Source organism: Macrosteles quadrilineatus, unplaced genomic scaffold, assembly GCF_028750875.1.
Source record: "Macrosteles quadrilineatus isolate MER2022 unplaced genomic scaffold, UCM_ALF_1.0 Scaffold_5__1_contigs__length_97177068, whole genome shotgun sequence".
Lineage (NCBI taxonomy): Eukaryota > Metazoa > Arthropoda > Insecta > Hemiptera > Cicadellidae > Macrosteles > Macrosteles quadrilineatus.
In genome coordinates this window covers 56,804,512-56,921,713 of record NW_026542598.1, presented here as the reverse complement: position 1 = coordinate 56,921,713, position 117,202 = coordinate 56,804,512, and the positions used below count along the sequence as shown (strand labels likewise).

Genomic DNA, 117,202 nt, shown 5'->3' with positions numbered 1-117,202 from the left:
CAACCTCTTATAGTATTAGCGAATTTCCCATATAGGGAATAAGCTATTACCGTAGTACTCATGGTAAGACCTGGACGCGGGACCGATTTACTTTTTCATTTTGAGGTCCCTAGAGGCCAAAAACACCATCCGTTCAAATTCATATATATATATATATATTGAAGTTCGTTCGCTACGCTCACTCACCTTTGGGTTGGAGCTCGTTCGCTACACTCACTCACCTTTGGGTTGGAGCTCGTTCGCTGCGCTCACTTGCCTTCAGGTTAGCTCGTTCGCTACGCTCACTCGCCTCCAGGTTGAAGTTCGTTCGCTACGCTCACTCACCTTTTGGTTGCAAATTAGCTGTTGTCATAAATGTAAAAGAAATAATAGTGCTGCACCCTGTTGGTAATCCTCGTAACTTTAATGCTATTGAACATCATGGAACAGAACCAACTTGTTTAATTGAAACAGCTGTTAAGATTCATTAATTCCATTTCTCATAAGGTTAACATGGGAAACTCCAGAGCCACTGGGGCGGAGCCCTTTTAAGAATTTCGAAACGGGAAATAGTTTACGTCCGATTCGCATACCTACAGAATTTACACACCAAATTTCATAACGATCGGTGAAGTCGTTCCGGAGGAGTTTGCAGACAAACACTGTGACACGAGAATTTTATATATTAGATTTATATATATATTTATATATAAATATATATATATTTATATATATATTTATATATATATTTATATATATATTTATATATTAGAACAGAACCAACTTGTTTAATTGAAACAGCTGTTAAGATTCAATAATTCCATTTCTCATAAGGTTAACATGGGAAACTCCAGAGCCACTGGGGCGGAGCCCGAAAGGATTTTTGAAATAAGAATATGCCTATATGTTAATCGGGAATGTGAGCTATCATCATGCCAAATTTCAGCCCAATCCGACCAGTATTTTTCGAGTTTACTTTTCCCATACACACATACAGCAACCAAGCCCAATCCGACCAGTATTTTTCGAGTTTACTTTTCCCATACACACATACACAATACAGCAACCACCTCTTTTTCATAATAGTATAGATAGATATGTGTCCGTTAGCGCGATAACTCGAGAAAAAATGATACGATTTTGATGAAATTTGGTACAAACGTGTAAACCTACGTTTATTCAAACGAGTTCGCGATCCAGCATAATCGGACCATGGGAACAGGGGTTTATGGGGGGTTTTATGGGGTAAAAATGTGTTTTTCCCATTTTTTACCCTAAAAACAAAAAATTTTGCAATTTATTTCTAAACAGTTTTGTAGAGCTTAAAAAAAGAAATAATTTAGTATATTGAAGCGCTGTTGTATGCCTAACGGTCACGGAGAAAATTCAAAAATAGTTTAATTTAAAATTCCCATGTTATTCTTATGCAGAAAATAAAAATTGTTGTAGTTTACTTGTTTATGGATATATATTGATAAAATTTGGCAAATTTATTTATTTCATCTCATCCCATACTATTCACGTATGGTCAAAAAACACTTTTTACCTTCCCCGTAGCAGCAAACCTAAGCACTTGTTAAATTTAATGTTATTTAAATAGGGAATAAATAATATGTCTTATTTATGGAAATATTTGAGTAAAAATGTAATCAGACAAGTTGAAATTCGCTTAGTCTGCAGGTTTGCTGCGGCGGGGGTATTGATTTCATTAAAAATTTTATTATTACCTGTATTTTTTCTGTAACCTTAACCTTTGTAACCAGACCTGTATTTTTTCTGTAACCTTAACTTTTGTTACCAGCTAAGTAAAAAGGTTTCGCGTTTAGGTTTTGAGATTCGAGATTCGATTTTTTCAAGTTTCGGTTTCGGTTTTGAGATTCAAAATTTCTGGTTTTGACCATCACTATTGGGAATTAAATTAATTTCCCCGTGACATTTATATAAATATGGTACACAGTACTGTACTAGGCCTATGTTTTAAGCAGGGATTCATAGTAGTGTAATATTTTTTCTATTACTTTTTTTGGATATTAGTGGAATGTTAGAATGGAAACACAGTTTAAACACATAGGAGGCATACATATGTTTTAGTAGTTCTATTTAAATCCTATACTGTGTGTATCATATTCTGTTACGTACATTTCCAAGTTCTTACATCCTCGTGCAGCCTTTACAGATATAACCATTTCTTCAACATTTTGAACAATTTTTAAGAGGAATTCACTTAACTAACACAACATGGAAATCAAAGGAGGTTATTGTCCTGTAGGGTAAAATGTGTATGAAACTGAAATCAATTTATGGTTTATTTTGCTGAAAGTGTGTATTAGATATGTGTTAAAAAGCTAATTAAACAGAATAATTATTATAAATACCCTACAATGAAACTGTAATCTTGTACTTTCACATTTTTTTGCAAGATGGCTTTATAAACTTAAGTGAAATGATGTAATTATATTGATTGATAAACCTTGGGTTAAGTTGTTTTACACTGTATTTTAAAACGTTCGCTACCGCAATAGTACTAAATTTTTCATTCATAAGGACCAGTAACGCACATATGCGACGGCCAGACTACCCACGGACTGTCTTCGCATATTTGTGTAGGTGTTCAAATGTTATTAAAAAGCTTATATCATTGTGACAGTCTATTTGAAGGCCCTGAATTCTCTGCAGTGGTCTACAGGGATGTCTGTCGCACATGAGCGTCACTTGGTCTGTGGATATAATAATTAGTAACATCAAATGATAGTTGGCAAAACTTTTTTACTTTGCTGCATCACTGGCCTGTGGTGCGTGTAGTGTTAACCAAGTGACACCCGGTCTCATGTGTAATATTAAAATGTATACCTCTGTATGTGGCAATGACTGCAGAGTTGTATATATGTGGTGATTGGTAGCGAACGTGTTAACATGTAGCTGTAGAACTATTTTTTTTCCAAACAAGATAGTTGAATAATATTTTACTTGATTCAAAACAACAACCTACTAGTGTACCTGTTGCTCGAATTCGAGCAATTGCAAAGCATTAAAGACGTTATTTTAAAACGAATAACAGTCATAATTTCCGATGACTTTATAAGAGTGGACTCAAAGAATATGGAAATACTCACGATGTGTACGGTTAGACATAATCAAATTTGTTTGCAAATATCTTATCTTTTTTCAAAAGTTGATATTGTTTTTTAGTGTTTTCTACAAATGTTTCCCACTCATAGCAATAGGTTGTCTGTAATAACGATTATAAATGAAAAAAAAAACATTATTTTTATTTCTTCTACTTGGTTGTGTTCTATGACTTTTCTATGTTTCCATTGTTTGCAAATCAGCTCTTTCAATGATTGCTCAAGAAATGTAGTACAGTGTTAATTCAGTTTTATTTTTAGTATATCAAATTGTCCAGAATTTCTCGTTTTTTCCATTGTAATAATTACAACAACCCAAGTATCGTCTACAGATACGATACGCCAAAGAATATCGTATACGTACAACACGCCTAAGTACAATCTCCAACATCTTAACATCTCCCGTGGGCCGCAATCACGGGGATGCATCACCAACACTTGCGGCCGTGGGGAAATCATAAACATCTGCCGCGGACCGCAATCACGGGGACATCATCATCGACACTTGTGACCGCGGCGAAATCGTGAACATCTCCCGCACACAGGCCGCAATCACGGGGACATTATCATTGACAACTCGATACAGCATCTACTTGTGAACGTCTCCTGTGGGCTGCGATCATAAGGACACATCCCCGTCACCCGCGGCCGCGGCTAAATCATGAACGTCTCCCGCGGGCTGCAATCACGGGACATCATCACAGGCACCCGAGGCCGCGGCAAAATCGTGAACATCTCCCTCGGTTCACGGAGACATCATTATGGTCACCTGTGATCGTGGCAAACTGGTGGTTTAAAATAAATTATTTTTTTAAAATGTTATATAAAAAAATGTTTTTCCCAATCCTCTGCGGCCCCCTTTTGCTTGCGGCCCTAGGCCCCGGCCTAATCGGCCTAATTTTTAGTATATCAAATTGTCCAGAATTTCTCGTTTTTTCCATTGTAATAATTACAACAACCCAAGTATCGTCTACAGATACGATACGCCAAAGAATATCGTATACGTACAACACGCCTAAGTACAATCTCCAAGAAGTGGTAAAAAATGCAGAAACCAACCCATACAATAGATATAAGTTAACTTCATAAGAAATAATCTTAAGAGTTACTGTGATATTTTCCACTGATTTGGTAATAGAACATTACACAGTATTGCAAAACATGACACGATGCAAAAGAAAATTGACTTTAAAATCTGAAAAAAAATCATTGCAAATAATTTTACAAATCACAATTTCAATATTAACAGCTGTTTCATTGAAGAGTAGTGAAAATTGATGCATATGGTCGTAATGTAAACAAATCTGGAGAGGCAACTTCAAAGGCCTCTCGGGCAGAGCCCCAAGGGGATTTACCTCTTTTCTCTTTTGATGGCTCATCTACAGACCAAGACCTTTCTTTAGAGACCCCTACCAAGTTTCTACGCCCAGCCGTTCTCTGAAAATAGCTGTGACAAAACCCCGTTTTTCCTCCATAAGAATAACATGGGATGGGAATTTAAAGACCACTGGGGCAGAGCCCCAAGGAAATTTACCACGTTACTCTTTTGATGGCTCATCTTCAGACCAAGACCTTTCTTTAGAGACCCCTACCGAGTTTCTACGCCCAGCCGTTCTCTCAAATTAGCTGTCACAAAGAAAAACAGTTTCAAATTAATATATAGATTTTTATTTGCATCACTCATCATTATAAGTTAGTTTTTCTAGGATGCCGTATGCACAATCGTTGTACTCTTTCCATATCAACCAGTTCATTTGTCAGACAACTATATCGTCAATCAAACGTTTCATACAGCAACACACACTAGGTGCATTTTTAAAGCTGAATATAAATAATGAAGTACCGGTACCCAGTAGAATGATTATATATAAAATAGAATGAAGTATTGTATCGAACCACTGAATTTGGAGCCTGTAATACCTCTCATGATCTTGTAAAATCTGAGACTTATTTTAGAGTCTAGTGTTTTAGTTACACCACATTAGTGTTTAGATGTTTACGCAACTCACATTTGTGTCTATAAATGGTGTATTCTTCTTGAACAAACTTTCTGCTCTCTGATTTGGATTTGTTAAAAAAAACCAGAGAAGCAGTAGTTTACAAAAAGATAGTTGTATTTGGTTAAAATAATTTTAACGCTTGTAAAATGAAATAATAAGACACAAAGTGTCACGTAAGCGAACCAGACAAAAACATACATTATAACATTTTAGCTGAACCATAATAATGATGTCTATGAGAGGGAGTATGTATACACCTTCAAACATATGTTCTTTTCAACACTTTTTACTCTGCTTTTATCAACACTGCCTTTACCCAATGGTCAATAAGTTTTTTTTTTCTTAAAATAATTAATTAGAATAATGTTGATAAACAAATTCATATTAAAAATAATTTAAAACAATATAAACAGCACTCTTTCACTACGATCTGACAATTTAGGTGGGATAAATAACACTTTGTTACACAAATCAATATATTTTATCGCTATATACAAAAGTATGATAATCTGATAAGAGTAGAAAATAAGGCACAATCCTATACAAAATTAAAAACACACAATATCACAGTAGTAAAAATAAACCTCACTTACATAGGAAAGTAAATAGTTTGTTAAATCAATATCATCAGCTGTCGTCGGTTTTATCATCTTCTTCACTTTCATCTTCTCCTTCTTCCAATAATTCTTCTTTAGATTCTTCTTCTGTGATTGTCTTCTGTAATAAATTGATAACATTTTACATTACTTCCATTGAAATAATGGCATAATCTAAATTTGTCACAACAAAACAAACCCTATTTTAAATACACCAGTTTTAAGTGGGTGTGTCATAGTGTAGTGGTTAGCGTCTCAGAGTTCGGTGCAGGAGGGACGGGTTCAATTCCTGGTACATACACAAAACTTTAATATGGGTTTGGACCGCTTTCCCTTAAAAGTGTTTGAACTCATGTTGTCATAGGAGGGACTTTCTGCAAATGGCTTGGGCAGAAGTTCACATCACTAGGCATTGCAAACATAACCTGTTTTGCTTCTTGTTTTTCTTCAGTAAAGAAGAGGATAGTTTCCTTTTAGCGAATTTCCCATATAGGGAATAAGCTATTACCGTAGTACTCATGGTAAGACCTGGACCCGGGACAAATTTTTTTTTCGTCTTGAGGTCCCTAGAGGCCAAAAACACCATCCGTTCAAATTCATATATATATATATATATATGTGTCCGTCAGCACGATAACTCGAGCAAAAATGATCCGATTTTGATGAAATTTGGTACAAACGTGTAAACGTACGTTTATTCGAACGAGTTCGCGATCCAGCATGATCGGACCATGGGAACAGGGGTTTACGGGGGGTTTTATGGGGTAAAAATAGGTTTTTCCCATTTTTGACCCAAAAAACATAAAATTTAGCAATTTCTTTCCAAACCATTTTGTAGAGCTTAAAAAACAAATAATTTAGTATATTGAAGCGTTATTATGCGCCTAATGGTTAGGGTGAAAATTCCAAAAAATTGTAAATTTAAAGTCTTATGGAGAATAAGTAAACTGTTGTAGTTTGCTTGTTTGTGAACATATTTTGATCAAATTTGGAAAATGTTTTTATTTCTTACTAACTATTCACATTTTACAAAAAAAAAACAAACAGTTTTACCCTCCCTGATGCAGCAAACCTAAGTACTTGTTAAACTAATTCTATTTAAATCAAGAATAAATGTTATATTTTTAAGTAGACATTTCGGTGTAAATCCAATCAGTCAAATGGAAATTCGCTTAGTCTGCAGGTTTGCTGCGGCGGGGGTATTTTTGTTATAAAATATGTACATATTGTAATCAAAGACTATATGTGTGGGAGATACCATAAAAAATATCCCCACATCATAGCATTAAACGAGTCAACTCACGCTTTCTTCTAAATCATTTTGTATAAGTATTGTTACCTTGGGTGTCGCTTTCTGGGAGTGTTGGTAGAAGACAAAGGACACACCAGCATCCCAGCACTGTCGCAGCACCGGGTCTACGAGCCACCGCTTCTCTCGGCAATGATGCCAACACGACAAGTCGTCCGTACAGTCAGAGTCAGCTGGTGGAGGCTTGGTTTGTATACCATTCACACATCGACCACACTTGATCCTACAAATGAAAGATAAATAAGAAACCAAAATCCCTAACAATCTGTAAAAATAAATAGAGGGCTGGCAAACACAATGGATGTTTGATTACCAGTTCTCTTTGTGTTTTTCTTGTGTGATTTCCAGCATTATTTTGGGTTTTTGTAGTATTATTGGTACTTTACTTATTAAGTACTTTCTCACCGCAGGTCCGGGATTTAATTTCAGATCCTGAAATGTATGCACTAATCTCTAAGACAACATAAACTATCATCACCAAAAAGAGTGCATTTCATATAAAGTGGAGAGTAAATCAAATTCTAAATTTTATGAGTGTTCAAGCAAGCACTCTTTCACTAAGCATACGGTACACTGTTCTACCCACTTGTCGTGTGTATCGCTCGGCGTGTTCTCTTCCAGTTGAAACAAACTGCGTAACTCGGAGAGAGAGAAATGTCGTGCAACATCTTCTTCACAATCTACCACAGATGAGCTCAAAGCCTTCTTGTGCGCTTGTCGTTGCATCATCTTCTCCTCTATGCTGCCGGTCTGCATCCAACACAGAAAAATTATAACTAGGCAATACAATGTAAAAATCCTCTTTCAAACTGTCTATTTATAGAAGTAGCACAGTAATATCACTAGTATTAAAATCCTCATTGATTCCCTATGTACATGGCTCACACATAGGTGTTCATTGTGTACTCACAAAATTTCAACAGACATTGTTTATATTAAAACATAAACAACAAATTTAAATTCTCTTATTTTTCTTGGTGGTCAGACTTCAATGAATAATTACATCAATACAAACCAGTATTTAGCTTGAACACCCCTGACTAGTTAAAAAGTTAAATGTTAAAAAACTCTCCCAAATCCAACTATTTATTTCATTTTGCTCTGGGAGCCATTTCCGGCGAAGCCCACAGCCTTGGGGCCCTTAAAACCATCAACGTGGACGATTTCAAGTTTCCACACAAGTCACAATATTATCATACTTACACAGAGGAACCTGTAGACGAAGCATGGTTTCTTCTGTCCGTCTCGCCAGACCCGAGCCATTGCTTGGTCGTCATTGGCCGGGTTCCAGTCAGGGTCAAACATGACGAGACGGTTGGCTCCGATGAGGTTGAGGCCACAACCGCCTGCCTTGGAGCTCAACATGAAGATGAAGTCACCTCCCATTGGGTTGTTGAAGTTCTCTACAACCTACAGTTGAAAAAGAATATCTTTACTAAATGAGATATACATTGGTAAATGTCAAATAGCGATGGGATTTGGGAAGCCTTAAATGTCAAAAGAAAACTTGGGTTTTAGGGGAAATCAGACTAGATTCAAACGACGTCGACACACCAAGGTGTGTATTTGAAGGCAGAGAGGAGTTAAGTATGAGTGTTAAAAAGGGATGTTGGCTTTGTTGCGGACTTTTAAAAAGACTAACTGTTGCTTTAGCCAGGACCATTTATTAAAAGCCCAATGATGAAGGATAGCTGGGTCTAGTTTCAAACCCTTAAAGAGTGACTGACTTTTCTCAGGATCAAACCAGCATTCTTCTGATAACCAGGCAAGCACTACAACCACTCAGCTAACCAGCTGGTGTTGTGGAAAGATTTAAGTGCACAAGGAAACAACATTGATAGAGAATTAAACATCTATAATTTAATCAAACAAATTCAATGAAATTATAAAACAGTTAATACCTAGTGTGTTTCAGTATTTTTCAAACAAGCAATTTGTTCAGTATATACTCTAAACAAATATCCCAGAAAAATTCTTTTATTCGTTATTAGTTCAAGACATCTTCTTGAAACTACATTTCATCACCAGTCCAAACCCAGTCAAAGAGCAAACTCAAAGACATTCAAATTTGCCACCATACTCTCACAACTACTACAAAGAAGCAAAGACGTATTGTACAGTATTGACATATACAATACTCAACACATCCAGCTAGATTAAAAAAGAAAAAACCAAAAACTCTCTCTACCTTGGCCCTTTTCTTGATCGTCATACTGCCATCTAGTCTCACATACTGGTAGTTTCGCAGACGACACAGTCTCTCAAACAGGTCCAGGGTCTGAGTGTAGTTGGACACCAACACTACTTTGTCGGTTGTCGTTGTCTTGACAATAGCCAACATGCAATCCAACACCATCAGTTTGGCAGACAGCTCTACCATCAGCGTCTTTCTGTGGGGGTGAAAAAGTTACACAGTAACTATGATGTTTTACCAGCTTAGACCAGGGAAGCCACCTTTGGTTAAGGAAAAATCAGACGGGGGGGGGGGGGGGGGGGGGTGGTGGAGGGGGGCACCACCTCACGGATTAACATAGTCCGCCAAATGGCAACCCTGGAGTAGACATCTCATACAACAGTTGTCACCAAATTCTTATTCAAATGCAACCACATGTGCCAAACCAATACATATGTTAAAATAGCTTCCATTAAAGAATAATTATCTAGAAAAATTTCTCAATATATATCTATTGACAAGTTTAAAGAAATGTACATTAGACTCCCTCTTATCCGGACATCGGTTTGACCGGATTACACTCGGTACAAGTGACATCTCTTTATCCGGATAATTTTCATCAGCACATCGGTTTAACCGGACTAGATTGGTAGGAAGTGGGCGGTACTGAAACGACTGTTCTCGTAGGAAAGATTTGAGACCAGTGATTCCGTGTCTAAATACAATTCTCTCCTAATTTTAAGTCAAATACTGTATAGAGTATGCATTTTTTGGGGGACGACCGTTTAACCGGAAAAACCGTTATCCGGACTGGCCTCGGTCCCGAGGAGTCCGGATAAGAGGGAGTCTACTGTACGTATAGATGAGTTTATTACAGCAATTATTAATCATTTATAGTAATTATTAATTGCAACGGCCACTTCCTCGAACATTGTTATAAACACCAGATACGTACTGTGTTTTCACAACACTGGTCTACGGGGGACTAACCAAATTTGTTTTTGTTATCCGACAAAACGTTTTGTCAAAAGTGTTTTGTTTGACCAGTGTGCGGCCGGCCTAAGAGTGTCAATTATGCATTAATTTTCTAAAACTGGCTGCAACTATAACACTTGGGATTGAAAGGTCAAGTCACATACATAGTCAAGGGTAAAAACCACAAAGGGTTTCAGATGTAAAAGAGTAATGATTATATGATAAGACCTGGACCCGCGACTAATTTACTATTGCGTTTTGAGGTCCCCAGAGGCCAAAAACACCATCCATTCAAATTCATATATTTAGATATATGTGTCCGTTAGCGTAATAACTCGAGGATGACATTTTTTACAACCGTTTAAATCAACCACTGCACCTGGTAATTCACTTAGTCTTCAGGTTTGCTGAGGCAGGGGTATTACAATTCCCAATTCCCAATGACAACAACTTTGGTGCTAGCCCTCTGGACAGTTTCACTTCTCACCTGGCGTAGGTTTGTTGGTACCCCTGGGGCAGGAGAGCGGCTGCGTCCTCAAACCCGTCACTTCCAGCTAGTATCTTGTCCATGACCAGGTCCGGGTGATTGCACAGTTTTTTGAGCGACGTAATCGACGACAACGCAGACAACGACACTTTACCCTCTCCTCCTGCGCCTGAAATGTTTTGTATGAATACAGTCCATCTTTAGCGATGGATATAACTAGATATTCTGTTCCTATGATAAAGTTGTTGCTAGTTTTAGAATAAGAATGAGCATAGTTGAATATTGAGCCATTGACAGAAAGTGCTGTTGTCAATTTCTTTTTTCTGATGCATATGCCATCTTTTTAACCAACCATAACTGAAAGATTAACTTGCTGTAAATTATATCATTTTTTTATATCATACAAACTTGCATAGTACCCAAACCTAAGAGATAAATTAGAGACTTGACAGAAGCTCCCTCTGTGGCTCATTCAACTATGTTATTTAATTTGAATAAAAAATACTACAGCTGATCCACATGGATGGGATGATTAATTAATTCTAACTAATTTATATTGTGACAAAATACCTTTGATATTGCGTTTGAAGGAGTCGGAGTTGATGAGTTTCTTGTAGAGTTCTGCTTGTAGGGAGGAGAGTTTTATGCAGACCACCTGTTCAGTCTTGAGGGGTAAATACTGCGATAAGAGAGCTGATGTTCGCCTGTACACAATACACAAAAGTTAGCCCTTTCAACCTCATAGATAACTCAGTAAAATAGTTATGCCTATTCTTATCTTGTTTTCCTTCATCTTTCAAACACCAATATTCAAATTATTTTTTATTAAGTTTTCAGTGGACACCCACACAGTAAAGATGGCCAAAAGTATTAAATTGCCTGATTTAAGGTGCAACTACATAACAATCTACCTTTCTCGTCAATATCCTTCCCAGATTATTCTACGTGAAACTTCAAGCTCTGTCACAGTCAGATGATCACATGAGTTGCACAGTAGACCTGACTGAGAAAAGTTTTAAACTCTCAATTTTAAGTGCTGTCACCTGAAGACAGTGCCTTAAATCACTCAGCCAGACATAACAGTCTACTGCAAAAACCTACTTGTCAACCAAAAGCCGAAGGGTAGTAGTTCTAAACTTGACCACCAGGTTGCAGAACATTAAGAACAGCCAGAAGATCAGTTGGTTTTTGAGTTTTACTTGCATAGGTTGTAAGTAGAAGTCGGTCATGTTACTCTTGCTTTTGACACATCAGCCTTTGGAACTCAAAGTTCAAAATTACTTTACTGTCTAGGTACAGTACAAAAGAAACAAGTTAAGATGGAATTTCAAAGACAAGAGATCTTTTTCACTTTTGAAATAGATAGTATTATGGTATTTAGTAATTGCTATACCATACCTAATCAGACACCGGTTAACAAGTCCAATCAGCTGTTGAAGCCGTTCATTTGCTTTGGCTCTCTCTGCATCCGAAGCCATAGAGTCTTGGCCTCGTAGGATCGGAGTCTCATAATGTTTTCTAAACTCCTAAAACAGTCGGACTGGTAAACATCTCATGACTTACTCACCAGATTTAACCAACACCCCTTAATTCATGGTGCTGTCACCTGGCTAAGGTGATAAAGAACAGCCAGACACAACAGTCTACCTCAAACACTAACACTGGCCAACAAAAAATCTAAGTGCACTAGTTACAAGCTTGACTCCTAGGTTGCAGAGCTTGCAAGGCATTGTTTCAATCGTTGGGCCAACGTTTTAGTCATGGAGCTCAAAGATATTGGGAGAGAGAGAGGACCCAAGCCTATAAACAGTCTATCTATTATGGCTCTCCACTAGTGATGTGTCAAAACTGAATCTCAAATCTAAAGACCACAAAAAATATGAAAAAGTTTAGGTTACGACTGAACGAGATTTTTGATCGGAGGGTTTTGAGATTCAAAACTATGTATTGATTCAATGTATTGATCTCATATTCATGTTCCTATGTCTGTCTACGAGTTTAAATTTATTTCAGTGTTAGTTATTTATAAAAATTATATCTTTTATGTTTAAAGTGTCATTCATGTTGTTATGTCAGGGTTAGGAGTGGAATTTCTTTCAGTTTTGATGGCATAATAAACATTTTACCATCACCTGGATTAGTTTACAATCTTAACCAGACTTGTAAGGAAAAAGACCTTAACAAACATGACTTTATTTTTCTTGTATTTTTATTCTTAGTTTATTACTACCTGAGCAGTTCCTAGGATGCCCTGATTGACAAAGTGCACCAGGCTGAAGTACTCGAGGAGGTCATTCTGAATCGGAGTTCCAGAGAGTAAAACTCTGCGTTTGCAATTAAGTCCCATCAGTGCCACGTATGTCTGACTCTCACAGTTTTTCAGTCGGTGACCCTATAAATCGTAAAAGACATAGAGAAATCATTTAATAAGGAAAAAGGTGTTTTCATTATCTCTAAATATTTTCACCCACTGCTTTACAAGGCTGAAAAATACCATCCTGTTCCACTAAACTGCCCCGGTTTGGATTAACTACCACATTTGATGGTTAAATTAAAGGTAGCCTACTAACAAAAACATTAAAGAGTTCTCACACAAAATGCTGTCAAGTATAGAGAATTTCTACACGGAGAAGAAAAAAATGATTGACCAGGAGGAGGAGGGAGGTAAATAGTGGTTGGTTGTCATGTAGTACAAAGAACGTAATTGTGGGAGACCGTGATTGTTGCTGCCATCATGTTTCATTCACAGTTTTGTCTTTGTTGCAGGAGCAATATATAAAGAACACAACATCTTAAAGATAAATGAATACAGACAAGTACAGTCTTTTTCTTAATTTTCAGAGACAAGATCCTCATTCATGTGGTTGTCGATCCTATACTTTCAAACATTTTGAGGCCTCATCAACGGTCTTTTACTGTCATAAAGATTCATGGTTTTATTTTTTTAAATACAATAATACTCTATTTCCAGCTAATATGAACAATTTGATAATCCTAACAGGGTCTAGTACAATTAGTTTGGATTAGAAGGACTTTGTATACGGTATTCAGTTAAAAGTATCAACCATAGATAGTAAGAAACTACTAATGTTTGTTTATCTCATACAATATTAAACTAACTTCAACCTGCTTTTATGTATACAACTTACCTCATCACACAACACCAGTCCCACCTCCCCCTTGTGTAGCACAGCTGCGTGGCTTCGGAACGTCTCATAGGAGATAACCAGGATCGGCTGTGTCGTCCGACCTCGGTATGTCTGCATGAACCCACTCAGTTGGCGGTCTATGTGGTCCTTGGATCCACCATCGATCGCAAGAGCGCTAACTCGACCCCCGAGCCACTTGGTTATCTCGTTACACCAATTCTACAATGTGTTTTATAAGTACAATATAAAATTATATGATAAATCAAAATCATAGAACCAAATCTTCTCTAAAGCACTGAAAATGGGTTCTGGTTCCAAATAAACAGGCATAAAAAAATAATTTTAGTCTTAGTCCTAGGTCTTGGTAAGTAACAAAACAACAAAGTTCATCCTACTTCATACCTAATACACCTTGCATATACTCAGCTTAAAACATTCACAGAGTTCGCCACTAGGTGAAGTAATATAAGTGACTGACTAGTTTGCAAAGTTTAAAAATAAGCATATACCTTGACAAGAGAGCTAGGTGCCACTATCACTGCCTTTTCTACAGTAGGCTTGGCTTCTGGACCCTGCCTCAACAAAGTCCACATCAGGGTGATGCACTGAAGTGTTTTTCCCAGACCCATCTCGTCCGCCATGATGCAGCCGTACGCTCCCTCGATGCGCTGTCCCGTCACACAATCGTACATAAACTTTACTCCCTGGGACAAATTTAGAAAACAATAAAAAACAAGAAAAATACGGTACTCTAGTTGTGCGTAACTAATCTTAAATTTTAGGCCTAACTTAGTGCATAAAACTAGTTGAAGGGGATATGGCTACATAAAGATAACTTTCACTTTTTGGTCTTTTGTAACATCCCTCAACTTGGTCCATCAGCCTTAGCCTCTAGCAAAGTTCTAGCATTAGCCTATCTTACAAACAGGTACAAAAATAAAGTTTTATTTGGAACAAATATAATCTTAAAACTAAAACAGTTACTTACCTCACGTTGATGAGGCCTCAAAATGTTTGAAAGTATAGGATCGACAACCACATGAACGAGGATCTTGTCTCTGAAAATTAAGAGAAAGACTGTACTTGTCTGTATTCATTGAGCGGAGCGAGCGAAGCTCTTTGGGATCAACTTCAATGCAACAAATAGAGAAACATCACTCAATAACGGCTGAACGCATTTTAGTAAAACTTAACAAAATTACTTAGACTAATAGTGAGATGGTTTTTAAACAAACAAATTTCAATTAGATATTGCTAATGCAATTTAAAACGAACTTAAAATTTCCAATTTTTAACATTAGGCTTATGGGACTAAAGTAGCCATGACAGGTTTTTGTTTACAAGAAAAATGTAAACAAGATACCCATAAGGTATTTCTGAACCTTCTAGACTTTTCTTTTAAACGTTTTTAAACCATTCCTATGATCTTAATAAACCAGAAAATACCGTTATAACATTTTTTTAAGGCGCGGAATTCACTGCAAATCGAGAAAATATACGGAACTACTTTCTCAATACGGGGAGCATAAACAAGGAGCGGAGGGATACGGACCGGTGACTACTTTCTTGGGAACCTATATGTGTTGCCAGGTGATTAGAAACAGCCAATGTTAGAAATCAGAATTTAATAAGCGATATATCGAACCGCATCGAAATCAATATTTAATCTCAAATCACGTTTGTTCCGCTCAACTGGCTTTCACCTCTCTGAAAGCAACCCTAGTTTATCTTTAAACCTTAATCATGGGGGATCAAGCTGGTCTAGTTCTTCGGTTCCAGAGGTCCCGGGTTCAAATCCTGCCAAATCACCCATGGATTTTATCCATCTGATAATGCCGCAACCCCTAGGTCGAGTCTGAAGTAATGTGAAAAACAATTACGGGCTTGTGCCTAGCGTCCTAGGACAAAAAAAACCGTAATCTTGGAGATCAAGTAGTTATGGTGCTCTGTTAGATTATATAAGATTTTACAAAGAAGGATGGTTGGCAAATATTTCCAGCACTTTTCTAAAAGCAAGAGGCTAGTACATAGCGATTACATAACATGCATAAACTCAACTCATAACTTGAATAGATCTAGATTATCCAATGATTCTTAATCCATCCAACTATTGGGGTAGCTGACTGGTTATTGTGCACACCTTCAAATCTGAAGAGTAATGGTTTAATCCCGAGCAGACATGATTCTGAACTCAGAAGCCATTTATTTTTGGGCTATAGATTAATCAAAAAAGCCAAAGGCCAATGTCAGATACAAACAATTAGTGAAAATACAAAATATCGATGTTAGTAACAGCAACAAGATCATGTATTGGACCGCTTCCTTACAAACAAAACGAAAAAAAAAAATCTGAGTGAAAATCCACAAGTGTTGATTCAGGTTGGAACAAAAGTCCCAGGTGGGTTAAATATTTCAAAACATAATAAAGATAGAGCTTTATAAATTAAAACACAGTTACTGGGCATTAACATCATTTTAACGCATGATTCAGTGATACACTACCTCTTCGGGGGGATGGCCCACTAGGAGTCAGAAGAAAGTTGTGGCATTATATTATACTAATAAAGACCTTTAATTTGATGTGCATATTGACCTATACATGCATTTACAATTTTCTTCCAACTTCTAGCGGTCGCCCCCTGAGGAGTAGCGTGTAATAGCAATGCAAATTTAATTCATCTTTGAATAGGTAGCTTTCATTTTTGACTCGGTTCTCCGTTTGAGTTCGGGTTTGCTGCACTGTATTTTAATAGCAAAGACCTCCCTTTAAAGGTCAAATTTTTTCTCCATTTTTCAGCGAGTATAGTTTACCATTCCAGTAGTCGGGAAAATTGGGTTTATCGACTTATACTCGCCAGACCGCAAAGATCAACTTTTTTTATTTAATTTTTTTTTTTGTGAGTATAGGTAGCCATTTTATCAGTCGGGAAAACGGCGGGCGGCGACCTATACTCGCCATTCGACCTCAAATGGTTAATTTGATGTGGATATCAACCCATGCTTACTGTACATTTAAGATTTTCTTCTGACTCCTAGCAGAAGTCAGCTGAATCCCCCTGAAGAGGTAGCGCATCTTTGAATAATGTGTTAAGATCATCTTAATTATCAATAACTGTGGACCAAGTTTTAAAGCTCTATCTATAATACTTTTTGAAATATTAAACAGTTCTGGGACTTTTTTTCCACCCCGTACAAGTAACACCTATTTACAGTAGTTAGTTGTACCACACCCCTGTTAACAGATTGTTACGAACTTGTCCATTTTAAGCTGGTCGTGCGCGCTGAGCTGGGGTGGAGTGAACAACACCAGAGCTCCTGGTGCTTCAGGGTCGTGTAATGACCGGCGCACACCATCTCGGCGTACTCCCAAGGCACGGTTACCGAGGGGACCTTGGTAGTTGGCTATGGGAACTTTGAAAGGCTTTGATAGCAACTTCTTTATTAGGGTTTCCTGCAACAGTACAAATGATTAAGCAATCCTTGAGATTTGAGAAGGCAAACAATAAGGACTGTGTCTTAAAAGTTACAAACATCAAAAGAACAATATAAGTTTGCTGAACCTAATTGATTTTAAGATCGATCATACCTGACCTAATTTGTTTGAATACGCTTATATGGATGATCATCAGTGGTGACGATCAGGAGGCCATCCCCCCACTGACACAGTACCGAAGAGTGTTAATACAAAATGGTTTTGGTCACATTCCTTTAAAAGTGTTTGTGTTAAAATGACACTGGTGTAGACTGTGGAGGTGGGATATAGGTAATATAAACGGCGTGACTGACGGGACAAGGCTGGTAGTTGCGGCGTTTTGAGCAAGGGCGGGTCCAGGGCTAATTTTCGGAGGGGGCCATTCTATCGAGTGTGTAGGGTTATTTTAATTCTAGGCCAGCATGGCCACAACTTCCGGGGGGTTTGGGGGGTATGGACTACCCCCCATTGTGGGAGGGGGTCCGGGAAAATTTATACTTACAAAGTCGACATTTTAAGCACTCTGACGAAGAAAAAGTTTAATCTCTTGTAATCTGAAAGGGAGAGTTTGCAAAACTTCCTTAAACCATTGATAAACCTTTTTCTGTTCTTACCGGCCCTGTAATTTCACCTATCTATTTTTTAATGTTTTGTTTCATAATGTTGACGCGCATTGTATTCCTTTAACAATGATTGTTTCAGAAAATAAAAAGTTCCTCGCTTACTAAATTTTTGACGTTTTTAGTGCTATTAAAAATTTACCATCAATCTTAATTTGCCTAAATAAACTATAAAATAATATGTTAAGGTTCAAACTAACTACACAGTAATAAGCACTGTCTAAAATATATATAAATTTGAAATCTTTATGTTAAAAAATAAGTGGGCCCGTTTTTCTACCACACAGCGCGCCAGTATCCAGGGGAGTATTAGATTAACCCATTGGCGCCGACTTACGAGCGTTACTCGTACGGCCGCTGCAGGCCGACTTACGAGAGCCGCTCGTGTCACCGCTAGGCAGCGCCATTTTTTATTTAGTTATTATTATTTTTCGCCCTTTTTGTTTCTTCTAACTATTATAATGTTTATAAATATCTTGCTTCTTGATTTGCGTATTTACTAATTTATTTTAGCGAATAACAAACAATTTTGTGTTGCCATGGAAACCACCTATATCACCAAAAATCAGCTGCGGTAAGGTAAACAAACAATTTTTTTTAAATGTTATTACTTATAAAAGTACACAACTTTTGATTTTTCTACGTAGGGAATCGATCGACCTTTATAATAGTAGTGTTATTTGGTGTCTGGATTAATCTTGGAATTTGTATATCAAGTTTACTTTCAAAATATTGTTTTTAAAATTTTTATTTTTATAATCTTTATATATATATATTTTTTTAGTTCAGAACTTTTACTATCCAGTTAACACTTTTCTGTAGACAATTTTACTGTGAACAAAATGGTGAATTAATTATTAATTTATTACCTAAGGTTTTCTTTCTATAGCAGTTAGAGTAAAAGTCTACAAATTCGGTAAAATTAATTGCCGCCAGAGGGTGCTGCAGGTAGCGGATTAATTCCTTCCCCAATGGGTTTAAGCATACTCCGTATTAAGTTATAATTTAGATGGTATCTGTACTACATTTCCCAGCCAGGCGGGTGAGCATGCGACACTGCAACGTTGAGGATGTATACACTCGAACGCACATGTCTACGTGAGTGGATGGTGGGAAACGGGGATGTGCGCGACAATTTTTAAGTCATTTTTGAATTATAAAGCTTGAAAAAATTTTAAAAAACCTGATTCCGGGGGGGGGGGCCATGGCCCCTATGGCCCCCTCTCTGGAACCGCCACTGGTTTTGAGTTAAATGTTGTGGAAACTATGTAATTGTTAATAGTGACTGTGGTTATGGCATAAAACTATTGCTGTGATTATGGCTATGTTTGTTGGTACAAATTGACCATAATGATTGTAGGAAATGTTTGCTGGGGACCAGAGAACAGGAATCTTTAACCAGACCAGGAATTTAAGCCCAAGCCAGCTTTGATAAAAGTTATTTAATTTCTAATATTGACACCTTCCAAACTAATGAATCTGATCCAGACATAAACACCTGATTGGAGCAAACATTGATTAAATAAATCTGGTAGTTGAACTGAGAATGAACGTTTTGCTGACAAGTTAATTTCTTGGAACAATATGACTTTAAAACATGAATGAGATTGTTTGATGCCCTTAGGCGGAATCAAACATACTATTTAATAACATTTTCCAGCGTAGGAGCGAAAGCCAGTAGGCTTCCCCCCCTTGAATTTGCTCCTAGCCTAACATATTTGAATGGCGTTGCTTATAATCTATACTTAGCTTCCATAATCAACATAGTTTTCTGAGGAAGGTTCCAACTGTTCGACTTCACGGTAGGCCTAGTTAGGTTGCTGGAAGACAAGACCGAGAGTCGGGACAAGAGTGTTGGGCTTTGAAAAACGATGGATCCAAAAAAACAACCGTTGAACGGCAGGCTCGCGCATCACGCTTGCGTCACAAGACACGGCAAAAAATTGAATAAACATATTCAAAGCATAATCTAACAACTTTAATAATTTACTTAATTACATAAATTAGCCTTTTGTAGGCCTACTGTATATAAGTTAGGGTAATCTGTTTCATCTTTTTCACAATTTAGTTTTTTATCTAAAATAAATAAAAACATTAAAAAATTGAAGTAGCTTGGTCTGTAAGGCCTAATTTCAAATTACCCATGTCAAAACCTGCCAATAGTGTCAATAACTAAATTCCTGTAACTTATTCCTGGCTATACAGAACACACTGGTAACAAAAAACAAACAAAATTTCACACAATAAATGGCAAGTCCTTGCAATGAAATTGCCTATGAATTAAGTTGACTTGAAACAGTAGTATGAAAATTAATAATTAAGTTATTAACAAATTCATTATCATTATTATAAGAGGCTTAGTTTTGTGTGTAAGTTGACAATCAAAACAATTAAGGAGCTTACAAAATAGAATAGAACTTACGTGTGCAGATACTTGTTCAGGTGTATTTAAGACCACTAGAACAGGCCGATGTTCAGGAGTGCTTAGCTTCTTGTTCTTTAAGCTTCTTTTAGGGGAAGGCTCACTATCATTTTCAATGGTTCGTTTTATCTGACTTGGAGCCAGACTACGACGCTGAAAAGAATTAAAACAAAACATTTACGTTTATGGTCTATTACAATACAGTTCCAATAAAATATAGTCCACTCCTTAATTAGGCTAATAGGAAAAAAGTTTGAAGTAAAATGCTCAATATCATACAAAAAATTAAGTTAAGAGAACAAAACTTAAGTTAGGCGTAATACCTTGTTTTAGCTGGAGCTGGCTTATGAAGTGGACAGTAAATAAATATTCAACATACCTACTAGGTAAAATAGGTTTAAACTTAGGCTTGTTAAAAAAACTTAGCACTGATTATTTAGTTGCTCATTGTTAGGTAGGGTCTAGTTATTTACTTAACTTACTTGCTTAGTAATTAAGTTTACTTAATGTAAGCTAAGTTAGACTTAGGTTAGGCCTACATAATCTTTAACTAATTAACCTTTGTAATTTTTAAAATAGACTACAAATAGTTTGGATTACCTGGATTGACAGTAAAATATGTAACCTAAGTAAAATATATGAAATATGATCAACGTAAACAAACTTACCATTGCGTTGTATTAGTGAGAAAGAATATTGTATTGATCAATGTACAACAGATTTATTGTTACAGGCCTACTACATTATCTTCAAAGATTAAACATTATTTTTTTTAAACTCACTGTCCAATGAATTAATGACTTATATTTTAAATTTAATATAGTCTTTATAAACAAAAATACTGTAACTTACATAATAGTTCAAATAAGTTTTACTTTCTATAGGAAAAATAATTTACAAGTTAGTAACTAAGTTAACCTCAAGTAAACAAAAAGAAAAAACAAAACTATGGGAGTGGAATGGTAATGGTGGTAGCGGTAGCAGAAAGCTTTTCAACTTTTCCCGCCAACAATTGCCATCGGGACGCACAATTTGTTTTTCAGGACTAATTTTGCCAACAGCGTAATTTAGAGGCTTCTGATTGACTATAACAAAGGCTTAGCAATTGAAAAATTATTTTTGTTCATGGAATAAAATTATAAATGCCTCAAATTCAATTTAATATTTTTTTATTATGAAATTAAACCGTCATAACCAAACCAAACCAACCAAACGTGCTGACAATGAAAAAATCTAATGAAGGTTTGTTAATCGAAAAAATAGTTCTGTTCATAAAATAAAATTATAATTGCCTCAAATCCTATTTTATAATATTTTATTATACAATTAAACTATCATAACCTAACCAAACTAACCATACTTGCTGATAATAAAAAATCAAATGAAGGTTTAACTGAAAAAAATATTTCTGTTCATAAAATAAAACTATAAATGGGTCAAATTCAATTTTATAATGTTTTAATTATAAAATTAAATCGTCATAACCTAACCAAACCAACCAAACTTGTTGATAATGAAAAAAATCCAATACAAAAAAATAGTGCTACGGGTGGGATTCGAACCCAGGTCCTTCGGATCATCATCAGCCCAGCACTCTATCCACTATACCACTGAAGCCGTTGGCATTAACCGTATCGTTGCGGTAATATTGCTCCCTCAGCCAATCAGAAGCCTCAAAATAATACTGTAGGCAACACTAATCCTGAAATAAAAATTCAGCCATCGGCACTCGGGAGCGATGCTAAATAAAACCAAATAACTTAGTACCATAGATTAAAAATACACTCCCTTGATGAATGATAAGACATTAGCCATTTATTAATCCTTAGGCAATTACATGCAATCGATCTTGTCGCGGAAGCTTGAAATGCACAGGTCAGTCATAAGTACAACATTAAAACATGCAACACTAAAGCAAAATAATAAGTGTTCATTCTACAAAACTAAATAAGAGTACGGTAGTTATTTTTGAAAAACATGCAAAATTAATAGAGTATTAGATTATAGTACTATTTATGTAAAAATATGATGATTTCTTTAAACTATTTGCAAAACCCTTTTATTACGAACCATTAATTTATGGCAACAAAGAGTAAAAATTTTACTGTCTCCGCCAGTCTTTTCTTTCTTAAAATGTAAGCCACCATACAATGTAAACATTTTGTAATGTTCATTAATTTGTCCAAGGTTGGATGTACAGTACCGTATCCAAAATATATTATTAACACTATTAATTATTCTATGTTCTTAAATAATTTAGTGTTTTTAAATCCTACTTCATCACGTTCTGCATATAATTGCTTTATTTTTATCATCTGCATTTTCTGGATTTGTATGATGGTAACCCAGTTAGCATTAGGAAATTTGATACCTGCTAAGTCAAGTCAAGTATTAATTTGGGTTTGATTTCAAATCTATATAAATAAAATTAGAGTTTTGTCTGTACATTGCTCAGAATTATATATTTTTAGGTTATTATACGTTTTATAGATTAAAGAAGCAGAAGCGAGTCTTATCTCTATTTCTGTCTGTCTGTCTGTCTTTCTGTCTGTCTGTAACACTCAAGGTGGCATTTTACGCTATCTTCTCCAGGAAAACGAGAGTACCCATAAAGATCCAAGTCATTTTAATGTATTCACTGGATTGGCGAGAGTGTCTTTAGCCATTAAAATATGGTCTCACTACTTTGTAAATAAAATCACGGACGTTCAAAAATGCAGTTTTGTGCAATTTTTGTCAAGTCTTGTCCAATTTTTATCACATAATCCTCTATGGATAAATAACGAACAGATGTTCGGATCAAGATTATTTTTTCTAGCTGTCACTGATATGTTTACAAATGTTGTTTACAAATACCACAACTATTTTCGATCACGTTTTGAACTCATTCAAGTGAGTTTAAAAACGTTTTTCTTACATAACGGATTTAATTAATTGCAAGTGCAATAATATAGTGTAACCGTAAATGAAATTAAATAACTAGGCATCATCCAGGCCAGGAACCAGAGATTCTTAGTGTATAAAATTGTTCTTGAGTTTTGATAACCAGAAAGAAGACCTTGCATCACGGCTCGGAAACTTAAATTTATTAATGATCGTCACCAATAGCTTAGAAACAAGGTTTCCACTCATTGACGGCGCTTCAATGGCGGTTGTGTAAAGTGTAAAGTAAAAAATCACAACTGCAGTGGGTGATTGTAACAGAGGTTTACGGATGATGCTAAACTCGCTTTTCCAATGTGTCACATTCTGTTCCTAACTACTGTTCTTAATATAAGAAGGTTTCAACTGACTACGATAAGATCCCCGTGCGTAGAACGGGCACGTGAGTGAAAATTTAAAAACGTACGTTTTCAGGAAAAGCACTTTGCAAAATTTTTTCCCCTTTTTTCAAAACTTTTATTAGTTTTTTTATTTCATTAACATTTGAAGTTTCATAAAATGTCCATGGTAATGCAATATCTTTGGCAGTTTTTTTTAACAAGAGCATCTTTAGTGGAAAACACAAAATCCTGTCACGACCATAACGGACGTTTAAATGAATATTAAAAATAGTTAATATTATTTTTATAACTATGTTTTGCTATAAACTAATTTACTCTTATGACCATTATACAATAAAAAGGTCACTGAGCTTTTGGTATATTTGGTCTTTCTAGAAAAAAATAAAAAACTCAAAAAATTGAAAAAAAGTCAATAAAATCTTTTTAAGTTTGTATAACTCCGAAAAACTTACCTGAGACCCGAAAAATCGTTATGTTTGTATATAGGTGTGCTTCTTTTGTGTATAAAACATTGAAATATGACGATATTTTAATTTTTGAAATTTGTATGATAGAAATCATAAACGTGATGGTCAGGGACAAGCGGTACGGTCGTGAATTGTCTGAAATAATCTAAATCTTTCTAAACAATCCTTCAATTATACTGTTAGTTATAACAAAAATATGTGTTTCAATTGAACTAAACTGTTCAATTTACAATTATATTAAAGTTATTGTCACGACCAAACACACTATAATCCATAAGGCTGGATTGGTCGTGAAAAAACCCGCTATGGTCGTGAAACTTTGGTCGTGAAATTACGTGTTATTTGGCTCTGTTCTGGCGGTAGCCCTGCACCTCATGTTCGAGGATACAAAGTGGACTTCTAGGTTAATCTAGCAATTGAAATATCTTTTAAACAAAAATTAACACCATGTCTACTTCATCGAATGACTATGTACGGTCATGGACACACCAAAATTACAAAAAACACAATCTTTCCTTTATTAATCTTGTAATTACTCCTTTCAACTCGATACGACCGGCACTACAAACCTGACGTACACCCCGAACTAGTCTCTAAAACCAACTGACTCCATCGACTCCAGGCTTGCCACTGTCGTGCTCCAAAGTTGAAAATTTTTCCCAAATGGTCGTGACGCCAAATCGAGGGACAGACTTATTTTGTCATGGTAGTCAGTTTGCAATGACAATAAAATTATAATATGCTCCTTTTTTGTAAGTTTAATAACCATTGATGACATAAAAATATGGCTTTATATATTTCGGCATTAATAATTAGTCTAAAAACAGTGTGAAAGTTGGAAAATGTACCCTAGGGACACGTCATGGTCGTGAATTTCGAGACTTTAAAAATACGAAAAAAATACCTAGAACCTATTTAAAACTAAATAAATGTGTGTAACATGTTGCCCCCATCCCAAAAAATATAAAAACACATAATAATAAACTACAAATCCAGTATCTATGAAGTAAAAGGCCAGGGACATGAAAACGTACGTTTTTAAATTTTCACTCACACAGCTAGTACATTCTATTTCTATACCTCCATATGGCAATCTAATAAGAGCGGATTTCCTAGTATAGAAGAACCCCAGCCACCAAAACATTAAGAATTTTGATCCTAAAAAAAGCATAGCTCAACAAAGTTTTATGCTTCAAATTTGTGTTTATCTGTGAGTGAACCTTAAAATGTTTGTAGGTTAATGTTTTTATTGAGAAAATAACAGACAAAGTCAGAGATGAGCACTTTCCACATATTTAATGGTACAAATGTTTATGAGAAAATATATTAGCAAATGAAAAAACATTTTTTTAGTAGGCCTATATGCTAGCTTTCTCCAAGCCAGACAAATTTGTTTTAGGTCAGAGACCCCTGAATAAAGATAATTGGCAGTTTGTTGTCTTTGCAAACAGTTACTATCCTAATTAACACTTGATTGTTGAGAACAATCATCACAATTATTATGAGGATTGTTTAAGGGAGTTTTTTTTTTTCAAATGGAAGGTGTACCCTGTGAACATGTGAAAATTATGATGCTTATATAGCTTTGGATGTGCAAGTTGTTTTTAATCTGGTATAGTGTTACTTATGATGGTTTCAAATGACTTGTTTTTGACACTTATCATTTTGTTGGCTGTGGTAAAATGTATTTAATATTTTATTTGTGCCAGTTAATCATTTCAAATTAAGCTTCTGTTTGCTCAAATAGAGTAAATAAAAATTTTTAGTGGTGATGCAGTTCCTTTGTGCGCTTTTTGATCTCTTGTAAATTTTTTTCTTTGATTATCAATCATTTCCTACCCATTATTTAGCTAAATGAAAAGTAGTTATTGGAATCAGAATAAAAGCTGTAATACATGGTGTATATTAAATCTGAAAACGGATTGATTAAAAATATGATTCAAAAGTTACTTTGAAATATTATCTAACCCATAATATTAAAATACTAAAAAAATTTAAACTATATTTTTTAAGCCAAATAAATTGTCCTGAGAGTATTTCTTATTTAGATATATAGGATTTAAGGGGGGCAGGGGGGTCACAGGGGGTATGTGCCAAAGTGCCCCAAGAGCTTTCTTATATGTCTATAAAAATTGATAAATCTATTAAACTACCTAGTTGAAAACCAAACAAAATAATGCCGTTGTTTTAATATCTATTTCATTATTTGGACATTTAATAGTATAAACTTTAGTTCAACATAAAAGTACACAAAATCCTTATGATAGCTTGATCACAATTGACAAAACTACAATCAATAATTGTAAAAAATATATGTTGATTTTTGCCGGCCAAGGCCAGGCCAGTGTGGGATTCTTGTTTGTCTGAGGTAGTAGTGGTAGTTTTATGTACTGTACCTTTGAGGCTATGGTTTTTAATCTTGCCAAAATATGATAAAACTAGCTGTACCCGCGGGCTTCGCCCTGTTTAACTTCATAAGTATTCGCATGGCTCATTCACGTCCTGGTTGAAGTTCGTTCGCTACGCTCACTCACCTTTAGGTTAGAGCTCGTTCGCTGCGCTCACTTGCCTTCAGGTTAGCTCGTTCGCTACCTAACCTCCAGGTTGAAGTTCGTTCGCTACCGGTACGCTCACTCACCTTTTGGTTGCAAATTAGCTGTTGTCATAAATTAAAAAAAAAATAATAGTGCTGCACCCTGTTGGTAATCCTTGTAACTTTTATGCTATTGAACATCATAGAACAGAACCAATTTGTTTAATTGAAACAGCTGTTAAGATTCATTAATTACTTTTAAATATGAAAAATCATAAGATTAACATGGGGAACTAAAGAGCCACTGGGGCGGAGCCCGAAAGGGTTTTTGAGATAAGAATATGCTTTAATGTTAATCGGGAATGTGAGCTATCATCATGCCAAATTTCAGCCCAATCCGTCCAGTAGTTTATGCGTGATTGAGCAACACACACACACACACACAAACATACACACAAACTCACAAACTTTCATATTTATAATATTACTAGCTGTAACCCGCGGGCTTTGCCCCGTTTAACTTCTTAATTTTCAAGATTATATCGTTCGCATGGCTCAATCACGTCTGGTTGAAGTTTGTTCGCTACGCTCACTCACCTTTAGGTTGGAGCTCGTTCGCTACGCCACTCACCTTTAGGTTGGAGCTCGTTCGCTGCGCTCACTTGCCTTCAGGTTAGCTCGTTCGCTACGCTCACTCACCTTTTGGTTGCAAATTAGCTGTTGTCATAAATGTAAAAGAAATAATAGTGCTGCACCCTGTTGGTAATCCTTGTAACTTTAATGCTATTGAACATCATAGAACAGAACCAACTTGTTTAATTGAAACAGCTGTTAAGATTCAATAATTCCATTTCTCATAAGGTTAACATGGGAAACTCCAGAGCCACTGGGGCGGAGCCCGAAAGGATTTTTGAAATAATAATATGCCTATATGTTAATCGGGAATGTGAGCTATCATCATGCCAAATTTCAGCCCAATCCGACCAGTATTTTTCGCGTTCACTTGTCACAAACATACGATACATCCATACATCCATACATCCAAACTTTCTCATTTATAATATTAGTAGGATAGTAAGATAAGATAGAGAAGAAATTGAGCTTCCATATGATTTATATTTTTAAAATGGCAGAAAAATGGGGTTTTGAACACCCGAGAATCAAATTTTCTCCAGCGAATCAAGATATATGGAGCATTGGCTAGGCAGTGCCCCTCCCCAAACTAAATTCCTGGATCCGCCCCCTCATAAACGGATTTCCTTAAAAAGTTTTTAAAATAATCATTTAAAAAAAAATTGATAAATTATATATTTTTAACAAAATGTAAGATGATGCTCTCAACTCTGAATATTGTTATTAGCAAAGAAAACAGCCTCTTCTCAAAAAAATATTTATATTATCCTTTAGGCCCCAGGTACGATAAGCGGCGCCGTTCTGACATAGGGTCTTATTTAATTGCGTGTAAATTTATTGAGGGGGCCATGATAAGTCTGAGATGGTAAGTGATGCCACTCAGCACCGCTCATGGGTCCGGGTCAAAACAGATTTTCGCGTAAACGCCGCTCAGGCGAGTCATGCTTCAGTTCAGCCTAAAATGACAGAGGAACAGCAGAAAACGTGCGATACGTGAATTGCAGTCCAGGGAATGTTTGTGGAATGACCAGCACTGAGGTTTTAAAAAAACTTCAGCCACCAGAAAAGTATGGGATGAAGTAAGGGCTAAGTATTTTTCTAAAAACCTAAGTTTTTCTTTAAAGGCGAACAATTGTCAGAGCAACAATAGTTGCAATACGTTTTGCGAGTAAGCACAGTTTGCCATTTTGACTCCTACAACCAAGGAAATTTGATGAGCGTTATAGATGTGCCGCTTGTATTGTAGCCACCACCCCCTCCCCTTACTGCCGCTCACTGCTCCTATCGTACCTACCCGAGGCCTTATGATGAGATCAAGGCCTATCTCGACAAAATGATAATTACTATACATACATGTTTTGAAACATATTTTCATTTAATAACTTCTATATACTCAAATAAATCAATAATCTTCCTTTTTTGTGAAAGCTATCTTTACTACACATTAACTATAAAAAAATCAATTATTCAAATTTGTTTGATAAGATTTTAGTTTCAGACCCCTTCAGAAACACATAGAGGTACAACTTCAGTATGTTACAATGTGAGTATGAACAATTCATAGTTTTGAGAAAGTTTACAGAGTGATATCATCAATAGAAAAACGGGATATTATAAGAAAGAGTGCATTTCAAACTCATAATTTTAACTACGGAACTAAAGCTACTCTTCAGGTTATGTTCTGTGGTTTCACCAATCACCACTGGCAATATAGGTACATTAAGTAGAAGATAAATATAGTCAAAAGTTTCAGCAGTTTGACTTTGGATACTGCAAGTAAACTTTTTATCTTATTTGTAAAATCAGAAGACCGAATGAAGTTTTGAAGTCCACTTATGTGCATTTCAACCCATCTTATTCCAAGGTCTGAGACAATTCTTGGCATATCCAACAATAATTTTGGAGGGTTTCTAACTGCTGTCACGTATAATTTAGAATTGCCACTGGAATTCTTAATTTTACTGGCTTATTGAAAAGGCATTGTTTGATTGTTTGTTATAGATACTTCCTCTGCTGACCACCAGTAATGGTGCGCCAGTAGATGACAAGATATCTTCCCTATCTGTGGGTCCTGTGGGACCTCTGGTTCTCCAGGACTTTGTCCTCCTGGATGAACTTGCACATTTCACCAGGGAGAGGATCCCGGAGAGAGTCACTCATGCCAAGGGAGCAGGTGATACATAGTTTGGAAGGCGTTTCTGAAGAAACATTAACAAAATCTTATGATTTAAAAAATGCTCTAGCAATAATTATGTTATTTCTAAAACTTTTCTTGCTACCTATATTGTTTACTGGAAAATACATTTTAATGATTCAGATGTACAGACTTGTAGTATTGTATATGATCATTACATTGGGACTTGAGACAGGAACAAATTGTGGGTATTTCAATTCTTGATAATATGATAGAAAGATGAGAGTTAAGTTGAGTTTTGATGTTTTAAACTGACTAATGCCAGTTGTTTTTGTTAGCTGTGACTGTATATAATAAATGAAGGGTGATCGAGTCAGTTTTAAACCATCAAAAAGCTACTCTTATAAAGGTGCAAGATTATGATTACCAGGCGAGCACTGTGACCTCTCTGAATCCAGCTGTACAATATTATAACAATGTATTTTGATTAACATTGTAGACCAAACTCAGTGTAAGAGGAAATTAAGTGTCGTAAATTTAACCAGCTGTGTTGTTGATTTGTTACAGGAGCTTACGGTCACTTCATTGTTACCAATGCCTCTTTCTCTAATTTCTCTGTGGCTTCTTTGTTCCAAGGAGTGGGTAAAAAGACTCATGTGTTTGTCAGATTTTCTACTTTCGTACAGGAATCTGGCTCTTGCGATACAGTCAGGTAAATTATTATAGTAAAAATAATTCAAACCGTTGTAATATATTTTTAAATATGTTCAAATAGAATAAACAAATAAAAAAAAAAAAAAACAAGCTGTTGGTCTGTTCTATATAGACCGTCTAAGGATCATTATGGCTATTTATACTCTCTAATTTTCTTTCAGAATTTGTTTCTCGTTTTGGATCCACTATGCAGTTCTTTGTGCAAGAAGTTTTTCGTTTGTGATTTTCCAGCTTTGGCTTGGTTTGTGTAATCTCGTACTTTCTCACCTGAGGATAGGGTCGGATTCCAAATCCCGAAACCATAATTAATTATACCAGCTGTTACCCACGGGCTTCACTCCATTTGATTTCATAAGTATTAATAAAACTATTCATTCGTTAAGTTTAGCTGAAATAAACAAAACAGAATACAGTAATACAAACAAATAATCACACCTGATTTTAATAAGGTAATAAATTGAAAGAATAACAACAGTTATTTTTGTAAATAGTGAGCAAAGTAGTGCAGCAAACGCCTTTTGCACTCGTGTTACACGTCACTATAATAAAGTAAAGCATATAAATAATTAGTCTTTCAAACACTATACAACACGTTTTTAGGTTCAGCTGGCAACAAATAGGTGTCCTAGAGAAAGTAGTCCCCGGTCCGTATCACTCCGCTATTTTTTCCTCGGCAAGCAATGTGCTCCGCGACTTGAGAAAATAGTTCCGTATATTTTTGTAATTTGCAGTGGTTTCCGCGCCTAAAAAAATGCTTTAAAGGTATTTTCTTGTTTATTAAGATCGTAGGAATATTTTAAAAATGTTTAAAAGAAAAGTTCAGAAATACCGAAAAGAGAACATAAACTATAAACACGAAATGACAGGTTAAATCGTAGTCAGATCAGCTGCTCATAGTATTATTATATTTAAGTGTTGCCAACCTATTTCCAAGCGTACACGGATTACGTGCATAATAGAACCACGCTGTTTTGTGTTGTTTCGTTGGAATCCAGTACGACAAAGTATAAATATGCAGCAATTAGCAGCTTTCTGTACTATAAACAGTACAAGGAAGCCAACTTTGTCGGGTGACTGTAGGAAAACAAATAAGTATACAGCTGAGGTATGATTAGCATTAGGTATATGGAAAGTTCCCTTTAGAAAGGAATTACGACCTTAAAGGGCAATTTATGAAATAATGGATAGTTTTGTGCAAGGTTTCTCGTCAAGACGAACATTTTAAGTATGGTTTATGGGGGTGTGACTTATAGTTTTCTCAGTTCATGGGTACTTTGGGATTTATATATGGATATATATGACAAAATTTCAAAACTAAAGATTATTTTTAACACAAATATTAATTAAATACCCGCGCCGCAGTAAACCCGCAGACTAAGAGAATTTCCATTTACCTGGCTGGATTTCGACTAAAATATTCCCTTTAGATTTATTTCCTATTTAAATAACTAATTTTAATGAGTACTTAGGTTTGCTGCTACAGGGAATGTATTGAGGTGTGTTTTTTTTATTGAAATGTTGATAGCTTAGTATAAAATAAATATAATGGCAAAATTTTAATAAAATATATCCATAAAAAATGGGAAAAACCAATTTTTACCCCTTAAAACCCCCCATAAATCCCTGTTCCCATGGTCTGATCATGCTGGTAACGGATCATATGTGGCTAACTGATATATATTTATATTTATATATATATAAATGAATTTGAACGGAGGGTCTTTTTGGCCTCAAATCGAAAAGGTAAATTGGTCCCGGGTCTAGATCTTACCATTCGGACGAGTTTGTGAACCAGCATGATCGGACTATGGGAACAGGTAGGCCCTAGTTATGAGGTAAAAATTGGGTTTTCCCATTTTTGACGCTAAAAAAAATAAAATTTCACAAATTCTTTCCAAATCATTTTTAGAGCTTAAAAAATCAATAATTTTGTATGTTGAAGCGTTGTTGTATGCCTAACGGTTACGGAGATAATTAAAAAAATTGTAAATTTAAAATTCCTATGTCATTATTATGGAGAATAAATACACTTTTGTAGTTTGCATGTTTATGGATATATTTTAATCATATTTTAACATTTTTTAATTTCATACTAAGCTATCAACATTTCAATAAAAAAACACACCTCAATACCTTCCCTGAATCAGCAAACCTAAGTACTCATTAAAAATCGGTGTTATTTAAACAGGAAAAAATACTGAACATTTTAAGGGAATATTTTAGTAGAAATCCAGCCAGGTAAATATAAATTTGCTTAGTCTGCAGGTTTGCTGCAGCGGGGGTATTTTATAATTGCGAAAGAAAATGTCTGCGATAATCCATTGAACAACAACAATGCAGTGTTATTTCTCAAAAGAATACTTTTTCACTTAATTTTATCTAGAGACCTCAGAGGTGTTGCTATCAAGTTTTACACGGATGACGGCAACTGGGATCTCGTAGGCAGCAACTCGCCTGTCTTCTTCATTCGAGATCCAATTCTTTTTCCTAGTTTTGTACACTCACAAAAGCGGCACCCAGCAACCCATCTGCATGTAAGTACTTATTACAGTAGCACACACTGAATTTCTTTCCAATTCTTTCTTGAGGAATCTATCTGCATTTTCAAATGACAATTGTTCATCCTCACATGTTTATAAATTTTCTAACATTAAAAAATAACTATAATTTTCGCAATATTGAAAAAGTAGTACAGTATTTGAGTTAAAATGTATTCAACGGTTACAAAAAATGTATATTTTTTAGCGAATGCAATGTTTGATTCAGGATTTCAACATGTTCTGGGATTTTGTCGCCAACCGTCCGGAGACGCTGCATCAGATGATGTATCTGTTCTCTGACCGAGGCACTCCGGACGGCTACCGTCATATGAACCTGCACGGCTCTCACACGTTTAAAGTGGTCAAGAGGGACGGCCAACCATTCTACACGAAATTCCACTTTAGGGTTTGTCATGAGCTGGTTTCAGAATTATTTTGTCTCAATAGTAGATTAGATTAGATTTGTACAACGCCGCCGACATGTCTGGAGATACAAATAATGATCTTTACGCCCTAGTTACATCAGCATACGAAGAATAAAGTTATGGAGGTTGAACTAATAAAACAACAATAATTGTAACGTGGTGATATTTTATCTTATATTGCCAGTTTTTTTTTATTGAAAATTTACTGTATTTGGCAAATAATACAAATTAAAATAGGTGTCTTTGCTAGCCCTAGCCCTAGTTAAGGGTTTGTACTTACTGATTTTTTTTACAATTTTTAGGACAGTGATTTTTCGAAAACAATAACAAACTTTTTTCTGGCGTATTTGGTAGGTAGTAACAAATGTTATTGGCACCAGTTGAGCAGCAATACAACTTCTACTTGTTATCTGAACATTTAACAGTGTTTAACTGTTACCTGAACTTACAGACCGACGGAGGAGTGAGGAATTTGGATGCTGAAGTTGCGCTGGCGTTGTGTGCAAGAGATCCAGACTATTCAATAAGAGATCTTTACTACGCCATTGCCAACAAACACTTTCCCTCCTGGACTATGTATTACCAGCTTATGACGTTCGAACAAGCCATTGAATTTGAATGGAACCCATTTGACGTGACTAAGGTGGGTTAAGTCCTATGAATGTTCCGGGTGCGGCAAAAAAACGATCTATATTTTCTGCAGCGCACTGCTCAGTGACAGGTCCTCTGAGAGTGGTGGTGTTAGGCTCGTTGGAGAGCCTACACGATGCAATTATCTGTGGTCACCTGAGCATCGTGCGTTTGTTATCGAGTCAAATTAAAAAAGTAATGATTCAGTCTTTGCAACTCATTGGAAGTTCCGTGCAGTCTTTTGATTAGGATGACGTGGATTCCGTCAAGTACCACAATCATGTGGTGCGTTATTAATTTAGAATGACAAAATCAAACTAGGCCTAATTGTGTTTTAGTAGCAGCAAGCAAGCAGTTAACAAAACAAAACCTTACAGATATGGCCTGAGACGGATTACCCATTCTATGAGATTGGAAAGCTTCTGCTTGATATCAACCCTACAAACTACTTTGCTGAGGTAGAACAATCTGCGTTCAGCCCTTCACACTTGGTTCCTGGCATTGAGCCGAGCCCGGACAAAATGCTCCAGGTAAAGTAGAAAATAGAAATGTATACAAATAGGCAAATTTACTCATTATTATTTTATCTCATTTGAAATTATGAAAAGTAAATTTTGAAAATTTACTTAATGAAAAAAAACTGTACGAGAAAAAATAATTTAACAGTTCATTAGATAGGAACTAAGGGAGTTGTGAAAATGTATCACATACAATTACACATGTAGCTAACTGAGTTTATATTGATAAATCAATCAATTCTTTATTCATAACGTACCCCCGTGTTGTGCAGACAAGTTCCTCCATTTGTATTAATCATATGTTTTGTTTTAACGTGTGGGTTTTTGTTTTGTGATTTTACAGTTTTGACTGAGTTTGTATATTAAAATGTTTTAGGTACTTTCTTACCTGAGGGGATCAGATTCCAGTTCCTAAAAATTCGTGAATACGTTCCCAATAATGTCAGGGAAAACGTCCAAAATAATCCCTGAGATAACATTTTTAGGGTCGTTTATTTGCCTACCCTGACGCACAAAGATATCGCCTCGGTGTCAACTATCAGCAACTTCGGGTCAATGCCCCGTACCTAGTCAAGGTCGCCAACACGCAAAGAGATGGCAGGATGTGCCACCACCACCCAGGAGCTGCCCCAAACTACTACCCTAATAGTTTCCAAAACCACCTTAAAGTTTGTCCTCAAGCTAAGAACACCAGGTGGACCATCTACGGGGATGTTGCTAGGTTGGTACTCCCCTGATTTTATTGCTTTTTGTTTTATAAAATCAGCCTGTTATTAGACACCAGTTCATGTTTCTAAAAAATATTGATGTATCTGAAAATACTTGGTTTATGTAGTAACTATATTACTACATACACAGTCCTGCCAATCCAAGCTAACTGAGACCAAACACTGTTCGGATTGCCAAATGGTTGTGGTTAACCAAAAATGCTGTAAAATTGCATAAAAAAGATAAAACAATGCATTTTTACTACTGTGAAAAGTAAAATATTGCTCTCTCATTCTCTGATTTCCCGAAATCAAGATAACTGTCTTCCGCAATGGCGGAATCATTCATTGTTTTCTACTGCGATCGTAGCAAAAACCCTTAATCATCTCCTGCGACCACCTTCATTGTACTACATGATGACTCAAAAAGAAATCCAATGGATTGCCGTTTATGAAAGGACCCTCGGCAATATGCTATTGACCACTCCATATTTCCATACATTCTGTATTTCCCCCTGTTGCACAAGAAATGCATGTACAATTCCTGATTTCACAGTCACCTTTGATTTCAGAACGCGTAGCTTTGTATTTAATTTTACAGTAATCCTTTTTCCATAAGTTACTTCTGATTAGCTGGATGGTTGGATAAGCGGGACTTCAGTGTAGTCATCGACAATAAATTTAAGAAGGCCTAGGCCCAATCATCAACTTGTACAACTTTTTGAAACTACTGTATATTATTTGACACATTTTTTAACCAATAAAATTGTCTTAGCCGAATGAAGATGCAATAAAGAAATATATTATACAATTTATATGAAAAATCAATCTATGGTTTTGAGTTATGGAGGGATCATGAATAAATGCAACATCTATTTGTAAAATAATTACAACACAACCTTATTGCATTTCTTATTTAGCATAGTAAAAACCAGTTTAAAATTCAATTTCTTATTATTTTTCCAAGATACAATGCTGATGACCATGACAACTATGGACAAGTGACATTGTTTTGGAATAACTTTCTCAATGAGGAACAGCGAGTACGTTTGGTAGAGAATATGTCAATTCATCTAAGAAATGCCAATAAAGTTATCCAGGTAATTGTTTTACCATTGACTTTTGGATACTGAAGTAGAAATCTCTTGCTATGGACCAGCTGCAGCAATAAAAAATACCCCCGCCGCAGCAAACCTGCAGACTAAGCAAATTTCAACTTGTCTGATTACATTTTTACTAAAATATTTCCATAAATAAGACATATTATTCCCTATTTAAATAACATTAGATTTAACAAGTGCTTAGGTTTGCTGCTACGGGGAAGGTAAAAAGTGTTTTTTGACCATACATCAATAGTATAGGATGAAATAAATAAATTTGCCAAATTTTATCAATATATACCCATAAACAAGTAAACTACAACAATTTTCATTTTCTCCTTAAGAATAACATGGGAATTTTTAATTACACTATTTTTGAATTTTCTCCGTGACCGTTAGGCATACAACAGCGCTTCAATATACTAAATTATTTCTTTTTTTTTAAGCTCTACAAAACGTTTTAGAAAGAAATCACAAAATTTTTTGTTTTTTGGTTCAAAAATGGGAAAAACCCATTTTTACCCCATAAAACCCCCCATAATCTCCCGTTCCCATGGTCTGAATATGCTGGATCGCGAACTCGTTCGAATAAACGTAGGTTTACACGTTTTTACCAAATTTCATCAAAATCGGATCATTTTTGCTCGAGTTATCGCGCTAACGGACACATATATATATATATAAATATATATATATATATATATGAATTTGAACGGATGGTGTTTTTGGCCTCTAGGGACCTCAAAATGAAAAATTAGATCGGTCTCGGGTCCAGGTCTTACCATGAGTACTACGGTAATAGCTTATTCCCTATATGGGAAATTTGCTAAATATTCCCTATATGGGAAATTTGCTAAATATTCCCTATATGGGAAATTTGCTAAATATTCCCTATATGGGAAATTCGCTAAATATTCCCTATATGGGAAATTCGCTAAATATTCCCTATATGGGAAATTTGCTAAATATTCCCTATATGGGAAATTCGCTAAAAAACATAGTTGAATGAACCACCCGGCTAAAGAGTAAAATTCATTTTTCTCTCTTATTTTTACTGTGATGACTACAATAATTAAAAATATTCCCGCCGCAGCAAACCTGCAGACTAAGCAGATTTCCATTTACCTGGCAGGATTTTTACTAAAATATTCCCTAAAAATTGTCAGATTTATTTCTTATTAAAAAAAAAATTAATTTTAATAAATACTTGGTTGCTGGTTGATGGTATTGAAGTGTTTTTTTTCATTGAAATGTTGAAAGCTTAATATAAAATAAAAAAACTGCCAAATTTGATTAAAATATATCCATAAACAAGCAAACTACAGTACAACAGTATATTTATCCTCTAAAAGAAAAACATTAGGATTTTAAATTTACAATTTTTTAAAATTACTATCTTCGTAACCCTTAGTTAGGCAAACTACAACCCTTCAATTTACAAAATTATTTCTTTTTTTAAGCTCTACAAAATGGTTTGAAAATAAATTGTGAAATGTTATGTTTTTAGGGTTAAAAATAGGACAAACTAATTTTTACCCTATAAAACCTTACATAAACCCCCAATCCTATGCTAGTTCGTGATTTTGTTCGAATGAACGTAGGTTTACATGTTTGCATCAAATTTCATCAAAAGTGGATCATTTTTGCTCGAGTTGTCACACTAACAGACACATATGAATTTGAATTTAGGGTGTTTTTGGCCTCTGGGGACCTTAAAACAAAAAAGTAAATCGGTCCCGGGTCTAGGTCCCATCATGAGACCTACGATAATAACTTATTCCCTATATGGGAAGTTCGCTGGAATACAAAATTATTATATTGGCTAACTTGTAAATCCTGTTAAATACATTAGTAAGCTGTGCGACTACATTAATGAAATGAACTTGAGGTAATGGAACTGAAACCTACCATGAATTATCATGTACAGTTGCTCTAGTTCCATTTCCTAACAATTTTGTGATTGACTGAAAAAGCAATAAAACATTAAGTACCATTAGTATACAAATTTTTATTTTTTTATTTTTCTTAAAAATAATTTTGAGATTTCGGGAATTTATCTAGAGATAGATCTCTTGAGCTTTTTTTGAGTCTGCTGGTTCTATGACCCCAAGTAAAAACTGTAAGTGATTTCATTAGTACATAAGCTGTATATTAAATTTTGAGAAGTATAACAAAAACTATCATTATAGGACAGAGTGCTTGCACATTTGAAGATTGTGGGTGATGATTTAGCACAACGAATCTCAACTGCCATCCATCTACATTCTCATACATCTAGTTGATGAGAAACATTAAATAAATTTAGATTAATCGTAAATCTGTGAGTTTTTGTTCTTATACATACACTCAAGTTTCATGTCTATGAGGCAAAGCTGACAAGAACATAGAACACTAAATTTCATGTGCGAGGCAAAGCATGCATGAGAGAGTAAATTTCGCACAGGTGAAGCTGAGGATGGAGGAAATTGGAGAAAGTACAGAAAATAACTTTCAATTAAAGTTATGAATGACACTTTTCACTTTTCACCACAACATGAAAATTCAGACTAAAAAATAAGGGAACTCAATCAGTTATTTTCAAAGTATTATTTTTTCCTATCAAAGTTTTTTTTAAACATTACTGTATAAGTAAACGCAAATAGGTTATATAAACTTAAATACAAGATGTTTAAGGTCATGTTTACTGTGAAATAAACACACACTGTGCTAAAAACCCATACAAATTAGCTCATGCCTATTTCTGTTTATATTTACCTTCATAACATTGTCAAACAGTAAAAATAGATTATCTAAATGATAAAGATAAGTGGTAAATAAACACTAGTGATTGATTGATTGACTATTTTATATATTTATATATATATATATATATATATATATATTTATATTTATTTATTTTAGTGGGCGAATGGAGAACAGATTCAGCAAGAGGAGTAATTTTAGAGCAAGGCAAAATCAATTGATCGGTTTCCCTTGATAAGCAGGTTGTAAAAGCAGATAAGATAACTTCATAAAATTGGTCCCAAACTATTAAATAATAACTAATATTTAAATTCAATTCTCTTAAAATATTGAATCATGTCTAAGATGTAGATATCCAAATAATCCAGCTAAGAGACCATTTAATGAGATGTTTTAAATATTAGGTGCTGTTATATAATATGAAAATTTATCATCTATATATTAGTAGGCAAGCATGCTTCTTTAAAACCTTTTTTCTCAGCTCATTATCAATTATTATTATCAATTATTTAAGATGGGGACACCACTATGTGCGTATTATACATCACAGGGAAAATCTACGTATACTGTTAGGAATATATTTGCCTGTAGATGTGCAGAATCCTCTTATACATTAAAAAAGGTTAAAAAAAGCACAAAAAATAAATTTAAATTAAAAATAACATTGATATGGGCCTTATGGGTTGCCATGCTGGTGAGAAATAACAATGGAATATAAACAGAAAATCAAAATAATTGGAAGAAATTCCAATCACATGTTTTATTTACAGTGTGGGGTGGAAATAGAAAAGTTTGCACAGTAAGGCGACCACTAATTTTTACTAAAACATGAATATAATAAAACTAGCAGAGTTCCCGTCCTTCGTACGGGGTCGGATTATAAGTATAAAATGCTTATTGCAGTTATGCTCAAGCTTCGCGTTTGCAATAAGGGAGGACACAGTTTGATAAAATTTGCTTCTTTAAATTTACGTTATACTAGTATTACACATCTAATGTTCTACCACTTCACTTAAACTATAGAGAAAAAAATTATTAAAAATTCGCAAAATATCACAAATATTATTCATAAAACTAAAATAATAAAGATAACTGTAAACAACCATACTTTGACAGTTCTCATTGCGTATCACAGTTTTTTGTTGCTGCTTAGTTTAAATTAGCTGTTTTCATAAATGCAAAAAAATTATAGTCCTGCACCCTGATGGTAAATCATACAACTTTTTAATGCTTTTTCATATCATAGAAAACAACTTTTTTAGTTGAAACAGCTGACTAAATTCTTTATTTCCCTTTAATTATGAATACTCATAAGATTAACATGGGGAACTACTGAGCCACTGGGGCGGAGCCTGAAAGGATTTTTGAGATAAGAATATGCCTATATGTTAATTGGGAATGTGAGCTATCATCATGCCAAATTTTAGCCCAATCCGTCCAGTAGTTAATGCGTGATGGAACTTCAAACAAACAAACAAACCTTCACATTTATAATATTAGTAAGATAATGCATGATAAAAATTGTTACCACTTAGTGGTTAGTTTTATTAAATTGAGTAATAAAAATTGTATTTCACATCACCATAATTCAACACAATCAGAAACTTAGTTTATAACTACTTATGGATTTATATTGACATTTAGGTAGCCTAGAGATTTTTCAAATTGTTTACAAAAATCTATACAAAAGGCAAAGCCCTCACTGACTCACTCACTCATCACTAATTCTCCCACTTCCCGTTACCTAGTACTGTATATTATAACTATTGAATGGGAATTGAATGCTTGTACTCCAACAGCTGAAAAGTGTTTTTTTTTTCTGATATCCATATATTTATCTTGAAACTTGCCACTCATATATTTATTGATTGTAAAAATGGTGTTTACTGTATGAATGAATAAATAAATATTGGGTTAAGTAAAAGATGTTCATTAATATTCTGCATATCTGTCAAAAATATAAGTCAGACAAAACCAATATTAAACTGTTTCCAACAGTGGTTTTTGGACAAACTATGCGAAAAATTTGTTTTCTGTTGGCATGAACTACATCAAAATTCATTTGCAATACTTTCATAGAATAGTCAATACCTGTAATCAGTAATAATCAGTAAGTAACTACAATAGTATTTTTAACAAGAGTAGTTACATGTTTGATTCTGATTAGTGACAGTTTGGAGTGCTTGAATTTGTTGGGAAGGGTATGAATGACTCTGACTCGACACTTCTCATTTGTAGATAATCATATCTGCCTGTCATAAAACAGAGTTATCAAACTTTGTCAAACAAGACTCAGGAAGTCAAAATAAAACATGGTCTCATGCAGTGCTCAACGTTGTGGTGTTTATGTGTTTACATTGTTGGTTCTGTGTGGTATAATTGCTTACGCTGTTTATAACTCGCTGAACACAAATGTGCCGGACAACACACCGTCATCAGGAGCCAGAGCTGTGCCTTCCCTTAGGTTTGTAGTAGTCATTACCCGCCATGGGAATCGCAGACCACTTTTCTCCTTTCCTAAGGAACCGTATCCGGATATAGACTGGGGCTGTGAATTAGGAGAGATTACAAAAGAAGGTAAACTCGAAATGTACAATTTGGGGCAGAAAGTCCGATCACTCTACAAAGGATTTATTAACAACACTTATTCTAGCAATGATTTTTATGCGACAAGTACAGCGCTTGAACGAACTTTAGTGAGTGGAGAAGCTTTTCTTGCAGGACTGTATCCTCCATTAGGAAATCAAATTTGGAACAAAGACATTGCTTGGCAGCCAATCCCGATTTATACCGACTCCCCTGATGGGTCTCAGATAGGTCATTATCCTTGTCCACGTTACGTAAGTGAGATTACAAAAACATCTTCGAAAGTTTACGAGACAAATATGGACATTGTCAAAAACGTTTCAGATTACCTAAATGAGTACAGTGGAGGCAACGCATCTGCGCCTCACTACCTTTACAATGTTTGGGACTCGCTCTCAACAGATAAAATAGAAGGTTTTGTTTTACCTGAGTGGACAAAACCAGTGTATCCAGAACCATTGAGCTACATAATTGGACAATTGTTCATTGCGATGTCAGCCGGCACTGATACCATCACAAGAATCGTCTCAGGCGAATTGATAATCCAAATGATCGGCTTGATGGAGGAAAAGATAAACAGCACATTGACTCCGGACTACAAGATGTACTACTACTCAGCTCATGATATGACTATTGTGGCTCTACAAGCTATACTGGGGATTCCTTGGGATGACATCAATGGACTGATCAACCCAGGATCTGCGATGATTTGGGAGTTGCATCAAGACTCGTCAGCCAACTACTACGTCCAAGTGTTGTACATAGACGGACTGTCACCTGATCTCCAGCCTGTAGCAGTGAACACCACAGGGTGTCCAAACACGTCCTGCTCGTTCCCAATGTTGTTGAATGTCACTGCAAAGTTCCGTAACTTCACCTCCGTACACGATGAGTGTTATAGCACAGACTAATGTTTGATTGAATGTTAGGCCGAAAATACTTTTGGCCTCAAGTATTAATTCAATCTATAGTACCAGCTTTTGCAGTTATAACACTGTAATTTTTGATCACTTGAATCTGTTAATATTCCAAGAATATAAACATTTTATTTTCATCCTGGACTTTTTGTTTTCCTGCATCATTAAAAACCAGCAATACTGGTAAGTCATGAATTTTTAGAAATAGTTTTTGTGTTGTGATACTAAAAGTTGTTGTGATACTTTTTGCTACACAATAAAAGGAATGTTAATGCATTAACGGAAAAGTTTCTTGATTGCAGCATACATACTTTGCGCAAATTTCCCATTATATTTTTCTTATGGGTTTGATTACCATAATACACAATAGCATACCAATAGGTATATTAATATGTTTTAGCTTATTTTCCATATAGAATAAGAGTAAGAATATTTTTTTTCCTCCAAAAAATATAACAATATTTATAATAGTCATTGACAGTGTTTTACATCAACAACAATATATATAGTTCCATTTAAAAAAAAAGTCCATCACTTTACAATGCCATACTGAATATGTATAAAACATAACTAAAAATTATAAAAAATACACTAGGCCTACTTGGCTTTAGCGAATTTCCCTATAGGGAATAAGCTATTACCGTAGGTCTCATGGTAAGACTTAGTCCCGGGACCGATTTACTTTTTCATTTTGATGTTCCTAGAAGCCAAAAACACCATCCGTTCAAATTCATATATATAAATATATGTGTCCGTCAGCACGATAACTCGAGCAAAAATGATCCGATTTCGATGAAATTTGGTACAAACGTGTAAACCTAAGTTTATTCGAACGAGTTCGCGAGCCAGCATGGTCGGACCATGGGAACGGGGTTTTATGGGGGGATTTATGGGGTAAAAATTGGTTTTTCTCATTTTTGACCCTCAAAACATAAAATTTCCCAAATTTCTTCTTGACCATTTTGAAGAGCTTAAAAAAAAATAATTCAGTATATTGAAGTGTTTTTGTATGGTTATTGGTTACGGAGAAAATTATAAATTAAAAATTCCCATAAGTAAATAAGTAAACTTTTGTAGTTTGCTTGTTTATGCATATATTTTGATCAAACTTGGCCAATCGATTTATTTTATACTAAGCTGTTAATATTTTACTGAAAAACACACTTTATTACCCTGTAGGCAGCAAACCTAGGTACTCATTAAACCTAATGTTATTTGAATAGATTAATTGAAAATCAAATCAGGCAAATGGAAATTCGCTTAGTCTGCAGGTTTGCTGCGGCGGGGGTATTGGTGTTACACTATTGTAATTTAAACAAATAGCCTAAGATCAATATAACTTTACTGGAGAAAATCTAGGGCCTCCAAGGCAAAACCTGTTTGGAGGTTCCTTCAAATGCGGATAACAGAAATAAAGCGAACTGATAACAATTTATAATCTTAAACAAAAACGGTCTCTTGGTCAAGTTTGTGCCTTCTTAAAAATAATAACAACCTTCATTAGTACTAAATATGGTTTGCGACTTTCAAACCGCGCACCGCACTCTACTACCAGGCGGCTCACGGTACCACAGGTGCCATCACAGCTCATAGCATGCAATATAGGGAATTAAGCAATTACCGTAGGTCTCATGGTAAGACCTAAACCCAGAACCGATTTACGTTTTAGTTTTGATGTCCCCATAGGCCAAAAACACCATACATTCAAATTCATTGAACACATTATTAATTAATAAATCTGTTTCTACAACAACTGACGTTTTAACACAGTAACCTTATTGAATGCATTTTTATTTAACGACAACTAGTTTTGACAATTATGCTATAGTCATGTCGCTCACTTCAAATAAAATAACAAAAATACAATACACGTTTAGTAATAAGTAAATACATTAAGTAAATAAGTATCAAAAACATCCAACTTGATCAAGTTGGACTTGATTGTGGTTCTATTTCCTGATCTTAGGGCTTGTAAATCTCCTTCGAATCTTTTCTTATAACTTTCTGCTTAATTGTTTGTCCAATGTAAATCTTATCACATTCAGAACATTAAGTTTGTCATACTTGCATATGTGTTAATATTTTTCTATGTAACTTAAACATTATTGGCTATTTCCCTCTACTCATCTGATGATCACTTTATCTGGTCGTTTAAACTATTCGCTCCTGATCCTGAAAGTGAGGGTTAATAAAAGTTCTACTGTATAATATTGTATAACTTTACAATCTTAAACCAAAGAGCATGGGGAGTAAAGAATTCTCATGTTAGAGAATTTAAGTATTTTTTTAAAACACAACATAAATAATTGAAATGAACTATATGGGCTAGCTTGACAGGTTTTCAAACAAGTTACCGCTTTCATTCCCGATAAACTTTGTATGAGATCCTTTGGCTACCACAGAACCATCTGATTTTTTCTTAATGTAAACTTCCAGATAAGCGAGTGTCCGTCCTGCACGTATTGTGTTGGCTTCAATGACCACATCTTCACCGATTTCTGCAGCTTTTAAATATCTGAAATACATCCATATTAAAGAATGTAATCAAAGATTAATTTAAGAAAAAGAACTCTATATGCCTACCATAAACCATAACACAGCAAATGGATTCTGGATAATATGTTTAGGCTGATTAAATTTCCATTAAAATGTATGACTTCATGAATTTAAGAACTATACAATGGATTTAAACAACTCCTTGTATTCCTTGATTTTATTTTCATTAAATGATAAAATGTCAATGATTTACTGTCAAAACAATTTTTGCACAGTCAAATGATTTAATTTTAACCCTCCGAGTGTCATGCGTCGCTGCAGCGACGCGTAACGCACTTTGTATAGTGTCGTGCGTCGCTACAGCGACTCGCGAACACTGTTTACGGCGAAGGCTCTATGACTAACTGAATCGGACTGTACTGGATTGAGTTAGGTATCGTTCTTTCCGTAATATTCTAAGCATTCTCCTAGGTCTGTCTCTAAGCACTATTCATTTTAGTTCCGAAAATATTGTAGCAGACAGCTGACTGAGCTGACGTGCGTGTATTTGTAAACAGCTAGGTTACCCTCGGACCGATGACTGATGTGTTTTATTACATTTATCATTGTTTTAGTGTTAAAAATCAAAAGTAGTGATATACGTGGTGCATTATAAGAAGATTTAAGTGGTTTTGAAGTGCTGGTTGATGATCCTGAAGAAATAGGTAGTGATATTGATGTAAATTATCAGCCAGATTCCTAGCTATGGTTGGGCTATGCATTCTTAGCTAAACGCTATGTACTGAAATCTGTTTTTTGCCCATAACTTATTTATTTGCAAATCTACTTCCTTATATTATTATATATTTGTAATCCTCATAAAATTTAGAACAAAGTGGCTATTTTCAAATATTTATAGGCCTATAATTTATACAATTTCATTGAGCGCAAACTTATTTTTTTTTAAATTTTCGAAATTATACATTTTTTTTTACCTAAAAAATTTTTTTAAAAAAAATCTTCCTTATGTTTTATATATAATATTGAAGCCCAAGATTTTCCAAACAAAATGGTATATAGAACAGTATAATTAACATTGTTTTTAAGCTTCTCAGATCAGTTTTAATAAAATCTTGCAAATGAGCAAAAAATAGGCTGACATTAAGGCCAAAACACGTGACACTCGGAGGGTTAATAAAAAGTAATTAATTACTTACGAAACATGGAGATCAGTCGACACCCCAAATGCCTGTCTCTTATGTGTGACGAGGGCAAGAGTTGAAACGATGTCGACTATTGTTGCAGACAGACCTCCGTGTAATGTTCCATGGGAGTTGGAATGTTCTTCAGCAACTGTCAGTTCGGCTGTACACCGCCCGTCATTAGCTGATACAATCCTAACCTAAATTAAACAAATAGCATTCAGTTTGACAATTTACCTTATTTATTTATTTTTTAAAGAGGTTGGCGGCCTCTTTTAACCTTGCATTTGCCTGTCCACATAGACTACAGATCTGTGTGTGGAGTATCCAGCAAAGTAAGGGGTGAGCCGGTACAGTAGGAAGGTAAATTGTACTGATGAAATGTTTGCGGCAGTAACCAGGATCCGAACCCACGACATTGCTGCCTTGGGCCCGAAGTCCGTGACGCTACCAACTGAGGCCCCGACTCACCACCATTTTTAGCTGAAAATTGCATTGTCGAGATAAATCTTGTTATGAACAAGAATGTGAAATTTGGTAGTGAGCATTAGAAAGTAAGCAAGTTTAATTGATTCATCATAAATTTCTTTGGTCAGATTTGTAGATCTTCCTTGACTCTGACTGTGCAAAAGAAAATCCAAATACATACCAGGTGATAACCCTATAACTTATGGGTAGTTAATATTTGAATTTTCTTTTGCACAGTCACTTTCAAATCCTACCAAAGGAATTAATGATGAATCAACAAAATTATTATACAAGTTAAGTTATACATATGGCAATGAAATTAACTTTTAACATCAAGCGATATCATTTCACTAGCTGTCTGACATAGGCTCAATTATAATGACTTGACTACAAATGTGATAACAAATCCTGGTAATTATCAGCTTGAGAGAACTCAGTACCGGCACCTATAATAGTTGGGTTTTTGGCCAAGAGTGAATGCCATTGAGAATGGAAGTCAATTTTTTCATAGGGGTTTTCAGATAAGATTGGCTTTTAGCTTAGCTTATTGTATTTGATTATGTATCTTTGGAGTTTCCCTTTGGGTTTTATGTTTACTTAACTTATAAGAAGTGAGGACACAGCAGAGTTAAAGAATAAACGTAAAAAGTATTTATTAGCAGTATCTTGTGACTATTTTTTCAGTTTTTTACGTTCTTATAAATTAATTGGCTATAGGTAACTTACTTTGTCCAACACTCTTCCAAATGATTTTGTATCTGTCATGAACCTAGCCCACAAAGCTTTGGCTGTTTGGCTAACTGCCATTTTAGGTTAGGTAGAAGCAGGGTTTAAGATAATAATAAAATACTACTCAGGGGTCACACGATTTGCACGCCAAATTGACCATGTGATTTAGGGGGAGTGTTGTTTTACAGTGTTCAAATCGTGTTATCAATAATTTAACCGTCATCTATGTTGTCACAACAATACCAGACGACACTGTCCTCACTGCTGTGCTGGTCACTGTCAGTCAGTGTCAAGGTCACCCGACCGACCCGACCCCGACCCAACCCCGATAGGCCGAAAAACCGATAGTAGTAGACTGAGATCACAGCTGGATCAGATAAAAAAAAAAACAGTTTTTACCCCACGTCAACTCATTAGAACTAAATTTCTCATAATTTTCCTATGGAGCTCTTCGCGTTAAATATCATTTTCCCTCCTCTCCGAAGAAACTTCTTAGGTTCACTTCCATTTGCTTGCACACTAATAACGATCCTGACTGATAGATGAAACAGCTGATGATTTTAGACAGTAAACAAAGCTACACCATAGATTAAACATACGAGTATGTTTAATCTATGGCTACTCATATCATCTCACAACACAGCATTCTACCCTCATCCACTCATATTTGGGTAAATACGCACCTAGGTGGGAGTCCCCATCTCGAAATGATAATAGTAATAATCTGTGAACTCTAATAAATTAGATGTGTTAGCAAATGCTTATCCAAAGTCAATGATACTTCTGAGGGATTTTCTGGGCGCTTCGAGGGATTTAATTTTCCCCGAACGGCAACACTGCGAGGAGTAATACTAACAAATCCACGCGTCTACTAAACTGACTCCACACAAAACAAACTGCCGTCTGCTCAGTCTGTCTGCTCCTATCCTCCTATCGCAAACGTCATTCATACGATATAGTTCAGTGCGCGAGTGCCGTTTTGTTTACATTGAATAGTATTGTTTTTGTTTGAGTGAACTTTGTGGTTATAAAAGTTCTTTAGTAGCGTTTCGTCAACTTAAATTTGAAAATGTCTCGAGGAGCAGCAGAAAATCAGCTTGAAGACTTCGGAAGGAAACAGAAGGTACTTTTTTAAAGCTACGTTTTTTAATTAAAGTGTTTAAAATGCATAGCCTTATCAGTGTAAAGGTTAGGTTTTATATATCAAATATTTATTAAGTTAATAATTATTAAATAACGCGTTACAATAGATTTCGTTAATCTCCATAAAAATAACAAAAAACATGATTAGTCCTACACTGCATGAATGACATTAAAAATTCTTTAATATCGTTATAATGCATTCATAAAATATTGTTTAATACCTTCGTCATTGACCCTCTCGCCGAGCGAATAGACTCAGACTGTGTCTAGTTAATTACAAAAATAAACACATAAATTAAAATTGCATGCCTATGTTTTATTTATTTATTACATGCACGGCAAACGTCATTTTACAAGAGTGTTGAGTTGACACGGATAATCAATGATTAAATTTATATTTATAGTTAGAAAATATAAATAAAATTAGAAGCTTTAACTTTTACAGTTCAGTTTTGAAGTTTATTTACAATTCAACTCAAGACTAAAACTTAAACATGGCTGATCTTGTTTACCTCCAACTAACATAATTATGATACATTATTTTATTTTATTAACAACTAGCTGGCCCGGCAGACGTCATCCTGTCCCAATGTGGTTTTATGTCAATGCTTGTTCATTTTCAAGATGAGCTCGTTCTTGGTTAATGTTCGTTTGCTACGCTTACTCGCCTTTAGGTTGGAGCTCGTTCGCTGCGCTCACTTGTCTCCAGCTTGAAGTTCGTTCGCTACGCTCACTCACCTATTGGTTGCAAATTAACTGATGTCATAAATTTAAAAAAAATAATAGTGCTGCACCCTGTTGGTATAAACCTATTAACTTTTGAATGCTATTGAACATCACATAATTAAATTGTTTAGTTGAACCATAGATGAATAGAATAAATATTGACTGTCAAAGGAAGGTTCCAGCGCCCACCGCTAGGTTTGCCGTGCCAACCGCAGCACAGCTGCCGTTCTATATTTATTCTATTTGTCTATGGTTGAACCAGCTGTTAAGATTCTTTAATTCCATTTAAAGTCCATAACGACAAACAAACAAACAAACATACATTGGATTTTATAGCCTATATGATATATGGTAGCCTAATATGTGAACATCTATATATTAATAGGCAAGCATGTTTCTTTAAAACCTTTTTTTCTCAGCTCGTGTGCATCATACGGAAAATCCACGCATAGGCTACACTAAAATGGTTTGGAAAGAAATTGCAAAATTTAATTTTTTTTGGGTCAAAAATAGGAAAAACCAATTTTTAATGTAAGTTTACACGTTTATACCAAATTTCATCGAACAGATGGTGTTTTTGCCTCTAGGGACCTCAAAACGAAAAAGTCAATCGGTCCCAGGTACAGGTCTTACTATGAGTACTACGGTAATAGCTTATTCCCTATGTGGGAAATTCTCTTAAAGGTCGACATTACATAAGGCCTAGTAACAAGAGCAGGGTTTGGACAGTTAAACTAACAAAAACGTGAAAAATGCATTTGGCGTAGGTGGAAAATACACAAATGAAATACAAAACAAACAAAAACGACATGACTAAGTTTAGAAATACGGTAAACTTTGTTCAATCATGTTCATTGCAAAAAGTAGTTTCTTTATATTTTCGGCTTCTCACAAAAAATTGGAATTCTGGGGGTTTGGTAGGTACCAATTTCAGAATAATTTGTTTAAACTATAGGAAACACATTTTAAGTGTTAAATGGTTAAAATAGGAATACCGTAGGTCCTATTTATTTTCCAAAGTTATTTTGCAAAAAAAACACATCATGACTTATAAAATAACAACATATTTTGTTTATAGATAAAGTAATGACTTACAAAATCAACAATAGATTTGGTTTACCAATAATTTCTATAAATGTCTACTCTTTTAAGCTATCAGACAAAATTCTTATATAGCAGCATACAGTTTGGTATCAAATTTAAAGTCTTAGTTAGTACAACACATTGCCGCAAACCCAAACTCAAACGGACAACCGAGTAAAAAATAGCAGCCGTTAAAATATTTTTTGAATCTGCCATTTTGAATGTTTGAACCATATTTTACTTCTTATTTTGAGCTCAAATTAGCGGCATTGTATTCTACTAAGCTTTATTCATAATATTTTGGTAGAGGATGTTTCCCCACCACTTTTTTGTATTTAATGAAGGGTATGTTGCTTAATTAGCTATTGAGCTATTACTTTTAAGGTACAGGTCAAGTGGAGGGGATAGATTTATTCCCCTAAAACTGCCTAAATATTGTGAACGAAGTAAAAGACCTTTGATTTGATGTGCACATCGACTTATATATTTAAGTTTATGATCTTCTTCCAAATTCTAGTGGGCTTTAACTAACTATAAGACCTTTAATTTGATACCAAACTCGACCTATGCTGCTATTTAAGAATCTTGTCTGACTCCTCGTGAGCCGCCCATCACGAACCTCCTTTTAGCGAATTTCCCTATAGGGAAGTAGCTATTACCGTAGGTGGCACGGTAAGACCTAGACCCGGGACCGATTTACTTTTTCATTTTGATGTCCCCAGAGGCCAAAAACACTATTAGTTCAAATTTTTATATATGTATATATATAGACTTATATTACTCAAGTTATCGCGTTCACGGACGTATTTATATGTATATATAAATATATATAACTTGAGTAATTTATGTCCGATTTTGATGAAATTTGGTTTAAAGGTGTAAAGCGGGATAAACTTGAATGAGTTCGCGAACCAGCACGATCGGACCATGGGAACGGGGGGTTTTATGGGGTAAAAATTGGTTTTTCTCACTTTTGACCCTCAAAACACAAAATTTCCCAATTTCTCTTTAGACCTTTTTAAAGAGCTTAAAAAAACAAATAATTTAGTATATAAAAGTATTTTCGTTCAATTATTAGTAACGGAGACAAATTTAAAAAATTGTAAATTTAAAATTCCCATGTTATTCTTATGGAGAATATTGTCAAATGTTGTAGTTTGCTTGTTTATGAATATATTTTGATCAAACTTGGCAAATTTATTTATTTTGTACTAAGCTATCAATATTTTACTCAAAAACACACTTTATTAGTTTCCTTGTAGCAGCAAACCTAGGTACTCGTTAAACCTAATGTTATTAAAATATATTTAGGCTAACTGAAAATCAATTCAGACAAATGGAAATTCGCTTAGTCGGCAGGTTTGCTGCGGCGGGGGTATTTTTTATCCTAGGATTCCAGGCTTGAGCCTAGGATTGTTTTTCACATTAGCCCTAACTTCAGGCTAGACCTATTGGTTGCGGCATTTTCACTTCGATAAAATCCATTGGTGATTTAGCAGGATTTGAACTCGGGACCCCTGGGACCAGAGTCTCGCACTCTACCTCTTGCCCCCCTTAAGGGATAAAAATGTGATAATTAGCTTGAAAGAGTGTAGACATTTATGGTTATTGATAAGTCTCATTACCTTATCAATAATGGTAACAAATATATTACACCGGTCTGGTCTTTACAATCACTCTGTGTAATCAAATTACTAGCTATGGAGGTTTTCAAATAAACAAGGGTTGAGTTGGTGGTTTATTTGTCATCAACAGTCAGCACCATTTAAACATAGATTAGATAATTTGTTACAAAAACAAAAACAAGCTTCAAGACAAGGTTCAAATAATATAGTTTATAGGCTACAAACATGTTTATGCAAAGTTAAAATTTTATAGGCTAATCTAAAAGCTATGCATACTTTATTTTTCATTTTAGCACGCATGCTGAAAATACTATTGCAAATACTAATTCATTAAATAAATAAGATAGTTCAAAAATTAATGTCAAGACCAGGATTTGTACCGTTTCCATACAAAAATCTGTAAAAATTGCAAGGGTGTTGAAAGTAAAAATTAAAGTGAAAAACACAATACAGAAGTTTTTTTGTGAAAGACTTAAAGAACATAGAGAATGATTAAATTCATAAATTAGTTTTTTTTAACTCCTAATATAAATGGCCGATTAAAGTTTCTATATGGAGACTCAGTACATTCCTCTGGAGTCATGTTATTTGTAACAATAAAAGAAACAAGTTGTTGACTCCGAAAGTAAGACAAGGACAACCAGTCGGCAGTCCTGCCTGGTTTAATGATTCTATTTCTTATACAGTAGAGTGCATAGGGCCACTGATTAGCAGCAGTGTTGAGGAAAAACTAATAGTTACCGTTTGATTTAAGCTTACATTTTACTTTGGTTTTGTTTTAAACCTATACTAGAAGCTTTCAGTTTTCTTTTAACGAATTGTTAACTTATGGAAATGGAGTGGAGTTTAAGCAGATTAATGTTTGTTTATTTTTTTGCAGTTAAAATGTGATAAGCTAATTAAGTTCATCAATAAAGTTCTGATTCCAAATTTTGTAAATTCCTCCTTAAACTGAAACTGTAGACCTAAACACAAAAATCTTTTAATGTGACAAATTGTTGTTTCCAAGACGAAGAAGCATGAGTACGTATAGGCTTCTCATAGGCTATGTACTTACGCCCCTTCATCTTGCAATCATCAAAATACAATTTAAATGGATGTAATTTTTATTGAAATGATTTTAATTAAAAGGAGATTTCTATAGGAAATGTACTTAAATCCGAGATTGAACTTAAAAATTATTTGTTTGCCATACTGTTGCAATAACAGCAGCCGTTTTTTATACATGTGTTCCGGGTCTAAAGTAGGTAGTATTTTTACTCCCTAAGCCTTTTTAGTCCCTAGGGAGTAAAAATCAGCTGTTGTGAACAGATATAAATTTCAATTGTAGCAATCACATGGATCAAAATTATTTATTTATTGATTTATTAGTAAGGTTTTAGCATAGACTATGTTTTATCAAGTATTTTTTTTTTTTGCTTTAGTTGAATTAATGGTGCAGTATGACGAAAATATAGTTCACTAGCAGAGAGCCCGTCCTTCGTACGTGGTTGGCGTATAAGTATAAATTGTTTATTGCAGTTATGCTAGTGCTTTGCGTTTGCAATGGGAGAGGGCAAGTTTTAAGAAAATTTGGTCTACTATAATTTACGGTATACTATAACCATAATGTTTTACCACTGCACCTAAACAACAGAAAAGAGTTAAGTTCTCACAGCTTTTTGTTGCTGCTTGGTTCAAATGAGCGGTTGTCATAAATACAAAACGAATTAATAGTGCTGCACCCTTTTGGTAAACTTTATAACCTTTTAATGCTATTGAATATCATGAACCAGCTTGTGTAGTTGAAACAGCTGGCAAAATTCTAAAATTCCTTTAAAATATGAATACTCATAATAAGGTTAACATAGGAAACTCTAGAGCCACTGGGGCGGAGCCTGAAAGGATTTTTGAAAACATGTAAACACAAAATTAATTAACACAAATTTTGCACCTCTAGTTATTGGAGTTTAGCATCTAGTTTGTCCGATATGCTATAAGATGCATTCTGTAGTGCAATTGATCCAATTCCTTCTAAAATATTCAAAGGTTTTGAGGCGAGGAAACCTTACTTTACTTCATATTGATTATTCTTATGATCGTTCAAACTGAAAAATTTATTCAGTTTCTACCAACACATTGAACCATGCAACTAGTAATCCAACTGTGTTATTCGTTTTGTTACATATTACATCAATTTAAATTTCACTTGTTTCAACATTGAAATCCTGTAGAATATATGCATGAATGAACAAATATTTGTTCAGTCAGGTAGACCTCATGTAATTGACATTGTCAGAAACACTAAGGCATATTGACATGTGTAAATATAAAACATGCTTGGTAAATAGCAATACAGAACCTTAGTGTACGTGTGACATACCATGGTAAAATAAAACAAGTTGACAGTTATAGTTACAATTCATGAATTTTGAAACTCACTTGATACACTTAAACAAACGTTTACTTAAATCTGTTTTAGATCAAATACATCTTCCAACACTTCATTATATCTACAGTAATACTATAAACATGTACAAGACGGTATAAAGAATGAGTATTTTATCCATGATGTTACTCTGTAATATATTTCTACCTTTCACACGAATCATCATCAAAATTTTACTCTTCTCTATCAAGTAATACCCGCTGCCCTGCTGGTACAAATAAAAAATAATAATGTTTAGTAGATTTTTGTCATATGGTTGGATTTTGAAAGTGTTACACCATTTCTGATCTCATCTGAGAACCGTGGTTATAGTAAGACCTTGAACCCTTGAGGGCCTGGAGCAACTTTCTCTTGTTGGAGATTTGTATAGTCTTTTACCAAAACAACTTTTAAAACCACTACATTTCTTTCCACAAAACCTCTCAAAACACATTGAAATATTTGTGAAACTTCTCAAAACGCAAGATAATTCACAAATATTAGAGGTAAAGCACTTAACTGAAAAGGGATAACTAACAGGTTCTTTTTAAAATAGTTTATTAGTTTCCGGATTTGTATTATACTTAACAGGTTCTTTTGTGTAAAAGTTAATTCCTAAAAACATTTATAATAAGTATAGAAAAGTATTGTAAATTGAGTTTTTAAAAGTCAAAGGTTTTACAAAGAATAGAGACTTTCCAGAGTAAGGTAGGACATGGGTTAATACTTTTTCTGGTCTAACTGAAGATAGGCCAAACTACTTCAAGCTTTTGAGTAAACAAATCCAGTTTTTGAATAAGTTTTTAATAATGACATTTAAAATGTTAACTTAACATTTTGTAGAGCTCCAATAATAATTGTAGTTTCTTATAAGGTGTATTCTCATAATACCCCTGCCACAGCAAACCTGCAGACTAAGCGAATTCAATTTACCTGACTGGATTTCTACAAAAATATTCCCTTAAAATTGTCAGATTTATTTCCTATTTAAATAAAATTTATGTGAATGAGTACTTGGGTTTGCTGCTACAGGGAAGGTAAATGAGGTGTGTTTTTACTGAAATTTTGATGGCTTAGTATAAAATAAACAAAATTGCCAAATTTGATTAAAATATATCCATAAACAAGCGAACTACAACAGTTTATTTATTCTCCATAAGAATAACATGGGAATTTAAAATTAGTTTTTTTTATTACATATCTTTGTTACCGTTAGGCATACAACAACGCTTCATCCAATTTTAGCTCTACAAAATGGTTTTGAATGAACTGTGTTTTAGGGTCGAAAATGGGAAAAACCAATTTATATCCCATAAAACTCCCGTTCCTATGCTAGTTAGCAAATTCGTCTGAATGAACGTAGGTTACCATGTTTGTACCACACACACACACACTCAAAGGTCACTATGTGGATCACCACTTTCCCTTACTAACTCTAGACACCCACTGTGATGGGTAGACTTTTTGCTGGGAGCTAGACACCCATGAAGGCAAGGGTTTGACCTGGACCAGCTCATGTGTGGGTCTCAAAGGTCACTATGTGGATCACCACTTTCCCTTACTAACTCTAGACACCCACTGTGATGGGTAGACTCTTGCTGGGAGCTAGACTCCCATGAAGGCAAGGGTTTGACCTGGACCAGCTCATGTGTGGGTCTCAAAGGTCCCTATGTGGATCACCACTTTCCCTTACTAACTCTAGACACCCACTGTGATGGGTAGACTCTTGCTGGGAGCTAGACTCCCATGAAGGCAAGGGTTTGACCTAGACCAGCTCATGTGTGGGTCTCAAAGGTCACTATGTGGATCACCACTTTCCCTTACTAACTCTAGACACCCCCTGTGATGGGTAGACTCTTGCTGGGAGCTAGACACCCATGAAGGCAAGGTTTTGACCTAAACCAGCTCATGTGTGGGTCTCAAAGGTCATTATGTGGATCACCACTTTCCCTTACTAACTCTAGACACCCCCTGTGATGGGTAGACTCTCGCTGGAAGCTAGACACCCATGAAGGCAAGGGTTTGACCTGGACCAGCTCATGTGTGGGTCTCAAAGGTCACTATGTGGATCACCACTTTCCCTTACTAACTCTAGACACCCCCTGTGATGGGTAGACTCTCGCTGGAAGCTAGACACCCATGAAGGCAAGGGTTTGACCTGGACCAGCTCATGTGTGGGTCTCAAAGGTCACTATGTGGATCACCACTTTCCCTTACTAACTCTAGACACCCACTGTGATGGGTAGACTCTTGCTGGGAGCTAGACTCCCATGAAGGCAAGGGTTTGTCCTAAACCAGCTCATGTGTGGGTCTCAAAGGTCACTGTATCTGGAGCACCACTTTCCCTCCGTTACCCAACTCAAGGTCAGGTTTAATGAATAACTTATCTTTATAGCTACTTGCCTTCACTTGATGGTGTGTACCTAAAAATGAAGAAATGTTTGCTTTTGGTATTGGTTATCATTTTAATATCACAGTTGTTACAATTTTTGAACTAATTACAATCAATAGGTACTAATTTTTGAATTCCTTAACTCTTGCTTTTAGAAAAAAATTACCAAGCTGTAATTTTCTTCTACAAGAATTTTCTTAGTCTTGTTTTGACAGAATTTTCTTAAACTTTTGAATTTACCAATTTGTTGTATTAAAACTATAATATTTATATATTTTTATGGATTTCACCATAATATTTTAATATTTAATATCAGCTGACCTATTACTGACCCGCCAGTTCTATTTGCTTTGACTGCTGTATCATAAAAAATAAAATAAAAATAGTGAATCTTCTATTTTTTAATAAGGAAAACATTTTGATAATTGTTTTAAAGCTGCAACACAACCGACCACAATGTTCAATGTGTCGTTGGATAGGTTGTGGCAAGTAGATTTTCCATAAAAAAAATAATTAATTACATTGCACCAGGGCTCTGTTGCCCCAGTGGCCTTTTAAGTTCCCATAGTATATCCTTATGGAGAAAATGTTTGTTTACGTTATTTAAACGTTAATATAAAAAAATTACACTAATATTTTACCAGCTGACAATACAGGTATAAAAATTAATGAAAAATTTTTTTTATTTGTGTACTTTACAATCTGTTTTTTTAATATAAATCAGAATCAGAAAAGCTTTATTCCAGATTTATACAATACTAGCTGTTTGCCCATTCTACGTACGGGAATCTTGTAGTAAGTTAAAACCTTATATTCAGAACAGGAGTTGGTTTGCATATTTAGTGTGCATTTTTCCAGATATGATGGCAAAACTATAACTGTTTAGGAATACATATAAACCTTCTCAAATACAATATCTGACAGTTTCAAAGCCAAAACGAATGCTTCGCAATTAAATGTCACCCGATCGTGTTAGTCCATATTTTATATCTAACGATGAAAGAAATTGCTTTAGGCTACAGTATAGATCTATGAGGCATAGCCCTAAGGTAGGCCTGTAATTGAAAGTTACTTTTCACACTGGTTAAAAGTAGTTAAAACACTACCTCAACCTCACTACTGCACACTTTATTCGGGTTGAAATTTTTATTAACAATGGTGCTCTTGTCTTTTCCACGAAAAATAAGGACATTAATACATTACCAATAGACATAAACACAAATACAGAATTGAGTCCACACAACATTTTGGAGTCCAGACAGAAAACGCTAAAAATTATACAGTAAGACATCAATTAAATTTAATAAGCAATAAGGTGCAGTGTTTATAAATAAATAGTGAAAATAGTGATGTGTTTGTATGTAAAAATTATTCTTACCGGTACTGCTACCACCGGTTCTAAGGAAAAGTAGCAGTACCGGTACCAAAAACCAACGTTTACATCTGAGAAAAGAACTGTAGTACTTACGACTAATTCAAACTGTCCTTTTAATCAAACTGTATTATAGGTGTTAATCAGTTGGCAATTATATTATATAAATAAATAAATACACACAGGCCACAAAACATGTAACATGTAACGTAAACAACGTTAAGTTTTGAAAACTCACTATGGTTTGCTAAAAAAAAACTTTCACTTGATGTGGTGCAGTACCGGTACCGAAGTTATTAATCTCCTTTGGTTTTAATTTTTTTTTAGTTTTCTAAAATCAAAGTTATTTCCTATTAATAGCATAATTTGTAACCAGCTTTTATTGTAACATATTAAAGACAGTTTGAAGAAACCACCTTTATCCAAACAAAGGTTTCTTAAGATTACGTAATCTCTAAACGATAATCGGTACATATATCTAGCAAAAATTCGGAGGAAATGTGACAAAAAACGCACAAATCTGGGGTTTTGTACGTTTGTAGTTTTTTTCCTAAGTAGGAAAAGTACCGATATCGTTGTCGAAATGTAAGTAAGTAGAAACCAAAAGTGACACATTGGAAAAGCGAGTTTAGCTACATCTGTTAAGTTAAACCTCTGTTACGGTACGATCACAGCGAAATCAGAAAGATCTTCCAAGATCGCAGCAACATTCACGATCACCCACTGCAGTTGTGATTTTTTACTTTGCACTTTACACAACTGTCCTTGAAGGGCCATAAATGAGAGCGGAAACCTTTTGATTTAACCTGATTTAACCTTTTGGTGATGACGATTTAAAAAAATTAAGTTTCCCAGCACTAATACAACACTGATTCACGGTATTTTCCCCGGTTATAAAAACTCAAGAACACTCGTTGCACTTGCGATTAATTAAACAGGTTAAGTAAGGCACAACGTTTCTAATCTCACTTGGTTTGGATGTGCTGACAAAACTTGATCGGAAAATGGGTGCGGTATTTGTAAACAACTTTGAATGTAAACATATCAGTGACAGCTAGAAGTGAGAACTAATCCAAACAGCTGATCGTTATTTCATCAAATTTAATAGGAAACATTGGGAGAAAATTTGACAAAAATCGAACAAAATTGGGTTTTTGGTGGTTCGTTATTTTGTTTTCGAAGAAGCGAGGCCATGTTTTTATAGCCAAAGACACTCTCACCAATCCAGTTAATACAGAAAAATGATTAAAACCTTGATCGGTACTCTAGTTTTCTAGGAGTAGGCCGCGTAAAATGACATTTTGGCGTTACAGACGAAGTCACAGAATGGACAGACAGACATACAGACAGAAATTGAGATAAGACTCGTTTCGGCTTTCTTAGGCTACGAAACGTAAAAATAACCAAAAACCGCATGATTCTAAGCAATGTACAGACAAAACTGTAATTTTATTTATATAGACTAGCATACCTGTTGCTCAAAATCGAGCAGTTGTCAGAACCGGTTTTACCGGAGCAGTCATAATTTTTGATGAGTTTAAAAGACTCATCTAAAAGCTTATGTAACTAATAGAAATACTCACGCTGATGGAAATGTATCAAACTAACCAGGCTTTCTCATTTTTTTCCATCATAATATGCACGCAAACCCAGATTCAAATTAGTAAATATTTTATTTAAATTAAGTCAGTGAATGTGTCTAGCACGAGATTCCTTGAATTAATTGCAACTTAAAATGTTTACGGCAATTAAATGATCCAGCTGATCATAATGTAAAAATACAGGGTTAGTAAAAAGTCTGGAATATTTTAACGGCCCATACTAGAAAAACTAAACTCGGCCCACCTTTATTTTATGAAGTACTTTTTGGGCATAACCACTACTTGGAAACTCAAAAATTCAAACGGTAAGACCCATCGAGTGACCCCTCATTTTGAAGATGAAGGTCCTGGTAAAAGAAAACTAACAATGCAAACTAGAGGTCTCTATCTCAATCCAGTAAATAATGGCAGCCAATTGAATTGAAATTCTCAGAAAGTTAAACTTAACTTACAGCTTTCCAAGTCTGGACACCCCCTGTAAATTTTGTTACGGCTCACACTAGGAAAACTAAACTCTACACACCTTTACATAAGCTGTAAACAATGCTACTTTGACAGTTAGTTCCCATTGTGTATCACAGTTTTTGGTTGCTGCTTAGTTCAAATTAGGTGTTTTCATAAATGGAAAAATATATATAGTGCTGCACCCTGTTGGTAAATCTTATAACTTTTTAATACTTTTGCATATCATAGAACCAACTTTTTTAAGTTGAAACAGCTGATTAAATTCTTCAATTCCCTTTAAATATGAACGAGCTGGTGGCCCGTCCTACGTACGGGAATCGAGTTGTCAACTGAAACGGAATAATTCAGAACATCTAGTTTACACGCATAGACACAAATCCTGGCAGTTTTAATGGGGAAGATCACCTTATAAACAAATGTAACATGACCACCTATTTATTCCATTTGAAATATAGACCTAAAATATGGCGATATGCATTTTAAATCCGATAATTTTACCATAAAACAGCATTTGTGTCGATTTGAAAAATCTTGAAGTGAGATTGGCGACCGATTCACACTGGTTTTGAGTAGAGTAGTTACATGCCACCTCCAATTGCATACCGTACTACTTATGTACTTACCGTACCTTATCTTACCTCCGTGACCACTGAAACTTTTATGAGGATTCTCTTCTATCACCTGCCTCTTCAAAATTTAGATCCCAGTCTGAGGATGCATTTTATAACTTGATATTTCCCGTCTATCGTGTGGTACTCCTTGGGAATATAATTTTTAAAAGTTTATGCACAGCCTGTCCATCCAAGCTTTACCTACTTCTGGAAAGCATCCCTATATTTGGGTGTTAACACATTTCTCTTAGCTCTCTGTTCTTTTTTATTTCGACCTCCGGGCCGTTATCTTGAACTGGTCTGTATATTTTCTCTGCACTTTATTATCTAACCCAGCATTAAGGTTTTTCGGTTCTTTGGTCAGTGCCCAAGTTTCTGGATCATCAGCACTACGGGGATAGTTGGTATGGTATGAGTCGACTTTGGTTTCTGCTGCACCCTGCAGTTTATTTGACAGTTTTATAGAGACCTACTACACCGATTGACTCTTTCATTACTAATCAAAATTTTAATATGCCGACATACTCACATTCAAACATACAGAAAAAGAAGTATCAACACGTAAACCACTTATATCACAAGTGATATACTGCTGAAAAAATATTTCCCAAATATGAGTTGAAATTTGCTATGCATAAACTAAATACTTACACAAATTGCATTTACGACAAAACTTGATTAAACGCAAGTGTTTGAGATGTTTAGTTCAAAATAACACATTTCCTGATAACGCAGATCCTTCACGGTAGGGGAAAACTACCTACAATTTAAAGTGAAATAGTATGTAGGCAAACACCAACGAACAATATTTTTGTAAACAAACAACTTGTAACATAAACATTTCAATGACAGTTAAAAACCAGCTGTTAGTTAAACCAGCATTGAAAATACTTTAAATTGCAAGCGTCGGCTGCTATACTTAAAAAAAATTAAAACCTAATTTCTAAAAAACTGAAATCCTAAACTAAAATTATGGCTTCGATATTCCCTAGTTTTCAAAATTATCTTTCTTTCAACACAAAAATCATGAAAATCCGTCAAGTGGTTGATTCAGAATCGTAAAATAAAAAAACCCTGTTTCGTTTTAATATTATAGAATAGATACTCATGTGGTTAACATGGGGAACTGCAGAGCCACTGGGGCGGAGCCCAAAAGGATTTTTGAGATAAGAATATGTCTATATGTTAATCGGGAATGTAAGCTATTATCTTGCCAAATTTCAGCCCAATCCGTCCAGTAGTTAATGTGTGATTGAACTTCAAACCAACAAACAAACACACAAACTTTCACATTTATAATAAGATTGTGGCCATACAAATGTAGGTATTTTAAGCCAAGTATGAATGGAGACGAGTGTAGGGTGAGGGGCACGATCTTGTAGCCTTGTTAGTAACTTGACTAAGGCCGACATGTTCCTTAGACACTGCTGTTAATTAGTAGCCCATACAGCCAATGGCAACTAAGGGACCTACAGCTTATAGTGGAATCCAAACCACATTTTTGCCTTGTTATTAACAAATTGATCTAATTATCAGGATAGTACTGCAGATTGTCATAGTACTCACTAGTGTGGACGTTAATCCACACTAGAGAGTATCACATCCACAGTGCATGCCTATAAATATCCACAATTCGTGACCTCCAAGTAGCTGGATTACAGGACGACGCCACCGTCCCAGTCACATAAGGAATGCCTATTTGCAGTATTTAAAGTCAATGGTTCACCTAAATGGAATGCTTTTTGTAGTATCTAAAAGTCAATGGTGCATAAGCATCTTTAATTCATTTTGTAGTAAATTTTTCTAAACGTGATTAACCTGATAGTTCTTCTCTTTTGATCTGTATTTTGTGATGAGCTAGTTTAGATGATTTGTCGATAACCATCAATTTGTGATGATTTACCGCGAACGTGGCAACGGCTGTCATGATTTCTTGCGATTGCGGTATTTCCGGTATCCATAATAGTTTCCCACAATCGTAATTTTAAACTATGCAAAACGAGAGAGGCCATTCGGTAAGTTCCTAATTAATTTTTTTACTTATTCAGAAAAACTACTATGTAAGGGGGGGGGGGCTCAGAGGGGGCCCCGGGTGCTCGCCCCGTCCGCCCTTTGGTAAGCTCAGCCCTGGTTATAACTAAATGCAGCAATGTCACGAGTTTAAATTACAGGGCCACTAAATTTTACCTCCATTAATCTTTTTGTCATGAAAGTATATCTGACACTGTAAGATGCTTTTTCACTCAAGGATCCTTTAAAATGTGTAGAAAATCTTGAAAGTGACAATCAACTGTAAAAGAACATTTGTCTCCAGGTTGCCCCAACCATGACCAGCAGCAATGGCGCCCCGGTGGGTGACAAGACTGCGACGACCACTGTTGGCCCCAACGGTCCAGTCGTACTACAGGACTTCACCCTGATTGACGAACTTGCCCATTTCGACCGAGAGCGCATCCCTGAGAGAGTTGTTCACGCCAAGGGAGCCGGTGAGTCTTAACTGCGATTCTAATGGTTTTTAAGTTATTTGTTTTATTGTTTATATCTACGCCTTTGGCATTTTAAACGTTTTTTATAAGGGAACACAGTCTAAATCTTGTTACTGATTGTTACTAATTGAACTCCGTTCACAAAATCTCGGTGGTTTTAGGGGAAGAAATATATCTCCTCCACGTCTTGATCCTACCATTAAAACATAGCTCAACAGTTGAGATTTGTCAAAACGTCAATCAGCTGCACCATACATTAAGCAGAAAAAGTAGGGGGGGGGGAGTTAAAAACGACTAAATATTGGGAACAGAGTAAAATGTTATACTTTTTGTTAGATAGCATCATTAATTGATAGCCCAAGGTTTTCTTTGTCCTTAATTAATTAATTGTATAATTAACAACTACCTAATTGATAGTCCTACCATATGAGTGATTCCAAAAGTGAGAAGTACATTTTTGTTTGTCCTTGTGTCAGTAATAGCTATAATTTTTTTTAGAATATAGATATTTGTATTTTAGGACAGCTGAATGATGAATCCTTATGTTATTCATTTGACACGGTTTCAGTAATAGTTGAAATGTCAATCCCATCTTGTTGTGTTTATTTAGGAGAAACCCACCTTGAGTATTCACATTACATAATGTGAGATGTAGTGACGTTGACTTTCAAATCAGGAAATTACACCTTGCTATTGACTGATAATTTTGTTTTCTTTCCCAAAACAATCCACTTTAATGTTGAATTGAAACAAAAACCAACTTTCATTATCACTCAGTAACTGAAAATTGGTGATTAATGCATTCAATTAGAAAAAATAGTTGGAAAGCTGAATTGATATAGCGCTCGCCCAGTAATCAGAGCCGGTTCGTAATAGTTGGGAACTGGACCCAACTGTCCTTGATCAATTGGGCTTTTAAAAATGGTCCTAGCGACAGCAACAGCTGATCTTAGTCAGTAACAAAGCTACACAGATCATCTCACTTCATTCTACATGTATCCTCCTGTGTTCCGACTCAGCTTAAAATAAACAAGCATCCAAGAGTGCACCACTGTTTGGAAAAAAATGTATTGTCTTATAACAGGCTATGTTTGCAGCCTCAAGTAACTAGGTGGCGTTCGCAGAGGCATCCACAAAATTGAGCGGAGTCATCATAGTTCATATTATATTTTTATCGACCTTCTCCATCGAGCTTCATAATTATTTTTACCTACAGTTTTAAGTGAAGACAATATTTGTGTAGAGATAAATATTGCAAGAATTTGATTGCCTACACATTGTTTCGTAATGAAGGGGAGTAAATACTCAGAGATGTCATTTTAGGCCTTTTCGGAACCTCTGGGTTAGTCATCAACTTTTTCCCAAACAGGGCGGTACAGTTCCAGCTAGTGATACCCTAGAAATCAACCCTTACAGTTTTGGGTTCTATCATTTAGGCTGCTGAAAACTGCATAAGAGGACTTTATAAGATGGTGATTAAATATATATATCACTCTCTTAAATCTGAGACCTTCATAACTATTAAAGTATAACTAACTAGCCAACTAGATTAATATACTCAGTAAAACAATTTAACATAATTTTTTACAATATCAAATTTATAGATTGACTTAAATTAATTGTAATTTGACTTTATTTTGATTTTAGAGAATGTGAACATTTCAATTTTAAAAAAATGTTAAAGAAGTTATATCAACATTCACATTGATTCCAGCGTAACCGATGTGTTACACGTCAATAATTTTTATAATCAATCGGAAAGTGATCGAAGACGAAGGTTAAGCTGTTGAGTTTTGGCTAAAATTGTTGTGCTTCCTAGTGGTCCTTGTTGATCTTGACAAGATCGAACTATTTGCTACGTATCGGCATTTCAATCGCATAATAAAATCCACAATTGTTCTATGAAACCTGTGTATGGATAATATTTAAACTTTGTTAACGTGTATGGTTTTCATTCAAACTAATTCATAACTTTTTTTAATGAAAACTGATATTAAAAATTCAGTTTTTCTCAACTAAGCCTATCGCATAAAAACACATTAACAACTAAGACACTATTATTTAAAAAGCTGTATGTACTACCATGTAAACGCGTCAACTTTGTTCGCATTGAAACACGTGGTTCTGTTCTTGTAAAACCCCACAAGATTCATATAGGCTACTAATTCACAAACCAATAATTCATCGCTAATAAATGGGCTACTAAAAGGATTACATAAGCTTTTCTCAAGTACGTTTAGAACATTTCAAACACAACTTCAACTGTTAATTTAGTTGGATGGACGGAAAGCAAAGATGTTTGTTTTATTAATCAAAATGGTACTGTCAATAAACGTTCAAACAAAATGTTAAGGCTATTAGTATAAGATTCAAGCTATGGTCGTTTATTCTTATATCTGTATTTCTTGATCTACTGAAATTAAAGTAAAAAACTGATAAAAGTAAAAAAAACTTATACCTTTGATTATATGACAAATAGTGCTTCCATAAGCATTACATTGAAACTGTGAGACCCCGTGGTTGTGGATTCCGGATAGATTTTGCTAACGCCGTATAGATGTTGTTATTCACCGATATGGTCTTAATCACCATACAAAGTTTGTAAACAATTGCTTCAGCCATCTAGGAGAAGTTTGCGTATTACGAAATGCACAAGAGTCGTATTCGACATATAAGAGCTTCGATCACTCCCTCTGCTCAATAAAATCAGCAACACATATTTTTGAAACAATCATAAACTTTTTAAAATTCACATTTTCAAATCAATTAAATTTCGTTTTAATCAACTAATTCTTTATTTAGGTAGTTATTAAAGGCCCTTGAAGGTAAATTACGAAAACGGATATTAAATCAAAACCGCAGAGGCTAACCATCAGTTCCAGTGCTTCAAGGTCTTCTGTGCATCTGAAACTAACCATTTCCTTCCGTTGTTTACAAGATAAGATTTACACTTTCTCTAAACATCCTCATTTACTTCATTGGCTCCGAACAATTGTTTCTGGTTCAACCAAGGTCACACAGTTCCTTTTTTGGTTTTGAAACAGAATACTGACACATTATAATTTCCAATCTTGATAAGAATAGATAATTTTATATTTCTTATTAATTTTGTCTTATTGTTTGATCTTTTTTTTAAATCACCTTCAAGATAAATACTTTACTATAGCAAAAAAGTGATCAGAAAATAAAATAAAAATACAATTTTTTGAAAGTTTGTACAGCTTTAAATATGTTTAGATAAGAATATTTTTTAAGTTCCAAACTGTGATAACAAGTTCAATTATTACTTTATATTTTTATCCTGTATGAACAGTGTAGACGATGTCGTCATTTTTGCAGAAACTTTAGAGGACCTACGCCAACTAACAAAAATATTTATGGACAAAACAGGACAATTAGGATTAAAAGTAAATGATGGGAAAACCAAATATATGCAATTTTCAAGAAATCAAGGTATAGCCCAAGACCCACTGCAGGTAGATGACCATACATTTGAAAAAGTAGAACATTTTAAGTACTTAGGGGTTATCTTATCCAGGGAAAACAAAGAAGAAATAGAAATTCAAAATACACTAAATCTGGCAAACAGATGTTTCTACGCTTGCAACAGACTGATGTCCTCTAAGTTACTGTCTAAAAACACCAAAGTTAGAATTTATAAGACAATAATCAGCCCAGTATTATTATACGGAGCTGAAACATGGAAACCAAATAAAAAAGAAGAAAAGAAGTTAATCACATTCGAAAATAAGATTTTAAGAAAAATTTATGGACCAATTTATGAAGGTGGTGAATGGAGGAAGAGACACAACAGAGAACTGAGAGAACTCTACAGAGATCCAGATGTGGTGTGTGAATTTAAGTGTAGAAGAGTTAGATGGGCTGGACATGTTTTACGAAGAGAGGAGCAAAATAAGTTAAAATTAGTTTTACTAAGAAATCCCGAAGGAAGACGACCGAGAGGAAGGCCAAAACAAAAATGGTGGAGCCAAGTAAAGAAAGACATGGAGCAACTAGGAGCAACTGAGGAGGATGCAGAGGATAGAGCAAGATGGAGAGGCTTTGTTGGTGCGGCCAAATATCTTCTTAGATATGCATGGCCCTGGGAGTAAGAGTAAGTAAGTATGAACAGTGTTTCTTTTGTATGAAATGTATTGACATAGTATGACACTCTTAATTTGCTGAACTTCATTGTAGTCCTAATATTAATTTCTGTGATGAAAAAATTGATTTGAATAGATTTACTAAGAGATAATTTAACCAACATAAGCATATTGAACCCATTCGTAATAAATCTACTAAAATTATCTACTAAAATTAATTATGTACTGAAATTAAATTATTTGTGAAACAATAAAATGATGAGGAAAACTGTGATAAGAGAAAATGTATGTCTAGTAAATGATTTGTGGACCAAGTTGTATCCAAATTTTAAATTGTGATTTGGTGAGATAATATTTACAATAAAAACTAAGGTAATGAAATTACTAATATTTATTCTAATATGCTAACTAAATACGTTTGTACGGACAAACAGATACAAAACATATAACTTTTTCATCTCTCCTAAACCTTAAAACCTTAAATGAAATCACCAACATTTAGCCTCAAATGATACTAAATTCTTTTGTAAGAAAAAGCACATGCAAATAATAAACATATTTTCTTTCTTTCTGAAACTCCTTTGAAGAGCTCTTCACCCTTTGAGCCCCAAAGTCTTATATATCGGAAACAAGACTGAAATAAATAAGCTTCCACTTACAACTATCTTTATGAGTATAACCTTTGACTATTGAAACAACTAGACATCCCATCTCTATGTTAAAGTTGTTGCCAGTATTTTTATCAAAGCCGTAGTTGATGTGAGCCACTGACAGATTGTGCTGATTTCTGTTGAATAAGTTATATGAACTTTTTTACCCTAGTCAAAGTGACGAAATGACTTATTGTGAGCTATAGCAACTGGTATGTCCCATCAACTATGTCTGCAACCAATAAGGTAGAAAAGGTCAATGGTATAACCAACTTTACAAACCGCTGAAACCCATACATAACAAATGCTATAACCTAGGGTCAAGTTTTGACTAATGTCATTGTTGTGATAGATCATCTTAAAAGGCCAAGCAATATACAAGGTGTTTTTTCTCCGGCCAGGAAACAGCAACATAGATTTAGAGCTGGAATCATGTCTGGGTCAGGACTTGTGTACAGCTCATGAGTCAGTGTATTCTGTAGCTTGATCGATGAGAGAGGCCTTCCTAAAATAAATGATGGTCAGCTCCAGTAGATTCTTTGATAAAAGCATTTCAAATCAGGCATTTTGCTCCTTTTTCCTACCCTTATAGTGTGCTTGTACTTCATGTGAACTTGTTTTAAAGTTATGTGTATTTTTTTCAAAAGGTAGTGGAAAGTGATAATGGCGTAGCTAAATCTCTGAATTATCAACGGAGTTTAGAGTCAAAAGTACTTCCTGTGTTGAAAAGTTGAGTTACTTCCCACACACCCTGTCTGTAGAGCTAACTCATATTATTGCTCAAATTGTAGTAGTGTTCCAGTTAAACTTTTGATTGTAACAATTTGAAGCACTTTTTTCACTTCATGGCTGGTTTTCAGTTCCTCTGATTCAAGGTCAGGCAATATGTCTGTTGAAATGTGTGACGAATCTAGTACTGTATTAACAATAGCTCAAGTTTTTTATACGTTTTCTTCATTGTCACATGTTCTAATTCAAAATTAAATTATTAAAATTCTGTTTATATTTTTCGATTTGTATGCTTATATAGTTCTTTTATTTGTGCTTGAAAAATGTAATAAAAAATATATGTTACAAAACTGTACTATTGTAGTAAACTTTTTATATTGCATTCAGTCCTTCTCAAATTATAACAAATTAAAACAAGAATTAATAGTTGACTTAATTGGGACATATCAGTTGGGTAACAATTGTATAATAATATCGCTGACACATGTTACAAAAGTTAAAATTCAAAACCAAATTAGCATCAGCTGTAAATTTAATATACTAACATTAGATTGAGATAAGTTGATGTCAATCAGTTCTGCATGGTGCAATCGTGACAAACAAGTCTTAAGCTGTCTTTTACATAAGTCTGCAGTTGATGGAAAGCAACCAAACATCTGATTCATACTGTCTGTTCCAACAATGTGTTATGTGATGACGAATGAGTAATCAATACAAAGTGTGATGACTTGCAAGCTATGCTGACCTCCTTAGGTTGCTTGGTCAGCTGCATTTATAGTCTCTGTCCAAAACTTTCACAAACCTTTTTAACAAATAGTTTGTGTTAAACACAGTAATCAAACACAAATTGTTTTTCACTGTGAAAAATGCACTTCAAATTATGAGTGTTTTAAGAGATTTGTAATATTTTATTTTCGCTTTGTCTATGTTGTAGATAATTCCTTATTACTGTGTGATAATGGTTAGCGGACTGTAATTTCATAGGTAGAAAATAAATCCTTATATATAATACGTGAAGGCGTTTTCTACGAAACACTTCTCCTCCGTTAATAATGGACGGATTTTTACAAACAATGTGTCAAAATTAAGTAATTTTTGTGTAGACACCCCCTTTCACCAATTCCTGTCATAAAAGTCCTCGAACTTTGCTCCACAGGCCATCAAAATCCCAATGTATTTCTTATGGATAAAAAGATTTTGTTTACTTAAACAGACGAATAATTTGTATTATTTACAGCTGTATAGTAAACACATGATGCACACAAGAGCGTTCGATTTCAGTTTCGATAACTGGAGTGGAGTGATTGATTACATTATCTTTGAGTTGACTCTTTCAAGTTATCAGAAATTATGACTGTTATTCGTTTTGAATTAACGCCTTTAATACTTTGCAATTGCTCGAATTCAAGCAACAGATGCACTAGTAAAAACTATTGTTTGATTGTTTACATTATTAGACAATAGCTTTTATTTATTTTCTACCTATGAAATAGCTACTACAAACAATTGGTAGCTAAACTCATACCAACAAATTAAGAAGAACACATAAAAAACATATTGTAAGAAATTATTATACAACCTAGCCGCAGAAAACCTGCAGACCAAGTAAATATCAGTTTGTCTCATTGGATTTTAAATAAAATATTTGCATAATAAAGTCATATTGATTCCTCACTTGAATAACATTACATTTGACAATTACTTAGGTTTGCTGCTGCGGCAAAGGGAAAAAGAATTTTTTGACAAAACATGTAGTATAGAATGAAATTAATAAATTTTCCAAACTTGAATAAAAATATATCCATAAACAGGCAAACTACAACAGTTTTCTTTTCTCCATAAGAATAAGATGAGAGTTTTAATTGTATAGTTTTTTTTTTAATTTTCTCCGTAACCTTTATAACAACACCTCAATATACAAAATTGTTTGTTTTTTAAGCTCTACTTGATGGCTACAATGAAAATTGGGAATTTCCATGTTTTAAGAGTAAACATTTGAAAACCCCAATACCCAAAAAAAATCAAACTCTCTAGTCGTATGATTATGTGGTTATGTTATGCTTGTCTTCAAATCTGAAGGTTGCTGGTTTGATTTAATCGTAACAAGACCATGGATAAGATCCTTCTCTTGTAAAAAAGTGTTAAAAGTTAATGGCACAAAAATACAAACTAAATAAAAAAGGAATTAATCCAAAATATGTAAAAAATTAAGTTACAAAAGAAATAATTAGAAATATTGTGTTTACATTCTAATATTATTTTTTATTAAATAGAATTTGTGATTTCTAAAATGGAGGAATCCAAATAAAAAACAACACTTCAGTAACACTAATTTATTTCCTTTCAATGTTGAAATATTGCCAAGTGCAGCAACAGTGCAAAGTCTAATTGTTGTCTTGGCTGAAATTATGCTGTAGCAATAAATTGTTGCAAGCTTGCATGAGCACTTTTCTTATACACTATTTGGAATTGAGAGTCAACAGATTTTACCTTGGTAAAAATGTCTTAAAGTATGACTGAGGTCATACAATAATTACCCCTGTATATATTTTTTTTTAATTTAAAGAAAAAATAATATAATAACGAGGAGTCCCATGCACAAATTGCGATTGTAATACAGTTCAAATTTGATTTTGAGGCAAAACGAATAATGTAATAACCCTTTACATTAAAAAAATTGTTTATTTATGACTTTTGTTAGGCAAATAAAACTAGTCTACTCTACTAATTTTCTACAAATTAAAATTTTTTATTGTAGATCTATACCATAAAGAGTGATTTACCCACATCAATCAGGTTACAATTCACTAAAAGAAGCAACAGTATATAAAATCCATTTTCATGAACTGTTTTGCCTCTTGTTTACCATCTGACGGAGGTTAAACGTTCAATTGAAGGATAAACTGTTATAAATTACAATGCCCATTTAAAACCGATATAAAGAAAGTCTGTCAGCAACACTGGATTTTTTCAAGTGAAATCTAGGAATAAACCAATCACTAGGGGCGCAAAAATCCAAAGAAAATTACCTTTTTAGTTATGATTTGACCCTCCACTAGATTGTGAACTGTAAAATGACACCTGAATCGTAAAAACCAGTTTAAAGGACAGCTGAAAAAAATGACGTTACAATGAAAACCCTTATTGTATTAAGTAGGCTACTGTATATAAAATATAGATAAAGCTTACTACTCAGAGAATATTTAGACAGCCCTCTAAAGTCATTAAATTATGTTTCACTACTCTAATTTTTTGTTACATTTCTACTTTACTGCTATTACAAACAACTTTTTCTTATGTATTGATTGTACATTTTTAAGAAAGTGTTGCGCAAATATGATTTTTATATGTGTCTGTTTTCATATCATATCATATGATTGAATGTCCTACAATGCTTAAAACTTGTGTCCTACTTCTTAATCACCGTTTATTCGTTTTTCAGAATTTGTATTTAAATTTACTTCAATTAGGAATCATTGAGATGGGGACGTTATGTATCAACGAGTACCTACTTTTAACTATGGATACAATTTTTTTTAAGTGAATGTAGATTTGGCCTACTTTTACTTCGTAGTCTGCCCTTCTTGATTGACCATTCAATGCTGCCCAATTCCGTTTCACCTTGAGTAGTGTCATGTAATATTGACTACATAGTTCCAAGGAGCTTTTTTGCTGGTTTACAAAGGTCAAAGCTAGCTAATACCAGGCAAATATTTTCTTTCTTGGGGGGGAGGGGATTGGTCTCTTTGGACTTTGTAAGCTTACACAAATTATTTTTTAAGAAAATACTGACAAACTTGGCTTAACTAATTAAACATTTTAATTGTAGTTCTATATTATAATGAGTGATTTACCTACCTCAATCAGGTTATAATTAGGCGAGAATGCAGAAAAGAATAATTAGGTTTTTTAAATCTACTACAGGGTGACTGCCGGGAACCGGACGAATTTGCAACAGCTGTTACATTGTTGCTACACGTGCTAGGGAGATTGAGGTTATGTCATTGTTTTGAGTGAGCTTTACCATTTTAGTCACGATGGATCAGTGGTCAGTGCAGCATCGTGTTTTTGCATATGACACATTTATTAAAAATGGCGAATCCGTTATCAAAAACACAGCGTATCTTCCGACGCCACTTTAATATTGCGCGAAATGACTCGGTTCCAAGCCGGAATACATTGCTAAGATGGGTGCACAAGTTCAGAAAAACAGGAACAGTATTAAAGAAAAAGCCACCCGGTCCAGCAAGAACAGTGAGAACACCAGACAACATCGCCACAGTGAGAACTGCTTTGATGAGGAGCCCGAAGTTTTTTGAGGAAAGTGGAGTCACAGTGACAGTGAATTCTGCACACTATGTTCATATGTTGGAAACATATCTCAAGCCACAACTTCGGAGGTGAGGAATAAACGTGAAAAATGTTTACTTCCAACAAGATGGGGCCACAGCACATACTGCCGCTGCATCGATGTGAGTTGTGAAGAAGATGTTCCCTGGCAAGTTGATTTCACGTTTTGGTGACGTGCCGTGGCCGCCGAGGTCACCAGATTTGTCACCCTGTGACTATTTCTTATGGGGGTATTTGAAAGCTCGTGTCTATGTTCACAAACCACGAACATTATTACAGCTAAAAGATGCAATCACCGAAGAGGTGAATTTGATTGGGCAAGACATGTTGATGAGAGTGCGTAATGATTTTCTCCAGAGGTTGGAAACCTGTATCCAGGTTAACGGCCATCATATGCATGATATCATCTTTAAGAAATAAACCCAAACTAGGATAAAAGGTTCCATAAAACATATGTTTTTTTGAAATGGTATGTTTTCACCAATATATATTCAACAAATAAATAATTTTACTATATAAAATAAGGTTGTACTATTCATTTAAAAAACGTCCGGTTCCCGGCAGTCACCCTGTATAAGAAACAGTTACAACACACTTATCAGGAAACATATAGGAAAAGCTGAGTTGTACTTATTGACTATTTAAATGAAGATCTCTTTATGTACTACCAGTATTTTATAAAGTGTATTGCATTTTGAATGTATGCAAAAGTTAAATTCACTATCCATATGGCATCAAGAAACAAATCTTCATACAAACAAAATGCAATTAAATATCAGAACGAAACATACCATTAAATAATATTTTAATGTGGATTGCTTTTTCTAGCATGTAACCATACAAAAAAATACAAAAACATTAAAAAAATCATAATAAGGTAATATAAGTTGACAGGCTTAAATCCCCTAAAATAAATTTTGACATAGTTTTAAATCAACCTAAAAATAAATTTTATCAGTCTAGTTTTATAAGACTTGAACTAGGCCTATAACTTATTTCAGGGAGTCGACAGATTGTGTTGTACATCAAGTCACTTTGTTGCATCATAGTGTTTTTACACTAATTGTAATCTTCCATCGCCTCTATCTACCTGAGTACAGGATTGTGTAACCACAGCAATTTGTTCTCCGTTGACGTCATTGTAGGTGTTATCAAATTAGATTACAAATTACTAATCTATCAATCACCACTCAATCACAGAGTTGTTAGGGAAAATCTATTAATGTTTTTGGTTCTAGAGTTATCAGCTTTTCAATAGTTAAGCGACATGGTTCTCATTTCAGATACTCTGGGTTTTAAGATAATTTTTCTAATAATAATAGTCTTACACGGATAAAAAAAGGAAGTCTTGTACAACAAAATGTTGATATCTCTTAACCTAACTTGGAAATTTTCACTAAAATGTAAACTAGGGTACAATAAATATTTATTTAAAAAAATGTGTATTTACAATTAAATATTTTAAAATCAAAATCATGTTTATAAACTTTTTAATTATTTACAGTATAATAGAACATCTTTTATCTGATACACTTCTTCCTGATAAGATTGGCCTCTGGATCGTTTGAATTAACTAATGAAGATTTAAACTTCCGGGTTACTGTCAAAACAATCCCGTGTAGTTTGAACGACTTCAGCTGTTTCGTGCTGCGAATTGAGCATATCAACAGGTCAGAATGTCAGCTGATATTTACAAATTCCTCATGGTGAAATGTGTGCTAGAAGTAGACACCAGTCTGAAAGTGCCATTCAAAGTGGAGGTTTCATTGCAGAAAGAAAATAACCCTTCCACAGCAAACCTGCTCTCCATTTACCTGATTGGCTTTTCACTGAGATATTCCCTTAAGCTTGGACGTCCCAGGGTCGTACGATTGTGCGAGTTTATTAAGCTACGTAGAACAGTTTCCAAATGTAGCTTTTTCCAAGGACAGCATTGCCCATGACAGACATGCCTAAGTACGTTATTATAGTCTCCATTTCCCCTCCATTTCCTCCAATTCTCAGTGAACGTCAAAAATGAACACTCATGCGCTTCTCTGGTGTAATAAATACACATTCTTTAACAGTAAATTTTTAATGTCAAATCAGTTCACGATAAACAATGTTTTAGCCTAAACACAATAATCATCTTTAAGCGACCCTGCTCAGAAGTGTCTTCTCCGAAGAACTGTAGCCCAGCGAAGGACCTTGCTCTACAGGCGGTAACGTAGAGCTGGCCGTGTCCTAACATAGGTTTTGGAAGATACACTCCAACTTTGCCAATTGACTGTCATTGCAAATGCTGGGATAATAAGGAACACTAATGGGAGCACAGTGTCAGAAGGTCGCAAGTTAATTCTTTGAACCAGTACACGGAGTCCAGATGAAGCTCTCCAGCTCAATACCGCTAAGACTACCAATAATTTTTGTCCGGCAACGCTGTAGCATGTCTTGAAAAACATAGAAGAGTACTTAAGAAGTGCCATTAAAAAAGCAGTTAATAGTGAACAAAATAAAAAAAACTAACTTAAGCCATGTAATCTTAACACAAATATTATCTGTTTTCATTACAACATAAACATATACAAATATTTCCAGATGTTAAAAGGAATAGCTTGAACCTGTAAACAAAAAAGGTAAACATTGGAACTTTAAAAGCCACTGGGGCAGAGCCCAGGTGACCTTTTCAACTTTTAAGACCTTATATGACATCTACTCAATGAGATCTTCCCAATGAGCCGTAAACTAACAAAATCGATTGAGAAACCACAGAGGAGTTCTGTCTACAAATCATGCTTGCCTATTTTATATATAGATTTGTCACATTAATTCCCTATTAAATACGAGGCGAAGAATCGACTGCGATTTGTAGCTCCCCAGCAGTAAGTAAGTAAGTAATTCCCTATTAAAAAAAAAACAAAAAAAACATCAATGTTGGATTTATCAAGAGGTAAATTAAATTGTACCATCATACTTAAGCAATAGTAATCCAGGGGCTTCAACATGGAATTTATTTAGTACCTTATAGGTTGTTGATTTAATCTCTTTCCCAATCTATGAAATCACTCTTTCTACTCAGTGAGACAGCTGGCTATACTCATTGCATCAGCAACTAAGTAAAATGAATATTCCATTGCCATCAATTAGTGTTTTTGTTCTCACCTCTTGTTGCAGATGTTAACAAAAGAAAAAACAAACTTACATTGTGACGTAACACCATGTTTGTAAATCAGCTGGCTCAGAGGCAAGGTTAAACTGCATGATTTTTTTAGCAAAATAAACATTTTCTCTTTTATAGCTACTAATAAAAAAGAGCTTTATGCATATTTGCCCAGTGGACGTTGTTAAAATACTAACACAGACACAAAAACAAACTTATATAATGCGTATATACTGACCCATCTCTCTCGTACTGTTCACTAGAATGTCGGAAACTAGGCCCACTGGACACAAGAATATTCTAATTTGATGGTGAAAACTTAAAATGGGTTGAAACAATGTTAACCAATTATGTTACCTTTAGAACACTCGTTATTATAATATGTAATTTTTACTACATTAGGTAACATGCCAGATCATGTCTGGGTAGCGGAGTGGTTGTGGTGCTCGCTTTCATTTCTGAACGTTGATGGTTTGATTCCAAGGGGGATGGACCCAGATACCATTTCTCAAGGGGTTACCAATTAATCTTGTTATGTGGTGACAGTAGGGTAAAGCTGGAAAGTAACAGATAACATTATCATAATGTTAGATAACATATATGTGTTTGGAATCTTGTTACTTTCCAACTTCTTGCAACGCTCCTGTTTAAAGAAACAAGAAAAAAACATACAAAATACAAATAAAAATTCAACACAAATGTAAACTGGAGGTGCTACCAAATTAAGTCCAAACCTAACAGTTTGGTAGAATTCAAATTATATAATAATTTTGAGAAGTTCATTAAATTTTATTTCCCTATTTGCGCAGGTGCCTTCGGCTACTTTGAGGTGACTAAGCCTGACATCACCAAGTATTGCAAAGCAGCTCTGTTCTCTGAGGTGGGCAAGAGGACGAATATTGCGGTTAGGTTCTCCACAGTCGGGGGTGAAAGCGGCTCAGCTGACACTGTCAGGTATGCACAACCTTAAGAACTAGACATCATCCCCATGTTGAAGTTGTCGCCAGTTTAAGTGCATTCATGTCAGAGCTTTGATAATCGATACAAGTTGCGATCCTAGCAACACGTAGATAGGCCTAATAGCTGTGTAATGGGCCTGTTTAAGTTGGAGCTGCACTGTTATTTTTTTGGGTCCCGGCCATCGATGAGAGCAGCAATAATAGCTCAGTAGCTCAGTTCTTTTTCTCAGCTAGTATCAAGCTACATGGATGTTGACAATTTAATATGACAAGTTTATACGAGACCAGCCTTATGGGACAAGTATGATAAAAATCACCACAATAAATTTGTGTTAAACAACTTGTGGAGTGAAATTGCTCAGGAATTTAACACAGACATTGATAGGTTTGATATAATGTGCATAATAATTCACGTTTTCTACATCCTAGTAAAAAATCTTTTACTGCCTTTGATGTTAAAATTAAATCTTCTTCTTCAAAACCAATCATCACAAACTGGTTTTTAACAAAACTCAAACTCACAAATCAACCTTTCAGTAAGAGTGCCACGGTTCAGACATGAACAATCAACTTAACCAGAGCGCTACTCCCTACTAGCGTCTGTGCTCTCATCGTCTCTGTGATCATTTATCGCATCTCCGAATGCACCCTTTAAGCCACGAATTGATTGCGCTGATTTCAATTCCTGATCACTGTTCACAATTTGCCATTTTTTAATAGAGTAAAAATTATTGGACCACACATTTTTAAGATGTATCATCTTTAATGTCGTATATACAATCTCAGTTACAAAAACTGAGGAGGAAAATACATTTTCATTCTTTAGCACAAACTGTGAGTGGCTCAATAAACTAAATTCTTTTTGAATAAAAAATAGGCTATAGCTAGTCTTTCAAGATTGGATGTCTGCTTTGTATCCAATAGTCAATGGTAACTAACATTTGTAATAAATAAATAATATAGTGTATGGTAAATGGTTTATTTTGTAATAGAACTGAACTTAGAATTAGCAGAAGAATACTTAAGCACCATAATCACCATACTAACAGTGTAAAATCCTGAGTAAATTCAGCCAGCAGAAGTGCCTTGAATAGTCTTCTGTCAAAGCGTTTCTCACACGGGGTTCAATTGGATAATTTAAAAATTTACGAAAATATCTTTTGACTGATTCTCCTGTGTGGATCTGAAAGAGGAGCTCAAGGCAATGGCGCTGAGACAAAGCTATAGTAACTTAAAATAATTATTCAGAAAAATCTTTGGTCATACAAAAGAAAATGTTGAATGGAGAATCAAACATAATGGAGACTTAAAGGCAGTAGCGGCTGGTGTTCGTAGGTGGTGGGAGGGCTCTGCATATTTTTACATATAAACTAAAGCCTAACATCATACATGTTTGTCAAAGAATGCACACTATCACATTTATGTGAAAAATATTGTTATTTCTAACACTTCAGACTTTCCCCTTGAATTTAGATTCTCTCATCTTCAGCGGGAAGAGGCTTATCAGCTATAGACTGGAGCTACTAAATATACTCCATGTTGATGAAGATTGATTAAATACTCTGTAATCATCACTAAGCTTTTAGTGAACAATGTGTTCAATGATAATTTTACTCTCTGCAGGGATCCTCGTGGATTCGCTGTCAAGTTTTACACGGAGGAAGGCAACTGGGACCTCGTTGGTAACAATACCCCAATCTTCTTCATCAGAGACCCACTTCTGTTCCCCAGCTTCATCCACACCCAGAAGCGTAACCCAGCAACACATCTTAAGGTTGGTAACACAGGATATCAGTAATCACCTTGAGATTCTGTGAGCTATTTCTTGTTGTGAATTTCAACGCCATTGGCATGTGTTTATGGTACAAAGTCGGTCTTGTTGTTTAAAATAAACCTTTTTTGTTAGATACAGTCAGAGGTGCCCATCCCCCCTAAACCCAGAGGCGCAATCCCCCCCCCCAAGCCAAATGAGTAGTTCTCCCCCCCCCCCAATTTATGTTGTCGTTTATTTAAACCTACCCTCCCTCCACCAATTTATCTCTTTACCTCATAAAACGAGTATTTAAAGTATTTAGTAAACTTGAGGTACAAAAAACAAACTTGCTGATTGAGAATCAAAATTAAATGTTTAATAGGAAACGTCATTTAACAATACATATCTAACTAATCGTTGAATTAGAAGTTTTTCAATTTACAAAATTCCGAATTTGTATTGTCAGCCAACATGTGCTCAGTATTGCTATATACAACGTCTTCAACACGTTCAACAATATACTCGGTGAATTACTCTACTCCAACACAGTACTGTAACTGTACAATATATTAGGTGGCGTTAATGTTTACAGGGCTTAAGAATTCAAACAGCTTTAAGTGTATTAATAATACTTTGGCATAAAGTATCTTAATTGTTTAAAAATTATAGGCAGAGTCACGAAATAAGTCAGACTTGTTGCTCGCCACTTCCAGGCTGCCTTATACAAAAATCGCCGGGCAAAATGCCATGCCACCAGAACAAAAGGTTTTTGTGAAGAAGTAATCTTATAATTCATTTTTATAGCCCCAGGATTGCCTTTTATGACTAAAATGGTAGGAACGCATCTTGTCAGATAATCCGTTTGTACACAAAACACGTAAACTATAAGAGATAGGCCTATCAATTCACGCGTGTACATTGCCGTCAGCAGGACTAAACTGAAGTAAACTGAATCAGGTTATGACGGAAAGACGTGGTCTCTGGATTGTCGTCTGCGTTATCAAAAGCTGATATTGGACTAATTGTAGTGACGGAGGAAAGTATGTTGAAAATATAATGGGATTCATAATTGAGTTTTTCATTCAAAACCATTGACAATAATAACCAATTTATATGCTGGATATAAATGATGGTCTCGAAATTCTACAGTACTGCACAAAAGGAAATTTATTAAATACTTTGAGGAGTTTGAAATATATGAATACATAAAATTGGGGACAGAACAAAATTTTTGAGTGAAAACACTCAATTAATTATGAAACCCATTATATTTTCAATACTCTTCTCAGTCACTGCAATAGTCCAATATCAGCTGTTGAAAACGCAGACGACAATCCAGAGACCACGTCAGTCCGTCATAACCTGAACCCGATTCAGTTTACTTCCAGTCCAGTCTTGCCGACGGCAATGTACACGCGTGAATTGATAGGCCTATCTGTATTCGTTTCGTGTTTTGTGTTAAATGTTTGTAACGTATTCTGACGATTGACACCTCCAGAAGAGGATCTTTTGTAAATCCTGACTATGGTGGATTTAAAGAACCAACAAAACATATGTAGCATGTAAAATTCGACACTGGCATTGTCGAAAATTCGAAAAAGGATTGTCTGACAAGTGCTTTACCATTCTTAGAAGCAATCTTAATTACGAACGGCAACATGTTGTTGGTGTTGATAGTGAGCTACTTTTAGTGAGAAACACTTTTTCGGACTGCTTGTACAAAATTATACAGCCATTATGACAGCTAGCAAAAATTAAAAATCCCCCCCAAAATGCCTTAAAAAAAGTCCCCCCCAAAAATTCCTGTGGCGCAAACGCGCCACAGTACCCCCCCTCTGGGCACCCCTGGATACAGTAGGACAGTTATACACTTTGTGGACTAAGGGGGATTGAACTATGGAAATATGGGGAGTCTAGGACATTAAATAGATAGAATATTAAAAAAAAAACAAATTTAAATGTATAGTATAAAACTGAACAAAAATAAACAAACGTATCAACTAACATCTCTACAGTGCATTCCTTGGCTTCTTAACCCTTTTAGTGCTAAAGCGTCGCTGACAGTGACATGATGAAAAGTGCTAGAGGATTTTGACCAAATAAGCAAGCTTTTAGAAAAAAACTCTTATCTCCCTTATTTATTTATATTTTTTAACAGTTTTTTTTTGTTTTTTTACAAAAATGAATGCACTAAACAATATTGCTTCATCTGTTACATTTTAGGTTCACCAAAAAAATGTATTTTACAAAATAATAAAATCTCATTTTACGAAGAAAAAAAAAATAGTTTGAAATGAAATAAGTATTGTAGGATTTTTTTTAAATGGTCTTATGTTTTACCACTGTAAAAAGAATACTATTGTGATCATTTTGATAAAAAAATTATGCATTTACACATCATACAATGTTTTTTAGAACATAAAACAAATGTCATGACATTTTACGGAAAACCCGAAGCACCATCAAAATGCTTTATAACTACACCATTTGTCAATATAGTTGAATAATGTGACTTTATTTATCACATAACTAAATGTGGTAAAGGATTTTAGTAATTTTGTTAGTGATATAGGTGTATTGTCATGAAAAGATCTATGATGAAATGATAAATTTGATTTACCGACATTTTATTTTCTAAGTTTTACATGAAATAAAACTAGTTAGATAATGTACCAATATTTTTATTTTGCTTTTATTACAAAAAGCATTATTTCATGAATATTTTGGTGAAAAAATTGTCACCCTATGTGTCTAAACTTTTTTTTATAAAAAAAAACACACAAAGTCGTAATTGGCGCATATTTACATCTTATCTTACTAATATTATAAATGTGAAAGTTTGTGTGTTTGTTTGTTTGTTTGTTTGTTTGTTTGAAGTTCAATCACGCATTAACTACTGGACGGATTGGGCTGAAATTTTGCATGATGATACCTCATATTCCCGATTAACATATAGGCATATTCTTATCTCAAAAACCCTTTCGGGCTCCGCCCCAGTGGCTCTGTAGTTCCCCATGTTAACCTTATGAGTATTCATATTTGAAGGGAATTAAAGAATTTAGTCAGCTGTTTCAACTAAAAAAGTTGGTTCTATGATATGGAAAGTATTAAAAAGTTATGAGATTTACCAACAGGGTGCAGCACTATTATTTTTTTGCATTTATGAAAACAGCTTATTTGAACTAAGTAGCAACAAAAAACAGTGATTGGCAATGAGAACTAACTGTCAAAGTAGGATTGTTTACTGTTATGTTTATGTTTTTAATTGCATGAATAATTTGTGATGTTTTGCAAAGTTTTAATTATTTATTTTTCTCTATTGTTTAGGTGCAGTGGTAGAACATTATGGCTATGGTAGATGTGTAATACTATAGTATAGCGTAAATTTTATTATAGTAAACAGTTTTGTTCAAATGTGTCCTACCCCATTGCAAAAGCTAAGTTAGAGTATAACACTGCAATAAACATTTTGCACTTATATGCCAACCCCGTACGAAGGACGGGTACTCAGCTAGTAATTACATATTGGTACAAATACAGATATAATTCATTGCTAAGGGGGGTATTGTGATTGACAACTTAGCAAAGACAGGCTAATAAACTAAAAAAAAAAAAAACAACTAAATATTAGAAGAAAAAATCTTACCATTTTGAGTAAGCCAGGTCATTTCAGTTTCCATGGTAACGGAGGGTCAAATTATCCATGTCTAAAAGTTGTCTTATCCTATGCAACTAAAAATGTATTTACATATTTACAAGTCTTCACTTAGTTCATTAGTCTTTTATGTTTATCAACACCTATGGTGCTGGATGCACTCTGGATTTAGTCCTCTGTCACAGCGCACACACACAAATGCTGATCGGTGTTTGCTATTCTCAGTGCTGCATACCTTGCAGATCCGCAATTTCCTTCCTGGTAACTTTTTTACCCCAAAAAGGTTAGCAGGTCCACCTTGAGGTTGTGGTTGAGCAGGTAGGGTTTGTTGTTTGGTAAGGATCCATTCCTTACCAAGGTCGTGTACCAATGACTGCATGAATTTGATATGGGTCATAGGCTTTACGTTGTTCTGTTTGACATTTTCCTTGTATAATATATATGCGTTCAAAATCATGCGCGAGAATAGACTAAAAACTACTTTCTTCCAAACTTTAACAGTCCTACGCTCATCCATATATGCATACACCATCATGTCAGAGATATCTATTCCCCCCATATATTTATTGTATTCCAAAATGACATCTGGCTTGTTGACAACTTCTTCCCCTACCTGCCTCCTAACTCTACGCCTGACTTCACTGGTTGTTGCCTGAGATGCAGTGGAAATCAACAATACCTGTTTTTTTTTTGTTTTTTATCTCTAAACCCACACAAAAGAAGAAACCCTTTTTTGAAAAATCTCGTAACACCGACACCAAATTTTGATTTTACTGCGTCAGGTAGGCCCTTACGATTGGATCGAATGGTTGCGGTGTAGTATGTTCCAAGCTCATACAATCGAGATGCAAGGGGGATGGAAGCAAAAAAGTTATCTGTAAAGACATGAAACCCTTTATTTAGGTAATTACCTAAGGTGAGAAGTTTTTTTACTACAACAAATCCTTGGCCGAATTCCTTTTGCTCCTGTTTTTCTTCAGATGGGACACGTGCACCTTTATATACAAAAAAACCCAACACATAATTTGTTACGGAGTCACACAACATCCACACCTTCACTCCCCATCTGTGATGTTGTTTTTTAGGTAAGTACTGTTGTAATACTGTATGTGACTTAGTTCCGATGAGAGACTCGTCAACCGAAAGCTGCTCATGTGGAGTATAATAGTGGCGAAATAAGACGTTTGCGTGGTCTACAAGAGGCTGGAACTTTGCACATGGATCAGGTCTTCTTCGGGCAATGACATCGTTGTTCACCAGATGGAAAAACCGTAACAACAGTTGAAACCTATCTCTTGTAAACATTTGTGGAAACCACGGTGTAGCCATTCCGGGGATAGTGGACCAGTAGGAGTATATTGTTGGCTTTCTAATTATGCCCATATTGAAAATGCAAGCAATAAAACCTTTGATCTCTGGAACGCAAGTCGGTAACCACTTCTTGGTTCTAGAGTTATCACTGAACTCAGAACGCTCCAAACATTGTGATGCATATCTATTTGTTTCTCTAACTATGCTGTTTAGAAGCAAAGTTGTGAAAAACAAATTGAAATATGAAACTGGGGGGGAATCTGGTGGTGGCATATGCTTTGGTCCTGGAAGTTCATGGTATGTTACTGGACGAAGTGGGAAATCAACATCAGGTCCAATTTCTTCCAAAATGTCTCCATCCGGTGCATTACCTGGAATTGGGTTTTCATACGCAATAGGGTCTAGCTGTATGGGCGGGTTCACTATTTGGTTAGGTTCATCTAGGCCTACCATGGCAATAGGGTCTGGCTGTATGGGCGGGTTCACAATTAGGTTAGGTTCATCTAGGCCTACCATGGCAATAGTGTCTGGATATGCGGTCGGGTTCAATATTTCGTCAGGTTCATCTACCATCTCCTCCTCAAAAGTGGTGGATTGAACATTCCTAATCGGACTTATAGGAGGAGAATGGTGAGGATTACGTCTACGCTTGGAAATAATTTTCTCTAACCTGGATGGTTTTCGCTTTTTGGGCGTTGACGACACAAATTCTTGTGTAGGCCCACTGTCGATGGATTCGTCTGCACTGTCGTCCTCAGAAGATGGTATATAATCCATGTCTTCGTCGGTATCGTCAGCTTCACTTGGCGAATCCGGTTCATCTTCATCTGTCGTAGGTACGTCGTCATCCTCCTCTTCAAAATCGGAAATATTCTGTGTCAATTGGTCACTAAAAGACTGGTCAATTGTTAGTGTCCCAGTGTCATTTGAAGAGATATCACTGATCAAGGCAAAGTCTCCGGCAAAGTTATCACGATCCATTGTTTTGAAAAAGTTCACCAATGATCCACATTACAACAACTCGTTTTATAAATAGGCCTAACTCGCAAAACTACACAATAAAATATACGAAACTAAAAAAAGAGCACAAACTAACTAGAAAACAAAACTTTATTCACAAATAAGTAAATAACTTTGTTTCAAAACAAACAGCGCAAAACGTAATGTTATCCGTCGTCAGTCAAAGCGTCACTGCGCACAAAGAAACAAAGAATTGAAATGTAAACAGCTGACTGCTAGCGACAGTAAAAGAGCGAAATGAACCGGCGATCGATAATTTGAAGCTTTTGGAACATACTGACGCATTAACCAGCCAATGCATCCATGGCAACAATGCGTACTATACGAAATACGAATAGTCGCTGTGAGCGACGCTCGCACTTTAGTGTAAAAATACATCGTCGCTGGCAGCGACGCTGTAGCACCAAAAGGGTTAATGTTTAAAAAAAATTGTAATATTCAACTGCTTTTTCACTTTTGATGTTTAAAATGCAAATTAATGGGATAGTTAAAGTATTGAGTTTTAGTGTGCATGAAAACAATAAGAAGGCTCTAGGTACTGACCTAATGAAATTAAATAAATCAATCTTTTAAATTTTCAGTTTTTCCTCAAAATTTAAAGTTTGCAGAAGTAAAACCTCTGTTTAAGAAAGGACAAAAAGAAAATCCTAATAATTATCGTCCTATTTCAGTTCTTCCTTCTTTTTCAAAAATCTTTGAAAAGATAGCACTAAATCAAATTTTTACATTTTTAGACGTACACTCAGTTTTGGTCGCTGAGCAATTTGGATTTCGAAAAGGTCACAGTACAGTAGGGGCTCTAAACGAACTTGTTAACGAAGTATCTTGGGCTCTGGATGGGTCACAGAGTACCATGGGGGTCTTCTGTGACCTTTCCAAGGCCTTTGATTGTGTTAACCATAGCATACTTTTAAAAAAGCTTGATGTGTACAAATTCTCAAAGCAATCAATTACATGGATTAAATCATACCTAGAAAACCGGTTCCAAAGAACTGTAATTTTGAAAAATTATTTAGTATCTAAGTCTCCTTACGAGAACATTAAAATGGGTGTCCCACAAGGGTCTATCTTAGGACCTTTGCTCTTTTTACTATATATAAATGATTTACCTAGGAATGTTTCAACAAAAATCATTCTATATGCAGATGACACAACAGCAATTATTAAAGCTAGGTCCCATTTTGAATTGGAGCATAAAATTAATCAAACTTTCTATGAATTGGCAAGCTGGTTTGAAGTTAATGGACTAAAACTTAATCAAGATAAAACCCAACTATTAAATTTTTGTTCCGCACAGTCAAAAGAAGGTTACAGTTCAGAAATTATCTTTCAGGACCAGTTGATACCACTCAGTGGCAGCGCAAATTTCCTTGGTTTGGAACTGGATATTAATTTTTCTTGGAGTAATTGTATTGATAATATTATTAGTAAATTAAATTCAGCCTGTTATCAAATGCTAGTACTACGTAATTATATTGACCTCAAAACTAGAATTGATATCTACTATGCTTTCTTTTTTTCAATTATTAACTATGGGATTGAGTTCTGGGGATTATCATGTGATTCAGTTAAAGTTTTTAAAGTACAGAAAAGGTTTTTAAGAATAATGACTTTCTCATATTTTAGGAAATCTTGTAAATCGCTGTTCAGGGAATTAAATATCTTAACTGTTCCAAATTTATACATATTCAAAACCTTAGTAATGGTACAATCAAACTATGAAAATTTATTAAATGATAATTTTGACCATAGATACAACACAAGGTTTAAAAATAATTTTCAATTACCGATCCATCGTCTGCGTCTCATTGAAAAGACACCAACATACATGGGGAAAAAACTGTACAATAAGTTACCACTAGGTTTAAAAAATATAGCCAATACAATGTCATTTAAAAAGAATCTATCGAAATTTTTAATAGAAAAAAACTACTACCATATTAGTGAGTATTTGTTGTAAACTATGTTTAAATCAAAGTCAGTATTTTTATTTTTATTGTATTTAATTTTTTAACTATAGAATGTAAGATGATCAACAATGTATTTATTATAATTTTGACAATGTCACCTGTTTTGTAGCTAAGCTATGTATAAACGTTTTGTGACAATAAAGTTTGATTTGATTTGATTTGATTTGACCTGGGTGAACCCGTCATTGGCCGTTGCCAACATGTTACATCATCACAGCATGTGTCGAACTATCCAGGTTCTTCTGTAGAATTAATAGTTGAATACCAAATGAAAATTGACATCAGGGTCCAGAATCAACCTCACATGGGGTCGAACCATCTACCGTCACTAAAAATAAGTTTTACTTTTCGTCTACAGCTGAATGAGCTGTAACCTGCTTTACAGCCGTTTCGGCATTAACATGACATCTTCAGCTTAAGCAGCGTCATCACAGTAGAAACACATAACAAGAACACATTTTACAAATTACAAAAATACGAAAATAAAATTTTTAAATCCTTCGTCAGGTTTCTGCTGTCTAGACAGATTGTTAATAAGAAGGGTTTCAAATGTCATTATTGACTCTGGAGTTATTAAGTAATGCTTTGGTGCTATTTGCCCTCTTTAGAAACATATAGGCCTACTGCGGGAACACTTGTCGTACTTCATCAGAACTAGACTGAGTTTGCCTATGCTCTTGTGCCTATGGCTCACTTAATTTCTGGGAATTTATATTACCCTACATTGAGGATGATTATTTTTTACTTTTATAGTAAAAGTTAATTTATTACAAATTAAAAAAAAAGAATTTTTGTGCAGGATCCAGACATGTTCTGGGATTTCATCACTCTGCGTCCTGAGACGACCCATCAGGTAATGTTCCTGTTCTCTGACCGAGGTATTCCCGATGGCTACCGACACATGAACGGTTATGGCTCTCACACGTTCAAACTTGTCAACGAAGCCGGTGAGCCTGTCTACTGCAAATTCCATTATAAGGTTAGTTTACAATTGTGTTCAGTATACGCTATGTTATGTATGCTATGTGTTTAAAGCATTGGCGGCAATTGACCACAAAAAGTAGGGGGGCACCTGGAAAGCATGGGGTTATATTTTTCATAAACTTTATATCTTTATATTCTCATAAAAGTGGGGGATTGAAGTAAGGGAAGTGATAGATTTACTGACACTTTATCAAAACTTGTTTATCCTCTTTCCAGAAATAAGCATTTTAAATTACAAAAATGTTGTTGCATGTATACAAAAGAGGGTTGCAAGATTTCTGTGTGATACTGCCTGAAAATTTACAAGTTGCCAAAGACCAAAAATACTGTGTAATGAAATATACTGATCATAAAATATTACTATTAAAGTATTAACTTGAAATTTCTGGATCGTTTGTAAATGAATCCTTGGGTGTACTTTTGCTGTATGGTAATTTCTATAGTACTGAACAAGCTATGGCGAACAAAGCTAAGCTGGGCATTTTCTACCGATGCGGCGGCCAGTCATTATTATTACTGCCACTCGACTGGATTCAAACTAAAGTGATCGGTTAAAACTCTATTACCACATTAATAAAGTTACATCAACCTGATTCATTTCTCCGAGAATCGTCTTAGGAAAGAGCTAACCATCTTCTACTCGTCAGAGGAGCATGTGCATGTTTGATTTTTTTTAAATTAGCTTTTCGTTAGGAGTGTGGCGATGACTTAGTGTTGGGGCCGTCGACTCCCCTCACTTCCGAGCCAGTGAGTGCATGTTTCTGTGTGTGGTTCAAGAGTGTGTGGTAGTGGTGGGGCCGTCGACTCCCCTCACTTCTGTGCATTACTTTTTAATATTTATTAATATTTATGGTCTATCTTGTTGTTACCTTTATTGTTAAGTTTTCTTTTATTTTCTTCAGAGTTTACCGTACCTTTTGTACATTGTTCTCTTCTGTAAATTTGCTGTTTTTGCCGCCACACTGTGTATTTATTTTGTAGTGTTTCATAATTTTGGGTTTGCTTATATTTAGTCTCTACTTCGTTAATATTTATTGTATTATTGTTCCTGCTTGTTAACTTGTCTTTATTGCCACTTGCTGTGATATTTATCATATATTTATTTTCTCAACTCTGTTTTGTTAATTGAGTGTAAGTATAGCAGATAGTTGTAATGGTCGCATCTATTATTACGTCATCTTTTTTTGGCCATCTGTACAGTATATAATTGCAATGTTAAATGTAAAATGGTGTTTGCCGTATACAAAATAAAATAAAATAAATAAATAAATAAACTGTGTCCCAATCGCTTTATTTGACTTGGAAATATATTTTCCGGCCAATAAAGAGGTCTAAGTTTTATGTTAAAATCTGATAAAAAATGCACTGATATTACAGACGGACCAAGGCATCAAGAACCTAGACGTAGACAAGGCGGGGCAGCTAGCTAGCAGTGACCCTGACTATTCTATCAGAGACTTGTACAATGCCATCGCTCGTGGAGACTTCCCTTCATGGACGTTCCACGTGCAGATCATGACGTTCCAACAGGCCGAGAAATACAAGTGGAATCCCTTCGACCTAACAAAGGTACAAAATCTACCAGACTCGATTTTAAATTAGAGTATTGGTACTGCAAAGTTTTATCATAGACTTTTGGATGTTAAAGCTAACACCCACCCATATAGACCAGCTGTAGCCTCAGGATCACTGAATACAAGCTAATGATTTAAGTTACCTTGCTCCAATGATATTTTGTTGTAGTAAACTGAAGGTGGCTCCACTGGCAACAGTCTGCAGCATCATTCATATTACTGGAGAACGAAGTGTCACAAAGAATTGGAACCTGTCATATTTTTGCACCACACTTAGCTGTCCTAAGGTGGCACTACTAGCTGTAGAAGGTAGCACCGCGTCAATCTCAGTCTCAACTGCCCAGCATCTTTTAATTGATTGTATCCATCATTTATCCTTACAAAATTATGTAATATGTAGCATATTACGCATGCACTGCAGATTAGGTTCGTCTTCTGTTGCTTGTGGAGCCATCCAAGTGTTGTGTGTACCGTCCAAAAATTACAGTGCTATACAGTTAGTACCGGTATACTACTGTCAGGGGAGCCGTAGCCTTAACCTCAAACAGGTAGAACATTGTAGTAACATTATGACTTAAGTGTGATATAATACTAATCTCTTGTAGACATCCTGTATTTAGGGAGACCTGAATTATTATGATACCTGTTGTAGGTGTGGCCCCACAGTGACTTCCCACTGATAGAGGTGGGTAAACTAGTGCTGGATCGCAACCCAGGGAACTACTTTGTAGACGTGGAGCAAGTTGCGTTCAGCCCTGCCCATCTCGTGCCTGGCATTGAACCCAGCCCTGACAAGATGTTACAGGTAAACAGTCGAGTTTGTTTGCTTAATGTACAATCGAGTACTTTTGTTTGTTGTGAAAATATTTAAAAAGTGTCTGGGAAGATGATAATACCAAGGTAAATTTTCTGATGAACAAATCCAGAAGGGGTAAAGTGCTGTTAAAAAAAACCTTTTGTGTTGAGCCTTTTGTCTGATGTCGTAGTATACATTCTGGCGATTAAATTAAGTTGGTGTAAATACTTCACTAAAGTCAATCCATTAAGTTGGGCGTCTGATTTTAGTCTTCTCCTGCTGTCAAATTAAGGACATAAAACAGTTTACAATCCTAAATTACAACTCTTCATTTACCATGCATTTTTAGGGTCGTCTGTTCTCCTACACCGACACCCACCGCCACCGCCTTGGCCCTAACTACCAGCAGCTACCTGTCAACTGTCCCTACAAGGTTAGCAAGGCCAACAACATGCGAGACGGACCAATGTGCTTCGGCGACAACCAGGCCGGCGCACCCAACTACTTCCCTAACAGCTTCAACGGACAATCTCCCGAACCTACCCGCGGAAACTACAGCAAATTCTCTGCCTCTGGCGATGTCGCTAGGTACGTTGTTGGTCAATTGATTTAGGCCTATTGAGTTTTGGTAGACAATGTCACTGGTTGAATTAGTCACCTGTGGACTTTTTAAAAATGCTTCTGAACCTGTTAAACGTCAGTTGCTTGACGAACATCAATCTTATCTATGAGCTCTTCTTGAGGCAGGTGTCTGTTACTTGCCTCAGTTTCAAGAGCGCGCCTCGTTTAGAGATGTGCAGCCATAAAGTAAATTACGTCAATTGATTCTCCAATGGTAAACAAAACAAACATTATATGGTAAACAACTACAAACAATATTTATTGTCGGGACCACGTAAGTTTGCAGTTGGTGGCAGCCAATCACAAGACAAGGCTAGTGCGACATTGCCACATCGCCCGTTGACAACACTAATTAAAATATACTAAGCAATATTTTCAAATCAGCTGGTATTATTAGATTTGGCAACACCGCACGGTTCTCATTGGTTCATTCAAAACCTAAAAATAATTAATTTCAAAACCTAAATATGGTAATTAGGCTCAGTAGGGGCTAGCCCATAAGGACTCTCGGACACCGCCCTCCCAACAATACAGAAATCTATATTTTTTTTATTTATGTAATAAAAAAATAATATGTCGTAATTAAAATAATTAAATTACAATTACTTACGACTACTTAATCAATATGATAATAATATGAAATGAAATAGTTTTAAATTTTGAATCCAGTAATGACTGTTTTTCGATATAGTCGCTTTCATAATGTGGATTGCGGACGGCGGCAACCTCCGTCCCAAACTCAATGCATGTAGTCTTATGGTAGAAACACCTAACAGCGCTGAGGGTGCCGTGACGTCATTCCAATGCTTTACAATAGGGACTCTGGGGCAGAGTCCAAAGCTGCGCGCGCATCCATAAATCAGGGCAGCCACCCTAAACTGGATAATTCTGCATCACACACGATTAGGATAGGAAGAACCATGTTGGCAGCGCTGGAGCCATCATCCACACTGTCACTACCATAAACATAAACTAACCTCACTTCTTTCCATGTCCATGACCACAGTTCAGTTATAGTTTAGTGCCAAACGACCTGTTGTTTTGTGATCAATAGTGTTTTGTGTTTTTTTACTTTTTCCAGTAGATTTTTAAGGTCTGAAATGCCGTCTACAGTCCATGCTCTATCTTGAACCCCCATGACCAAACAAGTGTAGCAGAAAAATGAATTTTTAATTGAACAACCACATAGCCAATCTGCATGATTGTACATATGTGGCAAACATTTTCGTGTGAAGCTATTCTTATTCTTTGAACTGTTTTGAATTTGGTTTATGTTCATGAAAGGTCTAGGAGGTCCTAATTTTTTCAAAGAAATTCTGTGGTCAATATTTTTGATCCCTTCATTGATAATCAGGCTAACTTCGTTAGTGACGTTAGCCGTCGACGACAACGAAATACCGCCGTCCATTATTATTTAGATTTAGGCCTTCAACCCACGGCAAATTTACCCGTAATAACTTATTAAGACTAATAATAAGTAACTATAACTAAAATTGTCCGAGTCACTTTACCTATGGTTAGTTTACTTAGTTTTCGGGTTGATTAGGTTAGCCTATACTAAAACTACAGACGTAACTTATTGACTCAAAAATACCAACTAACTAACTCATCAATTAAGTATAACTATTAATAATTTCTACTTAGCTCTTTCAATTTATTAAATATTTAAATAAAAAATTTAATTTAATTAATTTAATTTAATTTAATTTAGTTAAATATTTAATTAATTATTATCAATTTATTAAATATTTTATTAAATAAATTGGTAAAAACTATTTAAAAAATATACTTTACTTTACTCTACTTATGTCTATTTGCTCATGCATGACAAACAACAGGTGAAATGGGAGTTTTTGGACTATTATTGGACACAGTTTTAGTTTTAGGCGTTAAAATTGCTTTAGAAAGTCACCAAACGGCTTTAAAAATTTAAATTTTTTTCCGGTGGAGGACCCCCCTCTTCTGTAGGGGGGGTCCTCCACACCCCCCCAACCCCCCGGAGCCCCCCCCTAGACAAGGTCCTAGAGCCGCAACTGATTAGGCTCCTCCCTCAACCGCAAACTTTCGTCGTCCCGACAATAGTAATATATTGGTTACAATAGAATAGTTATGTTGATGGTTGTAGTGATTGTTAGTCCTTTAGTCGGTAGTATAAAATAAATAAGGACTTGTACAGATTTTTAAATTTTAAGTTAGCTTAAGAGTATGGTGTAAAATTTTGTATATCACTTGTCCAAAATATGTTTACCGGACTCGTATGGTAATCCCGCACTCGACTACGTCTCACAAAGGAATGACCATAGTCGTCCGGTAAACACCTATTTTTAGAACTAGTAATGTAACATACCATTATGGCTTGTTACTCATTTACTGTTATTTCCACAGGTATAACAGTGATGATGAAGACAACTTCAGTCAGGCTACGTTGTTCTGGCAGAAGACGCTGACTGCAGAACAACGCACAAGAATGGTCAACAACATTGTGGATAACTTGCAAGCGGCTTCAACATTCATTCAGGTACGTAATCACTCATCAGTAAGGTAAAGGAAACTGTCTATTGTCTATTGTCTTGTCTAAGCTGTCTCTGATATGATTTCAAAGAAAGTCAGTCATATTTTTCAGCTTGTTCTAGTCACAACTGGGTTTCTTCAAGGTTCAAGGCTTTTGTAAGTTGATCAATGAGGTGGAGCAGTGATGGAGATAAATGGACAGCCAGGAAAGCATCTCAAAATCATTGTTAAGGTTTGCTTCGTTTCTGGAGGTCGAGAAAAATCTCCTCAATTGCAGTTACACACCTCGTTCAGGTTGTAATGGAGTGACAAAGGTAGTGCCATTTGGAGCTTTTGGACAAATAAATGGAGGTTAGGCTGTAGTACAATCGTATTTTTGATGCTGAAATAGACAATCTGTCTATATGGACCAGCTGTTGTTAATGTTTCATTCAAACAGAACATTTTTGAATGGGGCGGCTCATGGTTTTCTTCGTGATGCACAGCTAAACCCTTTTCAGACTACATTTTTTAATTAAAAAAAACTTAAATTTAAAACAATTTTAGTGTGAAATTTTAATAACAGTAAGGCATGATAAAAAAACTATCTACGTAATTTTTTCTGCATATACTAAAGTTTTCATATAGGCTCATAACGTTTTTTCAGTTAAAGTAGGTGTTTAGAGTAGTTAAATTAATAAGACACTTCGCCATTATCAACAAATCCTCTTCCAAGAAAAGACTACTAACAGATCTGCAGGTTGGAAATTTTGTCTGCTCTTAATTTAAAATCATTTTACTTTTCAGGACCGAGCTATCAAGAACTTCAGCCAAGTTGATGCAGGGTTCGGGCAACGTTTGGCTGACGGACTGCGCAAAGGAAAAGTCAGCAAACTGTAAACATTACGAAATTTTACCATTTGACTGTTTGTATTTTGTTCATATCTCTGTTAGTATTTATATGTACTTTCACTTGATATATCTGTTATAAATATGTTTATAAAATCTTTGTCCATTGCTCTGGTAAAACAATTGTGGTGTTGGGATTTAGGTAAGATTATTTGAAATTCCATAATTTATTATTGCCTATTTAGAGTATATTCCATTTAACATGGTTGAATACTACTATACATTTTTAAGCTATTATATCTGAGAACCTGAATGCATTACTGTATTAATAGCTTATATTGGTTATGTTGTGAGCTCCAAGGATGTTTATTATATATAACTGTTTTTTTGTCAGTTAGGTAGGATAAACTATCTTGAAAAGTAATGTTACCAAGAAATGGCAGTTTTCATAGAAATTACCAGCTACAAGTTCTCAGTGTAGGTACTTTTCCCAAGAATTGGTGGTACCAAAAATTCCCTTCAGGTACTAATGCATCACTATTTTTTTTTAACCGTTTTAATGTAATTTTAACTCCGTTTGTTATTGCAACTTCCCATGATTGTTTAGCCAGCAAAACACAAAGTTCAAAACATTTCCATTTAATTTTGAAATTTATTTTTTTCTGTTAGTAAGTATATATACCGTGTGTATATTTTGTTGTGGTTTTAATTATGTTTTTGTTTTTGTTAAGGTTACCAAATCATTATCTATGTCCAATATTGTAGGTTGAGTATGGTGCCTTTTTCTGTAACTATTGAGTCTGTTTTGATGTATTAAATATATGTGTTGTATCTTTGACTAGGTTGTATTTAACTGAATAAATGTAATCTTAATCTATTCCAGTTGTGATTTTCTTTTATTTATTTACCTTGAATGCCAATGCTTGACAAACATTTACAATAAAGTTCCCTATCTGTGGTTGAGATTTTAATGTCAGGCAATAAGTTGTGTATGATTTAAGGCTGAATGAGGGAGAAGGTTTTTATTTCTGTGGTATTTAGGCTCACTGTAGCCGTTTTTTACCCTTATTTCACATTTTATTTTTAGAAGTAAAAAGTTCATAAATTCCTACTCATAAATATGCAGGGTGACCCCTTCGAAAAAAATTTGCTGGTGACCATATTGTCTAAATATCGACAATGTATGGGGGTTTTTCGATTGGATTGCCAGTGATTTTGATATCGCCCGCCGACTTCCTAATCACTCTATTTTCCCTGGCAATCCACCAAATTTTAGGCGATTTGTAGATTGCTGTACGACAAGATTGACATGTGTGTGGTACCGAGCAATCATCTACCGTGATATTCTCCCTGCACATGCCCACTGAAGTATGACTCGAGTCACCTGGTTTAGTATTATAATCTTGATCATTTCCTTTTGTTACTGTATATAATAGGCCTACAGCTGCTGTTAATTCATTCTCAATATTTAATGCTACTGTATATTGTTGTTATTGTTCTGTAAATCTATTCCTGGAAAAATAGTAAGTTCAATACTCACACTGATCAACAAACTCTGATTTGATCCTCACATGATATCGCCTGATTGATTGCTGGAGTAAAAAAATATGTTTCGACTGGTGATATGATTGCTGGTAAGGTAATCTAATCGCTCATCGACGGGTGACCAAATCGCCTAATGTTGTGAGGGCTTTAGGTGAAGATATTAAAAACTTATTTTATAAACAATGTCTGGTTATCTGTCTATTTTTATGTGTATTTTACACCCTTTAACTTGTGCCCTTGAACTTTTGAACCCCTTAAATGATTGACTTACAACTTGGTACAATAGGATCTGTCTGCAAACAAAGTAGAACAGATTTCTACTTTGTAACAATAAAAAATGGCAGCCACTTGAAAAATAATCCATCTTAAATGTTTTTAAAACGAGTGAGTTTTGAGTATGCAAAAAATATGAATAGAATTCTGGAAGAGCTAAATGTTCCCATGCTGGAACAAATGTATTTTTAAAAAGTCATAAAAATATGAACCTATCAAAATTCAAGAAAATTGAAAATTCTAAAAGAGTATATAATAAATCTAGCATTATATTCTTTTGATGAGTTTTCCACGTCGCAGAGATAGAAATAGTATTTTTATTTTATGTATTCACTGTACCACCAATGTACATGGTTTATGATGAATAAAGATGTTTGAATATGAATATATAAATATACTATTTTTTTTGTGACCATACATCACCAGATCTGCTACCTGACCAGCCTAACAACGGGAACAAATTAAAACATCATCAAAATCACATAAATTGTATGTACTATATTTGTGCGTGTGTGTTTAGTACTCTAATACTATAGGAATTTTTAGCACAAATAATTTAGTAAGATAACTTATTAATTGAGGAGTGGAAGTAAACATGATTAAGTTAAAAGCGATTTAATCTGACTTAGAACTTACTTATCCTAATCAATGTCTAATAAGGCCTCGTATGCTTGACACAGCTTCTTTACCCTTGTCTGCCACTCCAGATATGACATCCTTTCCTTTGTCAGCTGTTCCTGACACAAGGTCCTTGCCTTTGCCTGCTACTGTCTTAACTCCTTCTGCTACTCCTTCCACTACTCCATCAACAATGTCTGTCGCCCTGTAAACAGAAATGTTGAATAACAATCGTCAAAGAATTTTAATTGTTTATCTTTTATGAAAATTAATTGTTTCAACGGGTTGCATAAGCATTTTGAACTCTGAAGGGTGTAACTAAACACCATGTAGCCATGACTCGGTACTATACGATTGCAAAACATTAAATAAAGTTTAAATGAGGACAATTTTAAAGTCTTGTATTACTGAAGATATATCCTGTGTAGTATTTTTTTAAATACCAAAGTTGATGAGTGTTCCGTTACAGCTAATGCCGACTAGTAAACCTGCTTACACTAGGAAATTTTATTTTGAGTATTGGATTGGTCAAATAGAAGATTTATTGTTACAACTAGGATGTGTAGTGTATAAATAATTAAAGTAAATGAGCTTAAGTAATACTAACAACCCATTTTTATCAATTTTAAAACTTACGCGGTTGTCACCTCTCCTATAGTTTCACAAATCTCTCGTAACATTCGGCTGTTTACTTTTGGATCAGTTTCTAAAAAAGAAAACAACAGTGAAAAGAAAACATTTTTTCACAAATTTTACCTATGATTTAGTAGTAAAAATACATTTTTTGAAAAAAGTAAAGGTCAATATGGTATCAAATTAGTCCTAAAGGTTGTAAAACTAAAAGACAAGAGGATTCAAGAGCTATAATTACGTAGGAAGTGCCATTTGTTAATATAAAGGTGTGTTTTAGTCAGTTTTAGAATAAAAATATATGTTGTTGAATTGAGTCACTGACAGATTGTGTTGACAATAATTATTATTGATTTTGTTGAACACAAACTCTTGATAACTACCTTTAACAACAACTTAAATTTGAATTTACCATAAAATGTCATAGTATCAAAACCTGAAGGAGTAAACCCGATTTGACAGCAGCACACTCCCTGAGTGGCTCAATCAACTTGTTCTATTTGAATCAAAATTGGCTCAATTTGGTCAATTAATACATCTGGATGGAACGTCTATTTCAATTGTTAATATCTAAAGTCAATTTTTACTGACCACAGTAAGGGTAGTTGTTGCTGGTAGTTGCAGCAAACACCCCTCTAGCAGTGTAGTCCGGAGTGTCTAGTCCCAGGGGAATACAGACCTTGGCATCACATTTCTGGACCCGGGAGAACAACGGGTCAATATAACCCAGGGTCACTCCACTGAACAACAAACAGTTAACTATTATTGAATGGAAAACCAAGTTTTTTTGTAATAGTAGAATTCAGCAAAGCTTACCTGTGAAGTCACAAAACATAACAATAATATTTTGTCCCAATTTAGCAACTTCTTTGGAGTGTATATTGAAGGGAGAAGTATTTTTTTGATAATTCAAAATATTCCATCTGTAATAACAAGGCATGTTTGATGTTGCACATTAATGGTGTACCTGCCACAGTAATCCTTTTTTTGCAGCAGGAGCAACTAGTTTCGGTTCTCAGATGGACCCATCATATCAGGCTTCTGTTTTTCATGTGTTTGTGTTACCAAACTCTACTGACAACCTTCTAATGAAGCGATTGATTTGACTCATCGGCGGCCTCATGATTGTTCTTTATAAGAACCAAAACCAGTTGCCCCTATAGCAACAGAGGATTGATTACGTAATGCAGGACACAGTACGGTAATCAAGCTAAATTTTTTTTTAAATGCAAACAAAAACCGATCAATAAGTCATCTTAATATTTTGTAGGGTTGATGTGACAGGTTGTATAACTGGCATTAAAGGGTTGAACAATTAAAGATATCAAAATTATCCAATACAAATCATTACTGACTTGAGAAGATGCCTGGTAACGCCGGCCAATTTACACCAGATTGTGCAGTCGTCCTGCAGAACATTGGTGAAGTACTCGTACGATCGTCCATGAGAGCAAGCCACAAGCTTGCCGATAACTGTGGAAAGTTGATGAGTAAGAAAAAGAATTCTCAGGGTTGGGTCAGTATGTTTGCGAACTTATTCAAATTGATTTGGTTACTTTATTGTTGATTCAAATTTCATTGAAATAATAGAATTTTTTAAAGAGCCATCTTGTCTACAGACACATTCATAACATTTTTATGGGAAAACAGAACAGAAGTTTTATTTTGGAAGACCTGTATTGGCTTATAGAACTTAAATAAAACAAACAAGGAGTAAGGAGACAAACATCAAACAATATAAATTATTGTACCATTCCTGGACCTTGTCTCAGCAGGGCAACTTCAAAAAACGTTATTCTCTATTACTTTTAAACATTGTTTAATAATAGTGTTGTTTTCACTATTTACATGAGTTGTGAACACTACATTACCTAGGACAGTGTTTTAATTACTGAACATTACTACTCATAACTTCTAAGAGAGGTTATTATGTTTATACCTCTCATTGCCATTGACAGTGATGCAACAAACATTGTAACAAACACTAATTGTGCCACTCAACAATTAAATTGGCCTGAACAGCTGATTATTTGAAGTTCAAATCATTAAAATTTTACTTCTTCTTTCTGAATCCTTGAACCTTATTGGTCCGTTAACTTAAGTAAAACTATGCTGTTATGAAAGTAAACAATAATGCTGTTATGTGAAACTTTTCGATTCTAAGAACTGAACTGAAATGGCTACTTTAAAAACGGTTGTAGGTAAAAAATATAATTTTTTTGCTAACTTGTTATAATGGTTATATTATATTTCAATACAAAAGGAACAGCTGGCTACTTTCATTTGAAAGGGAGCTTAGCAAGATTGACAGGTCACTTACATTCAACAGGGAACTTTGCAAGGTCCTTGATGCTCTTGATCTCAGTGAAGTCTGGCAACTGACATCCAGGTTGTCGGAGACCTCCGTTCAAGTAAATGTCTACGTGACCTGGTTCAGATATTCATGTTGGTTATGAGAAATGTATTCTTTGATAATACAGTATATACAAATTAAATTCAGTGTAAAGTTATAAGAGTTCTTCATTTCATGTGCTCATAGAATTCTATAATATTCTTAGCTCTCATACACATCTAAGAAGATTAATTGACCCTGCTCATAGGTCAAGTCAAATATTGTGCTCTTAAAGTAAAATGTAAAAGCTATGTAATGTTAAATTTCTAAATTGAACGAAGTAGACTATTCCTATGTATCAGGATGTTGCAATTTGCAATCATAATTATTGATTTTAATTTCTTTTTACTCCATTTATTAAGCAATACTACCAGGAAAAAAATCCATAATGAAGCTAAAAATTATACAATATGGAGCTAAAAGAGAAAGAACTTTCAATCATCTGTATCTTTTTTGAAATGAATAATGCAGTGATGATGTTGCTAAAGATACTTACCAACAGGAAAAATTAGTCCGAACCCCAACAAGGGTATGAAGGGGGCTGCGTTGGTGTGCAGAACTTCCACATAGTTAGCGTCTTCTTTGTCTAGCCGAACCGTCTTGTCTGTTCCTTCAAAGCCTGGCTGTGCTGGGTCCATGGCTGTCAAATAGACAGCATTCATTTTCTGATGTTGAATACACTTTAATTTGATCTTTGAGGATATTGAACAAGATACGAAAATTCCTCTTAACGAATAAAAAACAGTGATGTCTCAATACTCTAAATAAATAGAAGGGAAGATCAATAACAATAGTGTAACATAATTCAAGTCACTATCTGTCATGATATAATCTTATGGGACAGCAAATCACCTAGAAGTGTATTTAAACTGAATATGAATGTGAGATGGGTGCAGAATGGAGTGAATAATCTGTGTAGTTTTGTTTTGTTACATGTATCAGCTGCTGATTTCTGTGTCAGGACTATTTACTAACAAGCCCAATGATCAAGGACACCCAGGTCCAGTTTCAAACCATCATAGTCCTACTGACTTTTCTCAGGATTGAACCGGTAACTTGCTTCGTATTGTTAGGCGAGCGATATGTCCACTCAACTACCAAGCCATTAAACCATCTACGGTATGGAAATGTGTATCGTTAAGTCTTAACAGTGTTACATTACCTGTAAGCCGCTCAATGCCGGGCACAGCTTTGGCTGCATAGGAACAGATGTGAGCTCCCAAACTGTGGCCCATGAGATGAACATCTCCAGAATCCAATCCCTTGTTTTTAATCAGCCACTTTAGGAATCTGGATTGAAAACATATGATTAAAAATTAGTTAAGTTTTGATAATGGACTAACTGACTGATAGGATTAATTTTGAGATTTCGAGTAAGGAATTCTAACAAGAATCAGGTATTTTTTTTAGAACAATGCTGCATCTAGTTGATTAGATTTTTATGACGTTGACACACCGGAGTAGGGTGTTTAAGGTGAAGATAACTGATGGAAAAGTGTTGAATGGATTAATACAGTAGCTGTCTTACTGACTAAGCAGATCATTTGGTTATTTAGCTGATAATTTTATTAAAAGCCTACTGGTCAAGAACAGCTCGGTCCAGTTTTGAACCACCAAAAAGATTGTAGCTTTTCCCAGGATCAAACTAGAACCTTTGAAAATGTCTTAGAATAAAAGAAATAAAAAAACACTAACCAACTATCATTTAATTTTATTTTTCTCAATTCAGTTTGTATTTCTTTTGGGATGAAATAAAAAATGGGGTACTGTAGGGTATTTAGGTATGAAATACTGTATAACCCACCTTGCTACTTCAGCACCCACTATTCTTGTGTTGGAGGCGACCTGCAGATAGTTCAGTAACTCTGCCCCTGAGCCCCAGTCAACGAGAAACACATTCACGTCTTTCTGAAAACATTAATTATGATAAAAGTATTTGTACTGAAAACAATACTATACAACTAAACAAAAATCAGACTTTATTCACAATCACATGTAATTACATTTTTTACTCACCATTTTCAAATAGTTATCCTTGAGATCTGCCAACCAAGAGTTGTTGCCGTTGCTGGCAAACCCGTGAACAACAAAGGCAGTTTTACGACAAGGGTTGAAGTTGCATCCCTCAAGATCTATCTCTGGCCATAGAGTAATGTTGTACCTCTCTGGAGACTCTCTGGAAATAATTCAAAGTTTTTAATTTGGTTACAATTTGTTTCTTTTAACACTAAATTTGTAAAAAAAGTACAATTCTTCATATTCCACAATTAAATCCAAACAAAACACACTAAACAGTTATATTTTTGACAGGTACGTATTTTAATAATTTAGTCCCGAATCTAAATCACGTGCCAATAACTTGACAATTAAAAAACGGCCACATCAGGTTTACCTTTTTGCAGTAAATATAAATACTTGGTAAGTAATATTTTATAGAGAAAGGTTTGGAAAATTTGTTGGAAATTAATTTATTTGATGACATTGTGGCAAATAGATTGAATTAGGATTAACTTTTATTATTTAGCTACAAACTCTAATTTTATTCGCCCCCTTTTACAAAACTAAAATATGCAGTCACCATATTATTTATACCATATTGAGGAAGATACCAAACTGTAGTTTAAAAATATATACAGGGTTATTACAAATGTTGTTCCTGATTTTAATTATAAATATTACTGGTTTAATTTGTTTCAAGACTATTTTAGTTGGTACCATTGGAAAGAAAAACTCATAAAGTTTCATTTACATTGGTTTGGGTGCATATCAGCTGTTTGTCAAGTCAATTGTTGTAAGTGTTGTGTAATGGCTGAATTTGAAGGCAGGAAAGCTTTTTGCCAGTTGGAATATTACATTAACCAATCTGTTATTAGTGTGAGACGACACTTAAGAACCAGGTTTAACGATTATCCTCCTAGTAACCACTATATTGTCAAGTGACACTTGAAATTTATGAGAAATGGCTGCATTTGAATGTTATTTGTAGTAGGGCTGAACTTAACAATGTGCTGCCTGAGATATGGAACGAGCTCGGTGGTCCGAATAATGACACACCCCTGAACTGGCCTACAAGATCTCCGGACATCACCCCCTGTATTTTTTTCTTGTGGGGATACATCAAAGATAAGGCGTACACACCACCATTATCAGATAGCATACTTGAGATCCAGCAACGGATTATCAATGCTATCGAAACAATAGACCTAGACACACTTTTCAAAGTCTAGCAAGAGCTTGACTACATTATTGACATCTGTCGTACCACAAGGGGTTCCCGTATCGAGCATTTGTAGTTCTGTGTATCTGTGTCGAAACTTTTTGAGTTTTTTAAAAGTTGTAACCATTTTAATTCTTTGTACAACAAATAAAACTATAGTTTATGTATGTATGAAATCATGAACATCATTTGTAATAACCCTGTATATAAAAAAAAACACATTAAATAATGCACCTCAGAGAAATCTCCTCGGTCTGTTGATTTGCTATAACCATAAAGAAGGTATTAATAGAAAATATTGATTATGAAAATTACTATAAAAGTTGTCTAATATTGACCTTGAAAGTTAATTAACATTAAGTTGGCTGTTTGGAATTCAGTCTGTTTAAGTTCCTAAGCTCCTATTATAGAAATGGTTCAGAAATATTTTCCACTAAGCCAAAGGTTTTTGCTTAAACATTAAATTGATAAATTAAAAAAAAAATAGTTCAAAGTAATATGTCATTTTTACGGTATAAAACAATTAAATATTTTTTTCAAAAATGTTTGGATATTTAATCATATCTAATGTAAGTATAATGTGTTGCATGACAGTAAATATTGGCAAAAACTACATCATGCACCCCTATTTACTATCATAAGACTGGCTTTGATAATGTATTAATGGCCAGGGCTAAAGAAAACAGCTGTTCTTAAACAGTAATAAATGGAATACAAGCTTTACACCATATTATCCTCCTCTAATACAAGAACTCGGAGGCCCAAAGACCACAGTCCTGGCCTCCGAAACTCATCTGGTTATTCAATGTTTATGTTTACATGTTTGTTATCACTATTATTACCATCACAATAGACTGCCAAATTGAATAATAATTCTTTAAGCAAATGAATGATAGACATATTATTCTTATTCTCACCTTGTGTAACAGTAGAGACGAACGTTTATCTCTGCTGGATGGAGGGGGGAGGGTAAAGGACGTAGCAAACTTGTCCATGGCTTGTCCATAGGAAAACATCCAAGCTCATCATAACATGATGTCTCGTTGCCCTGGCCTGATAAATAATGTTCTAATTATAATTTGCCTGACAAAAATCATGTTCAGTGTTATGTGAACAATTTAAATCGTTACTAAGTTTAGTAGACATAAACATGTATTAAAAAAATATTGTACCTAACAATAAAGATGGATCAAAATTCAAAATATTCTCATGTAAATTTGTTATCTTTATCTATATGTAACGGCTGAAGACATTTCCTTCCTGTAAGCAGGTGTGGCTTTAATAAATTGGCCCAGGGGGTTTAGGTTTTTTGGGGGCACAAGGAAGAGAAACCCCTCCCACAAGGAGAGGGGTTGAATTATCTCTCGAGTGTATGGCACACGCAAACCGCAAGCCTGCCTGAAAGTGTAGAACTTATTTTTATTTACTTTTTATTTTGTTTCTTGTTATTTATTACAACAAACTTTAAAACTACCTACGCTTTAAATAAAACACTACATTATAAAACCATTGTCCCGGTATTATAACAAAAAATAATAATGACTGTCACAAAATTTAAGAAAAAATGTCAACCAATTATTTTCTCTAACTTATTTTATTATTTCTATATCTCTAATACCATGCATCAGTGTTAAATATTTTATACACATATCTCAAACATAGTTAAAGATTCATCATTATTAAAGTCACTCTTTCGCATGGTTACGTATAACAATTCGCATATCCTCTTGGCAGTTGTTTTGCATGTCTAATTTGATTTCCCTGTGTGCAAGTTAAACAAAGTGTAGACAATCTAATTTAAATTCCAAGGATAAAGTGAATACGTATGTAATCAATAGTTGAGATTTTCTCTTTAATTCATATCAGGTTGGTTGTGTTTTAATGCTGATTTCATTTCAAATTCAAGGTTGATCTTGATAGTTCTTGGAATGTGCAGAGTTTATATGTCGAGATAGATAAATATTGTCTATCCGTACTTTAATTCAGTATTCTACTGCAATAAATCTTTACTTCTAGCAAGGAAGCTACAGGGTTTGAACTGTTCCTTTCTAATTATAAAATGTTTCCTTTCTAAGCAAAATAATTAACCGAGTGGTTATAGTACTTGTTTTTTAATCTAAAGGTCGCTGTTTCAATTCCAAGCAAGATTGTTACCGGATTGGCAAGAATTGTTGGAATGGCAGATGCCATTCGTCATTGGTCTATCAATTAATAATGTTTTCTAAAATCAGGTTGATGCTGAATACTAACAAGAACACTGTTTTGGACCATTCCCTAAGAAAAAACGTAAACGTGCCACTGGCATAAATAGGCACAAAAGGAAACACTGAGAATAAAGTGGGAGACGAAACGTTTTTAAAACATATTTTTAACAAACAATATGAAATATAACTGTAGTTATGTATTTTTACCCTTCTTGTTCCTCTCTAACAAAACTATTGTTTTCAATTACTATACAACAAAATATGGGTGTGTGCCTTTGAGTTGTATATTAATGTAAAGTGAGTGTAGAATGGAGTAGTTGTAACTCTAGTCTAGAGCTACTGACTATAATATCAGCTGTTTCTTTAGCCAAGTGATGAAGAAAAACTGGGAAACCGTCTATTGAGGTAACAAATTAGATGTGGAGGTGGATGAGTTAACCAATAATGAAAATAATCCAATCACCATAATTCTTGGAGAGACATTGCTGCAGTAGGACAGCTCTGGAGGAGTGTTCTAGTCCATTGGGTATCACACACTTGGCAGCTCTCATAACAGAGATACCTGAACAGACATAGAGTATAAACATGAGACCTTACGTAGAGTTTTATATCTCACAAATTTATTATTCCCTTATAAAACCCTTTTTATTTTTTTAAGTTAAACAATTATTTGGTTAGATAACTAAAAATCCGTTGACATTCATCCATTGTTGGATGGAATAATTTTTCACACTGGTAATCAGGTCTGAAAATAAAATTTGTATATTACCACTAGGCCAAAATAGATGCAGATTTCTCAATATGACTTTTTTTGCCCCACTTTCTCATCCTAAAACCAAAAGGTTTTACCCCAGAACTTCAGGCTAGTCCTAGAGTGTAGAGGGATTATCACACAGATCAAAAGCATCGGTGATTGGTGGGACCTCGGACTCCTAATCCTAAAGTGGTGAAACCCCGCTCTACCACTAGACCAGCTCAGGAGCTCGCTTCCCTGTCGACATTAGCTCTCAAATTAAAGATACAAAATTTACATTTTTATACAGATAAAAAGTTTTAAAATCATGGGAACTGGGGTGAATAATATTTTGCCTATTATTTTGTAGAGGTGCCTTTGTTCTTGATATGTTTTAAGTTTATATCACTAATGCGCATTGTGATATAAACATAGAACATCAAGAACAAAGGCTCATCTACAAAATAATAGGTAAATTACATTAAATGTTCTTGAAACTGGGTAGAATAACTAACTTTGAATAATATTGATTTGAGCCCCAGGGATCATCTGATATAACTATGCAGATTTCTATAATTTCTCTTATATTAGTATGAACACACAAAAATTCAAATTATTTTACAGAAAAAAAGTTAAAGCCTTGTCTTTTAGCAAAATGTCTTTTTTGACAAACAATTATTAATTCCTGTCTTCCAGCTGAGTTGTCCACCATTTATAGTTGGGCAACTCCCACCATATTCTGCCAAAGACAGCTGAGCTCCTCATGACACCATATTTTACTGAGATTCAGAGGTATAGTGGTGTAGTGGATTGGGAACGTGTAGGAGTGGCATTCCCTTTCGGCTGTTTCCAATAGTCCTATTTGTTAGTAAGTTTGTTAGACAAAATGACCGTTTTTTGTATAGTCGCCATTTCAATAAAAAGTATTTAAAGTAAGTTCCCACACTGGACATTTTACGACTACACCACTGTTGAGATTGGATTTGAACTCTCGATCCAGAGAGCTTCCTCTTGGCTAGTGAAGGAACAACTTTCACCACCTGGCCTCAGATACGACCTCACCGCACTGGAAATACGTAAACCAAACACCAAAGCAAATAATTGTTATAAGTTTGAACCTCAGATTGTACCACGCATTTCAATTACAGTTTTCAGCCGTTTTTGTTAAGTAATGGCATATAGTAGTTGTAGGTTTGCCATGTTTATATTATTATAGATGGCCGATAACTTGTATAAGACTGAAACACCTTTATTGTTTGAAAATTAATTTTCCGATGTTACTTTTTGATTTATTTCATAAACAAATTGAAGAATTAATTAATGAGAATTATTAATGAGATTTTTTATCTATGGAAGGATGATCAAATTTTCACTCACCGTTTGCCCAGTGCATTAGTAACAGCAGCACAATCAGCGGTGTGATGGTGGCAATATTATACCTACCCATAGCTCCTCCGTTGTCTATGGTGCTAGAATCATACAGACAGAAAATATCACATATTTGGCTTATAATCACACACACTTTTTTATCAGCACGATCAACCCATGGGAAAATACATATAACGTATTATTATCCACGCATGTGCGTATAGTTTTGTTTTGTTCAACCTTGATTTATTTGGCTGCTCTACTAGTAATTATGTTCGATGATAGATAGTTGCAGAAGGCTAAAACTAAAACCATGAGTACAGTAAATATTTCGGCTATTGTAAAAACTGAAATAGGCTAATCAGTAATTTGTGTTTGTCTCATGCATGACCAGAATCTAAATTTACCATGAAGTTGACATTTGACAAACTTTTGAATGTTGACTCCTCAATAGTTTCTTATTGTGCCATTGGTAAATGCATATTCTTATTTTATAAATCAAATACAGTTTAAAACAATAATAATAAAAATAATACATTTTTTATAAGATTTAAAAGTGTAATTTTTGTTCAACATGATTGCTCCCATTAAAAATACAATTTCATACAAAATATTCAATACCCCCACCGTGGCAAACCTGCAGACTAAGCAAATTTCCATTTGCCTGATCGGATTTACACTAAAATGTCTCTGTTCAACCTCTATGGTTATTTAACTATTATTTAACCATATGTTTTTTATTTTAACATTTTTGTCTAGAATGGGTCTCTATTACCTTAACATACATACCAGGTTTCATAATGATCGGTTGAAAAACTTTAAAGATAAAAATGTTAATGTGGAAAAAAAAATGGCAAATATCTGGTTAACGAAGCGATTTTGGAAAAATGATATTCTAGATTTTCTCTTTATTTTGACCCATAGAACCATTTCCCGGAGTTTGGCTGTTTACTTACGGGACACCCTGTATATATGAATCTGAACGGATGGTGTTTTTGGCCTCTAGGGACCTCAAAACGAAAAAGTAAATCGGTCCTGGGTCTTACCATGAGTATTACCATAAGTAATAGCTTTTCCCTATATGGGAAGTTCCCTAAAAGGAACTTACAGTAGGCCTACAAAAAACATATGTTTGATATTTAACACACAATACATTTTGCATCATGAAAGTAATGACGTTTAAATTTTCCAAAAATATTCATGCAAATTAAAATGAAAGTCCTAATGTTGTAGTACATAATTTTTTTAGCCTATTAGAATTGCTCCAAGAAGGTTTTACAAACACAGAAATCAAGTTATTGGTAGAAAAATCGTAATTTGGGAAACTTATAACATTTTTTAACCTTGAGCAAAGAGTTCATCAGTAATTATTGTGTCAGTGATAGAACTGGTTTAGATTGTTATCCAATAATGATTATCACTCCAAACTTTCAAATAATTTATCTTTCATTTTTTAAGTTTTTTTTTTATTTCCTTATAGTTTCTTAAAAAACACTTAAACTTAGAATCTTTAAATTTGGTAAGGTACAGTGTTTAAAAACACATAAGAACAGATAGGCGGATAAACTAGGCATGGGAGACTCATGGTTACTGTATATTGCAAAATATGTTTGTCTCTACGCAAGGAACAATCCCACAAAAGCGGTACAGGTAGTTTAGGGCACCCTGTATACCTAAAAAGTTACTGATGAATATTACACCAAGGAAATAAGCAAAATTATTGGTAATTTATTGTCAGTTTATAGCTGTCCATAACTTTTTCAACCAGATCTTACCAAAATTTTGATGAATCTCACAGAGTAATTTATAACGACAGTTTATAGTAAAACTTAAGAACAGTATTAATTTATGATAAGATAAAGGTTTGTTACAAAATCAAACTTAAGCGGATTATAAAAAAAAAATTATGTAAATATAACAAACGTAATAAATCTAAAATAGTTTTAAAATATTTATAATTTTAAATTAATATTTAAAACTAACATAATTAAATACAACTTAAATAAATGAAAAATATTACTGCCAATAATGCATCAAGGTTCACCATTTGCAAGACAATAGTTATAATATGAGTCTCATTAACTGTATAATAATCTCGCTTTTAATGCTACCGATCAACCGTTTATTTGATAAAATTTAATGGAAGTAATATTAATTAAATATGTGATGGAAGTAGACAAACCTTGCCAGTTTAACCTTGTAGACAGAAAGACGGCCAGACTCAGACTGAACCTAGACTCTAAGCTCAAGGCATTCAAGGTGGTTTTAGCAAACAAAGCATTAACTACTGTTAGGTCGTGGGAATACCCCTATTTGTGTTTACAATGAAAAAATCACAATTTTTCAACCATCCAGAAATAAGCTAATTTTGGAGCATTCTTTTTTTATCTAGCAGGAAATGACAGTTAACCACTGAGCAGTTTTGGATTTTTAACACTGACATCTACATAGTGAAAGAGAAAAAAATACTAATAAAATGCTGGAAGCTGGAGTTTTAGACTTAGGATCTGGTCAATCCATACCAACTTAACCTGCAACCAACAAAAATATTATCTAACAGAACAGCAGAATTGGAGGTGCAGTGTATCAGCTGATCTGCTTATCAGCTGACCTCTGTACAGTACTATCTATGCTGCTGAACTTGAATATACCTTCTCTGTTCTTTTGCTTAGCTTCTCTAACATAATTTTTATACTACTAACAGTGGAATTAATATGTTTTAGCGAGATGAAATTATGGTTTAAACTACAAGACATTTTGATTTATAATGGCCTTCCCATAATATATGTCATCGGTTTTCAATAAAACCATGATCATAAACATAAACACATAACGTAACTAGCCCGAATCATATATTAATTGCATTAACATATTAATGATTTGGATAGTTCTATCATGGTTCTATTCAAGTATTGTTAAAATCATGTTTACTTTCAGATGATCCATACAGTTTTCTGTTCAAATATTTGTGAATAAAACTAATGATGAAAAATGTACAATGATCTGAAACATAATGATACAAAACGGTTAATATTAATAAAAAAAAATTAATAAAATACAAAATACTTAGAACAAAATTAATTTTTTAATGCTTTGGTCTTATTTTGGTTAAGATTTTAAAAGAATGCATATCTTGTAGTCTACCATATACGTTAGCACAATTTAAAAAATGTATAGTAATACCTAATACCTTATGACGATGCACTATATTCAACGAATATGTTAATAAAGAATACCTATTGTCTATTACCGAAACTATAATTTTCAAACCATTTTTCATTATTAAAAATTAGAGTTCTACATCTTATTTTCTTTTTAAAGAAGCTCTTTATTCTTAATTCCCCTCCATGGTTTGTCTTAAGTTCTACTGCTTAGTAAAGTGTATGCCAGGAAACAGAACAACAAAGGCAGGAAAACAAGAATCACAGATCTAAACTTGTTGATCTTGACATACAGCAGGAACTTGTCAACTCATCAGATGATCTTCCAACAGGGAACTTGTAGATAGCATTGTGGTTATTCATGTTAATATACGACAGCAGACCAGTTTGTTTACCATTCTGGTAATGGAAATAACATTTAAGACTTTATTATTGTATGGATTTTTTGTCTCACCTTAACATCCTAGGACGCTAAGTTCAAGCCTGGAACTGTTTTACACATTACTTCAGGCTAGTCCTAGAGGGTCACGGCATTATCACATAGATAAAATCCATTGGTTATTGGCGTACTTGGAACTCGCTAGCTTTGAACCTCGGGTACTAAAAGCTCCGCTCTCTACTACTAGACCAGCTCGCTCCCTATTGTATGGCCTATTGTGGAGAGAGATCTGTAATAATGATAAAGATCTCTTTGCCTGAGTCCTATACCATATTTTACTGTACCATAGTACAGCTCACAATGGGTTCTGAACTACTGGGTTGCTAAAAACTATTGATGATTGGAGGATTAGATCACATACCTGTAAGGATAGAAGTCTAGTGTTCTAATTCTCGTACAATGTTTTAGATACCGATACTAAAAGAAATGGTAGAACTTTTGCAAAACATACAAAATAAATTTCCAACATTTGGAGAAATTTTAAAGCAGAGTTGGATAAAGATGTTTTTTTGTTTTTACTTTCTCCCCCTATACCATAGTATATGGAGAAAGTATTGTTTTCGTCAAAATTTTCGAGTTTGAGTTTTGAGTGGATATATTCGTTTTGGGTCCCCCTGGACCCAAAAAAGTGGTTTTTGAAGTGATGTCTGTGTGTGTGTGTGTGTGTGTGTGTGTGTGTCTGTGTGTCTAGATGTGTACAGAGCTAGGGACTACACCTGTGGTCCGATTTCGATGAAATTTGGTATGTAGGTTCTAATCCGTAGTATCTCCAGGCGTTTTTTTCATTTTTTTGAAATTTTGACTATTTATGGGGATTTTCCCATAAAAACCCATAAAAAACTGGAAAAATCGGATTTTCTCAAAAATGGCCCGAACGATTTTGATAAAAATTTAGTATGTTGTAGCCCTTTAAATTCTGAACAAAATGGTACAAATCCCATTTCTGTAAAAATTACGGTTCAAAAGTTATTGTAAATTATGTTATTTTCCCATAAAACCCCCATAAAATAACAAAAAATAGGATTTTAGACAAAAATCCGGTTTTGATTTAACAGATTATGTTATGATCCTTACAATTTTGATAGTTTTTGTCATTTTTTAGAAAATTTTATTTTTAATGGGGGTTTTCCCATAAAACCCTATAAAAAAACTGGAAAAATAGGATTTTCTCAAAAATGGCATGAACGATTTTGATAAAAATTTAGTATGTTATAGTCCTTTATAGTCTAAACAAAATGATACATATCCCATTTCTGTAAAAATTACAGTTCAAAAGTTATGGTAAATTATGTTATTTTCCCATAAAAATCCCCATAAAATAACGGAAAATCGGATTTTCCAAAAATTGGCTAGAACGATTTTGATAAAAATTTAGTATGTTATAGTCCTTTAAATTCTGATGAAAATTGTACAAATCCCTTTTCCGTATATTTACTCTCACCGCTTACTCATGAGAAAGGTTGTTGACAATCTTATGGGAGAAAGTATGTGTCAGAATGCTGATACCATTTATTTTTTTTATAAAACAATGTATGAAATTTATTCTATGATTTAAGTTTTCTGTTTGAATAAGTAAGACCTGTGTTTTAAATGATGAGTTTTAATGACTAGGAAATAATTTTAACAAGTTCAATGTGTTGTTGTTGTTGATTTAATTAACAAAATTAAATTTAAAAAAAATTAAAAATTAATTAATTAAAATTTTTTAATTAATTAATTAATTCAAAATTAAAAAAATAAATTAAATTGTTGGTTCATGACTGATTTTAACTGTGTACGTTTTAATTTTTCCAATTATTCAGCTATTAAAATAATTAGGATTGATTATTGTGTACATTTTTGTTTGTTCGACAACAAAAACCGTTTGGATTTGTCTTTATTTTAATTTTACAAAACAATTTTCAAACGGTTTTGGTTTTTTTATGTTTAAAACAACTATGCCTGCTTAAAAGACCTCAATCAATTTCAAGTTGGAAAATTAACTATGTATAGTTATTTTATTTTTTTATCAACCAAACCAAAATTTTTTATTGATAATTCCCTAATACAAATCAATTAATGGTTGGACAAATTGTATAAAATAATAAAATGAAGGCTCAATAGCGCAATGGGGGAATTGCGGCACCATCTTCATGTATACATAATATGAACATACATGTTTACATTATAACACAATAATCTAAGAGGATTATAGTAATATACACTTACCTTATGATCATCCAAGGTAATTTCAAGTTGCAGAACAGAGACCGAAATGAGTCAAATCCATCGAGTTTAACAGTTCTTGATTGCAATCAAACAATCTGCAGTAGGTTGCGCTAAACAATGACAAATGGTCTAACAATTAAACGTCAAGAACATCAAATAAACAATACCTGTGAGTCTACATTGATTACAGCAAACTATACTCTTGCATCCGTTTGAGAGTCAAAAGTGTTAACGTATGTCCATAAATAAAGATATACATTATTTTATAGTTTAATACATATGTATTTCCTTTAACAATTTATTGCCACCCTAGCTTCTGAGAATAATGTTGTTTAGAATAAAAATATAGCCTGATTCCATTTTAGATGACCCAAAGATTCTGCCAACAATTCCTGTTTTTCTTGCAAAAATTTAATCAGTTGTGTAAAATAAAATAAACTTACCCAACCTGCCATGTTAAACTTCCTATCCCAAGCGTAATGTAAACAACTTCTTTACTTCACTCGGTGGAGTAATGAAACCCATTAATAGCTATTTACCTTACAAGTGTAGTAAGAGCGTTTTTGATGTAAACACGCTCTTGCGTAACGTGTAACGTACAAGATTTTACCTGACCCGACAATATACAGGAGGTTACGAACAAAATTTTTCATCATCCATTTCACTCATCTTCTATCAGTAACGTTCATTTACAAACAAAAGCTAGGTTAGGAAAATTCTTCAAAACATAACAATAAAATTCAAGCGCACAGCTGATTTCTAGCGTTGAACGTCGTTGGCTCCATAGAGGTATATTTTTTAAGTTAAGCACTCAATGTTATTTAAATGGGTTTCATTACATCACCGAGTGAGTTTTTTTCAACTTTACATCACTCGAGATGGCTCCATAGAGGTATATTTTTTAAGTTAAGCACTCAATGTTATTTAAATGGGTTTCATTACATCACCGAGTGAGTTTTTTTCAACTTTACATCACTCGAGAAGTAACGAAGTTATATACATCACGCTTGGGATACGGAAGTTTAACATGGCGGGTTAGGTAAAATAACATTGAGTGCTCAACTTAATAAAATATTCCTCTTTGGAGCCAACAGAAATCAGCTGTGCACTTGAATGTTATTGTTATACTTCAAATATTTTCCTAACCTAGCTTTTGTTTGTAAAGGAACGTTATTGTTAGAAGATTAGTCAAATGGATTAATGGATGGTTTGCCTTAAAATATTGTACGTAACCCAATGTATATTGTCGGGTCAGGTAAAATCTTTTAAGTTACACGTTACGCAAGAGCGTGTTTACATCACTTAGGTGATGTAAAAACGCTCTTACTACACTTTGTAACGTAAATAGCTATTGTTTATTTTAAATAAATTCTTGGATCAAGCAATGTGATTGCAGATGTCTGCACAGTTTGTGCGATCAAAAATTCACAATTTCACTGAGATTGCAGAGGATGATCATGATGTCACCACAAAATATCAATAATATTCAACTAATTCCTCTATGGCACCGGTATCAGAGTGATTGGCCTATCACTAATTGGAAACTACATCTGCAAACTTAACCCTCCAGTACACGCGTGGGTAATAGTAACACCATTATACGCGCGCAGACTGGCATTCCGCGTCTTACTTCCTGGAAACGCTCTTTTATATACCTAATAAAGTTCATATAGAATAAAAATTTTAAAAATCCAAATATAGGAAAATAAATATAGATAAATTTCAAAATAATTACAAACATTTCAAATTGAAAATGTCCTGTTGAAAACCAATCAGTCAATCGCTGGCCTGTTCTTTATCCTGTTGAAACATGAAGTGCCTAACTTTCCACCCTCGTAGCTCAGGGCCAACTGACGCTAAAAACACTGCCATTGTCCTTGGAAAATTTCTTTCGCTCGTGGATTCACTTATTTCGGCGCGCTTTTTCAAATCTACGGTCTCTGAGTCGGCGGCGCGTGTACTGGAGGGTTAACAACTCCATCTAGGTTTTTTCATGGTTGGCTAAATTGAAGATTTTCTTGGCTCATTCACATTTTCCACAGTTGTGAGTGTAAATTATTATACGAGTGCTTATAACAAACTGACATAATGACACCACAGACTAGCCAACACAAGTATACTTCTCATCCCATTACAAAATTTGAATCCCTTTCATCATTTCCAGTTCATGTTGGTGACACTGGGGACTAGTGTCGAAAAAATCTTGTTTCTATTATTTTAAAGTTAATTTCATGGCTAGTTCCTTACTGTTTGGTTATATAACTAGGGGACGAGTTATTGCTTATGAATAAATAGTTTTATTTGGTTAAAAAGTTTTAAACAACTGAAATAACAAGAAACAAATTGCAAACAAAAAACTATCCTAGCACCGGAGGGAACCAATAGAAAAATTGTCTTTTAGGTCTGTATTTAAAAACCTAATTATTAATAAGAAAGAATGTTCTGAAATAAAATCACCTTTTATAGTTCTATTTTAATTTATTTTATCAACAATTACATACATGATAAAAAATTAAAAGTTGTAGCATGTACATTTAAAAGCATTTTTTTCAAATTTATACAAATTTACAAATAAAAAACAAATTAAATATTATTTCAAATAATATTTGTTTGGATCTTAATGATTAATTTTTGTACCACAAATTCAAAATAATACATTTATAGTTTGTTAAAATTTGAATAATGATTAAATCAATGGTCATACAAATTAAAATATAAACATTAGTGATAAAATATGTTTTACCACAATTTAAATTAAATGTTCAAAACCAATTTAAATTACAAATGTTCTTATGTTACAATAATTTACATAATATTACTGATCAACATCAGATATTTGTTTTTAGGTGGAACAGGCTAAATCTTAAAAATAAACACTTAATTACATACAATAGTTCATTAATATAAAGCAAAACTGTAAACAAATTCTGGTTAAATGTATCATTTGACAAACCAACAAAAAGCCTATTTACTGACAAAACATTTGAAGAGCAGACAAAAAAGCAACGGCAAAAACTTAGTGTAGCTTGGCATATATTTACCACTTAAAACTGTACATGTAGCCATAGGTTCCTGTGAGCGCAGAAAAAACTACCCCGACCCAAGAAAAACAAATGTGTCTTGCAACCAAACATTGAACTAAAAACTCTAAATAACATTATTATTATAAAGATGCTTCAGAAACATTGAGTATTTTTCATTTAATGACTACGTCATATGGACAATGATTTTTCTATAGAAATATGTAGAAGTTAAACTTCAACAGATAGGTAATGTTGAAATATTAATTTCAACAGACAGAAATGCAAGAGGATTTAACAGTTCAACTGTAAATGCATAAGATATAACAATTAAGAACTAATGTTCAGCGGGTTTATCAATAAATAATAGTTATTTGTGTAACTAGTGGTGAAAGTGGCACTTTGCTGCACACGAGAGCGGCTCGTGCGGAATGATCTCGAGTGCAGCAAAGGCCTTTTTCACTCGTGTTACACATTATATTTTTCCTACAGTCACTTTAAAGCATCTATCTATATATTAATAGTCTATATATTAATAGGCAAGCATGTTTCTTTAAAACCTTTTTTCTCAGCTCGTGTGTATCGTACAGAAAATCTACGCATACCGTTAGAAAGCTATTTTCCTGTAGGTGTGCAGAATCCCTTTATAAACTAAATAGGCACAAAAATAAGCACAAAAAATGAATTTGAAATTTTAAAAAATTAACATGGGTTTTATGGGTTGCTATGGTGATGACGAAATAACAACAAAATATAAACAGAAAATCAAAACAAATGGAAGACATTCCAATCACATGTTTTATTTAGCAGTGTGGGGTGAAAATAGAGAAGTTTGCACAAAACATACTTTTGGTCGATTTTTCGACCACGGGGCGTGCTCTCGTATAAATAATTAGTCTTTCAAACACTATACAACACGTTTTAGGTTCAGCTGGCAACACAAATGGTGCCCTATAGAAAGTAGTACCCGCGGTCCGTATCACTCCGCTATTTTTCCTCGGCAAGAAATGTGCTCTGCGTTTTGAGAATATAGTTCCGTATGTTTTTGTAATTTGACGCGGTTTCCGCGCCTAAAAAAAATGCTTTAAAGGTATTTTATTGTTTATTAAGATCGTAGGAATGTAAAAACGTTTAAAAGAAAAGTCCAGAAAGTTCAGAAATACCGAAACTATAAACACGAAATGACAGGTTAAATTGTAGTTATAATAGTCAATCAGCTGCTCATAGTATTATTATCTTTAAGTGTTGCCAACTTATTTCCAAGCGTACACGGATTACGTGCATAATAGAACCACGCTGTTTTGTGTTGTTTCGTTGGAATCCTGATGTGCGGCAAAGTATAAACCGTACGACAAAGTATAAACCGTACGGCAAAGTATAAATATGCAGCAATTTATAAACAGTACAAGGAAGCCAACT

The 117,202-nt window shown here is 34.5% G+C and overlaps 6 protein-coding genes across 7 annotated transcripts; 3 read left to right on the top strand and 3 right to left on the bottom strand.

The window, feature by feature from the left end:
* Positions 1-5,575: 5,575 nt before the first annotated feature.
* On the bottom strand, positions 5,576-21,116 carry LOC128994552 (DNA repair and recombination protein RAD54-like). The gene is made up of 15 exons (XM_054419175.1): positions 20,976-21,116; positions 20,308-20,460; positions 17,048-17,244; positions 14,782-14,851; positions 14,303-14,497; positions 13,794-14,012; positions 12,875-13,036; positions 12,043-12,170; positions 11,215-11,348; positions 10,645-10,813; positions 9,198-9,399; positions 8,213-8,419; positions 7,596-7,759; positions 7,040-7,232; positions 5,576-5,821 (listed from the first exon to the last, which is right to left on the bottom strand). The coding sequence occupies exons 1-15, from the start codon at positions 20,976-20,978 to the stop codon at positions 5,732-5,734; spliced, it is 2,286 nt and encodes a 761-aa protein (XP_054275150.1). The 5' UTR covers positions 20,979-21,116; the 3' UTR covers positions 5,576-5,731.
* A 6,970-nt stretch (positions 21,117-28,086) lies between these two features.
* On the top strand, positions 28,087-38,287 carry LOC128995623 (catalase-like). Its single transcript, XM_054420640.1, has 11 exons — positions 28,087-28,143; positions 28,717-28,767; positions 29,226-29,397; positions 29,926-30,070; positions 32,456-32,606; positions 32,839-33,018; positions 33,489-33,680; positions 34,045-34,197; positions 34,671-34,906; positions 35,860-35,992; positions 38,225-38,287. The coding sequence occupies exons 1-11, from the start codon at positions 28,087-28,089 to the stop codon at positions 38,285-38,287; spliced, it is 1,533 nt and encodes a 510-aa protein (XP_054276615.1).
* A 2,714-nt stretch (positions 38,288-41,001) lies between these two features.
* Positions 41,002-42,524, top strand: LOC128993802 (lysosomal acid phosphatase-like). Its single transcript, XM_054417819.1, has one exon. The coding sequence runs from the start codon at positions 41,047-41,049 to the stop codon at positions 42,229-42,231; it is 1,185 nt and encodes a 394-aa protein (XP_054273794.1). The 5' UTR covers positions 41,002-41,046; the 3' UTR covers positions 42,232-42,524.
* A 1,978-nt stretch (positions 42,525-44,502) lies between these two features.
* Positions 44,503-47,413, bottom strand: LOC128993803 (acyl-coenzyme A thioesterase 13-like). Its single transcript, XM_054417820.1, has 3 exons — positions 47,109-47,413; positions 45,930-46,114; positions 44,503-44,752 (listed from the first exon to the last, which is right to left on the bottom strand). The coding sequence occupies exons 1-3, from the start codon at positions 47,187-47,189 to the stop codon at positions 44,563-44,565; spliced, it is 456 nt and encodes a 151-aa protein (XP_054273795.1). The 5' UTR covers positions 47,190-47,413; the 3' UTR covers positions 44,503-44,562.
* A 588-nt stretch (positions 47,414-48,001) lies between these two features.
* On the top strand, positions 48,002-94,852 carry LOC128993800 (catalase). Its single transcript, XM_054417815.1, has 10 exons — positions 48,002-48,234; positions 62,851-63,022; positions 76,803-76,947; positions 78,576-78,726; positions 87,461-87,640; positions 89,023-89,214; positions 89,872-90,024; positions 90,365-90,603; positions 93,022-93,154; positions 93,934-94,852. The coding sequence occupies exons 1-10, from the start codon at positions 48,181-48,183 to the stop codon at positions 94,024-94,026; spliced, it is 1,512 nt and encodes a 503-aa protein (XP_054273790.1). The 5' UTR covers positions 48,002-48,180; the 3' UTR covers positions 94,027-94,852.
* A 1,540-nt stretch (positions 94,853-96,392) lies between these two features.
* LOC128993801 (pancreatic triacylglycerol lipase-like) lies at positions 96,393-112,874 on the bottom strand. 2 transcript variants are annotated; one of them, XM_054417816.1, is made up of 13 exons: positions 112,764-112,874; positions 106,965-107,056; positions 105,318-105,416; positions 103,568-103,703; positions 101,450-101,609; positions 101,238-101,341; positions 100,596-100,723; positions 99,930-100,073; positions 99,362-99,469; positions 98,397-98,514; positions 97,633-97,781; positions 97,048-97,117; positions 96,393-96,616 (listed from the first exon to the last, which is right to left on the bottom strand). In XM_054417816.1, the coding sequence occupies exons 1-13, from the start codon at positions 112,772-112,774 to the stop codon at positions 96,439-96,441; spliced, it is 1,497 nt and encodes a 498-aa protein (XP_054273791.1). In that variant the 5' UTR covers positions 112,775-112,874; the 3' UTR covers positions 96,393-96,438. The 2 variants fall into 2 exon arrangements, with proteins under 2 accessions (XP_054273791.1, XP_054273793.1); XM_054417818.1 differs by lacking the exon at positions 112,764-112,874 and adding an exon at positions 109,138-109,243.
* Between the last annotated feature and the right edge of the window lie 4,328 nt (positions 112,875-117,202).

Coding starts and splice junctions, on each gene's coding strand:
- LOC128993801 (XM_054417816.1), bottom strand. Junction 99,470..99,929: donor CGGACTAATTTTTCCTGTTG/GTAAGTATCTTT, acceptor TATCTGAACCAG/GTCACGTAGACATTTACTTG. Junction 96,617..97,047: donor ATAGGAGAGGTGACAACCGC/GTAAGTTTTAAA, acceptor TTCTGTTTACAG/GGCGACAGACATTGTTGATG.
- LOC128993800 (XM_054417815.1), top strand. CDS start 48,181: ATGTCTCGAGGAGCAGCAGAAAATCAGCTTGAAGACTTCGGAAGGAAA. Junction 48,235..62,850: donor ACTTCGGAAGGAAACAGAAG/GTACTTTTTTAA, acceptor ATTTGTCTCCAG/GTTGCCCCAACCATGACCAG. Junction 90,025..90,364: donor GCCCTGACAAGATGTTACAG/GTAAACAGTCGA, acceptor ATGCATTTTTAG/GGTCGTCTGTTCTCCTACAC.
- LOC128994552 (XM_054419175.1), bottom strand. Junction 17,245..20,307: donor CTGAACAAGTATCTGCACAC/GTAAGTTCTATT, acceptor GTACTGTTGCAG/GAAACCCTAATAAAGAAGTT. Junction 13,037..13,793: donor GACTGGTGTTGTGTGATGAG/GTAAGTTGTATA, acceptor TACGATTTATAG/GGTCACCGACTGAAAAACTG.
- LOC128995623 (XM_054420640.1), top strand. CDS start 28,087: ATGGTAAGTGATGCCACTCAGCACCGCTCATGGGTCCGGGTCAAAACA. Junction 33,019..33,488: donor ACACGAAATTCCACTTTAGG/GTTTGTCATGAG, acceptor CTGAACTTACAG/ACCGACGGAGGAGTGAGGAA. Junction 34,907..35,859: donor ATCTACGGGGATGTTGCTAG/GTTGGTACTCCC, acceptor TATTTTTCCAAG/ATACAATGCTGATGACCATG.
- LOC128993803 (XM_054417820.1), bottom strand. CDS start 47,189: ATGGCAGTTAGCCAAACAGCCAAAGCTTTGTGGGCTAGGTTCATGACA. Junction 46,115..47,108: donor TTGGAAGAGTGTTGGACAAA/GTAAGTTACCTA, acceptor TGTTTAATTTAG/GTTAGGATTGTATCAGCTAA. Junction 44,753..45,929: donor TCGACTGATCTCCATGTTTC/GTAAGTAATTAA, acceptor GATGTATTTCAG/ATATTTAAAAGCTGCAGAAA.
- LOC128993802 (XM_054417819.1), top strand. CDS start 41,047: ATGGTCTCATGCAGTGCTCAACGTTGTGGTGTTTATGTGTTTACATTG.